General features: G+C 36.8%; 4 protein-coding genes and 1 long non-coding RNA gene across 10 annotated transcripts in view; 3 read left to right on the top strand and 2 right to left on the bottom strand.

Moving 5' to 3' along the window:
- The first annotated feature begins 31,480 nt into the window (after positions 1-31,480).
- galcb (galactosylceramidase b) lies at positions 31,481-36,837 on the top strand. 3 transcript variants are annotated; one of them, XM_043262163.1, is made up of 17 exons: positions 31,481-31,669; positions 31,807-31,875; positions 31,978-32,041; positions 32,123-32,236; positions 32,344-32,483; positions 32,588-32,626; positions 33,036-33,166; positions 33,315-33,470; positions 33,607-33,731; positions 33,828-33,955; positions 34,195-34,284; positions 34,382-34,471; positions 34,999-35,143; positions 35,241-35,424; positions 35,893-36,056; positions 36,165-36,241; positions 36,391-36,837. In XM_043262163.1, exons 1-17 carry the CDS (start codon positions 31,529-31,531, stop codon positions 36,535-36,537), a joined length of 2,004 nt encoding a protein of 667 aa, XP_043118098.1. In that variant the 5' UTR covers positions 31,481-31,528; the 3' UTR covers positions 36,538-36,837. The 3 variants fall into 3 exon arrangements, with proteins under 3 accessions (XP_043118098.1, XP_043118100.1, XP_043118099.1); XM_043262164.1 differs by lacking the exon at positions 31,481-31,669 and having other exon boundaries at positions 31,947-32,041; XM_043262165.1 differs by lacking the exons at positions 36,165-36,241; positions 36,391-36,837 and having other exon boundaries at positions 35,241-35,411; positions 35,893-36,035.
- A 736-nt stretch (positions 36,838-37,573) lies between these two features.
- Positions 37,574-42,827, top strand: ak7b (adenylate kinase 7b). Its single transcript, XM_043262449.1, has 18 exons — positions 37,574-37,669; positions 37,835-38,014; positions 38,098-38,206; positions 38,292-38,386; positions 38,479-38,589; positions 38,745-38,828; positions 38,904-38,992; positions 39,085-39,175; positions 39,263-39,340; positions 39,453-39,602; positions 39,682-39,810; positions 40,345-40,438; positions 40,519-40,647; positions 40,756-40,809; positions 41,277-41,474; positions 41,970-42,190; positions 42,298-42,456; positions 42,542-42,827. Exons 1-18 carry the CDS (start codon positions 37,580-37,582, stop codon positions 42,575-42,577), a joined length of 2,097 nt encoding a protein of 698 aa, XP_043118384.1. The 5' UTR covers positions 37,574-37,579; the 3' UTR covers positions 42,578-42,827.
- A 3,183-nt stretch (positions 42,828-46,010) lies between these two features.
- si:dkey-288a3.2 (protein phosphatase 1 regulatory subunit 37) lies at positions 46,011-81,658 on the bottom strand. The gene is made up of 11 exons (XM_043263223.1): positions 81,529-81,658; positions 80,750-80,847; positions 77,033-77,078; positions 74,854-75,026; positions 73,917-74,036; positions 72,859-73,006; positions 70,277-70,432; positions 70,055-70,167; positions 67,401-67,542; positions 67,117-67,283; positions 46,011-48,034 (listed from the first exon to the last, which is right to left on the bottom strand). Exons 1-11 carry the CDS (start codon positions 81,656-81,658, stop codon positions 47,870-47,872), a joined length of 1,458 nt encoding a protein of 485 aa, XP_043119158.1. The 3' UTR covers positions 46,011-47,869.
- A 1,123-nt stretch (positions 81,659-82,781) lies between these two features.
- vrk1 (VRK serine/threonine kinase 1) lies at positions 82,782-94,012 on the top strand. 2 transcript variants are annotated; one of them, XM_043263828.1, is made up of 13 exons: positions 82,782-82,893; positions 84,513-84,703; positions 84,795-84,850; positions 85,373-85,442; positions 86,024-86,111; positions 86,248-86,356; positions 86,706-86,798; positions 88,853-88,985; positions 89,414-89,534; positions 89,741-89,799; positions 91,366-91,538; positions 93,541-93,634; positions 93,730-94,012. In XM_043263828.1, the coding sequence occupies exons 2-13, from the start codon at positions 84,538-84,540 to the stop codon at positions 93,846-93,848; spliced, it is 1,281 nt and encodes a 426-aa protein (XP_043119763.1). In that variant the 5' UTR covers positions 82,782-82,893; positions 84,513-84,537; the 3' UTR covers positions 93,849-94,012. The 2 variants fall into 2 exon arrangements, with proteins under 2 accessions (XP_043119763.1, XP_043119762.1); XM_043263827.1 differs by having other exon boundaries at positions 82,800-82,893; positions 84,534-84,703.
- Positions 94,013-129,369: 35,357 nt separating this feature from the next.
- Positions 129,370-144,179, bottom strand: part of LOC122361495 — a 15,488-nt gene continuing 678 nt past the window's right edge. Inside the window, exons 2-5 of one of the 3 annotated variants that reach the window (XR_006252968.1) lie at positions 143,983-144,179; positions 143,591-143,637; positions 136,036-136,147; positions 129,370-130,119 (exon numbers count right to left, since the gene is read on the bottom strand). The exon at positions 143,983-144,179 is cut by the window's right edge and continues 85 nt beyond it. This is a non-coding gene — a long non-coding RNA (uncharacterized LOC122361495). Of the gene's footprint in view, positions 130,120-136,035; positions 136,148-141,082; positions 143,638-143,982 lie in introns of those variants that run through there. The other 2 variants (XR_006252967.1, XR_006252966.1) reach the window with 2 other exon arrangements.

Below are 144,179 nucleotides of genomic sequence, written 5' to 3'. Positions count from 1 at the left end.
GCTAAACACACATACACACACACTTTTCCACTGTATTAGGCTCAATCAAGAATCTTTACTTTTGTGGGGAATTCATGGAGATAATGAGCTAGCTAACCAACGCAAGCTGATAACGGAATTATAATTTCAACAACAACTAACACTAAATAAGATCTAGCAGCAAAATGTATATGCATCCAGAAATTTGTATTGCTGTCCATCATCCATTGAAATAGTATTTTGTTTGTGATTCTGAAGAATAAAGCAAGAAGAAGAAGAAAAAAAAATAACTGACCAACTATGAATGATTTATTTGACTTATTATGCCATTTGATTTATTTTTACTAATAGCAAATTACATCTGACGAGGCAGACAGTTCTGAGTGAGCAGGGTAATTGCATTACATGATTTGCCTCATTAGGTTGTGTCCTGGTATTGTGGAGACTTACAGTAGTTATGGATTTCATGAATTTAGAAATAACGTGCTATTTTGATACTGTATCCAAACATCAAAAAATTACAGAGGACCTAATCCTGTCAATTTATTTATGTACTACATGGTTTTGTAAATAAATATTTGTGAAAAATCCTGTTATGAAGGTGTTATTCTTTGCCATTTAAAATCAATTGTTTATGCAGTCAAGATGACCAAAAAGGAAACACGTTCTGTCACATACAGCAACACCTGTCAAAACAGACTGAAAGAAAACACCTATACATAACACCTCACATACGATCGATACTTGTGCTCTCCTGACACAACTCCATTTCACATGCAGCATCTTTTTTTTTTCTAAATGTGCAGTGTATACTGAAACAATTCACCTCGTATAATTTGCACAGTAAAAAAAAAAACAAGTCTTATGTTATCACACAAGTAGTACTTAAAGGAATAGTTCACCAAAAATGAAAAAAAAACAACAAGAAAAAACAGAGTTTATTTCTTCATTGGAACAGATTTAACATAGAAATGACATCACTTGCTCACAAATGGGCGCCATCTGAATGAGAGTTTAACTAAAACATCACAATAACAGAGAAAAAAACCCAATCCATGAGTTAACATCATGTGAAGCAAAAAGCTGTGTGTTTGCAGTAGTCAAATGCATTAGGATTTTTCTTTTTTTTTCTTCAGGCTAAAATGTGATTCCTCCAGTTATAAAACTGCTGATATTCTGATAAAAATCTTGTCTCGTCTGAATCGGGAGACAAATATGCACAGACCAAGCACTGTTTAACAGTCTAGGGAAACATTGTTATGGAATTGACTGTTTAAAGCTTTAATGATGGATTTATTACAAACATACAGCTTTACAATATGTGCGTAAATTGATGGGCTGGGTTGTGTGGATTATGCTTATGCTTTCAATATTTTATACGCTTTTTGAACTCCCTGATGGCAGCCATTCACCGCTGACGATCGGTTGGTAAGCAAGTGAAGCAATGATACGTTTCTCCAAATCTGTTTCAATAAAAAAACAAACTCATCTACATCTTTTGTGGCCTTGAGGGTGAATAAATTTTAAGCAGATTTTAATTTGCGGGTGAACTATTCCTTTAATGTTTCGCGTGAAAGATGCTGTAGAGATTATCTAAAAAAAGAAAAAACCTCTGTAAATAAATAAGAGTCTCGGATCACTTGCAAGTCCAGAATGTGCAGCTTTAATGGAACCTTTAAAATCTATCAGATAACAATAATAATAATAATAATAATAATAAAACATTATTGTAATCTAATTGTACACTATATATGAGAATGTAATTGAATGAATAGATAAATAAATAAATATATAAATTTAAAGCCTTTAAAATAATACTTAGCTGTCTGTGCATGCAGCATAATTTAACAGGTTTATGTAGATCTGCTTTAAGAATAACCGACCTATTAACGGCCAAGCATTATTATTGTTCCTACTATTCTATAAAGTTAAATAAATTTTATAATGTCCATCTGCCAAGAAGCACGTTTACCATTCACACTATTTTCATGTTGGAAAGACACTGATGAGATATTGATGAAAGTTTCAGCCTTAATTCATCACCTTTGGGCCTCAAAGCTCCCTCAACAATGAATTTAAGTTCTACTTAATAATGAACTATCAACACGCTGGATTGGTAAACTTGCGTAGCTCCATTGAACATTGTTTGTGTCCTTTATGTAAAAAAAAAACAAAAAAACCATCATCCATAAACTTGCAGACAGTGTTTTCACAGTGTATTAACCAGACACACTGCAATTTCTCATTCATTACATGGTGAGACACAATCCCACACTGCTTTAACACCAAAGACTGAATTCCTCGTGCCCTTGAAATGTCTTTCACGCTCATTCTTCATGATAACCCCTTGCCAAACAGAGGAAATTAAAAAGCTTACAATGAGTGGGGCCAACTTTATGTAAGTTGAAGGAAAAGTCTGCTTCTGGGGCGAGAGTCAACGAATTATACACTATCATCAATCATCTTTCCTGGAAATGTTACTGCCACACTTTGTCCTTGGGGAGACGGTTTATACCGAGCGGCCCATCTCCCCATCAGAGGCGTCTGTGCCGTGTTTGTTTTATTGTTTCTTGCTTTTATAAGATGCTGACAGTGCTGTGTTCATAAGCATTCTGCTAACGGCGCAGGTGTCGCTCTTATCCCAGTCTAATCTCGACGTTGACGACCATGGGACTTAATTACATTGTGAAAGCAGCATGTGACCGAAAAATATCTGGGATCACTTCAGTTTTTTAGTGCTTAGAAAGTATTCCTCGAACTTTCTGGTAAAAGCTTGTGTTTTTAACATGCAACCATTTAACATATTGAACATATATTCCAACAATGTTAACGACATCAACAAATCTAATATATATATATATATATATATATATATATATATATATATATATATATATATATATATATATATATTAGCTTTTTAGCAGGCAAATGTTTGTTATCAGTTGAAAGATTTTAAATACTAAATTATTGAATTTTTATTATTATAAATTTATCACCAAACTGAGGCATCTGACATGAAATTATGTAAGTCTTTTTTTGTCTGGGAAAAAAACAACCAAACAAAACAAAACAAAAAAGCACTTTTTAATCTCACAAAACTGAGTTTTTTCTGTCATAAATGGAAAAAAATAAAAGGTAAGACTTTCAATCCTCACCTGTCTGTTTTTTTCCTTGCAAACCTGAGTTTATCCTGTCTCCTGCAATTCAGTTTTTTCCCCTGCCACAGAATTAAAAATAAAACAATAAGACTTTTTAATCGCACAGTTCTTTCATTTTTCCCACAATTGTAATTTGTACATATATTTATTTATTAACTTTTTAACACCATGCCAGAATCAAAGCTTGCAAGTTTATATCTCAGTTTTTTCTTCTGAGAATTCAGTTTATGTCTATCTATCTATCTATCTATCTATCTATCTATCTATCTATCTATCTATCTATCTATCTATCTATCTATCTATCTATCTATCTATCAGCTTCCTCATGAAAGGGCTGTAAGATATTGTTCATTAATGTCTAAAAGTTAAATATATGCACTGCTTTCACTTGAGATAACAAAGACTATCTGGTGATGAATATAAGATGATCAATAACTGAATGAGTTCATGCTCTGGAGAAACCCCAGAGACGTGGACATCTTTTCAGATGCAATAAGAAATCTCTCCTCATCTCTCCTCTCTGCCCTAATGAAATGAGCTCTGACAAATATTCAAGTTGTTTTCGTTTTCTTTTTTTTTTTTAAGGAACAAATGACTTCTATGCCTATTCAAGCATGCAAGTTCAATTATATGCCCATGCTCTATTAAAAATGTGATTTGCTCTTGTAATTGCCAAAAAGATCGAAAACCACAAGCAGTGTCTATAAAATACGCTACAAAGCGGCACATCTGATGACATATACAAGAGCTCAATTCAAGGCATGCTCCATGAAATAATTTTGAACCCTCTTAATGTTTTTTTCATATTTTGTAAGGTCTCGGAGGATGAAGAGGCTTTCTTATACAAAGCAAGAAGAAACTACTCTTTCACCTTGCCTACACACTCGTTTGTATGCATAGACAAACGCACTGCAGAAGGGAAGCTGAGTGGGAGGATTAGGCAGATTAAATCCAGGGCCCATGCCTCAGGTCTCGCTTTTTTAGGAATAAGAAATCTGAATGGAAAGATGGCTGCATGTTAAGCCTGGTATGATTCAGTGCCACATGTCGCTGTAATATTGAAAAAAAAAAAAAAAAAAATCATATATCCTATGGGGGAAAACAGAACTCAATTGTAAAGCCAAAAAAATTCAACAAAACAAAAAAGGAATGAGTTAAATGTATTAAAATGAAATTGAGCAGATACGTCATGCTTAAATAGCAATAATAATAATAATAATAAACGTTTTGGAACTTTTTCTTGCAATTAACAATGAGTATGTAAAATGGTCAAGGTAATATCCTCTCTAAATGGACTTAGCTATTAGAATAGCTATTAAGACGTTTAATTAAGTAAAGTCAAGAAAAAAACATTGCTGCCATTTTTCAGAATTATACAACCATTACAGCCAAAACATTCACCCACAAAGTTTCCTTCACAGCTCGTCAAATATCTGAAAAGCAATTTCCAACCTCTCATTTCTCAAGGTGATTTGTGAACAACAGGAACTGGCATCTCTCTTCCACAAGGGTTTGCTGCTAACTATTTTTATCTCTCTCTCTCTCTCTCTCTCTTCATAAGTGACTAATCTATGAAGGGTTCCAGCTTCGTCTTTCCTCTGGCATCATTCACGAGGCCTGCGCTCTCTCTGCTTTCCACCCTGAGCGAAGTGTTTTATGGTTTGAGAAGGTGAGACACGGCTCTCCCTGTGCAGGCAGATCAGAGCCGTTTTATTGCAGCAAGGTTCTGCTGATATCTGCTGCAAATTCGACATCTTAACCTCTGTCACAATGCAGAGCCAAACAGCCCTTTCTCTAGGCGGCACCTCTGATGCTTCTTGCTCAGTAGAAGTTTTTTTTAGACAGTTTTTTTCTTTCCCAAACACGCGCTGTGCGAGATTAATTAGAAAAAATAACAAAAGACAAACATAAAATTACAGCTTACATATGCACAAAATAAGGATGCGTAAATGATTTTGATCTAATTTGCATGCTAAAAAGTAAAAAGATAGAATTCAGATTACATATTTGGAAAAATTTTGCTTTACATCGCTTGCTCAACAACGGATCCTCAGCAGTGAATGGGTGCCGTCATAATGAGAGTCCAAACAGCTGACTAAAACATCACAATAATCCAGATGCTGCATGCCTGTAGTAAATAAATCCATCATTACCACGTTTTAACTTCTAACTGTTGCTTTCGATTAAAAGAGTCCTCTATTTTTGCTTTTTTCAATGAAAAATTTCATAATTTGAATTAGGATGGAAATCAGACCAAGCTAATTTTACAGATGAAAACAGTCAAAAACAGTTATGTCAGTATGGACTCTGATGTGAGATTAGAACAGGAGATGGCTTTTGTGTAATTGTCATTGTGTAATGTTTTTATCAGCATTTTGGACTCTCATTCTGACGGCACCTATTCAATGCAGAGGATCCTTTGTTGAGCCAGCAATGTAATGCAAAATTTCAAATGTGTTTTGATGAACAAGCAAACAATCTAAATCTTGAATGGCTTGAGGATGAGTAAATGTTCAACAAATGTTCAATTATTGGTGAACTATTTGCTTAAATGATCCAAAATTAAATACAATTTCTCATTAAATAAAATGTTATTTTTGTCAATGAAAATTCCATGACATTTAAAATGAATCAATTACAAAAATAATGACTAAACTTTAGTGTGACTGATGAATATTTTCTTTTTTTTTTTTTTTTTTTACTCAAACACTAAATATACAAGCTACTTAAAAGATCCTTTACGTGTTTAGTAGGTTTAAAAAAAAAAAAAAAAAAAGAACCAAGCTAAGACTGAGCTGTAGTTTTGTCAGTAAATTTTGCATACCATATTTTTCCTGTTGAGATGCAGTTATTTCCAGCTTTAGTGTTAATTGAAGTTGTAGACAAATTTAACTCGGGACATCATTGCATATATTAATTGCCAAAAAGTTTTACAAAGAAGTCTTATGTTTATGTATCTTTATAACTGGGACACGGATTCATCTTCATTGTGCAAAATACTTTCTCAATAACAATATCCCCTGGTTTGGGTCACTCGCTGATAGCTTAAAACCATCCCCAAAATAAATACTAGTTTCACAGATCTGAACTTCCCATCACCTTGGCTATGAGAGCAGACATGAAATTAATGTATACTGCTGGCATTTCCTGTAGAGACTGAGACACCAGCTGTGATGTTCCAATATCATAGCATCCTAGTTCAAACAGAAAATAAATCTTCAATGCAGCCTGCATCCTGTTGTTTAAACTAGGAATCCTAATTTAAAAAGACAAAATGGCTAATGCTGTATGTTGCATGGCATTCACAAATAATAAGTCAAACTGAATGAAGTGATACATACAGCTAACCTGTGTGACTGATTCATCAAAAAGAATCAACTGTTAAGTGTGATTCATTTGTGATTCATTCAATCAGGCATTGCCTTCTCGCATTCTAAACAGCTGAGAGAAGATACCTAAAGTTCTGTGCAATGGAGGTTTTTTTGAAGAACCATGGATGCCAATAAAGAACCTTTATTTGCTACCTGGTCTTGTGGCATCAATGTCCCTTGGTGCACTTTTGTAGCGAGACACAAAATACGTACAAAGTACATATGGGATATTTGAAAACTGATGCTTTTGAACATTAGCATAACACATATCCAGGTTCATACCTATGGGTTTTCATAGACGGTAGGTTTGTTCGGTAGCTTGTGGCGTATGGAGATTTACTTGAGAGGCGAGGAGCTCCGGTTCAAACCCATGTAACTACAGTTTCACAAAAAAGTTTGATATTTAGCATATTTCCAATACAATAAAAAACACTATAAAACACTGCACTATAAAAAATGAGTAATATTTACGGTGAAAAACAGGCAGTACGGTAACAATGATTTAGATTTTACAGTTTTAAGTTAAATTTACCGTTAAATACCGTAATTTTATTAACTGATATAATGTTACTACACCAACCTATTCAAGTGCTTAAATCAATTTTGTACCTTTGAAGTACACTGATAACCACCAAATGCAGGTGGTATTGAGAAAAACACATGACGAACCAAAGCCCATCACAAGCAGCTTTTAAACAGTAACATATGTATAACTTGCTCAGTGTCATTTGCACAAACACTAAACACAATCACGGTGAGACTCATTAAACTAAAATATGCTGTAAACATTAATTTAACAACATTAATAAGACGAAACAGTAATTTTCAAGAAAAAACATAACTTTCAAACAAAATTGCAATGCAGGGAATTTTGGGAATGTCAATTTACAGTTCATCCCTGGAATTTATCATTAACCATTTAACAGGTTTTACTGTAGCATCTTCATGGTTTTTTTTCTGTTAAAATCCCTGTCATATTTTTATGAGACCAGGCTGTTTATCTATTAAGCGTGAACGATACAGATGGAACCAAAATGCAGATATACTCAAAAATTCTACTGGCTGACTGGGAAAACAAGCAACATGTAAAACAAAAGCTACAAGCAGCAACTTACAAAGATCTAAATTCCCCAGATCCTCACTTTCTTAAATGCCTATGAGATGAACAATGCATTATTAAGGTTACAAGTTGCATCCGATTCATTCTGCATTATTGTGATTCTAATACATCCGATGACAAACTCAGCACATGGGACATTAACTCAACACTCATTCCGAGTGAATGGAAAACAGCGAGCGAAAAGAAGCACTGCGGTCTGGTATTTGAGCATCAACCCATGCATAACAGCATTGCTAAAGCTCTCTAGAGAGCGACATGTTTTTACAGCAACATCTAAAGTTAATCATCTTTGCAAAGCCTCCAATGCATCATGTTCTCAGCTTGTCAATAAAGCATTAATTCACTTATTTATGTCGATTCCACATGGTGAGGATTCAAAATATCAAACCATGGCTATGGAGGAGATGTTTGTATGCCTGTTGATTAAATCTGATTCTACTGCTTCGCACTACATCGCATTAAACTTTCAACCAGGGATTCGCCTGAAGCCCTGAGCCTCAAAATTTTAAACTCCCACAATCCCAAACATGATATTAAAATTAACATCTATAAATAAGTTTAGTATCATGATGCAAGATAAATTTCTTTGATGTGTATTGAGGGAGATGCACTGGCTGGCAAAATAGTGGCTCGGTAAAGGGCAGCTGAAATGTCAGAAAAAGAATAAATAATTAATGTGCATATGAGGCAATATGAGATCCAACCAGTACAATATTGCATCCCATTAAACATTCATAAAATGGACACTGTTCATTTAGAAACAGCAAACATAGCTCAATAAGAATTAGTGTTGCATCTGTGAGCCTTCTCGTTACGACTGAACTTATCATATATCTTGCTAGTTATCCTAGTTGCTCCGTTTATTGTTTAATTAGACCAATAGCCGTGTCCATATTGTAGCAGAATTAATGTAATACTTCACAAGCTGAACCACAAAACTGTCTAAATGAGAAACACAGATCGTAATTCTACAATTGGCTACTGTTTATATTATTTACTATTATTATGTACGCCAACACGTCAGTAGAAACACTGATCAATAGAGGAAAAAATAGATATAAAAATGACCTTGCAGCTTTCTGCAACCTTGGTTCTGAATGTATATTTCCCCCTCCTTTTCTCCAGGGATTAAAAAAAATAATAATTCAATAAAGAGTCCTAAGCCTTAAACCAAACCATTCAGCTCTGATATATTAGTTTATGCAAATATTCATAATAATAGGTTATTTTAAAATTCTACTCAAATAATTCAAATCAATTAACTGTTGCCCATAATAATAATAATCCTGATTTACACATTAAAGGCCTCGTAGAAAGCTGCCGTCGCTCTCAAAAGGACTGAGAAGCTCAAGTGCAAGTGGGTGGGACCAGTGTGATTGATACACATCAGAAGCACTGAATTTTAAGAAAGCTATAAATCAACAGCGGATCAATACTGTTTACCTTGATCACAAATCATTGTTTGCGAAGGTAATTACAAGGTTTCTTAACATAAATCCTTGCCATAACCTTGTCGTGTCTGATGGACTGTGGCTCTTGGCCAGATATTGAACTGGATGGCATGCAAATAGACATGATGATGATACTCTTGTTTGCTCTTCCTCTCTCAGACGCCATTATGACTTTGCAGAAACGCGACTCTTTAGAGTCGGTGGCCTTGGCATATTGCATTTGTGTATTGAGGCAATTTAGTTAAGATTGATTTAAAAGGTAATATGCGCATTCAGTTGGCTTAAAATGGCACTGAGTTGAACAACAGACGAAAATCATAGGCTAAGCAAATCAACAATGTTGCCTGAGACCTACAGAAAGATCAGAAGGTTAATATTATTGAAAATGTTTCACGTTCTGCAATGATACATTAAATTGACCAAAAATGTCAGACTTAACGTGACACAATATTTATATTTCAAGGAAATGTACTTTTGGACTTTTCATTTATTAGAGAATACTGAAAAAAGGATCTTTTTTTTTCCAAAAAGCACTTTTACACTGACAATAATAGTAAATATTTCTTGAGCATCAAATCAGATCATGTGGCGCGGTGTAAATTCTCATTGAAAACTGGCACAATATTCTCAAGCACTGCAGGCAAAACTTCTCAGTAATACACCATGAAGAAATGACTCCACTCGCGTTTGAAAAAGAAAAGGTCAAAGGTGATAAAAACAGCAGGGAAGGGGGGACTGACGTGAGTCACGGCCCTTAACTTGTAACAGTCATGCAAAAGTCCTCCCCTGTCCAGTTACGCTCATCAGCATGGCCTTCCAGTGGCTACCATGGAAGATAACCCATAGACACAGGGCTGTAAAGTTTATAAGGGCTTCGGGGAGAGATGATATCTTTTAATTAAAGTTTCGGGTGGAAATAAATAAACAGGTTACAGCTCGCCCAAATTCGTAGTATTTTATCTTGAAGAATTTCACGGCAAGGGAAACCAACTGCATATAAACCACCCTGCACTTAAACTTTAGGTGAAACAGTAAATACTAAAGTCGCAAAGAGTGCAGCGCAACAGGGCTACTTAACGATTACTAATGGTGCATATTGCGGATCAGATATACTTCTTGATCGAGCAATTTTGTTCAGCGGGAGGAGATCAATCAGGAGACTCTAGGAGCAAAGCGTGGTTTGAAATCACCCTGCGTTCAGTGAGTTATACTCTAGGGTTTCTTCTTCCACATAATAAAACAACAAAGGCTGACGTGACTGACGTGAGGCTTTCAGGCAAGTCTTTTCAGGAAGGCTGTTATGATTAGCTCCTAGTTGGCAGCTCCCAGCCATTGGAGCAACTTCAGTTTTTTTGAACCACAAAGCAGGCCTTGTCAAAGCCAGGTATGGTCATAGATGATTAGAAGGAAGTGCTGAAACACTTGCATCATCTAGCCAACAATCATACTCTTGACATAACACTGCTGCGAAGAAATGCAGTGCATGCAGCATTGGAATAATGTGCCTCTACATCATTTTATTTTATTTTTTATTTTTTGCAAGATTCTAAAATGACTCTGTTTCTTTCAGTGCAAGGGGTACTACAAAATGTTTTAACCTTTTAACACTGCTACATTTATAATTTTGGAACCACTGCTATACCTACAACTACCAGTGTAAAAAAATGTCGCAGCATTCAAATTCATTTGCGTGGAATCAACTAAATGTACTTTTAGCTCAACTCAGTGGACATACTTTGAAAGTGACACAAAACTTACAAGAAGCAGTGAGTCTGAGAGTCTGAGTTGCAGACATCTGTTCTTGTGCACATCGAGAGTTTTGGTTCCTATCAACCATACACTCACAATCACAGCTTGCTATCACAAAAATTACTTCATCCTAAATCTCACTCCGCTCATATTACATAATAAAACCTGGATGACTGACGAATGATGGACAGGAAGCCACGACTGAGAAACCGCTCACGATTCAATGAGGTTGTCTGATGGAAATGCACTTAGACGGTAATTTCTGACCTAAACCGCCAACATTTTCTCAGGACAGAATTTCTGTCTGCACTGCAGCGATCCAGAGAGCCAATATGACATTATTCATCCTTAGCTTCCTCGTATATTTCACATTTAAATCCGGCGAGAGTCCTGACACAGTCGTCCAAGCACTTTAGGGCTTGACTCTACCGCAGAGACAGAGCAACTCAGCTTCACCTTTCCAATGCTGCCTTCCCCTCGGTGTATTTTAACACTTTTTTCCCCACCAAATTTCACATGGTCTATGTTAAGGCTGAGAAAGAAGATTTTTTTAAACATGTGTTTGAGAAAGATATCAAGAGAGAGAGCTGGAGGTGTATAGGCTGTACTGCATGTACCGCTGGCCCTCCTTGCAAAAGTCAACAGCTCTCAAATATGATAGTTAAGACTTCAATAGAGGACAAGTCAGTATAATAAAAATACTTAATATTTATTAGGACTATATATATATATATATATATATATATATATATATATATATATATATATATATATATATATATATATATATATATATATATATATATATATTTGCCCAGCCCTAATATTTATAATACTATAGAAATATGAATAATTGTTTTAATAATTGTTATTATATAATTGTTGTAATAATTGTAATTATTATTTAATAATAATAATAATAATAATTATTATTATTATTATTATTATTATTATTATTATTATTATTATTACATACATTGATCATTTATGACATTTATTAATACAATAATTTATGATTAATAATATTAGGACATTATATATATAATTGAAAATGTGTATGCCTTTGTACCAATATATATATATATATATATATATATATATATATATATATATATATATATATATATATATATGGTAAATGTGTGTGAATTAATAATAGAACTAATATAAATACTAAAGATGAGTATTATTAGCACAATCCCAAAAAGTACAATATTAACAATATTGTTTATCAGCAACAAATGAGACTTTAAATCTTCAGTAATATTAAGCGATACATAATACTTAAACTATTTTAACATATTAACATGATTATTATTAACAGTCTTACCTGTATTAGTTTTCTAGAAGTTCTGTGACTCAGCAGTAATTCCTGGGTGAAACTAATGACATAAAAATTTGTTTCGGGACGTATCTGCTTGCAATGCAAAAGGGGCTGTGCCCCAAAACTACAGAGAAAGTATAATCAGACTTCAAGTGCATGTCTAATTGTATTTGATTACTGTGCCTCAACCAATACTGAGGTAAAAATACTTTACATTTTGTGCAAAAGCAGAGATTACCCAGCAGAGAAACAACGATGATGCATTTGAATACAGATTAAGAGAAAACAAAGTCTTTTGTCTATTTTTTCTGCTTTGTCTGCCTAAAAGATGGCTGTCTGTTGGAAATTTGTGATGACCTGTGAAAGACTCTAGAGTCTTCTGTGTATTTATGTGGCTTTGTCTGCTGTAAATGGATACTGTTGTCATTACCAAAACAATACAAATTATTCACAAATTTATCCTCCGTTAGAACTGCACTGTTGTTTGAAACAGTATCTCTGAATTGCAGGGTTGCACATTATGGTTCAATGCAAATGCAGACACATCACTCTTACGCAAGTAAAAATAACCTTTCATTGGGGTGGGGAGGGGCTCCTCATTGATGATTCATCATCGAATAACGAGGTGCCCTTTTTCTGCCATCTTAAAAATGGGGCCATATGCCAAATCATGCAAAACATATGGAATTTTCATTAATACAGCCAACCTTTTCAGCCACAGCCTGCAAGATATTCATCAAACAAAAACCCAAAAGCTCTTAAACTAGTTTGGTTTGTGATGTGAAAAGCCAACACAGTAGAAGGGAACATCGTTTCAGCGTACAGGCCAAGGTCAACTTATAGTGCATCATGCCATTCTGCCGAACAAGGCCAGAACACTAGATAGTGATCTTCTCAGGGGAGATCGACAAAAAGCACTTATACTCACTAAATGCTTGCTTCTAACTTGAAAGCACATGTTTCAACCCTTTCGTCCTTCACAAACCTATATACGACCAATTTATTTTCATTATCAGACGAATGAGAACTGGTTCACTTTTGTTATATGATTCAATAAATAAATAATACCTATATCACCATTACTATTACCACTATTACTAATAATAATAATAAAATGAGATAATCAACTAGCCAATCATCATTTAAATAAACAATTAAATACTTTAAGATCATGTTTTTTTTTATTATTGTAAATAATTTTAAATGCAACAATTTAAATGTAACTTACATTAACATTGTAATTATTAATGTTTTAAAAATACCAAAATTTGCAAAAACTAATTCTGAATGTTATAAAGTTAAAACGATAACCACTAAGATAATCTCAAATATCAAATCAACAAGTCAGCCATAATGTAACTGATCAATTAATTCCTTTAATTACCGCAATTAATATTCTTAAAATAAAACATTTTTAATCATTAGTAATAGTAGTAGCATCAGCAGCAGTATTATTACTATTAATATAATAATTATTGTTGTTATTATTATTATTAATATTATAAAAAGTATTAGTACTTTTAAGTATTTTAAGGTAAATTAGACATATGTTAGAGTGTTTTGTACAACTAACAAATTACATCAGGGCATTTATTATACACTAATTTTACACTAATTTTAATACAATGTAATAATTATGATTTTATTATTATTTATTATACTACTAAATGCTTAATAATAATAATAATAATAATAAATTCTCAGTGAGCATTTAAATAAACAATTAATTTCTTACTTTCAAGCCTACTACTGGTCAACGACTGTGTTTGTAGTGTCTAGTTCATTATACATGGCCTTCAAACAGAGGTAAGTCGATGGATAATGCATTACAATTAAAATGCAAGGCGTGAAATGCTCTGGCACAGAAGGACCTTTGAGTAACAGCCTCACTGTAATTTTCGCTTAATTAGTTGAACACGTCCCGGAGTCAAAAACCAGGACGACTAAACATTGAGAGTGCCTCTTGACGAAATTTTTCTGGCATGCGAAAGTCTGCCGCGTTAATTCTTTCCACCCTTGGGCCATAAAGGGGTCATGCCCAGCTTCAGTTATTAGACGTGTTGAGATGCGGTTGCAGCTGCTTAAAGACATCTCAAGAAGACTGGAAGCTCAAAAAAAAAAAAAATATGATAAGAAACACACGCACGCATACACAGAGACACAAGCAAATGTGTGGCTAAAAGTTCTCATTAACGTATTAATTAGGAAAGTTAAGGGCATATGCCTCTTGTCAGGTTGTTATAAAACAGGACAAGACTCTAAGGAACGTCTGCAAGATGAAGAGCCGGTGAAATCTGCCCACAGGAGGTGATATTACAAATCTTGGCAGCGGATCAATACATCCCTGCCTGGTAGACCCTGGCCATCGAGTTTTCAGCATAGCATCGGCCCAGCAAAGGCCACTGTAATGAGCTGAGCCATCTATTGGGCTCCTCCAAATTACCCCGCTGAGGTTCGTCTGGGGAATTAAACGGGAGAGGGAAGATGCCCCAAGGCAGAATTATGCTCGTTGGAGCTCTCAATCACCACACATTACCATCTAATAACGCAGCCTCTGTCTCCTGAGAGCCACAGAAATGTGCCATTGCTCAGCAATTAAGCTCCGAGTTGTATACTGTTGACATACAGCTTTTGTTTTTCCCCCTATTTTGCCACCTCATTCCCAAGTGTCCCTTTCCCCCTCCGCTCCATGTCAAGACCTCTGGGCAGACTCTGAACGGGACATCTCGGACCATTGTGTTCTCTTAAAAAATATATATGTGTATATGTTGCACTTTTGACTTTTCACTTTACTTGAATCATTCTCCAGCATGCTGAGAAAGCATCAAGCTAGTTTGTAATATAAAGAAGCCTCTGAAGCCTCAGTTTTGCAGAGGAGGTTGGTCCCAAATATATATATATATATATATATATATATATATATATATATATATATATATATATATATATATATATTTTTTATTCCTTTATTTTTTTCCTTTAAGCAACCACAGCACCCAAGCAAAACATTCCAACTAATTTTCTCCTAAAATAATGTTCCTATCATTCACTTAAGAACTCATATCGCTGCATAAAGAAACACAGGGGGCTGTGGAGAACGTCTGCAGTGAATCTGCTCATGCTGCATCAGTGCTTTTCAGTTCCCATTAGAGTAGATTAATTTTAGCAAATGCTATTGAGCATATAACACCTAAGATTTGACCTTATGACCTCTGATCAATTGCACAAGACCTTTTAATTGGATAACGCATTGTTCATAAATACAGGGATTTTAGGTCTGGCTGTTATGATCAGTTGTGTGGGCGTTCCTACTGCTGGGTGCATGCTCTGATGTTAACAGTAGGCCTCACGTCTGATGCATTCAGTTATTTTTATTTATTATTGTTGACGTTCTCTTATCTTCAACAACTTATGCTATGTTGTCATCCATGATCGTGATGACCGTGTTATGAGATATCTCCGCATGGTGATCTGAAACCCTCAAGTTATCCACCGTATTTATTTTTACATATTTTATCAACTTCATATTTAATTCACATTTGGTGGCCCTCTGTGCCCAACAGTGTGCAAGAACATTATAGGACAAGGTTTTCACACTTCAGCTGTCATTGTTAAACAGCGAGCAACTCCATTGGGTTGTCCGAGGAAGCAACGGTAACTAAGGTAACTAAAATTTTCCAAATCTGTTTTGAGGAGGAAGCAACCTGAGACCTAAAAGTGAAATTATCAGCAATTTGTCAAAATGGCTTGAGTGGACAGAGATGAGAACAGCGCGTTGAGAAAAAAAAGAAGGTTAAAGAAAATGAAAAAAGGCAGTCTATTTTTAAAACCACAAGCAATTTTCTTGTTAGTCCGTAGTTTGACTTTTTTGTTCTATTATTCACAGACAGCCCAATCAGCACCAAAAGAGTTTAGTAAAAACATAGTTGAGAGAATCTTGACATCCATTTTAGATATCAAATGCCTTTTTATCTTCATAATGACCTTTTACTGCCTGCAATGGGCATAATTGCATGCAAAGCGGAAAAATTGATTAGGGGAAAATCCGTGCCGCTTAACTGACACCAGGGTTTTAACAGTGATTTTAAAATGTAAAAACTGTGCCATTACTGCACAGGTCCAGATTATCAGATCAAAGAGAACATATCCAGCAGGTGTAGAAATGAGTCAGGATGTCGCCTTCCCACCTTCGTTCTGGAATGTCGATCCGTCATCTAGCCAAGTCGCCCACGCTCCCGAGGTTAATGCAGCAGCTACCTTTGTCACTACAGCTTACGTGAGATACACTGTTCTTTTTTAAAATAAAGGTTGGAGTTGTTATATTTCTGGCATTAGTCTGACATTCTGTACAAATAAATAAATAAAATAAAGATTTTTTTATTACTCTGGCTTTGCTGAAAATTTCTAGTCTACAAACTGTAGGAGGAAAAATAAAAAAGTATTTTATTTATCTACAGATAGAGCTGACACTGTTGAACAGAAGCAACCTTTTCTTTTTGCCATTCTTTACGTCCCGATGGAATATTGTGGTTTTTAAACCCTCAGGCAATGCTCCAGTATGTTGACCTCATCTATATCTGTTACTTCTGTAGTGAAGCTGGGTGCAGGACGTAGTCAGCGATAAGAGTTTCATTCTGCCTCACTCGATCACACTTCTGAAGCCCCTATTTTGATTTATGCTTTCTTGCATCCTAGAATTTATTTAAGGATTTTTTTTTAAGTATTCACAAAGCTGTGGTGTTGTTGCACACATATTGATTGTCCAAGATGCCCCGGGGCACCTTGAGAGAATTTTAAAACTAGAAAATAGCTCAGGTGGAGAAAACTATTTATCCAAGTTTCTTCTAGAAGAGGTACAGGACTGGATTTGCATGCATTGAAATTCTGCTGCATATGCCAAAAACAGGAAGTACAAAATTAAAGACAGAGGCAGAACTGTAATGATTTTTGTACAAAAACTCACATCAACAGCGATCAAACAGAAATCGGCTGGATGTCACCATGCAGATCTCATAAAAAAAAAAAAAAACAGCAAGAGATAAGCTGTCCATCTCTTTAGCATCTTGCAATAACATCAAGAAAAGAGAATTTTGTTGGAAGTCTCCTGCTTTCCAAAGAGAAAAAGACCCCCGTAGTCTCACACATTTCCTCAAGAGTTTCAAGAGATTTCAGAAATGTCACAAACTGTTCCTGGATATGCCAAGATGCCAACGTCTGCAATCAATAGCCAGATATTTGCATTTTTTTCATGCGTAAACATAAACACGCAAACCACCCTTTTCATTTAAAGATACATACGATATATGCCTAAAAAAAAGGCCATTTGAAATTTGATACCATTAACATCAGATGACTTTAATGCTACAAATACCTTACATCCCAAAGACATGATCTTCGGAGGAATAAAAACAGCACATCTAATGCACTGTAGGATTCATTAGCTTAATCCAGGATTATTGTGCCTGTTTTGATGGTTAATCAAGCATTGGCTTATGCCATGCTGACATGGGTTTGCATAATACTTCAGACTTAACAAAGGAAGGAGGAATGGAATTATCCAAATTGAAAAAAGGCAGAAACCACATAAGAGCCATTCTCTGGTGTTTCTCTCAGCGATATCAGATGTAAGAGCTATACTGTACAATACAACTGAAGTTCTCTTTCTTAATGACACGTACACCCTTATCAAAATTCGTTCATTACACATGATTAAAACACTGATCCTCTCATCCTTATTAAGATCTTAATTTGTTCAGCATGTTGAACATCTCTATTCTTTCTCGTAAAATCTAGCCTCATTACTCAAAGGAGTGTCTACAGCTATACTAACACATTAACAATCAGCCGTGAACCATGACTGCTTTATAATGGTAATAAAATGTGCACATTTACAAAATAAAAGCGAGGGCCAGAGAAATTTACAAACCATTTATGTCATGTGATCTCACATCATCCTCTGTAATGTGCATTCCTGCTTCACTTACCTGTGAAATATTCATCTAGTTATATATGTATGCATGTATTTATTTATTTTAATCCCACTATGACACTGACAAAGTTGTGCGTCTAATCAAATCTACACTGCTTTTAGTTGAAATTCATGTATCATTTGGTAAAAGCCAGCCAAGTTGGAAAGATGCCAGCATCTGGTTTCGCATTTTGCATTAGCTGCCTAATATAATATTTGGCACAGCGTTTGTTCAAGATTTCCATCACATATGTTTGTTTACTTTTGTACAATGAACACTGATAAACTGTGTTGGATCAGCGTCAGATGTAAAATCCAGATCCTGAAAACAAAAACCATGCAGTTGGACAAGCAAGGAGTATATGTGTATGTTATTTAATAAAATCCTTTGCACTGCATAATCTGAGGTTTTGCATGTTGAAAAAAAAATGGCTTTTCATCCTCAGCATATTTTATTTTTCACTACAAATTACTGTAATATGTTTATGGCAGACAAGTAATTTGCACACATAACAGAGAGGATGCCGGGAAGATTAATACCCCACTTTATTTTAAGTGAAAATGCTTATTACCACAGAGACTGCCTGGGGAGAAACAGATACTCATCTTTCATTAAAACATCCACTGCTAAATGCACTCGGCCTACAGCTTTGCACAACATCCAAAGGATCTAAAAACACACTGGCTGTTGCTTTCTGAATGCGATCGATGTGATTATCCAGTTCGACGCAAATGAACGGTGCAATAACCAATGATAGCTGGCCTGCAAAACACAAGATCTGCTCCGACCGGATCTATTAAAAGCTCAGATACCTTAAAGGTACAGTGCACCTAAAAATTTCAATTTGCTGAAAATATTTAGCTTCATTTCATACAAGTGCAGTGAATGAGCTGACAAAAACATCACAATAATCATGAAAACAATAAACAAATCCATGACGAAGATGTATACTTTAACTTTAAAATGTTGCTTTCTTCAGTGAAAATAATTAGGAAAATGCTCAGATCAAGCACTGTTTAGAATCAAAGTGTGTAGATTACACTTCGATTATTCTGAGGTACATAAATATGTTTGGACCCTCATACTGATGGTACCCATTCAGGATACACAGGTGAGTGATTTAATAATACATTTCTGTTCTATGGAAGAAACAAATACAACTACATCTTGAATGGCCTGAGGTTAAGTGAATTTAAAGCAAGTATTTTTAATTTTGGGTGAACTATTCCTTTAATTAATTATTTGAGATTAGGATAATTAAAATGTAAAAAAAAGATGGATCAGACCAATTGGACAAGTAGATTCTAAAATTTTTCATTTAAAGTTCAGTCATGCATGTATATTAAGCCAAAAATGTTGATTAGTCTGAAAAAGCCTGTTAGCGAATGCCACTGTTATCAGCATTTAATTCAATGCCACACAAAGCAAAAATATTGTAATACAGCAAAATATGAGCTCGGGGTGACAAACAAGCCTGAGCGCTCTGTATGCATAAACCAAATGTGTTAACTTTGAATACCAAAATGTCAGAAACAAACAAACAACCAAAAACGCAATTCCCATGAGCATCTCTCAGTGACCTCTGATAATAAATGCTGACATGCAAGTCTAAAAGTGCTCACTTCTGCCCTTACATAACTCCTCTCAAGTGCAACAAGTCATAGTGAGATGTCTCTTCTGGCAGTCAAAATGCTCGGTTTTAATTAGTAACAGATATCGCCCCCACAAAACCCAGCATTCCAATTTTCCACAAGAGTGTTTCTCTATCAGCCTTTTTCAGACGGAAAGAGCTGCAGGAGATTGCTCAGTGTGTGTATCAAAACATCAGCTCTCAGGACCTCAAATAAAACAGCAAATGTAAAGAAAGAGAAATTATTTCAGTAGCCTACATAAAGCCTAGATTTATAAACAGGTGATGATGCCAGTAAAACGGACTGACAATCTATAGATGTTAAATGTTTGTGTGTATGCTGCTCTGATGCCTAAACTTCTTTTGACCTATTTGACTGTGTTACTGTTGATGAACAGATGTCATTTTGGTAAAACATTTCATTTGTATTTGTACTTGTTAGCTGTTTTGTACTCTTTACTGAAAAGTTGCAGGCATGTCATGTAATGAAATTCAGTTTATCATCCATTACCCTCATTTTTTGTGACTATCAACTCAATGAAGTACAGGAATAAAATTAACAACTGCTGCATGCAAATGAGCTGTAGATGAAAAAAACACTGCTGTACTTTGTCATTTTTCCTCAAGTCATTTGTAGCGCATGACGGCTGCTTATGTTTATTCAATATGAAAATGCTCCAAAATTCCCAGAGTTTATTGTTTTTCTTTATTTAAAACTATTTAAGGCTGATTCTTAGCCTGCAATAGGAAAAAATATGTTGAGGACTATGTTCTGTACGCTTTTTGCTATTCACCGCACGTCAGAGCCCACTCCTCCGTCGTTAAGAGGCAGACAAGCAAGTTTGTGTGATCTTTCTCTGGGGGAATAACTACTTTACAGTCTACATTTTGACTGATGTCTTAAGGACCAATCGCTTTTGGGAAAAGTGGGGAAAAGTACCGCCTCCACCAGGCTACAATGATGTTCCATACAGCATGCATAATTTAATTTGATCAGCGAAAAATGGACATTTATCTGATCAACTGTGAGCTGTTTATTTATTTTAAATGAAGAAAAAATTGTTTCAATTAATAAAGATTAGCTCTTTTTTATTTGGTTAAGTTAATTGCTGCTTTAATAAGCTAAAGGACCACCCGAGTCGCGAGCCATATTAATTATGGCGCGTGAGTTAAGCATGAACCATGTGAATCAATAGTAATTAACATTTCTATATCTTTTCTGAAGACAAGGTCAAACACTGATTTTAAAATAAAAAAAGATTAATCAGTTTAATAATGTCAAACATAAACAATGAAAAACACAATCAGTCGAGTTATAGTTTATGTTTAATGTGTTAAAAATGGCAATTTAATGAAATATACAAATCATGTAATGTTTATGTTCACAAAGGGTCAGTTAGTGTAACATCAGTGCATGCAGTATGATGGGCAAACAGCGTCTGTGCTGACATATTTGCCATATCTCAGGCGAGAGAGGTGCTAGTAAGTGGTCATCGCACCCAATCAACATTTAAAAATACCCATTTCAAAGAACAAAAGGTAATATATTTAACAATTTGCGAGAGCATAATATTAATTTCATAAATACTGTAGTACTGTGAGAAACGTACATTTAATAGAAATGTATATTTTAGCTTGCCCACCGTCCGTTTTCAAGTGCAGTGGGTGCACTTTGCAAACTTAATGGGGTAAACGAACAGCCGGTGGGTCTCTGTTAGTATTTATTCAGCGATCAGTGCTAAAACATCGCCCGTACGGAACATCGTTGTGCACGGAACATGGTTAGTCTATGTTATTCTTAAATGTTTGCTACATGAACTTTTAGTAGATATACAATTATTAAAAAAATATTAAAAATACAACATTTTAGGGCCGATTATCGTTGCCGATATTAAGAATTTTTATAATTATCGGTATCAGCCATTTTCAAAACAAATCACAATCCACTACACTGATGTTGCAAAATGTGATCTTATTTATGGTTTCCTCGATGGGGAAAATAAAGATAGAATCACCGAATTTAGTAGGTCAGTACACGTAAATCGAAACACTATGGACTAATATCTGTATTTATATATTTCAATATGAATCCTGAATGTTCTGGATGTCTCTGTATATGTAAATGCCACAGAAGCATGGTTTTGTTTAATACACAAATACGCGTTTTCAGCATCTGACTCACTAAATGAGGACATAAATACATGAACAACATCCCCAGAACTGCTCTCAGAGACACTTCATGAGTATTTTCATGAGTATATTTAATTTGATTAAAACTCGTCATAAGCTAGACCTAAATGTCCTCATGGCAAGTCTACTATTGCACATTATTACAACTTTTGTTTAAAAGAATAAATCACTCAACACGCTATTTCTGTCACATGTGCCAACATTAAGATATTGTCATATTGGGCAAGATTAGGATGACAAAAATTGACACAATAGGATTTTGAACCAAGTATGCCTATAATAGGCTATTGGTGTCACAGTTTTATAGTATAGTCTTCTTAACAACTTCTACAATGAAGACATTTAAATTATTTATACTTATTATATACTCTGTGCTTTTTAAATTAATTAATGTGCATTAGACGATGAATTGAATAGTCACATCTTGAAGGTTATGGTTTAGTCATCAGAAAAGAATTAATGAAGAATTATGAGAGGTTATGCTACCACACATACATTTCTTATCTAAATTATTGAAGCCAAATACCTACATTTCCCCAAGCTGTTTAACTGCAGTACAGTATTCATAGGCTTAACCTGAAGCATTCAGTGGCCCCACTATTAAATCATTCTTATTACCCTTATTGTAGCTGGATAAATGAAGGAAGACAAGAGTAAGAAGTGCAACCAACACCAGGGAGGGGTTATTCTTAAATCTGACATTAATTAAAATTTTTACATCAGACATATATATCGGTTTAAACTATCGGTTATCAGTCTACAATCTGTATCGGCCCTGAAAAACACATACCGGCCGATCCCTACAACATTTGCATTGTGTTTCTCTTCCTGTACCACACTTCCTCCCGTCGAATGCTCTCTAGAATATCCCATCCACCAACAACTAACTAGCAAATCATGTTTTGTGTCTGATGAAACTATAGGCAATTTAATTTTGTCAAACCATTTCGTACATTTGAACTATAAAGGAACTTTATTCCTTCATCTTCAGTTACTGTAATTTGAAACACTGTTGTTAGTTAGTTTGGATGTTTTTTTTTGTTTTGTTTTTTTTTCAAAATCTTGACAGTCAATACTTTTAGCAAGATAAATGGCAGTAGTTTTAAAATAGCCAACAAGCCAATGTGATGATATTGTTTTGGTAGCAGCATTGATTCATCAGCCGGTCTCACATTGATCTGTAATGCAATTTAAAACAAGCAGCTCTGATGATTTGACCTCATCAACAGCTTTGCTCATTGTAGGGGACGAATTAAACTCACTACTGTGATGATACTCATACTGTATCAGTAATACAGCTCTGCAAGAACCTGCATTTTTTTTTTTTTTTTTTGGAACATTGTCACAGGCATGATAAGGTAAAAATTGTTCTTCATAATTTTATCATAGATAAAGGACCTAACATTATCCATTCTCCATATCCAAAAAATAAATAAATAAATAAATTTACTGGGATATTTTATGTAATTTACAGTCGAAAACTATTAAATGTATAGTTTTTGTAAATAAGAACAAGTCACCTTTTAATATACAATGGAAAATGTAAACTGATATACACAGAATTATTATGTGTAATACTATTTATTCTATATATTAAAAAAAGAAACATTTATTTTAAAAGGAAATTAAATAAAAATATAATCCAGTTGTTAAGAATCTTTGCATGCATTTTGATTTTTAAATATATTTTATGGTATAGTTAGTTTAAATTAGTTTATAGTAATTTTAAATATGTTTGAAGTACTAACAAAAACAAAAACAATAAAATGACATCTCCATAACTGCTAAAATGTATAACGCTATATTGACATTAGACTATACTGGGTGTCCAAGATGTTGAAAAGCAGAAACATTTATAATATTTATTAATTAAAAAATAAATAAAAATAAATAAAATTTTGTTCCAGTTTAGTGACGCTTGTTAAGAATCTTTGCATTCATTTTCATTTTTAAATGCTTATAATATAGTATTTAAATATGTTTTATAGTAGTGTTGCCAGAAAATTAATTGCAATTAATCACATGCAAAATAAAAAATAATTCTTTACATAATGTGTGTGTGCGTGCGTATAATTATAGTAAATACATATCATTTTTTTCATAACATTATCCGTGCATGTATTTATATATACAAAATAAATATACACACACATATTATCGCAATTGTTTGTCAGCAATAGTTTGTAGTCATTTTAAATATATTTAAAGTAAAAAAAAAAGTTATTATCAATATGAACGCATGCATCATGTCACTGATACAATTGTGTGTGTTTTTTATGTGCATTTGCATACACATTAAACGTCTTCTCTCAAATTTGATTCTTGATGCGCAGCATGCGGCGTCGCATTGTTTCCCGTTTATTTGTTTTTGCTATTTTCAATTATTGCGGATGAATGATACATCCGTGTAAACTGCCAATCATACGTCAGTTGTAATCGTCCTTGTCATAAGCACGGTTCAGCGATGTCAATCAAATTCACATTTCCTGGTGTTACCGTGACAAATTGTGTGTATGACTGAGAGGTCTGATTCTCGGCAGACTCCTGCAGTACAATGAAGAAACCACTTCTAACCTGATCTCCACACAAACTCTTCTGTCCCCTTCAACACCTGACAGATAATATTTCATCATTTTTCTAGATACGGAGTGGGGTGAGACTTTATGTCCGGGGGCACAGAGTGTGTTTACACCCCCGGGTTGAGGCTGAATAGCGTCTGCGCCGCTTTGTCACGGGCCATATGTACACTTTTAGGTGCAGGTGCCCCTGAGGCATCATCTGCCTCGTTTCCTGAAGCACTTTACAACAAAAATAAAAGGAAATCGAATGGAAGTTTGGTGTTTTTGGTTGCCTCCTGTGGTGTCGTGACACTATTTATTTCTCGACGTCTTAGCCTACAAAACAGCCTTGTCAAGCAGCAATCACAACAACCCAAGATGTAAAGGTTAAGAAATGCACAGAGTGCTTGTCGATAGATTGAAAAATGTTGTGGTAAAAAACCGGTGGGTGTTTAACAGTGAGCTTCCTTGCTTTATTTTTAGACAATTGCATTAAATAATTACTGTGAATTTACAGTAAAATTCTGTTACATGCACACTTTTTGAAGCCATCTTAGAATTTAAAATGAGAAAATAAAATGCTTCACGTTTATTAGTTTAAGGGCTATTTCACACAAAAATAAAAATTCTGTCATAAATTAAGATATTTTTGATGGAATCTAAAAGCTTTCTGACCCTCCACAGACAGTAAAAATATTACCACAATTAAATCATAAATCACAATTAACGTTTACTCGCTTTAAACTGTAACTGCGATTATTAATTACGCTTAACACAATTTACATTGAGTGATGTTTGTGCCATTGTTTGAAGCAACTTTGTGTCATATTTTTATATTACGTTACTATAGTACTAGTCTTCAAAATGTCAATAATTCATCGGATTGGTTTCTTCTTGAAATTATTAAAATAAATAAATAAATAAATATGCATGATATTATAATGTTAAACTAAAACTACAATTAAAACAATGGGGAAAAAAGCACATAAGCGGACTGTAAAAGATGCTTTTTTTATTGCTGCGATTCTCTTTTTTTTACCTTACTCCATTATTTTAGTTTAAACCCAAACCTCACCGCTCCAAAAAAGCGAAGAAGAGTTTTATCAGCACGAATTTCTCCTTACAGCACAGGTCAATACACCTCCCTTTGGATTCACGACATGTTAAGGTCACGAGGGAGCACAGATAAGCATATAGATTATTGTTAAATAGGAAATGCCAATACAAGGCCATGCCAAGCCTCGCTGTTTTCTTTTAATGATCCTCTTCGAGATCCTAAAGGGCCGATAAATGACTGGTGATGGGTGGTTAATCCTGTCTATAGTAAACACTCCAGTCTGGCCAGGTCTTATGCTCATCTCTCTTTATCCAGGTATCATAATTTATTGATGGAAAAACTTGCATTCGTTTTCCATAAGCCATCTGTAAATTGGAAGTCTGCCTCTCATAAAACGATCTGTTGATACAAATATGTATTGCATTCTGCGCTGTGCATTCAAGCGTTACATAAGGGAGTTTTACTCTCTGAGTTTAATCTGAAATACTGATGTAACGATTAGTCTTTATACCATATGGGATTCTTCTGGTACATTACAAAACTCATATGTGCTATAACACTTAAAAAAAAGTTGATGCAGGTAAATGTGGTACCTGTTTGAAGCCAAAAGCGCTTTAAAAGATCCATCTTTTCGTTCTTTAGTTTCCTACTAAATTCAAATGATCACATTTATTCAGATACTTCGAAGTGTATTCATGGCACGCTTATGTAATCGCACTGGGTTATAAAATGAGTTATGTAATCGTGATCATTGAGGGGTATTTTGATGGAATATCCCTTTTGGCAGAGGGCTGGAGGAGGAACTAAGTTCAAGTCATTTTCAGAGGAAAACGATCCATCACAGTTCATGTCTTCGGAAAAGAAAAACTAGGCAATGCCATCCAAAAGCCTGAAAATCAATTATTTAGCAAAATACGTGCCAAGATGGTCTTTGGCACATCAAGATTAAGGCCATAAATATGTTGATTATGTTAATTAAACAAAGATTAAAGCTTTCCCCACATTTTTAAATATTAATTTCAACACTATTAGAAAAATGTGTCCACGGCTGTTCCAAAAAAACTAAAACTGAGATTGGAAAAAATTAAAAAATAAAATAAAAAAATAAAAATAAATAAATATATATAACTGTTTTGATCAAATAAATTCAGCCTTGCTAAGCACCAATGCTTTAAAAACTACCTTGATGAAACTTACTATAAGAAACTTCTTTAAAATAGTTAAGGCTATGTTTCATAAATGTTAGGGATATTTGTTATTTTATCGGGGCAAGTTGTCACAGGCATTTGATTTGTTGTAATTTTACACTAATTATTCAAATTGAATACAATTCCAAAACCAACTGCTTTTATGTATCCCATTTTTAATTTTCAATGAACTGTTTGTTGTATAACTCTTTCAACCAAGCTACATATTATATAATTGTCTGTTTAATGGTTTCCAATTGTTACAACATACACCATATCATGCAAAAACTTGCCCTACTGGGCCACAGCAGTAAAAATCTACAGAAACTGCCCTCAGAAAATAAATAAATAAGTAAACGATTAAGTGTTGGTGCTAAATAAATCGTACCACCAACAACATACAAGATGTCTGCTAAAATAAACTAACTAGGTTTTTAAAGCACACAGAGTGAAAACTATTGAGAGGCAATGAGTGAAAAGAGGAAGTGAGGTTTGTGGTTTGATGGTGCCTCCAGAGTCATAAAAACTCAAGGTTGTCGACCTCACACAGAGATGAATGCAGTCAGGTCCACTTCACTAATGAAAGAAGTCATGACTATTCTTCAGTGAAATACATAAACACACACACACACAACAGCTCCACACATGTACACACCCCACACAAAAACTCACATAAACACCAGAAGCTATCAAATTAATTTCTGAAGCAGTGCAGTTTAAATCCGAATCCCTTCTGCAGCCCTGACCCGCTGCCAATGTATATTTAATCAAGATGAATGACCTTTTTTGCAGTCTTTGTGTTTTCAGCAGCCGGACCAATGAAATACATGGCCTACGCTTTAAGTGATTGCTTCTGGAAGGCAAAGGGAGCGGATTCATTCATTTCAGGACATTGAAATGTTTTCACAAATATGGATACGCTGTCGTGATAAGAAGATTATCGCATTGACCATTTGAACCATGATGTAAAGGAGGTTGGGACACGTCTGAAAAATCTTCTGTCTGCCATATTTCAAACCTCCCTCAGGTTTAAAGCCATTAAACGACACAGAACAATATCAGAATATAGCTCGGTGTCTTCTGAACATCCTTTAAGGGCAGAATTTTTAAGTTTGGAAAATGTCATTGAGAAAATATAGATGCAAACTGAAGCATCTGCACTGATGGTGAAATTATTTAACTAAAATGTTTTTGTTTTCTTTTACGATAAAACTGCTGTACTGTAAAATACAAAACTGGTTCAGTTTAGCACCAACTGTAATCAAATACACCTGCTTTTTATTTATTTTTTCTTTCAAGCCTATTTTAGTCGCTAATTAGTCGCTTCAGGTGTGTTTGATTAAATCTGAAGTTAAACTTTGCAGGACAGTCGAATTATAAAAATAAAAATAAAATATGAACTTCACACGAGGACACAAATAAACCATGATATATTGTCATAGTACAGTAAATATTAGGAAATGCCACTGAACGCTGCCATTGACCAATCAGAATCAAGAATGCCAGTGCTTAAACATTCCAATACAGCAAACCTATAGCAATTCTCTATGCACCTAACCATCCATTGTAAAGATATTCCAGTCACATCCTATCCTCTGTAGGGAAAACAGGAGGTACATGACCAGATCCCTGAACCAAGTCATAGGCTCTCCTATGCAATTCCTATAGTTTTCCAATATAATATAATTTCACAGAAAAGTCAAACTGATTACTCCTATGCATATTCTGCAATAAAATATAGGAAGGAGTCTGTGTGACATCTCTATACATAGCCTTTTGCTATTGTCCGCATTGAATTGTGCTCCACAGAGTCAAAGAAGGAGATAAGAGTCTGTCTTTCAGAGCCGTATCCATGTAGGAGTACAGAAAGGTGACAACCCAAGGAAAAAAAAAAACTAATGTGCCAGGAATACATAACTACATAAACAGATTATAAAACAGACAAATAAGCACCAATGTGAGCACAGAGAAGATGTCAAGATGACATTAAAACATGTATTCATATTTTAGGTGCTCTCTTTCTCTCTCTCTCTCTCTCTCTCTCTCTCTCAAACACACACACGCACACACACATACACACCTTACATTACTTGCATACAGGGTCATGCAATAAATTGTTGACCAACTGTATAATGCATCAATGTCTGACTTGAAATGGTCAAAGAGATCAAGTCGGCTCTCTCTGGAATAAAGAATAACCTGCTTTCTTCTGCAACTGTGTTGCCATTAACATTTGAAAAGGGCACACAGAAAGAATAAAAAACTAAAAAAAAAGAAAAAGAAGAAGAACGGATGCAAGCGAGGTCATGCTGGTGATTTAAGAGCCACATACACTTTCATACTGCTAAAATTACATGGCAGAGGCTTTTTATTTTTGCCCTATGATGTCAAATAGATGAGACATAAACAGACGCCCTCTAAAACCTCCTCACCTCACCAAGGTAACACTCTGAAATAATATAGTTATTTATACCCAACAAATCTGTGATGTTCTGAGAAATGTTTAATGCACGTGAATAAACAAAATGTTCCCTATTAATTTCACTGCATTAGATAAAATATCTACAACATGTGATGCTAGAGTCTTTCTTATGGCATTTCACAATATGAATATTATTGTTCTGCTCATAAATTATTATGCTTATTTATTGCTTGCTTGAAAAGTGTGCTGATATGAATGCAGCATGTATGACATGATATGATTTGACCTAATGGAAAGGCATTTACGCAATTGAAAATGTTGTTGTTTGAAAAGCATATAAGTATTAATACAATAAATAATAAAATAACAATTAATTAATAGAATTTACACTGTCTTGAAAATAGCTCTTGCTATTATTTCTGATCTGCAAGTGTTTTATTTTGGCTTTGTGTCATATAATTAAAAGCATTTATTCTCTGACCGGTGAGGTTCACTTTAAGTACTTTCCAAATCGTCTCTGTATAATTATACTTTCCCTTTGCTTATGCAACACAAGTTTTTGTTCTTTTCTTTCTTCCACATATTCCCAGAAGGATAATGCTGTCTGAGCAATTAAAGGAACCCCTGATGCAATTAAAGAGCTTGATACCAATCTTTGATCATAAAAATGAAGACGCAGGTTGAAGAAAGCCGATGGCACTGTCTGTATGCTCTCAGTTACATTGCTTGTAAAAGGCCTGCTTTGAGAAAAAAAAAAGGGAAAACTTTTAATTGTGAGTCGCTTCTGCCCTCCAGTGGTCAGATCTTGTATTGAATTTATTAACTTGATCTGAAATAATTCATTTATTGTGGATAAAAAGTCATAATGATATGTTTAGGAGATTATATATATATATATATATATAATAATTAAATATGTAATAAAATATAGTACTGCATTCGATATCAATGAAAATTTTAAACAGTAAAATATAATGTTTTAAGTGTGTATGTATATATATATATATATATATATATATATATATATATATATATATATATATATATATATATATATATATATATATATATATATACACACACATAATGTTGTAATAACAACAAAATATTTAAATTGCTAATCATTTTCCTACCAAATAAATAAAATAGCTATTCTCTAAAAATAAAACTCTGATATTGTGCAGCTCTTTTCCTTCCTACATTTGTTATCAGATAGGAGCTCATATTTCTAAGATATCAAACCATCAATCAATAAACCAAAATCCTATCTCTGATGACCTTGCTGTTCCTTCCCCCAGAGCAGACTGATAAATGAGGTACAGATTGTAGAAGTTAAAAAATCAAATATAAGTAATCAATGTATGCATCCAATTGTATTATAAGCCTCTGCAGGAGAGCGCTGTAAATAAAGTAGTCTGTAAAGCTGACTTGGCAGCTCCACAAATCTGAGAAAATTCATACCATCTATGAGAAATCCCTTCGCATCTGACTCGCAATGAAAACGTAGACTGAAAAATGAAATGGGTTATGAAAGATGACATGTTCTGTGTGGATACTATCAACGAAAGAAACTGAATATCAAATTTAGGCAATGCTTTTCTCTTCTCTGAAATTGTTTCCAAAAAATTGAGAAAATAGCCGATGGCTCCATCACAATGTCAGAGATAATGATGCCTTTAACAATGGCCTACAGTAATACAGAAAAACATTTTACCACAGACACTCCTCAAGTCGCATAAAGGACGTTCATGGGTTGGATAGGGCCTTAAAAACTGCTGTTACGTTTCAACAAGCGGTCTATATTTTTCTTTCATCTTCATATAATGATATTATGATTATGTAAATATCATAACAAATGTCACAATCACATGACTCTTCCAAAACACTTACAGATGACGAAATTGTTGATTGTCGCTTTCCCACCAAAACGATGGCTCTTCCCGCTAACTGCTAAGACTAAACTACATTGTTTATTGGAAACGCATTACAAAAATCTGAATACTTCCTAATGGTCTGGGTTTTTTATTTTAATCAGGAACATGGCTAAAATAAACAAACATTACCAAAAAAGTCATGTTCACATTCAATTTTACAATTTTATACTTATTCTTATTGTATAGTTATCTAATAGACCTATGACATGTATGATACAGGGATAGCAGGGATTACTGCTTTCTAACATTCACAAAATGTATTGCTTTCCAGTTTTTTCTTTGTCCAAAATAAACCACGCCCCCTCAGATGACGCGGGCCCGCTCTGACTGGATACGCTTGCGAGGGGCGTGGTTAGTTCATTATAGCACCGCCTATTGCGGAACCTGCAAGTCAGCTGATAATGTTCGAGGAACGCACAAGTTAGAATGAATATAAGTATTCAGCGGTGTGCGTTTTTCAGTATTTTTCTCTGTATCAGTATTTGTTTAGGCGAGGACTACGATTTGGATGATAAAACTGGATTAGGACGATCGTTTGATGGCATTGGTGGTTTAAGCGGTGGTGGGGTGAGCATTTCAGTGCTTCTCCTTTTCTAGTGTTTCTGAAGTGCTTAGTTTACAGAAAACGCTAACGCCTGAATAACAGTAACAGCCAATGTGTTATGAAAGTTTTTTTTTGTTTGTTTGTTTTTTTTCTTTTGCAGGCGACCTCACGTTTGCTCGTCAATTATGCTGAACCATTTCGGAGTCAGATACTAGACTATCTATTCAAGGTGTGTTTACTTAGAAAGAAATCCGCTCGGACTGTATTTGTGTAATAATATTATGTATTTACATTTTATAGACCGTATACATGTACATATATATTTTAACAGCCTAAATTTGGAGCCTCATTACAAATCCTGAAGGTTGAAATTGGAGGCGATGCTCAGACTACAGGTATAGAGCACTTTCACTTTTAAAACTTAGGTACAGTGAATGTGTTTATGCATATGACCCATTTAATGTAATCATTTACAGATGGAACTGAACCCTCACACATGCACTACGAAGATGATGAGAATTATTTTAGAGGATATGAATGGTGGCTTATGAAGGAAGCCAAGAAGAGAAATCCAAACATCACCCTCATAGGTAAAGAAATGAATTATGTGAGCGCATGTGCAGTGAGCTTGTGCTTATGAATTCAGTCCAACATTTTAATTAGCAGTTTTCAACATTTAATAGTGTATTTTTAACAGGTCTACCATGGGCTTTTCCGGGATGGGTTGGAAATGGTGAAAACTGGCCGTATAGTTTCCCTGATATTACTGCTTCTTATGTGGTGTCTTGGATTCTTGGGGCCAATAAGTACCATGACCTGGACATTGATTATGTCGGGGTGAATGCATTTCATCTATTGCAATAAACATTCTGTTTTTCAGTGGTCCTATTCCTCATTAATCTGAACATCTGATTATTATTTATTTTTATTTTTTTGCATAGATATGGAACGAAAGGAGTTTTAATAGTAAGTACATAAAGGTAAGCACTGTCAGAGTCTCTTCTTTCATAATAATGTTTAAGATTCTTATCAAATAAATACTGTGCTTTGCTGTTATTTTAAATTAATTGAAAATATCTAATTAAATAGAGAATTAAAGAGAAAAATTTTCAACAAAAATATGTTGCAGTAAATCAAATTTTGACCCAAATAATGGTAAGAAATGTTTTTTTTGAGACCAAAATCAAAATTTTTAAAGGATCACTGTGCATATGTAAATGCACACACATACATGAGATCTTTTGAATAAATATAATTAGATACAATTTTACATCTTAAATCTTTTTACATTCGCCAGTTACATCAGGTTTTTTTAATGCATATACAGCACATGGAAAGTTAGGTTCAAAAATGACCTTTTATGTTTAATTTCTCTGCAATGTTTTCCAGCTATTGCGATATACACTGGATAAAAGTGGTCTGGAGAGAGTTAAAATCATTGCGAGCGATAACCTCTGGGAGCCGATTAGCTCTTTTGTAATTGCTGACAAAGAGCTACAGGAGGCCGTTGAAATCTTGGGGTAAACCTTTTTTTTAATGCATGAATTCTTATTTAAAAACATGTACATTTTTATATGTGTTATTGGGGAAAAAATACTTGCATGACATGTAAATATGTTTCAAGTATGTTGACGTGAGATGCTGATGTTGAAATGGTTTGACTGACAGGGTTCATTATCCTGGCACCACCACTGTGCCTCAGGCCCTGAAGTCCGGCAAGAAACTGTGGTCCTCCGAAGACTACAGTACCTTTAATGACAATGTTGGCGGAGGCTGCTGGGCCCGAATTCTCAACCAGAACTATGTCAATGGCCAAATGACAGCGTATGCCATCTCTCATATGATCTGAGTCATGTAGCATTTCCCAGTTTAGAAAAAGAACTATCACACATATACAAATTTTGATATAAATGAACATGTGAATTCAATGATGAGAAAATAGTTTTTTGTTTGTTTCTAGGACCATATCTTGGAACCTTGTTTCTAGTTATTATGAGAATCTTCCCTTTGGAAGGGATGGACTAATGACTGCAAAAGAGCCATGGAGTGGAAATTATGCTGTCGAGTCCCCTATTTGGATAACGGGTAATTTGATTTATTTATTTATTTTTATACAGTGTTGTATATATGCGTTATGTATGCTAATACTATTAAAGTATTTGATTTATAAAATTCTTTAAGCCCATACTACCCAGTTTACGGAACCTGGCTGGAAGTACCTGCAGACAGTGGGCCACTTTACACACGGTGGAAGTTATGTTGCATTAACTGATGAAAGAGGAAATCTAACAATAATCACTGAAACTATGGTGAGACTTATTAATCTTCAAACAATGTTCAAAAGTTAAGGGCCGCAAAGTAGTGTGTGTCTTATGCTTGCCAAGGCTGGTGAGAACAGCATTTTAAAGTAGAAATCCTTCATCTCTTTTGATCAGTATAATGTTTTCTTGATTAATAAAAGTATATAAAAAAATTGCTTGTATGAGTAGTATACATATATCCTCTTAATGGTCTTTGTGTTACTCTCTATTTTATTTTATTTTGTCAGACTCATGATCACTCGATGTGTATAAGACCCCCTCTGCCTTCATATGATGTCACTGCACAGAATGTAACCTTCCATCTGAAAGGGACTTTTGTAAGGTTTTTTTATTTATTTTTTTTTATTTCCACTTTTTATTTTTATTTTTTTTTTAAATGGATAACATTACATTGAAATGTATTTTTTCATACAGGCTTCAATCAGTGAGCTGCAGGTGTGGCATTCAAAGTTTGATTTCAAGACGAACAAGACAGTTCTCTTCCGAAATATCAAGCCTATTAAAGTATGTACATAAAAATCAATATGTTCATTATATAACCCTATTTAAAAAAAATATGATTACACTTTATTTTGAAGTGTCCTGTTCCAGTGTAATTTTATATATATATATATATATATATATATATATATATATATATATATATATATATATATATATATATATATATATATATATATATATATATATATATATATATATATATATATATATATATATATATATATATATATATATATATATATATGTATATGTATAAAAAAAACATATGAATTAACTGCATGTACTTGCTATAGAGTTAAGTTTAGGATTAGGTAATTATGCACAATTAATTAAAATTAGTAAGTATAACAATACCTTAAACCAAAAAGACTTACTTTAAAAAAAAATTATTTTGATTATTGTCTGGGTTCTTAAAAATATATTTGTGTTCATTTTGATTTTTTTTTTTTTTTTTTTTTTTTTTATTTTTTTTAATTTGTTATTTGAAATCTAATGGCGTGTTTTTGTGTAAACTGTGAATGCTGTAGGTAATTAAAGGGTCTTTCAGCGTAGAGCTTGACGTTGATGAGGTATATACATTTACTACTGTACGAAACGGTCAGAGAGGAAGTTACCCAGATCCTCCACCCTCTTCTCCCTTTCCCAAATCATACAAAGATCATTTTGATGTCTGTAAGTAGTTTTGTTATCATTTTCTCCCCTCGTTTTAATTCTAATAGTTTTCACACAGCGTGTGCGAATCTAACACGTTGGGCTTCCTGTCTCCCAGCTGGAAATCCATATTTCTCAGAGGCTCCAAACTTTGCAGATCAGACAGGGGTCTTTGAATACTTCACTAACCAGACGGATCCCGGCCCTCATGTTTCCACTCTGCGACAGGTGGTCACTCAGCATCCGGTGACCTGGGTTGCAGATGCTGATCAGACAATAAGTATTATTGGTGATTATCAGTGGTGAGGATTTTATAACTATTATGTAGGGATTTAGTTTTAAGGATTTAGTAAAAAAAAATTCTAATGTTGCACAAGCATTTATAATGCTGTTCTTTTGAACTTTCTACTAATCCAAAAATGTTAAGAAGCAGTTTTTTTGATAAGAAGAAATGTTTCTCGAGCACCAAATCAGCATATTAGAATGATGGATACTGACTGTAGTAAAAGCAGCTGAAAATTCAGCTTTGCCATCAGAGGAATAAGTTATATTTTAAGATGCATTAAAATTGAAACGGCTGTTTAATAATATTTCATACCACACATTGCTCTGTATTTTTGATCAAGTGAAAGCAGCCCTAATAAGCATGAGAGATTTACTTTAAAAACATAAAAAAGCAACACACAACTTTCAAGTGGTCTTGTAAATAAAGAATGCTGTACATAAATGGATCATATGTAGTTAACGGGTTTATGTACTTACGATGTCAGGCAAGACCTGATGGTGTCATGTGACGTATACATGGAGTCTGTGCACACCGGTGGAGTCTTCATTGCTCTCAGAGTGAACAAAGGTGGAGGTGTTGTCCGAAGCACGAGGGGAATCTTTTTCTGGATCTATGCAGATGGCACCTACAAAGTCACGAATGACCTCAGTAAGCATCTGAATAATAAAAGCCATGTTTTTGTTTTTTTGTTTTTCTCCCTACTGCTGTAAGTTTGACTAAGCCGGGTCATAATTGCGAAACCCTTTAATCAAACAGATGGAATGACGGTTCTTGCTGAGGGCCTGTCTGAAACCAGAGCACATGTGTGGTACACGCTGACCCTTACAATCAAGGTCTGTTGAATTATATATGGAAATGTTTCTAAAAATATTTCCTGCTGAGTTTTCCCTTTATTTTCGTTCCATCTGTTGCGTCTGAATCTCATTTTGCCACACTGTCAGATTTGTACTTGAGTTGATCTGTCATTTATTCTGTGTTTTAGGGAAACTATGCGTCAGCAGATCTGAATGGCTATCCCCTGTGGAAGAACGCAGTGCTTTCGGAGCCACGACATGGATGGGCAGCAATAGGCACTAGCTCGTTTGAACTTGCACAGTTTGATAATTTTGCTATAGAGGCCTTAGCCTGATGGTTTTTGGTGTGCCATAGCTGTGATACTGGGAAGAAAAGAAAAGAAAACCAGGCTGGAATCAAACACACGTGAACAGTGTGAATGCTATGATTATGAGGAGGTTTGAGTTGTTAATTTAAAAGTTTTTTTGCATCCATATCCTACTGCCTTAATGATAATAATTTTAATAATGATAATAATATCCCACCGGTGTAATTTAAAACTGACAATGGGAGTTGTGGACTTTTTTTTTTGTTGTTGTTAATTTAATTTGAATATATATTTTTCTAATAAATGATTATTAAGCATCAAAAAAGATCTTGAATTATTTCATTTAAAATAATGTGAGCTGTACAAAATTACAACGGTATATTTATGAAAAAGCACTGATATAATTTTTACATGTTTAGCTTTTATTATACCACAATCCTCTGTAAATGTATAGTGAAACAATGTTTGTAATTTTTATGTAATGATGATTTAAATAATGGACATATTTAACTTAAGGCGTTGTGACAGTAGTTTACGTTTAAACAGGCCTATTACAAAACATCAAACCTAGATCAAATTTCTCCAGTGAAAAATTCAAGTTATCATTTTGTTAAATAGTGTTATTTTATCTGCTACAACCATCTTAAGCTAAGTCTCTGCCCCATCAGTGGTTAGTGACCCATCATCTAGCTCAGCTTAGACCAATTAATGAGTTCAACTGACCAGCATGATCAATCACACACAACCGCCATCAGAAACATATGTAATGTCATGTCTGTGGAGCAGCTATTCCATCCGTTGTTTTACATGATTTATCTTAGCTCGTGATAGTATGATAAATTTAACTTCAAAGCTAGACTCTACCTGAAACAGGCTGTCATAAATAACGCGATCACTGTAAGAGAATACTCATTCATTCCTTGTTTTGTCTTTTTATTTATTTATTTACAAAAACGATTTGTAGAGACTTCGCTCCCAAAATCAGCTTCGTGTTTAGCGTCACACACGCATAACGCACGTTGAACCACGTGATCGCATTTGTTTCCTAGCAACAAAACAACAACACAGAATGGCAGGCAAGACCGAGGACACACCGCAGAACCCCAGACGTGTTTTTATCAACGATGTTGATAAATATACATCGAAAAATATTGCGAGGGTAAATTATTTAATTATTTTATTCTTTTTTTTTTTTTTTTTTGCAGTCACATGTTTTGGCTTCATAGCTATAGACACGGCTTAAAATGAAACGTCAACTACACGCAGGGCAGTTATGTCCATACCTTACTGTTTATTTAGTATACCCTTATTTTGCTGTGTTAAGTTTTTAGACTTATGTTTGGTTGGTGCATCTCTTGTGGACCCTGGAGAGGCTGATGTGGAGGATGATGACGACAGGCTGCATGATGAGCAACCAAATCTCAAAGGTGCAGCCTTCCAGATTGTGGGAACAGTTTCCAACCGAACTGAGGAGCAGTGCAGTTTCGTTGCTGAAGAATACTGCGTAAATAAATCACTAATCTACATGTAGGAGGTATGAAGTTGCTGCCAATTGTATTTCATCAAATCCCTTTTGCTCCCCACCAGAACTTGAAGCGAGAAGAACTTCTGCATCACCTAATGAAATGCGATGTGATCGTTTATGATATTACTCAGCATACTGATCAGATAGATGAAGCACGGTGGGCTGTCTCAGGTATCGCATTTTTATTAAATCCATGTGCCGTTTGTTGATGGAAATATTTTTTTGTGATGCTAGTTAAATTATCATCCAATCACAGCTCTTCATGAAGAAATGGACCAGTTTTCCAGGCCCAAGATGTTTATCCTGGTGTCAACAGTCATGACTTGGGCTACGACTAAACCAGCTGATAAAGTAGGAATAATTAAAGTTAAATAAGTATTACATTGATCAACGGGCAAAACAAGTTTAAAAGATCGAATTAATGAATATAAACTTCACTTTAGGATCATCCAGAGATTCCTTTTACGGAAGAGCACTACAGAAGAAGAAAAGCACACCCCAACTTCCATGATCATATCGGTTTGGAGAAACTTGTGGTTAAATTAGGCAAAACTGTGAGCAGGAGAATATTAATTTTCCATTTTAGAAAAGCAATGCAATATTAAACAGCTGTACACACTATTTATAGTTGCTAATAATGTTTGCGACACTTCAAGTGAGCAATAGTTTAAAAGTGTGAAGTTCATATTTATTTTTAAATGATTTTCAGAAAAGCTCCCAGTTCTCTACGTATGTTGTTGCATCAGGACTACAGTACGGAATGGGAGAACACATCTTCCATTTATTTTTTAAGGTAAATCATATGCACATACTTTAAAAAGGACCAAATTATTTTGTGCTTATGAAGCTAAATACCTGCTCTATGTAGATGTCATGGTTGGGTGAAGTCGCCCAGGTGCCCATCTTTGGAGATGGTTCCAATTTTATTCCCACTATTCACATCAGTGATCTGGCAGGGTAAGTGATATCGTGCAGCTTTTTATAACATATCATCCATGCAAAAACTAAATTACTGGGCATTTACACCCTTTTGATTTGCATTCATAAAGGATCGTACAAAATGTCATCGACCACAAGCCAAAGTCACAATACTTTGTTGCAGTTGATGATTCCAAAAACACAATGGAGGATATCATAAAGGTTAGATTGTACACATTTAGTATATTTTTGTAAAAAAAAAAAAAAAAAAAAAAAGAATGGTTCTTGTGCAAAGTGTTCTTTTTCAAGGCAGTAACAAGCGTGCTTGGATCAGGAAAAACTCAGAATGTTTCAAAAGAGGAGATTTATCTCATACGGGATCTGACGGTAAGAATCAATGCCAGGTGTTCTGACATACTACAGTGAAGATTATCAATATTGTACAGTTTTGGTTTGGTATTGACTACAGTTTTTTTTTTTTTTCTTCCACTTTCTTCAGCAAACAGATATTGATTCTTTGCTTGTCAACCTTCGTATTGAAGCAACATATCTGAAAGAGAACTTTAACATTCAGTGGGTGTCAGAAACTGGCGTGGTTGAAAACATTGAGCAGATTACTGAAGAATACAAGCAGACTAGGGGATTGTTGGTAAGATAAAGTACTCTAGTGTTTTTGTTGGGATCATCAACATGTTTACAGTATTAACACCTGTTCATATGTGTCCCAGCCCCTTCGTATCTGCATCCTGGGCCCACCTGCTGTTGGGAAGAGCACTATAGCGGAGAGGACATGCAAGCATTATAAACTTCACCATGTTAAGCTTAAGGAGACAATCACTGAAACATTAGAAAACCTGGTCAGTGTTGTATAACTATGTGCAATTCACAATTATCAAAGCATGGTAATATAACACAGATATTATTTAAAGGGATTTTTCATCCAGAAATACTAATTATTATTCATATTATCCACTTATCCACTGATCTATATATAATGTTCATATGGATCAGTGATATTATTATTATTTTTTCTCTTGAATATATATATATATATATATATATATATATATATATATATATATATATATATATATATATATATAAAAGAGATATTTTAAAGAATGTTAGTAACCAACCTTAAAAAGTAAAGTCAACAACACAGACTGTTTGGTCATCACCAACATTATTCATGATATCTTTATATATGTTTGGAACAACATGAGGGTGAGGTAAATGGTGACCAAATTTTCACTTTTGGGTGAACTATCTCTTTAAGAATACAAAATAAGTTAATACAGAAGTAGTAGTATAGTGAATTCCCTTCCGTTTTTATGCATTAAAAATCTATAAATTGTAAATATTTTATACTGATGCTTAATTGAATCAATCAGGAGTCAAGTGTCCGTGTAGAGGATGAGGACAACGATCAGAATGAAGCTCAGGAGTTTCTGGACACTTTAAAGGAAAACATGAATCAGAATGGAGGTTGCGTATTTGTAATTTTTTTTGGTGATATATACTGAAATTATGTATACAGTATTCAGATTTGTGTTGTTGTTGTATAGGAAGGCTAGATGACCAATATGTGATTCGTATAATGAGAGACAAACTCAGGACTAAACCCTGTATGAACCAGGGCTTTGTTTTGGATGGTTTTCCAAAAACATACCAGCAGGCGAAGGAGTTATTTACTGGTGAGAAATATGCCCCTTTTTAGGTGATATATTAACAAATTAAATCTTGATTCTGATTAATAATACATGAGTTTTGATTTGCTGCATGATAATTTAAATATTCAACAGGTGATGAAGAGCCTGAGGACTTGCAATCTAAACATGAGAAAAAGATCATCCCAGGTCTGTAATTAATTAATGTAAAGTATAATGCAGATTAGAAATGCCTTTTTTCTCTCCATCATAATTATTAGCCTTAAGATTTGAGTCTTGCTTGACTGATTTGAATCTTAGAAAATTCATTTAGTCTCACAAAGTGTTCAAAAGTTTAATAGCTGTAAAAGGAATCGCTCACGCTCCCCAAAAGTTGAAAATACAGCACAAAACAGAAATGTTATTACAATTTCTAATACCTTTTGGTTAATTTTATTCATAAATAAAAATATTAAACTCTTTCAAGAAAAAAAAGTGCAATTTAACACTATTTTTGCATGAGTGAGGTTTACATAAGGTGAACATTTTCAGTAAGACGTTATATTTGTAGAAAGATAAACTGAGAATATGACACCCACAGCTCATTTAAAAGATATATTGTAACAGGTGGCTATAAACATTGCTCTGATATACAGTGAAATCTGTCTCTTCCTCAGAGTTTGTATTCTTTGTCGATGCCACCGATGTTTTTCTGAAAAACCGTGTTCTGAATCTACCTGAGACTGCTGTAGAAGGAACTTCTTACACTCCTGAACAGTTCCTTCGCCGCTTGGCCAATTTCAGAGAAAGAAACGTAGAGGATGAGACGTTGCTGAACTATTTTGAGGATCTGGAGATTCATCCTGAGCTCTTAGGTAATGTAAAAAAAAGAAGTGGAGATTCATCCTGAGCTCTTAGGTAATGTAAAAAAAGAAGTGAACCGAGTCGCATTTTAATGAAATGCAGTAATACATCTGCGGATCTAACTCAGGGGTCACCAAGTTTGGTCATGGAGGACCGGTGTCCTGCAGAGTTTAGCACCAACCTCAATCAAGCACACCTGAAGTAGTTCATCAAGGTCTTACTAGGTATGCTTGAACCTTTCAGGCAGGTGTATTGGAGATAAACTCTGCAGGACACCGGCCCTCCAGGATCAAGGTTTAATGACCCCTGATCTAACTAATTCAGGCAAAGCTTTGAGGTGCAGTCACATTTACCACAAGAAGTTAATTGATGGACTGAAGTCATGAGGATTACTGTGATGTTTTTATCAGTTGTTTGGACTCTAATTCTGACGGCACCTATTCACAAGTATTGTCTAAGTTTTCAAATACCTGTATGTCTATTTTCCTTATTTCCTTTTATTTCAGAGATTACAAGCAATGATGACAGTGAATACCAGCTGGTCATAGAGAAGGTTTGCAAAAAGGTGGGCAAACCAAAGAACTATGGGATAATCTTAGAAGAGGTAGAGGAAGAAGAGAGGAGGCAAGCGGAACAGGAGCTAAGAGAAAAGGCAGCACAAAGAGCCGAGGCAGAGCGGCGGGAGGAAGAAGAGTCCCGGCAGAGAGAGCAGCGTTGGGCGGAATGGGTAACAACCTGCTAAATACAGTGGATTCAGGGAATTTTTGGTTCTTAAATAAAGACGCTAATCTCTTATTGTCTATGAGGTGTTAGTGTGTGTTTGTGTGCTTTAAGAATCAGCAACTTGAGGAGGTGAGGAGACAAGAACATGACCTGTTGGAGTCACAGTCAGAACTTTTAAGGAACTATCTTATGAAGGACGTAATGCCCACTCTCACCCAAGGGCTCATCGAATGCTGTAGAATACGTCCGGATGACCCTATAGACTTCCTGGTAGGTCGGTCATCTTAATAATACATATTAGATTCATTTGTTTTTCTAAGAGAATTGTGAAATTCTCACTCTTTGTATCTTTCAGGCTGAGTACCTTCTCAAAAATAATCCTGAAGGGTAACAAAACATCATTTGACCCGGGCTTTCAGCAGCAAGTATAACTTGTGTTGTATAAGAGGTTTATTTCAGTCTTAATGTTCATGTAAAATCTAAATCTTTAATACAGTCTGTGATTATGAATAATAATTATACTGTAATGCTACAGTGAACAAATACAATGCAAATCAAATAGAAAACAAATTTCTTTCACTGCGTTTTTGTCTATCCATGGATTTAAAACATTAAAAGGTTGATAGAATGAAGCTGTTAATTGGAAGTTCATTTGTGGAAAGTGTGTCCAACATGTCGTGATTAGTCTGATTTGTCCTCTGCTTTCAAAGGATAAATGTTACAAATGGCAGATAATTAACAGACCCTTTTAGCTAGCACATAATTAATTTCATTAGTAAAATAAACAAAATACTGCACTTTAGGAAGTGCCGTGGCTCCTTTAGTTCACCTTTTAATATGATGATACATTAACATAGTACTTAGAGCTAGTTTCTCTGTTTAAAAAGAAGAGTATAATACTAAATAAAACAATGATACAATGCAGAAGGCCCACAAAGTGTGCAAGAGTCCGGTTTACAGCAGGCAATAACGCCTGAGACATGAGGAATCATAGGGCAAATGGCAGCAGAAGGTGGCAATAAACAATAAACTGGGTAGGAATTTACAAGTCAAGTGCAACCATAATAGATGTACAGCTGCTAAAGACAAGATTGTATATGACAAAGCACAGGTGCATGAGAAATATTGGCTGTCTGTAATATGGATGGGCCCTGAGTGGAAACTGTTTATGAATCTGTTGATCAGCACTTTTGATGTGGAGCAAACTTTTTAAAATATCAGCTCTTTGGGTCTGTAAAAGTGACAATCTAAGATTCAGCTACTCAAACAGACAAACATCAGTGATCGGAGATATGATAATTCAACAAGCTCCTGTGACTTTTAAATGTATTCAGAATATACCATCTGGAAAAAATCAAATATATGCTGTATATGACAAAAAACATTTTTTATGGTCAAAATGAAATTGAACTGTAATTTTATACGACTATTTTATTGTACATTGACTTAGTTACTTAAAATGTCTAAATATTTTTTCTGTGTAATATATATATATTACAAGATTTAATTAACAGATCAACAGATAGATCAAGACTTTTTTTTTTTTTATCTTTACTTAACTGTTTACTTTTAAATTAATGCATCCTTGCTACAAGTATTAATTATTAAGAATAACCAATTAATAATAATTAATAAGGACAGTATTATTTTATGAGTGAAAATTATATATATATTTATAATATATTTTATATGCAACGTATAAAAAAATGGTTTATTTCAAGGCTAAAGCTGGTTACTATACAGGTATGTACCACTAGATGGCACTCCTACCCATGCAATACGACATATTTCTTTTCCTTTTGATTTCCCACCAAGACCACTAAGATTAAGACAACCCGTTCGACCACATGCTGTGGAAACATTTATGTATGTTAAACAGTTAGGCCTGAAATTATACTACGACTGAAAACTTTTAGAAATATCAATAAGATTTTTTTTTTTCTCCACTGCATTGAACTATTGCACATTTTGGATCAGTAAAGCACACCTATTGATATAACTACAAACAAATGAAACACACACACACACACACACACACAATTATATATAGAAATAAAAATAAAAACTTGCTTAAATTCAGCATCAAGTATGTTCTGTTTTCAAGAGATGTATATTTCAGTCTTTAATTATTTTTGACGATAATTATACAGCAATGCTACAAGGAATAAATACAATGCAAATTAAATAGAAGAATGCATTTACCTACCTATGCATGTATATAATTTATTCAATCATTTTTTTTTTCACATTTTTGTTTTCAAGTATATATGCACCTTTAGCTCAATAATGCATATTACTACCAGGAGCTAAATATGTCAACTGTAGGTATAGAAGTGTGTACAGTTGTGTTCACTTATGTCACTTCATTGGAGTATCTCTGGCTGTAAAACAGTCAATCCAAAAGCCTTTCTGTGTGTGGAGGGGGGGAAAGTGTTTTGTTGCTTAGGAACAGTTGTGTCTGTGTCTCAGTGGGGGTCTCCTTGTGAATATCATTATGTTCCCTTCAATCGACAAAAATGACACATTTTTCTTGTCTGCCAATATTTATCATTGGCTGCACTCACTTGCAGTGCCTGAAAATGTCTTTTTATTGATTACAGGGCGGAATCTGGGATTATAACTAACTTTGTATCAACATAATATTCTAGATATCTACAAAGAAAGATCTTTTCATGCTGACAAACTACGAGAACATAAGCAAAAGTAAAATGCACGTGGTTTGTTTTGTTCAATATATCTCGTTTTTTCCCCATAAAAAGCCTGGCGGGTCAACAAAGTATTTTTTTTTTTACTGCTTTAACTAACTCTCGCCGACTGAAAGAGCGAAAGAGAGCGTGATTGATCCATTTTCTCCTGCAACAATAGGGCAGAGAAAAGAATTAAAGATCGTTTTGAAGTCGTGAGATGTAATTGTATATGTTCTGTTGCTCACGAATAAAACAGACGGAGCGGGTGAGGCCAGAGGACATGGCGAGGAGCGGAAAGGTACCCGGCGAGTCTGCACCCTGCGACTGATTGTGCGCAGGATCATGTTGACAGGAGGAAGGAGGAGATGCAGCCACACATACAGCAGGGATGCTGGGTGCCTAGGCCGGAAATTCATCAAAATGGGGGAACACCTCCAAGAAACGTGCGTCAGACGGTGTGTGCTCCTCTCGCATCGTCGTCCCTTTGGAAAGTCAGTGAAATTTTCCAGTGATTGATGACGACTAGGAAGGGGGTCAGTAAGAACAGTGCATTAGTAATAGAGTGGACTGTCCTCTATAATTGCTTATCTTGAAATCAAAATGATACATTTACACATATGTCTTTTCAGCTTCTGATTGTGTTATCACAGTCTATGACTTATGATCTTTAAGTGTGTGTGTGTGTGTGTGTGTGTGTGTGTTTATTACCTTTGACATTTTTGTCATTTTATGAATGTTACAATTATACAACTGTACATAATACAATTATTTATAAGACATTTCATTAATATCGTAATGTAGTATTTTAGTTTTTCATTTGTTATTAATTGGTTTGTTTCATACAGCTAAAATAAATTATATTTATTCATTAAAATGCATTTATTTCTGTGTTTAGGTTCGATTGTATTTTTGTTTCTCTATTTATTTATTTCACGTTTGTGTTTTTTATTAATTTTGTATTTCATAAAGCTGTAATTATATTTAACAATATATTTGTTATTGAATTTGTCGTAGGTATTTATACACACACACACACACACACACACACACACACTCACTTAAAGGTAACAAATCACACCTTGCGATAACACAATCTGAAAAGACTTTCAAATGTGTAAATGTATAATTTTCATATTTTGACTTTGTTAAGCAATTATTTACTTGGCTTTGATTGTGACAACTTTCCCCACATAATATGACAACTCGCCATTCTTTTGGTTAAATTACTTTTTTTAAGCGATTATATCAGTGTTTGTGTCTCCACGGAAATTTACTTTTGGGGGGAAAAAAAACTACACTGAAATATTCACAAAAAAAAAAAAAAAAAAAAAAAGTGTGACAACTAGCCCCAGTCTCTTCCTAAACAAAACTCTATTTATATAACATAGAAAACAAGCCCCCAATAGCCTTCTGTCAATTGCAAGCAGGTGCTTACTAACAACTGTCCAATTTCTTGGGCTCCGACTGAAAAATGTTTGACATTTTATCTTTGAGTACAGCCGTACACGCCGCATCATTCCCAGCGTCTGTGCATCTGTTCCCAACATCCTTACGATCAGGTTTCAAAGTCTGTTTGTTCCAGAGCCGGGGTGGGTTGAAGCTGGCTGGGCGATGTTCGGCAGCGGAGTTGGTGAGATGGAAGCCTTTGTTAAAAACATCAGGTAGAGCGTGGGGGGGCTGTTGGCACAGCGGCGCTTGCCCCCATGCTGTTCTGTCAATCTGCCCCTGCCCCGTGCCGAGAGGAGGAGGGGGCCAGACACCAGGGGGGCCAATCCTCCATGAGACCCAAATCACGCCAGACGAGGAAAGATGGTCCCTGGCTAAATACAGTTATCCCCCCTCATCTGTCAATCAAGAAATCTTTGAGTAATTTGGGATTTGCCAAGAAAAGCATTCAAATCTCCGAGAGCGAATACTGTAAGTTTTTGATATGCAACGTGTGTGGAACAATTCATCTTTCTGACGTTTCTTATTTTGGAAAGGCCTTTACTTATTCATTTTTAAATAATAAAAAAAAAGAAATATATTTTCAGCTTTTATTTATTTATTTTTTACAGTTTAAAGTTAGATTTTTTGAACAATTTATAGGTAAACGCCATTAATTGGTATAGAATTAATGGCATGTGTTGGAGAAATTAAATCTAATTGATTAAAAAATGCACAAGCTTATTTTTAGAGACCATAATTACATACAGACTGTGGAAATGTTAAAGGAATTTCAAATCAAATTTGCAAACTCAATCTCGCCGCTCAAACTCTCATTTATTGCAATTCAGAAAGGTTGTTTTTCATTTACCAAACATACTCTTAATTACCTTGAATTTAAAGACACGCGGCAGATGGTATTTAGTGCGAGTTCCACAAAAGACGCCTATATTTTCAGATATAACACCTTTTCATGTGCATCGGCGACTTAAACCGAAAGAAAAAGCCATTCGTCCTTTGTTGTTGGCTAGCGTTGAGTAGCGCATGTAAACTAAGACCCGCGCAGAGGTAAATCCCAGCTTCTTAAATTTAACATATGTTCTCCTTCCCACACATTGTGATTCTCTGCACCAGCAGTAAACGATACATGTGAGGGAGTTTGAGGCGCTCGCCGATGTCGTCTTGTCATCCAGACGACGATACGCTACATTAGCAGACGCAGGCAGGGAAGGGGCCTCATACACGAGTGTGAATATTAGGGGAGATGGAACCCGAGCAAACAGGATTTAGAGCACACCTCTGTATCAACACAGATTTAGTCAGCGTCACCCTCCGGGGACACAAGGAGAGATGGAGGGAGAGGCTTCTCTTCGTTTCGAGATGATTCACGTTGGGAGTGGGCTTGCAAAATTGCTTTATGGAAAGTGGAGGAAGCCTCGGTGGGAACATTAGGCAGGAAACAGCAGGAGGGCCACTGTTTCATTAGGGAGAGAGGCTTCGGCTTTATTACCAGGATTTGGAGTTTTATGGTTATCGTTATTTGCCATAGAATTATTATGCTTATATGTCTTCTAGTCAGCTGTTTGGGTGGGGAGCGGATAGGTGGTCTCGGTGCAGTCGGCTGGGTCTGGAGAAGCAGGCCGCAAAGCCGTACCCTTGGCGGTCGACGCGTTTGTCGCACACAGATCGGAGATCCTGTTCAGCAGCATCTTCTGCGTTTGGACCAGAAAGTCTTCCTATGAACAGAGAGTAATAGAGTTGTGGCTTATTCATATTTAATGTGATAAGGCTCTGTTTCTTCATCAGTGCTCCGTCTGACATGACTTTGGCATTAGCTCGGACGGAATTGACATGTGATGAGTGAGAAAAGAAAAACAGTTGTTACTCTGGATGGCATGCTCAGTTTGGTAGTAAAAGAAATGGGAAGCAAATCACGGTTGTGTTCTGAGGTGACGCTTCAGTTGCAGACACCGAATTTCAAAATCGAATCAAAATCTAGTCGATTCAATAGGCGTTTGAATCCGGATTTTAAGCGACGACGAAAAAAAAAGTTTGGCACGAATTGTTTGGCACAAATTTTTAAGGCTAAAATTCATACCAGTTCATACCAATGGGAATTTGCGAGATCAAAAAAGTTTGCCACGCTGATTTTGCTTGGGTTAAATAATTTCTGTGAACATTTTCTACAGGAATTTGTGCAATCGAGAGTTCTTTGCGAGAAAATTTTGTTGGTCACGTGTATAGTAAAATTCCATCAATCCAGTAAAAATTCAGTCTGGATTCAGTCAGTCTGGATTTACGCCTGAGGGCAAAAAAGGGTTGCTACGGAAATTTCATGGGATTTTAATTTCCATTAACATTTTCAATAGAGTTTTGAACAGTTGGGAATTTCATGTGAGGGTGAAAAAGTTCGTTTGACAAAATTCCATCATCCAGTAGGAAATTGCTAATCCGGATTTTCATGCGAGGGCAAAAAGTTTTCAAAACGCAAATTTTGAAGTTGGACATGCAAATTCTTCACGCTGACCAATGGAAAGCTGCTTGGGTTCTGTGTGAACTACGCTATCGAAAATGGACCTTTCTTGCTCCCAAAATTTCGCTAATGTGACCGCACCTTTCCTCTTGATAAATTATCACCGGGATGATCTGGCTTCTCCGGTGTGATTCCTAACAGCGGCAAGGATGGGTCCTGCCTGGAAGAGGCGTCGTCTTGCGATGCCAACCTTTCCGACCCCAGCGGAGTGCGGTGCTGCGGTGTACCGTGCAGGCTGCCCACCCTCCCTACCGGGCGGGCCGTCTGCAGCAGAGCAGTTAATAAAGAGATTGATTATCAGCCTGTCAGGAAGTGACAGTTGGACAGAGCCACTCCCCATGAATGACAGAGGGCACGCACCGCTCGCAGCAGCCAAGAGCGCCAGAACCAGCACCGCACCACCAGCACCTCCGCACCGTGCCAACCTTGCTGCGGGGAGGAAGAGCCCCGCCGTGAGCACAGCCATCGCCTTCTGGAGCAGCAGCTACACGGCTGCTGACTTCACTTCCTGTGCCAGAGTCAGAGTTCAACGCCGCTGCCTGCAGCAGACTGACTGCCGGGTTCCCAAAAACATACGTGAACATTTTTTTTCATGAGGTGCAACATTCACACCAGAGCAAAAATTCAAGCCGTTATCTCATATTTGCCACTTTGGATACTTCTACGTCAAGGATGAATTTTGAATAAAAGTATACATTTTTATTTTGAGGAAGGTCACATTAAAACTATCTTGAAATGTTTTTTTCCTTGAAAAAGTTTTCACTTTTCAAGTGATTTTATAGTTTTTTCCTTGTCCCAGTTTCAGATTGAAATGCACGATAAAAATATAAATCATATGACTATCTAAAGAAATGAGCATGAACCATTTCAATATTTAAACATTTAAATATTTGTTCTGGTCATCTGGAAGGATTAAATAAGTTTAGTGAGGTGTCACGGTTAATTGTAGGTTTACATTTCACTGTAATATTGCATGTTATGCATTGTTGAGATTTGTAGCGTAAAAGTTTAGTGCTTTCTTGCCAGTTATGTGTTATTAACTGCATATCTGATTTGGTTTATGTAGTGTAACAACAAAGTATGGTTTACAGAAAAATATCGAACAGCACGACTGTTTTGAATATTGATAACAATAAGAAGAAATTTCTTAAGCACCAAATCAGCATAATAGCACGACTTATGAAGGATCAGCTGACACTGGCTGACAAATGTGAAAATATATTAAAATAAGATGTCAAACTATAATAACACATTTCACAATGCTGCCGCTTTTACCGCATTTCGCTCAAATAGATCTTAAGCATTGAGATTCTTAAAAGGTTTTTTTCTTGCATAAGAAATTATTTATGGATAAATAAATGCGTCAATGCCAATAGGTGTCAGTATAAAGTATAAAAAAACTTTGTGATTGTGACACCTTTAATAAGAATAAACCAATGTTCTTGCATGGGTGATTTTTGTTAACATATTCTCATTTAATTACCTTAATAGTTTTGTCTGTTCTTTTTTTGCCTGATTATCCGTACGCTTCGATGTATGGCGACCTCCACGAGTAAACATGACTGTTGACCCACTCTGCCTGTTGGACTAGCTTGATTGTGAGACCATATGTTTCAATGCTCATGGATTAGCAACAGTGCATTAGAGAGGCAGAAGTGGCTTCCTTCTAATTAATGATTTAGCACCTCACAGGTACACACACACACACACACACACACACACACACACACAGTTCTACGCCTCATCCGGCCCTGCTTTGTCAGTCCCCCCGAATGAAGGGCTGTCTGCGCGCTGTGGCAATCTCGCGACTGACTTTGTTTGAAGTCACTCTTGTCTGTCTCTTCGCCGGTGCGCCTGTCTGTTGGCCGCGTCCCCCTTTTTTAATGAAACAGAAGCGTTAATAGAATCACTGGGAAAAGCAGGTGATAAAAGTCGATCCGTCGAGCGCGCCTGTATCCTGAGTTGCGAGCGCACTGTTCAAACAGAGCATTGTTCAAAGACAATGCATGCAAAAGACACACGGGCTGCCGAAGGAATAAAAAAAAAGAGAGGGAGAGAAAGGGAAATGGAAAAAAAGCTGCTCCCTGTCTTCAGCGAGATCAAAACAACTCCAAGGTAAAATATACAATGAAGGGCCCCCTGATCTGACCAGCATCTCAGATGAGAGGAGGATGCAGTCTTTCTGACATGTTACAGAGGGAAAGAGAGAGAGAGAGAGAGACGAAAAGCAAAATAAAGAGGCCTCACAAAAGTTTGAGATATTCAGGCCTTATGAATGCATTCATGGAACATAGTACATGCATTACAAATGTCAAATTAACGCCCGCTTGAGCCGAAATGATATTCCGAGCATATGAAATGACCCTCAAAGAGATGAAAAACATCCGAAATGGGAGGTAAACGCGCTCGACTCGGTTCATTTCAGCCCTAATAAAGATATCGCATCCCGGCCTGACAATGCGAATGAATTTCGGTCACATTCCGAGGCACGTTTTTTGAAACGTCACCCCGGGATATTTGCGATCGAGTGCTTTTTTTCATACGTCGACAGAGCGAGCTGTCATTTTATCATTGCGGGAAAAACAGAAGTCTCTTTCACACTTCATTGGCCATCGCGGAGATCAATACGGGCGCCGGTAAGAGGAATATCAGCCGGGGATGGTGCAGAAGTATATGTAGAAACGGCACCGGGGAGAACGAAACGAAAAAGAGGAGGAGTGAAGCTGCGTTAGAAGGCGACACAGATGGACAAGAGCCTTTATGGTGGCGGCTCCTGCTGGCATGGTGCCACCAGCCCCAGACTCCCTTTGTTTGCCAGGCTACTAAACTAATAGAGATAAAAGCAGGTTCCCGCTGGCCAGGAATTATAAAGTCATTAACGAATACAAATAAGGCTGAGAATGAAGGGGCAAGAAGAGGAGGCTTTCTCAGACCAGCTGAGTCTGAGAGGAGGGACGCAGTTTGGGGAATCTGTCCGAGGTTGGACGTCTCGGAGTATGTAAACAACCCTGCTTTCCTCTTCTACTATTTAATGGTCTCCAAAAACATGGTTTTCCTGCAGTGTGACATGATACAACAGCATTTGTACTAATTGTTGTACATGCATATAACGGATTGCAGGATCATAGGAAATGTTTACATTTTCTAACTTTAAATAGCTTTTTTAAAACTATCTTAAAATATAAAAATGTGGGCTGATGGTTTTTTTTTGTTGTTGTTGTTTTTTAATTGCAATTATGATGAACCGAATGATGAAATTATCTAACAATTACCTGTCATTTTCACAAATTTTTGTACATGCTCATGTGACCTTGGACAACAAAACCAGTCATAAAGGTATCTTCTTAAAATACATACATAATAAACAAGCTTTCCATTGATGCGTGGTTTGTTAGGATAGGACAATATATGCCTGAGATACAACTATTTTAAAATCTGATATCTTAAAATCTAAATATTGAGAAAATCACCTTTAAAGTTGTCCAAATGAAGTTGCAATGCATATTACATATCGAACATTAAGTTCTGATATATTTGTGGTAACTTTACCTAATATCCTAATGATTTTGGGCATTAAAGAAAAAAAATAATCATTTTGACCCAAACAATGTATTGTTGGCTATTGCTACAAATATAGCCATCCGATAATGGAATTATAATGTATCATATGTGTTAAGATATTATATGGAAAATGTCTATGTTTTAGTTTGTATTGATTTATTTAAAAAATGCTATCTATCCATCTATCTATCTATCTATCTATCTATCTATCTATCTATCTATTCTTACATAACTTTATGTATCTATTAAAAAGTAAAATGAGTAAAAATGAAGTTTTAGAAAATTGGTTTAAAAATCAAATAAAACATTACAATGGATGTGTCAGATTCTCAAATACTATTAAGGCAAAACATAAACAAAACAATTATCTAGCAATCATAGCAATTCTTCTCTCATATCAGACAGATTATAATATATCAGTCCATACACAGCATTTTGTTTCATTGTCTGTTCAAACAAGCATTCATTTCTATTTTTTCCCCTCAAATCTTTTAATTTCCTCCGTCCTTTTATCTGCACAATAGATCCTCAGCATGTCTTCTCTTCCCTCGTGTAATCTCAATATTATTTAAGGTAGCCATTGCACAATGGCTGTGAAAATGGGAGTCATTTAAGCCCTTCTCCCCAAGCAGTGGTCTTGGCAACTAAACTAGCTCATTTGTTCACTCTGCATTCCCTTGGACAGCCTTATAAATGGAGGCACTATCCAATTATTACAGGGGATAAAACTAGAGCTCCAGCAAACCATAGCAGAATCTATTACCAGCGAGAGTTTGTGTGTGTGTGTGTGCGTGTGTGTGTGTGTGTGTAAGAAAGAGAAAGGCTGTGCCCATATGCCTCACAAACTACTCCACACAGGGCAGGTGACACATCACAGAGACCTAAACACATGAATATTCTTCAACCTTGACGGCAACATGTTCGCTTATGATGTATTGCAATAAATCATTATGACGCTTAATCTTTAGTTTACCTCAAATGTTGTGCTTTTTTTTTTTTTTTTTTTTTTTTTTAAATCCCAAAATTATTCCAAAGCACAAAAGTTGACGCGCAGCTGGCTTGACATGATATCTGACATCTTCCGAGATATGTACGGTACGCTGTCTATGCGAGTTGCCTTAATGCGTTTGTTCGCACGGATATGAAGGGACTTTTGGGATTGGATAAGGAATCATTGCGTTTCTGTATGAAGCCGGCTTTAAGTTGATATTCAATGATGAAAAAGGGTTACTTTAGAACTTCTCTGATAATTGGCTTCTTAAAAGCATCTCATTTTTAACAATGTCACTGTGGCTGGTAGATGACAATTAATCTGTTTTCCAGTGTTTTCTTGGCATCTGTGCCAATTACTTTATATGCTAATATATGTAAATTACTCAGCATTTGAGGTGCCAGTAAAAACTATGCCTGTATTGTATATTATTTTTAATTCGCGCAATACAATTGAAGTCTATTTTCAAAAGCACTATTTTAAATCTTAAATAAACAAATTGCTGTTTAAATATATTTTAGGACGGGGAAAGTAACAATTAAATGCATTAGTAAAACTAATATAGCAACTAAGCTCTTAAATATAGTTTAATACTTTTCAAATAATCATTTCAGACAACACAATCAGCTAATGCTCCGCAGCAGAAAGAACCTTTGAAACAATCGGACTTGCTTGCATCATTTCTTTGTTTACCACTATGACAATGAGAATTAGTCACTCCACGTATGAACGCAGTGCCAAACACATTTATTTCTCACTCGAACAGTCAAACTGCATTTTTACACTACCCATACATCCTATTTAAGTGCGTCCTGGATTTTGTATTTGTCATTGTGTCAGCACATTAATATTTTTTCTATTTCTTTTCTCTTTTTTCCCCTTCTCTGTTAGTGGGAAAGAGGATAATGACTTCACCGCTAAGTAAATGTTAATGAATGCACTTCGCCATCTGACTAGGTCTTTTCTCTTAACATAAATAGCTATAATTACCAACATATTCTCTCTCGCTCGCTCTATCTCTCTTTCTCCCTCGCACACACGCTAACACACACACACACACACACACACACTATGACCTGCATCAAAAGTGTGCTCTCTCTATTGTCCTGTGTTAAGTTCATCTGCTTCTCATCTCTGAAGGTAGATGTCACTGTTGCACACTAAATGGATCTGTAAACCTCAGCCTGAGAGATGATGGATGTTTAATGTCGGGTAAATTAGTATAGAGATACTAAAAACAATTGTGATCGTAAAAAAATATTAGAAAGTTGGACTCGAACAATGTACCGATGTCAGCAATATTTTAAACTGCGCGAAAAACAACAGTTTTTTTCGAAGTCATTTTATACATTTTAAATTCATAGAAATAGACACCAGAGTTCGAAAGAAATATTTTAGCTGCATTAATGAGCTGTTTTATCTGATCTTGTCCTTGCAAATTAAGGTTCAAAATTCATTATTACTTTATTTAAATCTGTGGTCTATTTGCTAGTTAATTATCAGCAAATCATCATTAATTAAATCAATGTTTTTAAAAAAAAAAAAACAATGCTATTATTTTGTTTATTAATTCCTTCTACCAGTTTATCAGTAATTGATAATTAAATAAATGTGACATTTATTTAAATCTGTATTTGCTAGTTAATTATCAGCAAATAATCATTTTAAATGAATTAAATCAATGTTTTGTTTTTTTTTATTTATTTATAAAGCTACAAAAAAAGCCCAAGCTATTATTTCTTCTACCAAATTTTTCTACTAAACCAACACATGCATTCATAAATCCTGATGTGCCTCCCCAAACTTAGTTATGCAACAGTAAAAAACAAAAATCACAAATATTTTAAGCCTTAAGTTCATTCTGCGCAAGACTGATAGACTGAAATGATCAAGTTCCTGTTTCACATTTGTGTGAAACTGCAAAAATAATTATTCGATTTAGCTTAACAACACATTTTCATAATTACCACGTATTACTCATGAGGAGTACAATGAATGCACAATCTGATAATTATAATAAGCACACTCATATTGGAAGTGCATCAGGCAAATGTGACATTGTGTCAAAATAAAGTTACAGCGCTAAAGATGAGTGGCTGAGTTCTGAACATCATCATAAACATATTCAAACACACACGCGCGCGCACGGTGAATCATATGAATATATATCTCCTGTGTCGGTGCCGTGGAGGACGGCAGCCAGCTCCGCAATCCGCAGCTCTCCCGGCTGATTCAAAAATGTATCTTTCAGGCGTTTATTATCAATTTGACTTTATCTTCTCTTTACCAGAGGTGTGAAATCTCAACCTCATACGTGTAATTAAGGTGGGCCGCGGTGCTTAAGAGAGGCTTGATTTGAAGCGATTACCAGAGGCGAGAGCTGAAAAGTACACCGCTGTGACCTCAGGGGCAGTCTGGAGAGCTGCTGGCTGAAGCCACGGCTAATTTAATTGATCTCCTCAGCTTTACATTTAAATATCATCACAGTGGCGATGAGCCCCAGATAGGCTTTGTTCTTGCGTGTGGCTGAGGAGAGATTATTCGCCGTGCAGATCTGACCTGATGGCTTCCCTCCCCACTAAACTCTTCTGTTTGTTCAGCCTAAGAGCGTGCGAGACATCGATCCGCCCGTTTGAAAAGATGCAGTTGGGTGATAGTGGTTTTGAACTGATGTTGCAACACATGCCAGTACGAATGTCACAGAGATGGTCTCCAAAACATGGGTTGTCCTGCGTCTTTACACAATACAACTAGTTCAAACTTTCGTACGTGGATTTATGTTTTTTATCATGATTGATACGAGGTGAGATTATATAGAATATTTATATTATATATGATTTTATTTCATTTTATATATGGGTTGTTGACATCAATGTGTCCTATGGTGTGACAGGGGAAAAAAGGATGTTAAAGGTAAACCTCTCTCAAGCTATTTGTAAGTTATTGTTTTTTTTTTCAAAATTTTTGCTGTCACACCATAGGACACAGTCCGGTTTTTATTTGTCAAACCTGTTTAATCAAATGTTATATTAATAAAATAATCGATAAACATGTTATAAATGTTTATTATATACATTATTTAACAATAGAAGAATATAACATTCTAAAAAATGTATAATGAATGTTATGAAGTGAATGATTCTATGGAATATTTCTCTTTAAAACAGATATACATATATATATATAGAGAGAGAGAGAGAGAGAGAGAGAGAGAGAGAGAGAGAGAGAGACAAACACACTTAAACCAAAATAAGTAAATACAGTATATACAAATATATAAGCAAGTTTGTGTGTGTGTGTGTGTGTGTGTGTGTGTGTGTGTGTGTGTGGGCGTGCTCAACTATGACAATAACATCCAATCATTCAAAGATTCAAAGGGAGAACCACTGAAATTCCACATTAGAAGAAAGAGAGAGAAATTTAATAAAAGGACCAAGACACAGAAAAGAGGAAAGGAGAGAGGAAAACAGACACTGCTGCCCGTGTAAGGCTGGGCGTCCTCTCCGCCAGTCTTGCCTGTGCTGATTTTAATGAGTCATTTCGATGCACGCTATGAAGATTAGGTGCCGGTGACGGCACTGTGCCATCTGTAAGGTAGCCGAGCGGTCACAGTAATCCATCTCACGCTCTCTGTCGAGGATGGAGAGACGGCGGGACAAGGTCACCACAGGTGGAACCGTTAACACGGTGTCAGAACACAGACCAGAAACCTTTTCCGAGAAGCCCTTCTCAAAACCTCCAGGAGATTTGTTTTTATTTACCGCTTGCTGACTGCGCTTGAGATCAAAGACGAAAAACGAAGTGTTTTTCTTTCTTTCACAATCGCCGTGCATCAGTTTAGGTCTGGGTGACCGGTTAAGATGAAATGTTATGAAAAGTTACAGCTTGAGTTCCTTTCAAAGCGCTAAACTAAGCCTCAATGTATATATGGAGTGTTTTTCAGTCGCTAAGTGGTGTCAAGGATCTTTGAGCAAGCTGTAAATCAAGGGTGCACCTTGGCTATTTACAGCAAATTATACAGCATGAATGATTCAGTGATTAGAAACATTCTGGCATTCATTACTTTCGCAAGGTCTGAAGGACTTAAACACTGCTAGTTCTTCACACTGTACAAATGCCCAAAACCTTGAGAAAGACGGAGTGAATCACAGGAACAAATTTATTTAAAATATGTGCTTGGAGGGGATATTAATAACCCTTCATCCTTATTAGAAAGCGCTCAAGTTTTTGTTAGCAAGCTTGCTTTTAGTCTGGCTGTTTCTTAATGTGAATGTGTCAAAGAAAAAGTGACTTTTACCCGCCTGTGTACGTGCACTCCAAGTGGTAGGTTATTATTTTTCTTTTTTTTTTCCTTTTTTGTACAGCCGTGATTAAAAACATGAGGAAGCAGGTAACACAACAGTGGAGGAGACGAAACCCTGACTGTCTGCGTAAATGCATACCAATTGCTGCTGATTAGGTCTTTACTGGGACGCTGTTTATCTCGTAATACCTCTAGTTTTAAAACAGCACACTGTCCCCGCTCTTCAGGTGTTCATTTGAATAGACCGAGCTGAATGAGTCTTTCTGTAATTGATCCCTGGGGGACGGAGATGTCTAGGCCCACCGAATCCGCATTTCCCCCAATTACGGATGCCATCGCGCTCCAAAAACAGAATCAGAGCGCACATCACAGTCTGAACTCTTCTGCTACTGACACGACCTTACAAACACAAACTGCCTTCACATGTATATATTTCTTTAATAAAAAGTATATTTGTACATACTCATACGATGCGTTCATATAAAACTTTGGTTAAATAACAAATAGAATTATTATAGTTTATATACAACATGTAAAAATTTGTGGATAAGATTTCTTTAAATATTTATTATTGTAATAAAACACTGCTTTGCTACTTAATTATTTGTGAAAACCATTTTTCACCAATGTTTTAGGCCAGCAGACATAGGCCAGCAGTTATATATATATAGTAGTCAACATTTGAAGTGAATCAAAACCTTTCATCAAAGTTGTCCTAAAAACTAAAAAATGTGTTCTTGTCTTACAACAACCTTAATGACATTTTTTGATCAACTTCAAAATATTGACTATATATTTATTTTTACTACTTAAAATGGTTAAGTAGAAATCTTTGTGCTGTAATACAGCATATTAATAGACTGTGTATGGACTATGTAAAGACATATACACTCATTATTAAGTGACATGGCCAAATACACAGTGAAGACTTTTAAGGGCACTACAATGCGATTGACATGTAGTCAAGGAGTGCAAACAGCTACACTAAAGTACCACAGAACTCACCTCAAGTATGTCTCTCTGTATCTTTTTCCCCCATCTGCCAATGTTTAAATGACAGCTAACTCTAACGCTTAGTGAATGGGAATGTAGGCTAGCACTGGACGACAGGAAAATGGAAAACAACATGTGTGGATTTCTGACTGGAGGTCAGTCAGTCAGAAGCAGGACTTCCAGGTATAAATATAATTCACCTTCCCGTTCCACTGCAGCCACTGAACTGCTCTTCACTGAAGTCAGAACAGAGACGATCTTTCAAAAGCCTCTTCAAAAGTTCTTACACAGGAGGAAAAGAGATTTTTTTTTACCCTCCAAGACCGAACCTTTAAAAATAAAACCAGAAGCCCTTGCTGACACTCCTTGCTTTCTGGACGGAGACTTGCAAATAGACTCCCAATGAAATAAAAAAGTAAAACACATTCAAACAACTGATAACATATAAACGGAAAAATAAATAACCTGATGTTGTGAGGCATGTGCAAGGAGTGTTTGGAGGGCATCATTGTCTGTAGGACATGGCAGCGGTACTCGGTTCAGGCCCAAAGCTTTGGTGATGGAGTGGATGTGAGTTAATTACTGATTACCTCTGGGGCCGTTCACCTGTGAGCCCATCATTACCTCACACTCACGCCAAGCAGGTGCCATCCCTGGTTGTCCGCCACGCTTGTCTACTGTGGCATGATTCCCTGGCCTGGGCCTAAACCCCTTTCACAGGAACCGCAGGGGCACATGGCACAGCTCAAACCTCAACATATAGCGCTATCCGGCCAGAGGTCAACTTCTCCTTTCTCCCCCGTTCTCCGTTGGATCTGGAGCTCTCTCTTCGGCCTGGCTGGAGGACATGGGCGAATAAACAGCTGGCCTATGCCTGGCCGCTTGGACATGGCAGTTCTAGAGCATTGATAGTGGTGCCCACCACACCAGCTGATCCTCTCCCAGGGTCCCTGTCACGATGATGTCTTCATCGCTAACCGGAGCAGACGCCCGCTCCTGGCAGCAACTGGAGGTGACAACAAATCCAATTATCTCCCCTCCATGGAGCCCAGGCAGCCCATGCCGGTGTGACAGAGACGAGGACGGGGACAGGCAATGCCCTGCCCACTCCATCCCACCCCTCCCCCTGATTTTAGTGGGCAAACATACCGACTACTGCCCCATCACTCCAGTCACAGGGACAAGAGGACAAACAGAGGGCTCCTGTGGTGTGCACAAGAAGAACACAAAGAAACAGAGACTCAGAGATCAAGACCGACAAACAGAAATGGTATTCAGATACGCAGATACATGAGACAGACAGACAGACAGACAGACAGACAGACAGACAGACAGATAGATAGATAGATAGATAGATAGATAGATAGATAGATAGATAGATAGATAGATATTATCTGTTGTAATCCTGCCATCAGTTCTCTGTCATTGACACAAATGTCCCACCATATGGATATATAAGACAGAACTGACTTAATGCATGCTTTGCACAAACCTGATTTGCGATGAGCGTTTTTAGGTGACATGCCCTGAGTTAACCTGTATAAACCGATTAAATATCCATAATCAAAATGAGCTTACACTGGAAGCATTAGAGGTGTGTTAAATGCATAATAAAGAAATATGTATTGATTGTTTATCAGTGTTTATAGGTCATCTTCACCTCTGATGACTAGCCAGAGAAAGAGAGTAAGATGAAGTAGGTAGATTTCACATTCAAATATTTATGTCAGGCTGTGTATTGGTGAGCAGTGTTCATGACTCTGTATAGTTATATAGTTATAGTTGGCATGGGCGAAATTTAATTCATGCAGGCAGAAAAGAAATTGTGAAAAAAATGCAAAAAGTGTATTTCTCAAAAAAGTCTTAGTATTAGTATGAAAACAATGTCCAATGTCCAAAATGGCGACACTGCCTTTTTTAAGTGTCCGTTCATTACGTTTCATTTTCAACCACAATGCTTTGCAATGGAATGTCTTTTTTTCCAGTTGCCAAATCCAGTCACTTGAAATGTGTCCATTTTGGACTCTGCCACCAAATGCAAGACACATGAAGAACAATCAGTTGGGGGACTATATTCAAGCTAGCCATAAACTGCTGGAAATTAAATTACTGGTTCATATGACAATATCTCAATAAAGTTTACACATTTCTGGTTCACAAACGGGCTCTCACTCTGAACGAGTCTGTGAAGGTTTTACATATCTGTCAATCATTATGAAAGTCAACCTAGCATAAATATGCAAATGTAATTTCTGAAACTTTGCAGTGAGTATGCGTACAAAAAAGTTATAAAAAGTTTTATACAAATTCTGAAAACATTAGAAAGCGCACCCTCTTATTACTAAATAGCCGTCACTCTTCATAGTCCATCACAATTTCACAAAGTTTCATTATTAACAGTGAAGCTCTCCGAACTGCACAATGAATCTCTTACTTGCGTTGCATCTGCACTTTGTTATGAGATAATTCATGAGCAAGAAGAACTGCACTGAACAAAAGCTTTTCTGATCGACTAAAATGTTTCTGATTGTGTTCAAGAAATCAATAGTCTGTGACTGGCTATATTTAACAAGTGACCAAATCATGAGTCATCAGCAAATTAGTTTAAAACACTGGTTTATTCATTAACAAAAAAAAAACACTACTAAGATGCAAAATATTTGACCGTCCTCATACAAGTCATTGAATCAATTACTCAACTGATTTGTTCAGCACCTATTCATTCTGGAACAAAGAACGTTACTTGCAGATGTGATGCTATTCTGGGTTTAGTGAGTTCATTCAAGTGATTCATTCAAAAACACTGACTCATTCAGGAACTAAAGAGCACTAAAATGTCTTGCCTGTACAGATGCAACAGCTGGTCATGCTTCTGTGAGTCACAGAACTGTTCATTCAAATGATTTGTTTAAAAACACTGATTCATTAAATGACACTGCTGTGTGTTTCTCTGAGACATTCAAGGGTTTCACTGTTGTTTTGTTTGAATACTCATTTGTGGAGCAAAATTGGACAGAGCTAATAACAATATTGCATCTAAAGTAAGGTACTCAATGTTAATGTACTTTTCATTATTGAACTGTTGTTTAAATAGCAATATTAACCAGAAAACGTGACTTTATGAAGTACATCACTTTATAACTTACATACGATTCATATTGGTTCTAACAGTAGCACAAAAAAAAACAAAATGGTTAGCCTTGTAAACAATTAATATTACTCATTAGGATTGGATGTCACAAGTCTAATTTCAATTCTTCATTCATGTGCACATGATTGGTTGCAAAGCTCACATGTTCAAGCAAAAAAATAAAACTTACATCTAAAGATGATCTAATAGATCATCCATATTCATTTGCAGACCATGCCACTGCAGTCCTGTTAATTTGAAAGGAAAAGGAAGATTCTTTTGGCTGAAGCCCTCTGATAAAGGCAGTGACTCACGGGTTTCATGATATTCAGATGAGCCTTCACTGTGGGTGACTGGTGACTAAGGGCGTTTGAGCATGGAGTTGGAGGACATGCCCAGAGGGAGATTCTGAAATTCTGATGGACCAACTCATCCAATGGGCCATTTCTAGTGGAGTAGAGGGAAAAGATAGCATCCAGTCCCATCAAAATATGAGCCAACGTGTTTCAGGCAAAGGCTTCTGAGACAGCTCAACAAAGAACCACTGAAGCAAAGGCTTCTCACACTTTACTGGACATTTACTGCACCTGTCTATATAGACACATACGTTGGCGACTGTATGCAATAGTATAGAAATATAAAGAACAGTTCACTCTAAAATTATATATCTGTTGTTATTTACTCACCCTTGTGTCAATTTTCCCTCTGACAGTGCTTTCCAATCTTACTCTGTTAAGAAATCTCACAAAGCGAAATTTCATATGGTTTGCAACGACAATTTTATGAATGACAGATTCGATTTTTTTGTGATATGTCCCTTTAAGTGGTTAAGTCAGGGCTCAACAATAAGGATTTTGACAGTCAGGTTAGAACTTTGTGCTTGGACAACATTTTCACTGGCCCCACTAGAAATATCTATTCACCAAATACCTTTATTTATCTGTACAGCACCTTGCACAACTGAAAGACGTCAAAATTGTATTTACCATAGAAAGCCTTAAATTGATAGTAAAGACTAAAAATAAATATCAAACAATTATTTATCAAAAAATTCTAAAAAAAATTGTCTGTAAAAATCGGCTATTAAAAATATCAAAAACAAAATGTTCAACATTTAAATATTAAGAAATGTTTTTGAGCACTAAATCAGAATATTAGAATGGATGGACGGACAGACGAACGGACGGACAGCTGGATAGACGAACAGAAAGATAGATAATCATATTACTAATAAAATGAACTTTCATGTTCCACGCAGCATAATATGCATTCGAGATTTCCGAGGAGTTGTGTTCATTTTGCACTGCTGCCACAAACGCTGGTGCCACAGCTTCTAAAAAGCCTTTACATCAGTTTGTTTTTCATATGCTCTTCCACAATCCCACACTCATCCCCCTTTTCACCCTCAAATGGAAAAGAGGATGGAAAAAAACAACAACAACCTCTACTTCCTGTGAAACTGTTGGTCGCACCTCTGACTACACTGACGGGAGAGAGTAAAGCCATTAAAATGACACGGAGACAGATCGTGTGTGACACTTCAAAGGGTCTGGAAAAAGCTGGAAAACTGAGCAGCGCAACCTCCTCATCCACCCTCCGGCGGGAAAGAGAAGAGAAAAAAAAAAACACAAAGCCGACAAGCACGCGCCGCATGGTCAACACAAGCACCCAGAGACTCCCGCGCTCTCCTCTCGGCCTCCCCCCAGACCCAAACACAGACTCGTCCCCCGCGACTACACGTCCAATGATTACACTATTCCCGCTCTCGCGCTCAGAGGGGCTAATTAATGCTTTAATATGCAAATGAGTGCCACAGTAAATTACACAGCTGGCAAATATGCCTGTTTTGCCCCCAAAACTACATCAGGAAATGAGCAAGACTGCGTGTGGATTGTGAATGCAAAGAGACAGAAGGTTTATTTCGAAACTGCAAAGGCAATTTCACCTCAAAGTTTTAATGGCACGAGGGTAAAAGTTTACGAAGAGTCTATCTGCAAGATCTGAACAGGTTTAAACAGCTGACAGGGTTTTGAATGTAGGACAGCACAAAGTTGCTTTGAATGGCACATCAATTAGACGCCATATTTAATTTAACACAAATGAAAAAAAGGTTTTAGGGGCAAGCAGATATAGTCCGTTCAGCATGCTGTACAGCTGACAAAACATGGAAAAATATATATTTTGTTAATATTAGATGTTACCTACAGTAAGACTTAATATTTTTTTACACAATAGTGCAACATATTGCACTTCACAGCCTCATGTTTGTTCACATGATGTTAAATGCAGTGTCTAAGCAGACTGGCTTCTACAACAAGATATTGGTGACAAGTGCTATTTTTTCCATGACAGTGAGAGCAGATGCAAAGAAACAGAGAGATGTGAGAGTGTGATTTGGTTTAGCTTTGATAAACATATGACACTTGACTGCTTTGCTATATACGGCTGTCGTTTTCATGCCCTACAACCATGTGAAGTTGATGGGAGAAGATTCTGTGAAAGTATCACTAAAATATGGAACTTGTTACTCGCAAATTCCACTTCTCTAATTAAAGTACAAGGCCATATGGAACTTTAAAGGTATTTTTTTGCAATCACTGAAGAGATAAAAAAATAAAAAAAATAAATAAAAATGAAGCTGTGGTGCACAGGTATCACTTGCAAGTTTTTGTATTTATTTTTTAGAATAATAGCATAAAAAGCACATAAAACAAATTAAAATCAAAGAAGACATATATAGTGGAAGATTGGAAGAAAACAGTAAAGAGACGTATTTGGATATATTTAAAATAAAATTAGGAAAATAGTTAGTTTTATATACATCTGATTTGCACCCCCAATTGTATTCAACAATTAAACCTCATAATTGTTAATAATCAAACTGTGGAACGGATATTCAATTAATTGCAGTAACTATTTTAAATATTAAAATATTTTAAATATTAAAATAAAAACATTTCACAGATCTTTCATATGTACAACCCTATTACTACATGACTACACGATCACCCCCATTCAAAGCATTGATAGAATACATGCTTTTATATGAGAAATATAAATTAGGAAATAACTAAAAAGCAATCCAACCAGCATTTTTTAAATAAATTTAGATTTTGAACTGAAAAATCTTAACAACCCAAAACTTTCGACTGGTATTACAGGCCATTTTTTTATTCCCTTTTGCATTTTTTTTTATTAATACACCATTAGTAAAAAACACTGGCATATAAACTAGTATTTATAAAAAGTTTTTCTTTTTAAATTTGAAATGAAAATACAGATGTAGCGCATTAGAACGAAGGCATGTAAAAATATTCACAAAAGTATAACTTCAAAAACTAAGCTCTCCACAAGAGCGCTTGTGTGTGTGTGTGTGTGTGTGTGTGTGTGTGTGTGTGTAAAGCTCATCATAAGCAGCTCATCAGAGGTCCCATGAGCAGGACCTGCTCTCTGTCTGCTCACTCACTCAACTCCAGCCATCATAGAGTCAGACACCATGACCGACCACAAACACTAACCAACTCTTAGTTCCACTTGGAGTCTGTCCCACAAGACCACCTGCCCCTCTGCAGCCCTACCTGCATCTCTAATGATCCTTAATGAGAGACAGTACAGCAACCTGACTGTGCCATGCACAACAACAGTGACACTGAGCCAACAGCAAAGGAAATAATACGATGCCATTGCTGCGCATTATTTTCTTAAAGGGATATAGCTCACCCAACATGTTTTTTTAGGTGAAATAAAAATACATAAAATGAAGCAACTGTTGACATACACAAAAAGTAAACGGCTCAGCTCAGGAAGAATTTGCTGCAAATTGTTGAATGCGTAAAGTTTGACCTTAACTAAGGTAAGGTAAGATATGGATAACATGGTCACAAATTTCTGAACTTCCCTAAAACTCCCACAATGAATATTTTAGATGAGTAAATAATTAATAATTAACAGCAAACAGGCCACTGATCAAATAGATTTGGGCTTCAACAGACACGCCAAATAGATGCTGTAAACAAAGACCCAAGGACCTACATTCCCTCCCTACCACCTTCCTCTCGTTTAAATATGCGCATGTAAAATTGCGCCACGCACACACGCACACGTCCGCATACGCTTTCCTTTTGAAGAATGAAATTTTCGCTTTTCTCAGTCCCAGGGAATTTTACGAAACTGAATCAGAACACTTGATCTGACCACCCGCTGATTTCTGATGGAAAGATTTGCTTTTTAATACAATCGTCAGTCGTTCTGCCACGTTGTGCCTGGCCCAGACAAATCCCAGCAGTGTGTCTTCTTGTACTGCCACAGCGAAATGTCTCATTCTCCATCGGTTAAATACCACCCTCCTGTAATCTATCACGGTGGAAATGTTAATAACATCGTCCTCTCTTTCAGCTGAGCTTAAATATGACACATTTATACACATTTAAGACAGATGGCGTGTTTTCAGGCCGTTTATCGATGGAAATATATTTCGAGGTGCAGCTGATTGACGGGGGAAAAACATCAGAATCCAAACAAATGACTGATATAAAAAATAAAACAATCCGTTTCTAGCATTAGAATCTGTTTTAAAGAGAGCATTCTGTCCTTTCACGATTTTAATTAATGCTTTAATATGCAAATAAGACAGAGGAGATAAAATCCTGACAAACAGATGGCAAGTGAACTTTCTCTGTTCTGGCATGTTCTTAAGTTGCGGTATCATTTTTTTGGTTTTTTTTCAAGGCTTTTGCAATGAAGTGTGAAGCAGCAGCTCTGAGAGATCAGCAACATCTCATATCTTTGACGAGAACTTCTGTCTTTGAGTCAAACTTGGTTAATATTGGAGACATGCTACTGCAATAATGAGCAACTTTGCAATATTAATTGTAATAGCGAAATCCATCACCAGACCTGGGCTGACAGGATGAAGCACCCTAAGCATGTGTGTAAAGAAAGCAAATTCAATTTGACATTTTTTTTTGTAACATCAATAAACACAATAAAACTGAACACAAATTTTTTTTGATAATACTATTCCTTTTATCTATAAAATAACACTCAAAATGCTTCCATACTTTTTGACCACTGAACCAAATGACTTTAATTTTTCAGAGACTAATGTATAGTGTATGTATAGTTATTAGTGCAAAAATGTCTCCCAAAAAGTTTTTTTCAATGATTTTTAAGATGATATTCCATGTATTTCCAGGCCTGAAAAATAATTTAAATTGATATTTCCAGGCAGACCCAAGGACCATCTGGGTGCAGAATTACTGTTCTAAACACTTGGATAATCAGGATGAGGTAAAACCGACAACTGACCTTTTCCTCTTTCAGATGTTGGTCCAGGTCCAGTCTGATGAGTGAATGGTTGATCTTTAGGGCCAACGACAGAGCCATGAGGCCCCCAGCAAGCACCTGGTTCTGCCGTACGTCCAAACGCTGAATCTGTGGACTCTCGGCAAGGATCTCAGCCAAAGTCACAGCACCTGGCAAAAATGAGTAGAAAGCACAGGCTTAGTTATGAGGTAAAACAGAAAAAGTGGGGAAAAAAGGAAATTTAGAAGGAGTAGATGTGCCAAAGAAGCAGAAATGGCGAACCCTACCCTCGCATGTTATTCCTGTGGAGGCTAGGCCAAGTTGCAATAAAGAGCGATTGATCATGAGGGACTCCTTTAACGTGTGAACTCCTCTGTTCTCAAGGTTGTTTTTGCCAAGGTTCAACGTTTCGAGCGTTTTTAAGCGAGGCTGGAAAGAAAAAAACAAAAACAGGATGTTTAAGAAAACGTGCACTGATGAGCTTGTTTTTTAAATCACTTCTTATGATTCAAAAGTGTCCTTTTTCTGTACATTTGAATCCAATTACGGATGGTGAATTTATGTCACTTTGAGAGCTTTAAGTCTCACACGCCGTACCGTGGCAATAGATTGGCTCTCAAGAGCATATTAGCCGCGTCATTTATGAAGCACGATTAGCAGCCATATAAAGCAGGAGATAGCAGAGCACATGAGGGAAAAGCCATGTTGCATAACAGAACGTACACCATGCCAACTCGCTACACTCATTATTCTCACTTAGTCTCCTGCTTTAAATGAAAAACCACAGACAGCTTAAAAACAAGCTCAGAGATCAGCTCACAGTTCATTTGCGTCACCGTTACAACACTCAAGCATGTAAACTCCCACACATATACATACGCATAGACATTATAAGTGTATGTATACAAAACCATTAAGCTCAGTCAAAGATTCTGAGAAAGAAAGAAACTAGAGAAAATGTCATTTCAAACGTAAAACACTTCACCAGAATTTGTATTTGTCATATATTGATTTTAAGCTATCAGGTGTGTTTTTACTGTAAATATACTAATTTGCTAATATAAACTTTTACCCAAAAAATAAAACGCATCATTTACCCAACTTCATATTCAAATCTCTATAATTGTATTTTATTTTATGACACAGAAGATATTATGCGAGATGACTGACGTGAGGGTGAGTAAATTATAAAATCATCTATTTAAATAAATAAATAAATTAAATGTACTTTTATTAAAATTAAAAGAATGAAAGCAATTGTAATAATAATTATTATTGCTGATATTATTAGCTTTTTAACAATCCTATTTTGTTAAGTAATGCATAAATAAATAAAGTCCACTAATTTTAAACAAACATTGCAAAGCATTGTTAACAAAAATGGAGCAATTTAACCGACATAGCATCATCTAACAGCCTATGGTTGTCAACTTCAGTCATCCGATTTCCAATTGGTCAGACAAGGATCCGCTGAAAAATGTGGATAACATTGTGATTTAATTATGTTCTGCTGACATCAGAGAGTTGCGTGTCTACCCAAATAACCCATTTATTCACTCTCTCTCTTCTTCTGCCTTTAAAGAAACCCCAGGAAAAAAAGAAAGAAAGGTTAATAACAACCCTTCCTGTGTCATATTCGACACGACCAGCCATTGGACTAATTATATTCATTATGGCCGCATGGATGTCTACTTATCCTTCTTAATGACAGACCACATGAAAAAGCCCTCTAAACACATATCTATTATTTAATCAAACTGTTCCCATTTGGTACAGGCAAAATGGAATGAGCAGGCTTTATTTTTGGCCTGAATGAATTCTCTGTGAACACGCCAAAGGCCGAGAGAAGAGAAAGCAGGCCTTTAATTTGTAGCTTTTGATTTGAATCGCCATTCAGATGACAGAAAGGTACAGTTTATTCTGACAATCAGAGCTGCTGAAGAGGAATAGATATTATTAAGGATTAGAGATGAGCTTTCCAGTGAGGATGAGACAAGCCATTTCCTTTTGTTCTCTTCTCTTTTCTCTTTGTGTGTCAAACTCTGTCGTAGACCACAAAAAAAAAAAGAGATATATCCAGTAGCTGTCGTGTTGACGGTTTGGGTACTTCCTCTCCAAAGCCAAGCAGGGGCCACATGCAGTGTCACTGTTCGACTTTAATCAAAGCCGCACTCAGATAAAATGGGAATGAATAAATAACTGAAAAAGTAACATACCGAGTGAAAATCATTGTATTTACTACTACCTGCACCCTGTAGTTTATTCTACATGAACAGACCCATTCAAAAATTAAACTTCCTAGGAACACAAAAGGTGAACTTTCAAGTAAAGTCAATCACAACCCGGTCTGCAAAGCTTTCTGAAGCTATGCGATATTTATTGTAAGAAACAAAGTGAATCCCGTGAATCGTTCTTTGAAATCAGATCTTTTCAATGAATCGGTTGATGCTGTTAACAAGCCCAGTGTAAGTCAATCAAATTGATTCGGTTTACTGCTTAGTGAGCCGCTTACAATAGTAAACAAATTTATGAGTGAATAAAAGCATACATTTCCAGACTATAAGTCACAAATAGTCAAATGCATTTCATGATGCTGAAATAGTGCTTTTGCTTCTTTTTGTAAAGCTCCAGTCTCCATTAATTTCTTTCTATTTTCTCCTTTTCTGTTTAAAAGTCAAAAAAGTCATACAGGTTTGGAACAACATGAGAGTGTGCACATGATCACAGAACTTTCATATTTGGGGGAACCTTTTGCTTAAAATAAAATAAAACACAGTGTTAGAAGCAGTTGCGAAAATGTTTCAGCAAATTACTGATGCACAATCTTCCAGATGTGTTACTTTTTTAACTTCCTCTGCTTTTTTAATCACACTCTAGAAGTGCTGCTGTAATGATTAAAATTGCACATATCTCTATTATCTCGCCCGAGAGAAAATCTCACCAGAACATTCTGTAGATGGTTCATGCCAAGATGAGTGATGTGATTGTTACTCAGTATCAGCGTTCTCAAGCCAGTCTTCTGAGAGCTTAAAGCATCGCAAATCTCTTCCAAACCTGTGGAACAAAGAAAGATGACTACACAAGAGCTGAAATAAATTGTGCATTTTAACCACAAAAACCTTTTCAACCATGCACAATACGTCCTCAAATAAAAAGGGCATACCTGAGTCAGACACAGTATTGTTGCTCAGGTCCAAGGTTTTAAGAGTGCTGTTATATTTGAGGAGGTCGCCAAGTTGCATGGAGTCCTGGTAGGCGTTGAGCTTGTTTTCACAGAGGTAAAGCTCCTGTAAAGCGACGTTCCTTTTCAGAGCACCGACTAGGGCAAGAATTGAGAAAATCTTCAATAAGCATGGCGCTTTGTCCTTGTCCGAGATACGTGTGACGAAGAACTCTGGCACAGTGCTACAACAAAAGATGTCATGTAAGACAATCTGCACACAAAAAAAAAACAACCGTATTTCTGTGAATGCCCACAGCGGTTCTTCCAAATGACAACAAAGGCTCATTGAAAGCTTTAAGGTTGTGTAGGACTAACTCCATTATCATTTTTATTTACATCACTGTGATTATCATGGTCATCATTTTAATCGTCAACATCATTACATGTCCCTTTTAGGTGCCAGAGAAGCTTTCATGGGCTTTTTGTCTGTGGCCTCACAGAGCTGTCTGTCCAAATCAATGTGGCAGATTTGATCAGACCCTTTCGGTTGCATGCGGAATGCCAACATCGTCATCATACACAGTAGGAACCAAATAGGGGGATCGTTGAATTGATCGGAGGGACTCCACTGTGCGAGTCAGCGAGTCCCGCAATCAGGGCCCCACCGATCAATAGCAATGATCAGAAGCTGGGCGTCCTGCTGGGAAGAATGAGGGGGGCGGCCGAGTGGCCCCAAAATATCAAATGGATCCACATGCCGCTTAAAGAGACAGAGCCATGAAGACATAGGATGTGCCACTCCACTCCTCCATCTCATTTAAGGTCATTTTACTTGAGTTCTGTTAATGGCCTATGTCTACAACATTCATTACCCATTTCTGGGGCTCCCACTTTCATTCTGATGATTCAGCAGTGCCAATAATCTCTTTATATGCATAGAATACCCTAATGAACAAAAAGAGCAGTATGATACACTGCAATGCATTCGACCAATGTGATGAATGAATTGAAAGTTACATCAGTCGAAATTTTGAAATTTCAATTTGATACGTTTTTACACAAAATTATATTCCAATACGAAAATAAATAAATTATGAAATGATCGTACTTAATAATAAAATAACATGCATTTTAAATTATTAGTACATCCCAAAGTGAAAATTCTGTCATTAATTACTCACCCTCATGTTGTTACAAATCTGTAAAGACCCTGATGACCTGATGAAATTGGAGAGCTATCTGACCCTCCATAGATAGAAATACAAATGTTCCCAGGTTCAAAAACATAGTAAATACATTGATAAAACAGTCCGAGTGACATCAGTGGCTCAACTTCAGTTTTGTGATGCCACGAAAATACTTTTTTTGACTCAAAGAAAACTAAAATAATTTACTCAACCATTCTTCTCCCCTGAGTTATGTCTTCTGTCAAAGATTGTATTTGATGTAATTAGCACTGTTTAAGTTCAGAGGAAATTCCATAGTTTTTACATTATAATAATACATGTCCCAATGACTGTGTTTTGCACAAGTTTAAAGGGCCGACACATCTCTCATCTCAAAGCTGTAGCTGTTGTCCTGTGTCCTTTTCAAGAGGCTAGCTCTACAGTGCCGTGGGAAAGACTCCATCTCACAGTGAGCTGGCCGAAGTGTCCTGAATGGATCGGTGCAGCAATGTGTAAAGTGACAGGAAGAAGATTACGACATCTAATCCAAGCCCAGTCTAGCTGTTAGGGTCACTGGGCCAAAATCTGCCACTCCTCCCCTTGTCCTGCTTCATCTGTTCCTGCTGGCCAGGGCTGCTCATGGAGAACGCTCATTTCAAACACATGCTATCTGTACTTATACTGACATATTGCAGTATTCACACGAGAGCAAGCGAAGCAACTCGTAGACTGATATTAGCACTTTTTTTCATCATTAAAAACATTGGGTGTGATTTTTAAAGATAACGCACCCTTTGAGACAATATGTTGTGCTATCGTGATATCATTTAAGAACTCAAAACTGTATTAAACGCACTTAAGTACCAGGAAAATTTACACAGATCTTGCTAGAATGACACTAAGCCAAATGTCACAATAAAAGAAAAAAAGTATTTTGCCATCCTTATGATGAGTCTATGTTAGCACATTTGCACTTTGCTATGCATTTAGCACACATTAATGCAAATGTACTAATCATCAGACCATGTAAGCTTTGTTTCTTCATCAACAGATATGGATAAATATAGCATTACATCACCTGCTCACCAATGAAATCTCAGCAGTGAATGGGTGCCGTCAAAATGAGAGACCAAACAGCTCATAAAAACAGAACAATAATCCACAAGGAATCCATCAATTAACTTTTATCAGTCATTTGTCTGATTGTCCCAATTCTCATTCCGAAGGCACCCATTCACAGAATTTTCCACTGCATATTTCTTTAAGTTATACAGTTGACCCCATTTCCCACAATGCACCTGTTAGCATTATTTGCATTTCACAGCACAGGGTCATATTCTCAGGCCGCTAGCACCCAAACTTTCTTCCATTCTTAGATCGCATGCACTTCAAGCGGATGGTGTGTGCTGGGCATACCAAGTGTGAAGAGAGGCTTGCCGCTCAGGCAGGTGTTTTCAAGGTGTAGCACTGTCAGCCTGCTGGTGAGAAGGGCTTTTGACAAGGCCTGCGCGGCGTAGTCCACCATAGGCAAGTTGCAAGCATCCAGCCTCCACAGGCATCCACTCTGAAGAGACCAGACAGCAAACCATCAGAGAGAGAGAGACTCAGAGGCCTGGTTTTGCCCTCGCTGCGGACTGGCCTCTCTGTCTCACCCCCTCTCATCAAAAACCCACCCTGTCTACAGAAGCAGAAACGTCAAAACCGGAAAACAATTCTGACGGGAGGTTCCCAAAGATCTGCAGGCCATTCCGGAGTTTCATCCTTTAGTCCACCACTTCAAAAGTGTCCAGATTTTTTCTCCTCTCCCTTTCTTGGGAGATTTTGATTGATCTTGTATAATACCGCCTGAGAGCGTGCCTTTGGTTTTTACCATTGAAGTCCTCATCACCATGAGGTGATGCCGTCTTTCATCTAGAGCTGTTGCTAAATGAACACATATTGTCAGGAGTTTTATGAGGACTATAATGATGTCCATTAAAATCAAAGTGTGAATGTGGCTTTATTCAGCAGTGCGGACATTTTCATCTTTGATGCATGGTAATTCATTGCTTCCAATTCAATCTGAATACCACTGTGAGGTATCGGTTCAAACTTGATGACACATTTAAAACATGAGGCGTGTCATAGGACTTTAAAAAAAAAAAAATTAAAGCAGCTGTTTGCATAGATTTTTTAAAAATTTTAATTAATTTACTTTTAAGATCAAATGTCAAGTTGCCGTAACATAAAATGTGCAATAGATTAAAGAATGAGTATTTTTTGAGTAACTGAATCAGCCTGAAAAAAAAATTAGATACAACTTTTTTTTTCTTCATGAATGCATCTGTGAATCACAAAGTAGCGTTTGCATGCATTCATTAAAAACATTATTTCTGCAATATGGTTAAAAAACAGCATATTATAACTGAAATATTTATGTTTAACTCATTGGGCAGTAGGATTTCATGTGCAGTGTGGAAATGTTCAAATCTTACCTGTCGGAGGAGGTGTGACAGCGACAGCCAACCTGAGAATCCCATGCCTGAGTTTGAGGACACATCGAGGTGTGTAGCTGACTCGTAGTATAAAAACATATCTAGCAAAGATGATGCTCCCTTATGAGAAAAAATAAATCGATATCAACAAGTAAACAGAACCCTAACAAAAAATATATTTTTGTACAGTGTTTTATGAGCGGACACAAACATGACAGCATTTATTTGTTTATTTATTTATTTGGCGCGAATGCAGTTGCTAGTTCGGTTTTGGGCAAATCATTGCTGCAGAAAAACCCGACAAAAGCGATTAATCAAAAGCGCCACGGCAAAAAATTTTAATTTACCCCATTTTTAGTGAATTGAGGATTGTCTACCTCAAAACGATGGTAAGAAAACATGGATTCCTGTTTCATGCAATAAAATGCGACTATTAGTCAGTAATTAGTCACAAACAAATGACTACAAGAACTAAGAACCATTTTCACAGTTATTGACATTATAAACCCAGCAAAGTATTGTTATTTTAAACAAATAAATAAATAGCAATATGTGCTTCTCATAGAAAGACTAAGGATGTTAGGGGACATTTTACATCTTTTTGTTTATCATTTATAAATATGGTCAATCGACCAATGGACTGTCTTTTGTAAAGGTGACCAGCCCAATCACACGTCGGTGGGCGGAGTTAGTGTAAATAGCCTCTGCCAATCACACGGGCTATTTACACTCTGTTAAGGAAAATATAATGCAATAATATATTTATTATTACTAGCTGATTTAATGCATATATTTATTTTTTGTTCAAGGTGGTATATGCAGTCTTACTGCAGTTCGTAAAGCTTTACCAAAAATAAATAGGCTGCAATTTGAAATGTGACCCAGCAATTGAACCAAGCTTGAAAACAGCCTTAAATTCAAATGTTCATATACTTACATTTTCCTCAAGCTCGGCCCCCTGCAGACTGATAAAATCAAATTGCACTGATTTCAGGATCTCTTCAAGAGATTCGCAGGAGCAATAATCTAACCGCTCACCTGGAAAAGCAATCAAAATGGAGATACCACTATTTACACTTTGGGTGACCCTCTCTCTACCAAACGCATTTGCTGTGACAAATTTCTGGATAAACTAACACCAAACCAAGACCTGCACTGCACAAACTCTGCCCCTCTATAGTGAGGCGTATTAGACACTAACACACATAACACGATCACGTCTGATCCCCTCCCTTCAGCGGAGGAGACAATCAAAGAGCTTCTGATTATGCAGGAACAGATGACTTTTAAACAAAGCCCTGAGAAATACTTTGATGGCCACAGCAGTCCGTCTATATTAGACACGCGTTCCAAGGCCCCCTTCCCCTCATAAACTCTTATCTTCCTGGTCGGGGAGAAGCCAGATCGCTCAGAGCTGCATGTTGGGGAGATAATAATTTATTCATCATTAGCATAATCATTTGTAATTTTTTTTAACAATAATCACTTAACTGTACCATAGGAAGGGGGATCAGAAATCCCATTTTTCTAATCCCCTCTGCCATGTGCAGATAATGACACTGAGACTTGGAGTTAGATGGCATCAGTGTGTGACAGGGCGCAGGAAGCCAGAACATGCTGACCCGCACTTCAAGCTCACTTCTGCTGGTATCAATAACCGCTGTTTCAGTCATCAAAGGGACAGCAGTTTAATCCCAAACTAATGCCCTTCAGCATCCGCATGTACATTTCAATTAACAGGCTCGTCAAAGTTCTGATCTTATCAAAGTGTGGTAGCTCTAAAAAGTACATGCGGTACCACACTTCAGGGATAATGGGACTGCTACTGCTAGGCAGCGTCAAATCCACATACAAAACTGTCTAAAATGCATGCAATGAAAATCAAAATGGACAAAAAACAAAACAAAAACAAAAAAATGGACTTCAGTAGAACAATAGGCAAAATTTACAATAGGACTGTGAATCACTATTGTGATTCTGATTGGTCAGTCACAGTATTCAGCAGAGCAGTGTTTTCTAATATTCTCTGTCATCCATGACAAAGCTATATTTTAGTAACTGAAACTGGTCAACACACTTTTGTGGTCGTCCGTAACTATTATACGTTTTGGCAAATTGTGACTAATTTCTCATTTATTTTCTTACTCTGATTTCAATGTTTGTGATGGACCTTCGTGTTTATATTTCCCTGCTTATCCACTGCAAACTAGAGGCCTCGATTATGATTATTAGTATGAGATATTTTTGCAGTGTTCATCTTGCTAAGCCAGTTGCTTTGAATATTTTAATTAGGGCTGTGAAAACAATGAATTGCGATTAATCGCACACACATACATGTACACATATATACAGGACACACACGCTATATTTTTCTTAGAGGAAGCAAATTTCACAATTTAATTTCAATTTATTTATAGTTAAACATTCTCTGAAACATTTAATAACATTCTCTGAACCAATGATGCAATTTTGGGGCAGCAAAGTTAATCTGGGACGTTACCTTTTACTTAAACCACTGGTTGATACAAGGTCACTGTGTGCGAATGCTCATTTCTTCCGTATCTTTTCCATATAAAAAGGAAACGTTTTAGGGGCAGTGTTTTAAAATTTCTCGTGTTTTGTTTACAACAATGAGTGAATGAAACCAGTTGGCTACATGTTCTTATGGCCCCATAATTTCCATAGATTCTTAAAACAAATACACTTATACGTGATTCCACATTTTAGCGCAGCACAAAAGGGCAAATTACCCGAGTTTTACAACCGAAGGAAAGATAAACAAAACATCTGATTGCTAAAATGCATGTTTGAACCTTCCATTATGTTGTCACGGTTGGTGTGCATCTCCTCCCAGAGTTGTGTCTATGAATTTGAAAGATTTTCTGTTTGTTTTAGGATCGCGCAGTAGAGCGTTTACAGCAGGTCAGACTAGTGATGCCAAATACGTGCTGATGGAAAGATGAATAAAGCAGGAATACCTGGACGGATGAAGGGATGAGCGTCTCAGGTGAAATGATAGCGCGGGGGATTTTTCTGATGGTGTTTAGCTTTGAAAAACCAATAACGCTGTTCAAGGGGGATAGCAAAAATAATAAATAGTGAATTACTGAACTTACCTGACAGGTCAAAACACCTGGCTCTGTCAGTAACACAAGTAATTTGCTGTGTGAAAAAGAGAAAGAAAAGAGATTTCTGTACTCGTGGTTTCAATATTGAATAGTTCAAAATACATGAGCAAATTAAGTCAGTTTTGAAATTGTATAAAAGAACATGAAAGTTAAAAAAAAGCTCATTTAGGCCCTAATTTCATACTTGTTTGCGTATAACATGAAAGCACTGAGCGATAGGTATCACAAAGTATTTGGTGAATCTTGTAATTGCACGCAACGTAATCATCAACGTTTGAAAGTGACACCAAACAGTTTATGTTGATTTCAAGTACGTCACAGCGCAGATCATTTGAGCTCAATCTGGCAATCTAGCCGCTAGACTGTAGCTAGCAGATGGCAGTTAGCATCTATCAGGCAACGGACTGATGAAGTCCCTCAGTCAACCTGCTGTAAACACGAACAGGACGTCATATGGGATTTTGCGTTTAGAGCAAAACAAATTAAGCATCGCAATGTGCGAACGAACACTCTCACGGTTTAATATTATTCCGAAAGAAAAGACTCGACAAGGCTGACTTCAGGCCATGGTTTTGTACCTCTCTTTCTTTGTTTGATGTTTTCCATCTTAATAAATGTGGAAACTTCTGAAGCCCTTCGCTGCTAAGCAATGTTCTGTGCTGTGTATTGAGGAAAATGAAATGACAAAGTACAAAATGCATTGATGTGTCAGGAGGGAGAGGACAAAATGAAGTGATAAAAAGAGCTTTGCTTCCTCCAGGCAGAACGGGACACAGCTTATAAACTTGACTTCCACAGACGGCATCTCAAGTGCATTTCCAATTCTTCACTCAAAGACTCCTGGAGACCCACTCCAGCGCTCTGCAGTCTGGGTGGCTTTGTATTAGCAACTGTTTGAGAGCATATATTTCTCCTTTTTTCCTCATTTAATTAGTTGAAAAAATTATTTCGAAACATTTTATACAGTAAAAGCTCTCAGGGATTAAAATCAGCCGCACATTTTCCTTTCAGCATCTTTTCTGCAATAAAGGATAAATTATTTAAAATAACACGACCTTTTATCTCACACCCTTTGAAGGCAGCAAATTAAAAATGTAAATTGGGATCTAATTAATATGCAAATATATTCATTCCCAGTTAACAATTAGCAATTAAACCTGCAGTGTCTAGAAAGAGCATAGACAAAATTAATAACTTAATTTATCATTAACAAAATGAAAATGTACACAATTTTTTTTCGCTTTAAAATTGTTACGCTGTCTCCCTGCCTCTTCATCAGCACCAGAGCCGGGGAAAGAAGAAGAAGAAGGAAAAAAAGACATTTAATAGAACAATTTGGTGCTTGTCATAGAAAATGATAAATAACTAGCCTCAAAAACAACATGATCGGCTACATGGATGGTGACTGCAGCGTTGCATCTCTAGACGGCTGGCAAGGAAATAAACATGCCTATTTCATACAGTAAAGAAAGAAATCACTGCGAATCCTCACAGTCTAGAGGGTGCGGTGGACATTAAAGATTAAAAGTGGGAAAGTTATTTATACTCTACGGTGTTTAGATGTGAGAGATTGTGAAATTCCACTCCGTATTGAGGGGGGAGGACAGTTATTTCACTTCAGACACTCTGTGGCTTTCTGATGAATGTTCAGCGCTCACAGCTAAGCAGCTCGACAGAGTCAGGCTGGGAGCAAGGATGTTTTCGGGGAGCTCTGCAGCACTGCATTCGCTCTAATGGGAGGACGATTCAGTCTGAAATACAAACTTCTCACAAAATCTACGCCTTATCCTGCAGGGAGATGTGAAATGCTGAATCGTTTGATGATGCTTCCTCGGCTTCTGAGGCAAGCACTCATACTGTATGGGGCGCTTCTGTAAGTCTTTTCTCTTTGTTATTTTCTGATTCTACAATTGCCACCACCTCCGACAGGATTTGCACTTCAGTGGCGGTGACACTTCAACAAACGTTACTCATTTACAAGCCCCTGGGATAGTAACTCATATCAAGAAGTTTCTGTGTGTTCTGAGGCAGAGTGGACATGGAAAACTTTGAACGAGAAACTTCTAGACTGAGCTTATGACGCTAAACAAAGAATCATGAGAATGAGAAGAAAAATAATAATAATACTTTAAAGGAAGTTCACCTAAAAATAAACCTTTAGGCCATGCGAGATGTGTTTCCCTCAGTTTTACAGATAAGGCTTAAGGCTAGTCCTTGACTAAATGTAAATCTGAGCTTGCACTGATTGATCTTAAAACATGTCAGTGCCTTTGTTTTGTTTTAAGATGCACGTCAAATTTTGCAAGACATCGCTTGCTCTCCAGCGGATGCTGTGCAGTGAATGGGTGCCGTCAGAATGAGTCTAACAGCTGAAAAAATCAGCTAAAAAAAAAATAAAGTAATCTATAAGACTCCAAGCAACGGTCTTAGAAAGTTAAAATGCTGCATGTTTGGAAGAAACAATCCATTACTAATGCATTTTAATTTTTATAAGCCATTATTTATGGCTAAAATACCTAATCCTAAAATAATCTCTCAGGCAATATATATTTTCACTGGAGAAAACAATACTGGATGTATTTTAGCCAGAAGCAGTGGTTAGAATTTAAAAACACCTTAATGATGGACTTAATGCTGCTTTTTTACAAGATGTCAATTGATGGACTGGAGAGGTAAATTATTATGATGCTTTTTAACGGCTTTCTGAACAAGTGATGCAATGCTAAATCTGTCCAATTCTGTCGTGATGAAGAAACTCATTTACTGAAACTCATCTTGGCAGTGAATTTTCAGCTTTTTAAATTTTTTTATTTTCGGGTGAGCTATTCCTTTAAGCGTTTAGCTAGTGTTGAACTAAGGGGGCCCGGGGTCCTTTATACAGGCCTTTTGTTTGTTTACCACTTGTGTGAAGATGTAACCAAAAGCAATACTGTTTTACCCACTTTTAAAAAAATCAAAGAAAAGAGAAAGCCCACGGGTGCAATAAAAGCTTTAAATAGTTTTCAGCAGTCATCCTCTAGGGACGATCCTGCCTGGAAAAAAAAAAAACACCTAATTTGATAAATATGCTCTTTAAGCAGCAAATTTCATTTAGCATTCTCTTATTAGAAATTCACACGCAGTGCTCAACTAAATATCCTTCCTTTTAGCTTCTGCTTAACCATACATATTTCACCCTTTTAGGGGGACCACCTACATTCCTTTCAAATGCAGTGGGGTTCATTAGCAGCGTGGAGATAATGCCGAGAGTGTGTTTAATGTAAGCACTGCTAAGTCCTAATTTTCCACAAATAATTCTCCTTGATCTAATCGTAAATTTATGCAGAAGAGAAACCAATGCTCTTAACGTTGCTGGTCAAAGTAAAATAAGTGCGGGGCTTGAATTATGCATGCATGCTCACGTGTGAGTGTGTGTATTTGTGTGTGTGCTTCTCATTTCCTTTCATTTACCTGTTTGTTATTGTCTTGCTTTTTTAGTTCAATAAAACGTGGTTGGCTAATTAACCTGCTCCCTAAGAGGGATTAAAATGTGTTTATTTTTCTTTTCATCCTCTTTCTTTCTTTAATTTCAAAGTTATTTTCACCAAATAATGTTCATTACACATAGCTATTTCAAACCAAATCTTCTGCACAAATAACCTAATATTAGCAGGAAATCAAAGCGTGAGAAGTGTTGTGTGTATTAATGCGCACACTCCACTGTACCTTTAATTGATCAAGAGCCTTTGGGTTTGGTTTCACATGGTGCTTTTCACAGCTCTGCTTGTAGGCCAGAATTATATCTGTCAAAGTGAGACTGTCAGCTACAACAGAACAAATGTTAAACCCACATATTAGAGCCACATCAAGAATATTCCATTTACATTCCATTATATAAAAAAGAAAGAAAGATAGAAATAAATTAGCTACCTGACATACAGTATATGAGTTTTTTTTTTATTCACATTAAACTATTTTGTTGTATATTTTCCTTAATTTATATTAAGTATGATTCATTAAAAATTTAAATAATACTTTTCTTCATCAAGGATGCATTTAATTGTTCAAAATTGACAATTAAAGTCAATAAATTGTCACACAATATAATAAACTAATAATAATAAACACTATATTAGTAATGACTGTCACGACCAATAGATGCTAAAGCATTCAGCTTTGACATCACCTGAATAACATTACAAATAAATTACATTTTAAATTATATTAATGCTGAAAACGGATTAAAGGTTAAGATTAGATATTAAATAATTTCATAACATCACTGATCGTTTCATAATATAATTGAAATGTATTTTAACCAAATAAATGCAGGATTGGTGATCAAAAGGGATTTCTTACAGACAAGAAAAAAATCCTTTTGACCCCAAACTGACCGTGTCTCACACAGCAATCAATGTAGCTTTTGTGACAAATGATGTTACATGAATAAACACAGGCGCAGCTGATCTGAAGAGGCCGTCTGCATAACATCAACACCGTCTCACCCTCTTGAAGTTCTGCCTTTCTCTCCACAAAGTCAGACACCATCTGCTCATCTGGGGGAAATGATACACGTTTTTCTCTGCCCTCCTTCGTGGACTGAGATGTTGCCTCTTCCTCTGAGTGCCCTATCATTCTTCTGCTAAGAGTGATGTCCCACAAAGTTGATTAATCAAAATTTCCGTCAATACGTAGCTCTGATGTCGTACTCTTCTATGTCAGACATCCCATTAGCTCAGACGTCAGCCCTCTGAACTATAAAATCCTTCACATATAATAACATCTCTGGACACATTATCTGTCCCTCATTACTGCAGGAAACAAACCATGAAATGTCCTCCAAAATCTGCTTCTGTGAATTGTGTTGTGTTGTTATTCTGTAGCCTAATAGTCACTAGGCAAAAGGAAACTTAAACTCGCAGCATAGCACTTCTACAAAACAGTTACAGGATACCACATAGTCAATTATTCATAAACTATGTGCCTCTCAACGCTAGTACAGCTCTATATAAGTCAACATCAAATATGCACATGGGGAAACAGAGCCTAAAATATTTTTTGAGGGCTACTTACTGTTGTAAATATACCTCACATTAAATGTATAGCAGTACTCTGAAAAATCTGTAAAAATAGGACACAATATATTGTGCAGGCTACTTAATATGAGAGATTTGCCCATAAGTTATTGATTGTTTACATGTATTTTATCTTTATTTACCATTTTGCACTGCTATGCATTGTGGTTAATGATTAAAATGAATCTACAATGTATCCTGTTTTAACAAAATTAATGAATCTATAAAAAATAATAGGCTACTGTTGATGAGAGACAAGGACCAGATCTAAATTTACATTATATATCTACCATTAATATATGCACCTATAATGTATAAAATCTGTATAGTAGTAGACTGTTTTTTTTTTTTTATTTTCTCTACCAACTAGTAATATTATAAAAATCTAATGAGAAATACTGTCAAATTGATACTTATTTTTAGTTCACCTCTGAAACCATAGTTTAACCTAAGACAATGTAATACAGTCACCAATTCAGAAGGGGGAAAAGACACACATTTACTAAATGTATAATAAATTACTCCTATGCATTTACTAGTTATCAAGTGTTTATAAATGCTCTTTTCTAGCTTTTTTTCCAATTAGTCTTTTTTATTATATAACAAAACCGTTGTAAATGTTTATCTAATTTAAAAAACAGTATAAAACTACATATCCCATCAGGCATTGCAAAACCAGGAACCACGCCGCCATCATTCTAACCAATAGCGTTCGCTGAGCCTCACTCTGATGAGCAGTTTTGCGGGAACTTTGGAGAGGAAGAGCTGTTACAACTCGCCACTCACCCACGAAAGGTTAGTAGAACGTTCTCCGTCTGCTTTGATAAAGCATAATGCATTTAGTAACAGATTATGAGGAAATGTCATTGGCTCTGTTGTGATAAAAAGCCATGATATGGTAGCTAACCGTGCTAGCATAACAAGTTGAAATAGTTAAGCGGAATTTTACAGTTTCCCCCTCAAATACAATATCAGCAACCCAGTGCTACTCTCAAAGATAACACTTGTGACATTTACCGCGTGTTTTATCACTCATAAAAGCTTGTATCACATGACCGAGCTGAAACCGCAGCTCTTAGGAGTCTGTTGTAAAAGTGAAACAAAAAGCATAATTGGAAGGATGCACATTTCAGAAATGTCATCACGGAGTTTGTCATCAGTTGTAACGTTAATATTTAAATGCTAATACATCTGTGATGCTGAAAGTTTTCAATGTATCTAATTTTTTGTCAACAGTAAGGAAATAAAGGCCAAACGCTTACCTTGCAAGACAGTTTTAAAGACTTTTATGACACACCCTAGTATTAACGTTTCCTAGTATTAATGACCTAAGAAAACATGAAGTGTAAAGCCACATTAAACTTGAATTATGTTCTTTCCACCTGATTTTTTTTGTCCCATACCAGATAAGGAGGAACTTATGTTTTGCACTGTTTAATTGATCACTAAAATAATGTAATCAAATGTGTGGACCTGACAGATTTTCTGAGAAAATCTATACATAGCAGAGATTTTCAAAAATGTGATTTCCAGGGCTGCTTAAGACATAAAATATTGAAATAAATAAAAACTAGGGCTGCCCCCTAATTGTGAAGAGCATCACGCTCACTGCAGGACAGATGAATGTACCAGTGCGCTCAACTGTTTTTAAAATACCGGTCATTTTGGGTCATACAGATAAGAATAACACACATTCGTGTACACATATTAATATGTAGGGACTCTACGTTTACTTGTGTGCATTTACAAAATAAAAAGCTAATTGTGCTTTTGTTAAATAATGAAAGCAAGAATGCGTTTGAGCGTGACACACAGTGTATATCTTTGCCCTAAAGACATATAAAAATATATCTGTAGAGAGCGAAGTGTGCACTTTCAAATGAACCAATTCAAATTGAAAACAAATAATCTGAGATTATGTAATGCGTATGAAACATGCATACAGGCGCGTAGCTACCGCAGAGATAAGTGTAGCTGACTTTATCTCTTAAACCGAGAACAAAGAAAGCACTTGTTGATTAAAATGTTAATGCAGACACTTTACATTTTTTCACTGACACCTTCATAATCATTACTTTGTGTGCTTGAGCACTTATGAGGGTAAAGGCAATTAAAAGTTAATAATAACGGTTAATTAATAAACGTGCGATTAATCTACTAATGCTTAAAATGAGCAGCTACTAGTTGACCTGAAAAATCCCTAGTCAAGGCATAAAAAATGTAAAAGGTCATGTAAAAATACATGCTAACATTAAGACAGTTTAAATAATTTTTTCACTCATCTTTATGTACTAATGTTGCTAATATATTTGTCGTAGATAATGTCATAAAAATAAAGTCATAAAATCTGTATTATTCCTAAAGGTCCCCAATTTAGTTCAGTTGTAATGGAACTTGTTTCTTTTGTTTGATAGAGAACATTTTTAATTATTCAGTAAAATGCCACCAAAGTCCAAGGCAGATGGTGCGAAGAAAGCAAGAGCTCCAGCCAAGAGGAAACTGGCTGAAGAATTCCCACCTGGAGAAGTTCTGACGGATAATGCAAAGAAAAAATGGAAGCTTGGGTCAGCCGCGGGGCAGGGAGGTTTTGGCCTGCTGTATCTCGGTAAGATTGTAAAAAAACTGGGAAACCGATGCTCCAATGCTTTGTTTTATTTATCAGTTGCTCAAATGTGAATTTGTCATACATCTTTTAGCAAATGAAGACTCTTCGGGATCTGTTGGCGCTGATGCATCTTACGTCATTAAAGTGGTGAGGGACTTTTATTGCTTTCGGCAGATATGTCTAGATCTCTTTGAACGCCTGATGTTTGGGTGATCAGCAATGTAATGTCAGTCAATGAAAGGCATTTCTGTGACCTTAACTAGAACTATAATCAAATGTAAAAAAAAAAATTGTATAAACTTCAAGGAATTATTTTCTTTACCTTAATGAATTTTATTATTATCTTAAGTAAACAAAGCAATAAAACTTATTATTATCTGATATATAATAACTTGGGTGAAAGAGTATGACTTGCATTGAAGACTGTAAAAGAGATCTGGGCTAGTAAGCAACCGTCTAGCGATACCCTAGCAACGAATTTTTACATTTTACAAGCAAATTAAATAAACACACATAGTGCTTTGGTAAAATGACATTGCTTGGAAGTGTGATAATGAATATATATTTACCTCTGCTGGGGTTTTTTTAAAATGCGCATAGGTTCATGTTTTTATATTTTATTCTAAATGTCAGTTATTTTTGGTGATTATTTTTTACTGTGTCTTGCAGGAGCCCAGTGACAACGGCCCTCTCTTCTCTGAACTGAAGTTCTACATGCGAGCTGCCAAACCCGATCTAAGTATGCCCTTGTGACAGCAAACACACCCTAATATGCATGCCGAGCCAGACTGAAAAAAGTCGAAGAGCAACACTTTTAATTAAAGAAAGTTCTGAGCTCACCATTGAGGGCCTTATGGAGACAGACAAACCACAACTCTCTGCCTTTGGTGGCTCTTATGGCTGCCCCAAGGCCACAGCATTGCGCTTTATTTAATAACAATCCAAATGTCAGTCTCCCTTGACAATTAACTGCTATATTACTAAGGGATGCTCATGTTTTATTCATTGGAATATTGTAATGTTGGTAAATATTTGTCCCACCAGCAGATTACCTTGCGGCACGCTTGCAGTTTGGTCCTTGAGGAATACTCTTATATTACTTTGAGCATCAACAAGTTTAAAGAATAAAAGTTTTGAATGATTTACCCACTTCAATTATGAATTGATCATTTGATTGCATTTAACAGTTATTGTGATAAGCTCGCTTAGTCATTTTATAACTGATTTAGCACGCTGTAGTATTTCTTGATTTCAGTTTGAAGTGAAATAGTTAATATGCTGTCAATCCTGTTTGTGATAGAATGTTTTATGTTTATTCAGTTGGGGCTTGGATGAGGTCAAGAAAAATGGACTATCTGGGAGTTCCAAAATATTGGGGCTCTGGTTTTCATGAGAAAGGTGGTAAGAGGTAGGATGATAATGCAAAAGTATAATAAAGTATAACAATGCACCTTTTCAAAAGTTTTTTTTGTCTATTTATGATCTTTTGAACATGCAACAAGCCCATTTAAAGTACGATGATTTAACCTAAATCTTCGTGACAGGTACAGATTTATGGTCATGGATCGGTTTGGAACAGACCTACAAAAGAAGTTTGAGGGAAATGAAAAGAAATTTCCAAGGAAGGTGGTTCTTCAGCTGGGACTCAGACTTGTAGGTTTCTCCAAATTTTGAAAGTACCAATCTGGGCTGAAAATTGAATGGGGGATCAAGTTAATATTATTATTTAAAAAAAATTATTTATTTATTTCTCGATCAAAATGTGTTCTAATAGATGGGCTTTCTAAAATAAATTGAGCAATATGGGAAGCCACTCTTACTGAGAAAAAAATACTAATAATTATTCAATGTGTAAATACAAATATTTTTTTTTTTTAGCTCTTTTACACATGTATAGAATCTTTCCAATGACTGTTGTGGCAGTTGCAGGCAGTGGAAGAAAATCTTATATTCCTGTATTATTATAAAATCTCATATTCTAACATATCTTTCATCTCTCTAGCTTGACATTCTGGAGTACATCCATGACCATGAATATGTGCATGCAGACATCAAAGCCTCCAACCTCCTTCTGTCCTACACCAACCCCAATCAGGTTTGTTTCAAGCCTTCCACATGTTTAACAGATCTCTGTTGCCATGGCTGTACGGCTCTAACTGTAGAGCTGCAGAAGGCTGTGTGTGTAGACTGCAGGACTATACAGAGCTCCTGCTTCTTTTAATTGGAGTACCAGTGATTTGCAATGTAAGAAACTACTTGTCTTATTTTTTTTTCCATCTGTTAATGAGATTTGGGTGGAGAAAAAAGCAAAACAATTTAAGCCTTTAATGCGGCTCATAAACTGGAGAGATTAGAGACAGTATTGAAGCTGTCTCTAGCAAATAAGGTTTGGGGGCTGGGCAGGGGCAAATATTTAATTTGAAGATTAATAATGTATCAGTGGTGTATTATTAAGCTGCTATTTTTAAAGTCACAATTTAAAACTCGGCCTCTTGGGATTAGTCGCTGCTTACTTGGTGACTCTGAGCATCCTTTTTTGAAATTGCAAGGGTGTTTTTTTTTTTTTTTCTCTAAATCTGTGTATAAAATGCATGGGGTGTTGACTAAATTACAGAAATGCTTAAAGGAGTAATTAGGGATGGAATATTTTTGGCAATTTCTTATTTCGATCATCGCTAGATTTCAAAAACGATTAGTAGAGGGGACGGGGCATGGCCGTGATCGAGATGATGGAAATATCTTCAAACTATTATGAAAATGAATGTTAAAAATAAAAATGTTACATGTCTATGAAAACATGAACACATGATTAGTTGTCACATTATGATTATGATGCAGCAATGTTATTAAAAAAAGCATCTAAAGTGAAGCCTGAGGTGAAGCTGACTTTATGCCAATAAACTAAAACCCGTTCTATGACACTTCCTATTATATTAATCAGATAACTTAGATGCGCAACATAAATGTAACATTACAAGTTGTATCTGCACAAGTGGATCATATGCTAGTTACGTGCTATAGTGAGAGAGAGAGTAAGAGCTCCCGTCGTGATGGGCTTTTAACAACGCACCGAAACACAAGTAAGAACGGATTTTACTATAGATCTCACATTCTATAAAGTTCTCATCATAATGCTAGGTTTATGAAATTGTGGTGAACTTTTTACGTGCTATAATGACAGTGAGAGAGCAAGAGACAGAGAAAGAACTCCCACCATTGCTTACAACAGCATGCCGAAACACGGACATGGAGGGTTTACTGTAGATTTCGCATTTTATAAATTTCTTTTTTAAAAAACAATGGGCTAGACTAAATGCTGAATTCTGAACAGAATGTGAATATATTATTCCAAAAGATTTAATTTTAAACTCAAACTAAAGTTAGCAGTTTAAATCAGGCAAATCTTACAGAGAGCAAACTCAAGTTCATCCAAGTGGTTTCTAGATGATAACTCAAAGTAATTGTTTCATGCTGTTTAGCAAGTCAGATGTTTATTCTGTAATCACTTGAATTTGGATGAATTTGTTTCTGTTCGAATATTAAGCATGTTTTATATTTTAAGACAGTAGGGAGGACAGTTTTGTGTTCTATATATTATTTTGGGTTGTTGATGCTGGTGGTTTCTAATGAACAGCCCCAGTTTTGAAGACCTCGTGACAAAAGTTAGTTAAAATAGTTTTTTGAAAACTTTGTGATGTTTGTCACTGTAGGTGAGCTGTTAATCTTTACTGTTGCAAATTGGCGTATGCAGTTATTTCTGAGACACTCTACCTGGACACATCAAATAATTTTGCACTTTTTGGGAAGGTAATAGGTGCACCTGCAATTTGTGCACTGTCTGTTTTGGTATCTTTGGAACTCTTGTTAACTGCTTCCTGTTGCTTTGAAAACAAAGTGCTAATTGTCAGATCTCTTTTATAAGCGACACATACTGCTAATTGGCAATCAGACTGTTTGCAGCTTCAGATGGGATTTATTTGTAGTAATCTTCAGTTTATAGTAGACTTTATTATACTTGGTGTTATATCCATAATAATTTTTCAGTTTTTTTCCTGTAATTGTTTTAGCAGTGCTTTACATTTTTTTTGTTGAATAATAAGCATTTGATTGTAACACTTTTTTTTTTTTTTTTTTTTTTTTTTAACACAGGTGTATTTGGTGGATTATGGATTGGCCTACAGATATTCTCCAGAAGGAGTTCCAAAAGAGTACAAAGAAGACCCAAAGAGGTGTCATGACGGGACCATTGAGTTTACTAGTATTGATGCGCACAAAGGAGTCTGTAAGAAATCAGTTCTATTGGTCACTCTCAGTGTTTATACTTTAAGTCTACGATTTTGTAACTTTGCACCTACATGTCAACTAACTTTCATTAGAGTGTTAGAGTATTAGTAGAACGGTAGGGTTTGGGTTGGAATAAGCTGACATGTTCTTGAAAAGTTACCTATAGTCACTAGAATATCTGTTGGTAGATCATCACAATAAAGATTTAGCAGATAATCAGACAGTCTACTTAGACTCTAATGAAAGTTAGTTGACATTACTTTTGTCAGCAGAATGTTCATAAGGGCCCATCAAAATAAAGTGTTACCAAATTTTGGAAGAAAAATCCTATTTTTAAACATTGATGTAATATGATCTTACATTTGAATACTACAAAGGTGGGCTACCCTTTACAATAGCCTCTGATATATGTATATTACATTTCAGCTCCTTCGAGAAGAGGAGACCTGGAAATTATGGGCTACTGCATGATCCAGTGGCTCTGTGGCCGTCTGCCCTGGGAGGACAAACTTCAGGATCCTCTGTATGTCAGAGACTCCAAACTCAGGTGACCTTTAATTTTTTTTGCTTTTGGATAATGAATAACTAATATAACTCTTTGCAGTATCACTAATAATTTTTTTTCCACAAATTTCCTTACAGCAATTTTCTTTATACAGATAATGATGGATTAGATTTAATGAATTCTAATTATAATTATGTGTTTAAGATTTTGATTTAGTTTGATCCATTTTTAAATATCCTTTTCCTCAGGTGTAGAGACAATATTGATGAGTTCTTGAAAAGCTGTTTCTCTTCAGAAAACATACCAGGTGAGGCAAAACTGAGCAATGTTAAGTTCAGGCTTTCATATATTAAAAAGGTGAATGCACTTTGCTTGTAAAATATCACTTGTTATGTGTAATGCGTTAGGTTAATAGTCTTAAATCTTAAGGAAATTTCTTACAGCTAAATGCGGTTGAAGCATACTTGTTTAACCGTGTCGCGACCGCAGAAGCACCTGTGAATTCTGCAGTATTAATTTTTGTTTGTCTGCCAAGCAGTAATTGGAGTGACGCACTTTTGAGCTGTGATGCGCAAACAAGAGCACGAGGGCCTCTTCTCTTGATAATGAGTGCGGACCTGGTGATTTAGTCTTAATTAGAGCTAATGTATCAGCTCTATGCTAATTCCCAGCAACTTCTCGCACTTTCTTTATACATGACTGCTTTATGCTATATATATATATATATATATATATATATATATATATATATATTTATTTGTTTTCTAAAATGTATAGCAAATACAAAAAAAGTGTAAATAACGTGTCTATTATGGTGCGACGAAAAGTGGCTCTGACCACAGATACTGCTTCCTCATTAATTAGAGGAAATAATATAAATGCACTTATCAATAAATATTATCAGTGTCACAAATTTACCTAGAAATAGTCAGATAATATTATCTAAAATTATTAAAAGTTGTTATATTACTATAAAAATGTTTCGGAATAATTTGTTTTACCTTTTTATTTTCAAAGTAATGTCTTTTTGGACCCGTGTGTGTGTATGTATGCATGTATGTATATACACACACACGATAAACAACACAGGTAGCCAGCTCGACCACAAAACAATAAAATGAATAAAAGATGAAGTTTTTAAACAAACTTGTTTTTCACCCTTCTCTGTTGTCGACCTCTGCGTTGTCGAGTTTTGCAGTCAGTAGTGTGGCAGTCTGCACTTTTGCAGAACTTTAGGGTGTTCTTTCTTTGTGTCGTTTAAAAATCAAAGATGTCATTGGCTCCCTTTGCTCAGTCGCTGATGTGATGGCAGTTCTTAAGCCCTGTGACAGCCGCGCGGCAGACGGCGAGATCCCTCCTCAGGCTGTTGTCTTGTGCGTACACGCCGCATCACAACACCGAGGTGATGGGAGGCGGCACTGTTAGCACGGCCATCACGACTAATTCTGTTTGGTGTGACTATTTTAGCAGTCGACAGTAAACAACAGTTTGTGAGTGGAGAAGTATAAGGAACAAAGTGACAAATGTCAACCCCTCTCCTCTAAACTTAGCCTGAAGGTTAAAGTGTGAGCGCTTGCTGTAAAGAGACTGCCCTACAGGGACTGTTCTGTCTTACTTGCGCAACGCTAAACGCACAAACATACGTGCACATGCACCTTATTAACATTGGACTTCTGCATGTTCGTTTGAGATGAACTTGGAGACAGAGGGCCAAGTAACTTTCTTTCGCTTAATTGCACACACAAATGCTCTTTGTTTGTTTATTGACCCAGAAGTGTCCTTAACAGTGTGCAGCATTATTGCTAAGTCTGAAAAATAAATCCATCCGCATTAAGATTAAATTGTTGTGCTTAATGTCGTTTTTAATTTCTAGAGGAAATGAAGAAGTTCATGCAAGAGGTCAAGGCTCTCGGATACACAGACAAGCCAGATTACTCAAAATTGCGAGGAATTTTGCAGCAAGGCCTGAAGACCATAGGGGCGACTGATGACAAAAAGCTGGACTTCGGCGTGTCAACCAATGGCGCAGGCCTGCCCTCCGTCAAGGTGAGAACCACCTTCAGTAGAACATCAAAACCCGACCTCTGTCACACTCCCTCATTCATGGCACATTGAAAATGCTGCGACAGTCCCTTTTTGAAGCCCGCCATTTAAAAACGAGCCCATTTCAACATCCTATAATTTGTTTACCTGTTGAAAGCAGATTCAAATTTGAAAATGCCCACACACGATCCAAGACTAATTGCTCGGGTTAGTAGGAAATGCTGTCGAGTGCATTGATTTTCAAATACGATTAACTTGTGATGCTTTTAACAAACGTTTCTGGAGCTTATTTGGATTCTTTCTTACAGTGGACACACAGACGTGCCCTCATTTTACCTCAAAGTGTGCTGATGCTAATACAGTTATGAATTGGGTATTTATTTTCAGTATTTCTCTCTGCTTTTCTAATGGTGGAATGTCATTTGTCTTTTAGTTTCTTATCCTATATTGCAGCCGACATCCTCAAGGTGTCAGCTGGTATGAGATCTCACTCCTCTGGAAAAAAGAGGTTATTAATCACTGATTTGTTTTGTCTGGGTTTCAAGTTAAATGATCTTTTAAAGTGAATTCTGCAGCCGTGGTGTTTCTTTTTTGTGTATTTCATGTAAAACAAACCGCCTGAGCCCGCAAAGATGCCCTTGATGGCATATACTTTGGGAAAAACGATAAGACTGTGGCTTCATTCATGGGGTCCGGCACAAAGAGCTCTTGGCAACAAAGCCGTCTGCATCTCAGGTTCTCTCCAGCGCCCGGGTGTTTATCCCAATGGCCCCTCCTCTTCCTCCCACAGACAGGTCCTGAGTGCCTGTGTTTATTCCCTGCTAATGTATCACAAATTTGCTGACACGGTAACCTTGGAGTCGGTGCGGGCCGGCAATCAGCGAGCCGCACTTACGACAGGGGAGGGGACGGACTCTCCTCGCTTCCCACAATGCAGTTTGCATATGGAAGGTGCCACCAGGGAGCTGGCCCATGCCAGCTGAGGGTTACCTGCCCACTGCCGTTATTGTATGTAATTATCGAGCCAATCTGTTCAGCTCAGCAGGGTCTGGATGGTAATCATGAGGCAGCAATTGGCAAAATGGAAGGGAAATGTGAGGGGGTGTGGGGGGGGCTAGTAAGGATGATAGTTCAAGTCCGAGAGAGGGGCGAGCATTCATTATGCAGTCTGAGTGAAGAAAAGGGAGAATTTGATTGCTGTCGTTAAGTGCATCTTCTTCATAACCCCTGGTTCGGTTAGTACGATTTCCTTGAATTGAGGACTTGAGCTTCTATGCTAGAATTTTCATTTGAGGAGGAAAAAAACAAGGATTTTTGATTTGAAATTGTTCAAATAAATGTTCAAACTTTATTTTAAACTTTATTGTTTGGAATTCTGAGAAAAATTCCCAACATTAAAATCCCAGAACTGGTCATTTCCTGTGTAAAAATTGGTTGGGGTTGGTAAGATTTTTTCATGAAGAATATATACATTACATATAAGGTACAGTGCATTGTTTATATGCGCATATATATATATATCATATAAACAATGCACAATATTACTGCACTGTATATAGAATATAACCAATATGCCGCTTTATTTACAACTGATGATGAACACATGATCCTGATGCTGATTTGGTTCTCAAGAAACATTTAATTTTTGATCAGTTAACATGCATCCTTGCTAAATAAAACTACTATTTCTTTTTTTCCAAAAAAAGAAAAAAATTGCATCCTGACCCCAAACTCTTAAACGGTAGTGTACATGTATTGCGTTTGACATTCAAATTATTTTATTTGTTCTTGCCTGATTTACTGGATAGCTAAATTGTAATTATGTTTTCTCAAACGTTCACAATTCTCAAGGCACACGTAATAGTTTCCATGTGTATACTGAGGAAAAGGTCCCTGCTTAATATTTAATTTCAACTTCCTCCAAGGTTGCTCTAGGCAAGTGAATTGACCACTGCTCTTCCATCTTTTCCATCCACTTGTTTGTGTCTTTATGTTTGATTGGAAGACTCCCAAGCGAAAGAAGGTAGAGGAAAAAGGCCAGTCTGCTGATGAAACCGAAGGCACCCCTGCAAAGAAAAGACGAGCTCCTCCGAAAAAGAGTAAGTCAGATTATAGTCTGACCTGTTCACATATTACCAATATCAGTAACTTTGGGTTTGGTTAACATTTTAAACAAAATATGTAACCTGTTTAGATGTGAGCAGGCCTAAAAAGACGGCAAGTCCTGCAAAGCGTCCAGCGAAGAAAGAAGCTCAGGCCTCATCTGAGCCAGCGGTGAAGAAAAGCAGAGGAAGGACTAAGAAGAACTCTTAATCCTCTTCGCACTCGAGTTCAAGTTGTTTCCTTTTTGTATCTTTTAAATTGTCTGGTCTGTATTTGTTCTCTGTGGTTGCATTTTCTTAAACTTTAGCAGGGTGTTGGGCACACTCTCTCGCAGTGAAATGATAATAAATAAGGGTAAAAAAAAAAAAAAAAAACGACAGTGGCTTTGAGTTGTGAGTTATTTTCATTCCTTTGTAATGCCTTGAATAATCAAGCCTATGCGGATGAGGTCCAGGGGGGATTGCTTTGCCCCCGATAAGGAAATCCCTGAAGGAGCTCAGAGTCCCGACTCTTCCCCCGCCACATTTTCCCCTTGTTGTTGTGCTATGAAAGCCTCCGTGCGGCTGGCACTCCGACGTCTGTGGGAGAGGCGAGCTGGTCTTTGATACCTGCATCGAGGCAGGCGAACGTGTGGCAGACGCCACTGAGCCGGGTACGTGCGTTTGGTGAAGGGGGCTCTGCGCCTTTCCGCTCGGCTGCCATTTGATCAGGTGGAGACAAAAGACTAGCACTTGGGTCCTACTTTCTGTGTCACTCTCACTTGAGTCTTTCTTAACTTCCTGTTCTCCGCTAGGAAATGGCTTCAAAGAGCTATCATTAAAAGTTAGTTGTGGCTGCACCACTTGTTATGCATTGTAACTTTATCGCTGGTTTTGATAACGCACCGACAGCGTTCGCAGGCGTATTTTTAGGTCCAAATGTCATCTTGAATTGTTTGCTTTGTAATCGCGGTAAAATTGATATGACATTGAGGGGACAGGAATAATTTGATGAGGACAGGTTAGAATACATGAATAATAGATATGGCATGTATACAGGGTCGTGACTGGAAAAGCAGAGTTAGGTTTTCCAAGAGTTTGGGGGGAAAAGCACTTGTAATAGAAACAAACTCAGTCATGTGTATTTTTTGTATCAACACATGATTCAGTTCTCTTTCACAGGCTCTGGTTTTGATTTGATTCGTATTCATATTCTTTGGTTATATTGCAATTAGAATGGTTATTTCTTCATTTGTAAGCAAAACAGACAATCTTGTTCAATCTTTGTCATAACTTATAAAGCATCAGAAGAACACTGTAAAAATGTAGCCTTTCAGATTGATTCAAACTGGCAAATTTTAAACTTGTATGCTTATAAGAGTCATTTGTTTTGAATTGGGCTACACCAGTTATGTATGTCGTTGTTTAGTTTAGTTCAGTTTGTTTTGTTTGGTTTTTTTTGCTGCAACTGAGTAATAGGCATAGGGTAAAATATATACTTTATGGTTTTTGGGAACCAATTTCAGGATTTTTCCAATGAAATTCAGTCCTAATTGGAGAATCTTTTTTTACCCAACCCTAGATGATTCAGAATTTTTACATTTGATTTATCAATGCTTCAGGTTGATCTGTCAAATTTGAAAGTTTAACCCTGTAAAATCCCAAGTTAGATGTTTCTTTTGGCACAAAACTGATTGTAGTTGTCCGTCATCATCTCTTCTAGGTCAGATGCAGCAAAAAAAAAAAAGTACACACAAACCATCGTTGGTGCTTTTATACCCAATTTGCCCATTTCAGAGCTCCTCTGAGACCAATCTCCACCTTTCACCCTCTCTGGTTTCCTTGCTGAGGGAGACCAGAGCCTGGGTTGCCTTGTTAACTCTAGTTAGACTCTTTTGGCCCAGCAAGAAGAGTGAAAGAGGAAGATGTTTCTCCTAATGTTTGTTTTCAGAGCGGAGCCGCGTGAGCCCTGAGCTGATGCCGGCATCGATTGTTCCAACAGTGAGGACTAAAGTGCACCCCTGTGTGCTTTCTTCCCCTTCCTCACCACTGACCTTCAGGGCGCACAGCCATTGCTCCGCAGTAGGGGGCAGTAGTACATAATGATTGCACAGCTGGGGGGTGGAGGGTGGGTGGGAGAGGCAAACCTTAAACACAACATTACCACCTGTACCTCACCGGAGGACATGCTGCTTTGATGGGCCTGACTGTGGCCATTGATTGACCTGTGTTTATATCCACTCTCTTAGTTTCTCAGAGTTTGTCTTGGGCTATTGGGGTTTGCTGGAGGGATGCACGCTGGAAAATAATTTCTCCATGCAGAGGTTTCACTGGCTCTCTGCTTTCCTCAACGTTTTGGAAGGGGGTTGGTTGTTATTAATGGTTACTTGTGCTCTTAGGTTGAAACTTTTGGCTTTTATTGGCTAGGCATACACTTGAAACTTTGAAACAGGATAGGGAATGGCAAGAAAGTTTATACCGTTTATTTATGAAAACTGTTTTAAATAATGATGCTTAAAGATTAGGAAAATTGCATAGACTGGCAGAATTGAAAATGTCAAATGTTTAGGGTCAGTTAGATTATTTTGCTATATTATTTAGAAAAACAATGCATTAAATTGAGTAAAAGTTAAGACTTTTGTATTGTTAGAAAAGTTCTTTCAAGTAGATGCTGTTCTTTTCATTAAAAGATCCCTAAAAAAATAGATAACAGATTCTACAAAAATGTTAAGCAGCAAGTGATTTCAATATGCTTATTTTATTTTTCAACATACAGTGGTATTTATTTGTCTTTATTCAGAGCTAAATGTTAGTATGTTTAAAAAGGGAAGAGGATGGTTGGTGGGCAGCAGTGATAGAATGGAAAATTGAAAAGTTGTCAATGATGTTTCCCAGCTAATTATAATCGCAGACTTCATACTTTTTACTTTGTAGTGGTCATTACTTTTCTGTTAGGGCATCCGATAAATTTGTCCGGCTCGTATCTTTATTTGTGTGTTTTGGGGGTGTAAAAGAATAGATTCTTTTTTTTTTCTCTGATTTATCAACACCAGCTCTATTTTTCTTCTCTCTCGTTCTCTCTTCCTTTAGATGAAATAAATTTCACTGTTATTGTGTTTGTATTTATTCTCGTCCCCATGTGCCCTCATTCCGAAATACCCACACATGGAAAAAGAAATATACTGATTTTACATGGCAGAGAGAGAAAGAGCTCTTTCAATGCAGTTATGGTACATTTGCGATTCTAGTTGTGTGTAAATATTAGAAAACAGCAGGTTCTCACATTCACCGAGGAAAGGCATAGCAATGGGGCTAAGACGCGCGTTCTTATCGGTATTGTATTCACACTACACCGTCCTCCTGCTGTTTCTAATCTGCCGCCGCCGCTGTGAGCAAAACTGGACAGGCATTTATTGTCCCAGCAGGGGTATGCTTGACAAGAGAATGTTAAACACTCCACTACCTGCAATTTTCAAAGGTGATACTACACATGATAAAATGTAGATACACACTTAATTTCTGTTTTGGGGGAAACAGGGGAGAAACTCTAAAAAATAAATAAATGAACAGATTTTTCTGTTTCTTTTCCGCATTATGGGCCGGATTCTGCAAACGTGGTGTGTTCTTTTACTGTTTGTACGCTGAAAAAGCTGTGTCTCGTAAGCCGTCGATCCTCCAGGCAAAAGACTTGTCCAAAACGAAAGTGCCAAGTCCAAGTCTGCGGGCCAAATTGCAATCTTTAATTCGATTTACCCTTGGCAGCGGCGTTGAGTGGGTTTAGTGGTCATCAAAAAGACATGTTCATCAGCGTGAGGCGAGCTCTCTTACTCCGAACTGTCCGTGCCATTCGTCAGGACTCTCTTAGATGACTCCCTCAACCTCTCCATGTCTCAGACAAGTGATAAGTGCCAAGCACGGACCCAATAACTGCTGGTGACATGGGTGAGAAAATAGAAGAGGCAGGAGTCTTAATTAATGTGACACGAACACGTATCTCATGCCCACTGAAAGATATCTAATGAAGTGCCGGTTGATGTTCTAATGAACTCTGAAGGGGTCCTAAAGAGGATGTTCAAACTTGCGTTCCGCCCTGTTAGCCCATGAACGTTGTCTCTGTGGTATCAAAATCGCACTGCTTATAAAAAACGCCTGGATGCTTGCTCGTGAGCTACGGGTCTTCGATTAGGTCCCACTGTCTAATGGTCTTCACGCTGGGTGTGTCGTTTAAGGAAACAAAACGTATTTATTTAAGCAATTTATGGGACACTGAACATAATTTTATTAACAGGGAGTCAATTATCTTTCTTGATAAATGGCTGTGCTGATGGAAATGTTACTATGATACTGTCAGTGCTTCGGTGAAGATCAGTGATGTAGGTTTTACTATTTATACGTTCGGCGCATTTTAGTAGTTTTGTCTTGGACCGTCAGTTTTGCTATAGTAACTGTAGGCAATGGTTCAGCAGAGAGCTGAGATCTTTTCTTTAGCACAGGGCCTATGGGATGCCCGGGGCAATGTCTTGCATGTGGCCTTTGGAACATGGCGTGCCTATTCTGAGGCAATCGAACACCACTGTTGTGGTCAGTTTGTGGCTTGATTTGTCACGGTATATTATGAACTACCTTTAACAAGCTTTGATGGCTTTTCCAGCCTATTATTAGAAATGTCTTTTTCAGATAAGAGAATAGCCTTCTAGGAATCATGGCATTAAGAAACAGCTCTATATATATATATATATATTATTTTTTTTTTTTTTTTCAAAAGAATAGAATGTAAACAGCATTTAGCTTGTTTTTCAAATACAATATTAAAATAAAATATATATTTATCTATTTGTGTGTATGTGAATTATACATGTATTGTATTTTATATATATATATATATATATATATATATATATATATATATATATATATATATATATATATATATATATATATATATACTTAAGAATTAAATACGATTTAAAATATTTTGGTTTAATTGTCATATTGAGTGCAAAGTAAATGTTACAACATTTCGTATATTTGTCTATTGAACTTATATGCTCTCTAATGATAAAAATGTGTACGTTTTGTGATTCTCGCCTAATTCTTTTCAGAATTATGATGATGATGATGAACCGTCAGGTTGCGAGAGACCCCTGAGAGAGTGGTTCCCATAATATAACATCATCAGCTTCTCCAGATCCCAGCTTCAGCTAATGCTTGAGGGCTTCAAACAGCCCTGCGGCTTCTATTGTGGTGTCCGGCTTGCGGGGAAGAGAAGCGACCAGCTCAGGTTTCATGAAGCACCACTCCTCCTTGACACAAAAAAGGGCCAACCTTGCTGACCCTCTGCCCTCTCCCACCATTGTGTTCTTGCTCTGTTGCTGTGGCTCCAGCCACCAGATTGGTTTGCTTAGGAATGGGAGAGGATGTGTCTGCCGCTCCATCTGTCAGACCGAGGATCAAATAATAGGATTTTCTGTCCTGGAATTGAAGATAATTGCAGTCTCTATTCCGCTCCCTAACCGTATGATATTAACCTTGCGCTCCTGAGCCCACACTGGGTGCAGAACTTGGGCCAGATGGCACTGTGTTTTGATATCCGATCCAGGCAAGGAGGTCAAGTTGAAGTTCAAGTCCAAAGGACCGCTGTCCCTGCCTCCGCTGACACAATAGAGGTGTCATTCAAATAGGACGTCCTTAATATTACTGGTTCTTTGCTGGGAGGACAAAAAGTAAAAGCGAAAGAGCAGTTATACATACGGTGAGCTGCTAAGGGTGAAGGCGTAAACCATTTATACATACCGAGGGCACGGTGGGAGAGGCCGGAGGTCAGAAGAGGCTAGCTTTGGGGACGTGAGCGGTGTCAGCGAGTAGATTCAGTATCAGGTTTTTCCTGTCGCATATGGGTTGAGAGCAAGCAAGATAAACTACTAAGCCATTCAAATGTCTCGTGTCTCATTGCTGTCCATTTGCTACCTGGAGTTTGTGAGGACTTTGTGTAAAAAAAAAAACATAAAGGACTACTGTCCGAATGAGAAGCAAAAATTGCTTCGTGTGATCGACTAACCCCATCACCAAATGTAATGAATGAGCCATTTGGAACACTTTTGATGATAAGTCTGCCTGCATGTGGTACGGTGGCCTCCTGTGGTGGCTTTGAGCTGAATACACAGTAATAATGTTCCCCTTCTCCTATGGTGCTCCTGAGCGAGCCCTGGTTACTGTCCCCTTGGTAACATGCACACATTTAGAAAGCCTTACATATGCACCTGCTATGATCATGCCGTTAAGAAGCAAAGAGTTAAATAATATTAGAATTAGATTTTAATATTACATATAATTAATGCTGCTACTGAGAAAAAAAAACTAAAACATCTCAATGCATTATGATAAAGAGAATTTGGTCACACTTTATATTAGGTGGCCAAAGCTACTATGTACTTACATCAAGTACAATGTATTTATTGTGGTTTTGCTGCTGTTGAGGTGGGATACAGGTAAGGTTAAGGACAGGTTTAGTAGTTTGGTTATGTTTAAGGGTGGGTTAAGGTGTAAAGGATAGGTCAACAGTGTAATTATAAATGTACAGAAATTAATCACAGATGTAATTACAGGTATATAATTTTTTTTTTTTTCCCACCCAACCCTCATGATTATTAGTTCCAAATATTGACCTCCCCAATTTTTGTTCAAAACTAGTGGTCTGACCTACTTCCTTTTTTCTTTTTCCTCTTTAAATGTTGTGTTTTCCATTTTTTTTTTTAAACGTTTCCTCTACATAAGCACCTTATATGCTCCTTTTGTGGATGAATGTCTAGATTTATATAGTCATGCTCTCTCTTTCCTCCACTCCCTCCCTTTCTCTGTGTGCACCTTGCACGGGGTGGCGTGAAGTTATTGTAATTTAGCGATGATTTGTCACTGTCATCCTCCAGGTTCCCTCTGTACCCTGAGACCGCGGTTGGGCCCCTCTCCGGCAGGGGTGTTCCAGGGACTGCCACGTCATCTATACGGGAGCCCCATTAATAAGGGTTAAATCTGGCTAATTGTAATCCAATTAATAACAGACACAATGATCTAGCGTCCGTTTGTTATTTGAGGACCCAGCTGAAACGCTTTGGAGGGTTCACGCCCCCCAGGGTTCGCCCGCCATTGTCGGCGTACTCAGTATGCGAGGCTAGTTTTTATTAAATCCATTGACTGGCGGCCAACGGTAGGCTGCGATGCCAGTGGTCCTCTCCAGTGCGTCTCTCTTCTTCAAAACGGACAACTTAATGGCAACCCTGGTGTCATTATCCTTACCATATTTCTTCCAATTACCCCTGTAATCTCTCTCTTTCTTTACATTCCAATTTAGTACAGTAAATCACAAAAAGCAGACTTTTATTGTCAATGATATATGCTGTACTACTGAGTGAGAGAAAAATAGGAGAGTGAACCTATTTGTGTTTATGGCTTTAGAGGGAAGGAGATAAATGACCTGGCTTTTTTTATTTAGTTTTAATGAAGAAGGGATTGAGGGACTCCCTGTCCCGGTGGCATTAATGTGATTTTTCCCTCTCCAAAGAAGCGCCTGCCTGTCCTCGCATTTGTTTGTGACCTAGTTGCGCTGGTCTCCGGAAAGGACATCCGGCTTTGTTTGCGTGAACATCCAGTGTCCTCCGCGCTCATAAACACACTAATGGGTTTTTCACAGCGGCAGCTGGACAGGGGTGGAGAAGGAGCGAGCACTTACAGTAAACGATCAGTGTCCCTCGATATTAAACGTCCCTCCGGCCACTAGGCTAAACGATGGTTCCATTTAGACCCTCCCCAAAGCACCCTCCTACCCACTTAAAGCCCCCGCCTCCACTGTCTCCTGCTCCCGTACAAGGCGGCACCAAACAATATTAGCCGAGCCACCTTATGCTCTCCACATGAGTCCCCTCAATCGTTCAGCGTTAATTGGATACTCAGTCCCCAATTAAGTTCTTGGCCCAAAAGGAGAGCATGAAAAAACAAGACAGGTTTAGCTCCCTTCTGTGGGACTTCATTAGACGGCTACTGCTGCAACATCCTTGGGGAGAGAAAGGACAGTGTCGTGTGCACACACACACACACACACACACACGTATGGTAAACACAATAGGCCGGTGACACGGCTTGGGCGAAGGGGCTGCAGCTTTGGGAGAGTGAGGCTGGAGAGAAGTTAATTACACTCTGTGTGTTTCTCACTCATGTGAAATATTTGGAATTCATTAGCAAAATCAATATACCTTCAATATCCATGTAGAAACATAGCGTGTGTAGTAGTGTTAAAGGAATTATGTCATCGTTTACTCACCTTCGTACTGATTCTCATACTTTGAACCTGTGATTTTTCTCTCTTCTATGGAACACGATGTATATTTGTAAAGTTAAATTCATCGCATGCTTTTTTCTTTGCATGCATCTGTTAAAATAGAAATGATTATTATATATTAGGCATTTTGAGCACCTAATCCCACCCCTCCGGTAAACCTAACCACTTCTCAAAAATATAAACTGCATAACAAGCAGATAATAGAGATGCACAAGGCACTTCACCAGGATTCAGTTTTTGACACATTGGGAACAAGAACGTGTTGCAAATTCCAAGTCTTCTGGGGCCAGTTGCATAAACATAGCCACTATGTTAAAAAGGGGGTAGTTCACCCAAAAATGAAAATTACCCCATTTTTTGCTTTGCTGTGAACAAAACTCGGTTCTTGCAAGGCTATCATATTCTCACTGGAGCTTATGCTATGCCTACATCATTCTCTGGAATGTCACTTTTTCATGAACATGCGAACGACACTAAGCGGAAGATAACAGAATTAAATCTGGATATTTTTATATAGCAATATTTTCACAAACAAAGTCTGGTCTGAATGATTCGTTCACAGATTCAGACTCAGTGATTCAGTTCCAACAGCTAAGAGCCAATCAGTTACCAAAGGGATAGTTCTGTGTTAGAAATATAACACTGAAAATGTACTATCGTATGACTTTGTAAAATGTCAGCTATAGTTCTCCCTTGGACTACTTTTGTTATACTGATTAAACTTTGTTTTGATGGCCCCCTTTAGAAATTCTATAAATGTAGAAAATCTATAAATAACTTTACAACTATGGTAACTGATATTGAACCGTTAGGGTTAGTAGAATAAGTTTACACATACTTGCAAAGTTGCTTCTAGTCAACAGAATAATGTCTAAAGGGCACTATCAAAGTAAAGTGTTACCATTATACCTTAATGGTACTTTTAGATTCTTCTTAAAGCTTGAAAACATCTTTGCTTATTTATCTTAACTGCATTGAAAAGTATGACAATACATTAATCGAAATGTATTTTTGGTGTTCCACTGAAGAAAGCCAGCAAATGACAGCATGTTGATCTTTAGTGAACTGTTATTTTAAATGCATGTTGAATTTGCCCTCTGTGGATGGAAATGTGGCCTCAAACCAGTCCGCTTTTTCTTTTTTTTCTTTTTTTTTTACCGCCCCTCCCTTTTGCTCTCTCACCCCCTCCTTCCATCTCCCTTCGCAAGAACGAGGTTGTAGTTTACTCATAAATTCATCAGGCGCGAGGTTTGCACGTAACAATTTGTGACTCGCGTGTCTTTTCATTTTAAGGATAGTAGGACACGGACACCGCCGCAAAACAGCATGCTGTATACTGTAATGAAGTTGATTTTTTAATGTTTCTGCCACACAGGATAAAAGGCAGGCTAATCACAAAGACCAGCCCACCCCCCAATCAGTTGCTATTTATTTTGACTAGAAGCTCCGGCTAAAAGTGATGGCAGTGAGCATGAAGCGTTTCATTCGAATCAGAGCTCGCTAGATGTTGATTTTGTGTTTGCGTGTGTATGGCAATGTTAAATTCCTCGCTGAATGATGAAATGCCATGTGTTCTTTGTTCAGATAGGTACTTCATCGTAACCTCCTTTTTCTTTGTCTCTTTTTACGGGTACTGAAATGTCTATTAACACAATGGCTGTTGTTTCCTGTGGTTGGCATGGAAATAGTTATCAGGGTAACGTTAACTTTTAATGCATCTATAAATTTACAATTAGATGGGTTCTTTGCAGTGGATAGTGCCGTCTACTCCAGACTGTTTTTCCACAGGGTGGTGATAGCATGTTGGTGTTGTCCTGAAGCTTGCCTGAAGACTGCCTTGAGGGGAACTCCTCAGAGGAGTCCATGAGCCTACTGAACTTCCCTCCCTTCACCCCGCTTCAGCCAATCGGCTTCCTGCAACCGCGCGAGCCCGGGTAACCGCTTTGGAAGATGTTTCTCAGAAATGTAGGTAGAAATACGTGTGGGTGTATTTGCTCGGTTTTAATTTTAATGAAGCGAAAATGCAGGAAAGCACATTTGCACAGGGGAATGGGAATAGTTAACTGTATTATCCTTTTAGATCTTAAAGGATTTTTTCAAGTTCAAAACAAGTTAAGCTCTGTCGACAACATCTGTGGCATGATATCGATTACCGCAGACAATCATTTTGACTTGTGCCTGAATCTGTAAAAACAAACAACTGGATTTATAGTAATGCACTAACAATTGGATTGGGATGGTTAAAATAATGTTTCTTAAAGCAATTTATTTTTGTTATTATTTTTATTTGAAATGTTGCAATACTACATTTACTAAAAATAGAACCTACGTATAAATATATCAGCGTATAGAATATGTTTGCATGCTTGACATCCTCGGGTACAGTAGTTTTTCTCATGTATTTTTGTAAAAGTTCAATAAACAAATTAAAAGCAAAACTAAATATATAAAATAATATCAGTATCAAAAATATCAGTAATAATAATAGAAATATAGGGACAAATATATAAATAAAAAAACAATTTTAACGTAAAATAATCTATAATTACAAATGTCACATCTTAGTCTGTTTTTACAAGTTATGAGAAAAGTCAGTTATTTTTAGTGGTAACTGACATGATGACATTTAGAGGATAGGCATGAAAGAGCTAGCTTAATTTATTGATTAAATGGGACACAAATCATAATATATCATTGGTAACTTCAAATGATAACTAAAAGACTGGCTAATCATTTTGCACTCTTGTTCTGTGCTTAGCCTGCTGAGAACAATCAAACACACCCTCCGTCTCTCTCTCACACACACACACACACACACACACACACATATAGTACATTGAGTTAAGAAACTACTGCCTTTGGTCCCCAGGCTAGAATCAACAGCTTCTCTTGATGACACGTATACGTGCGATCTCCCACCTATGTTAATCACCTCTTCACACAAACCACTCGCTTCACAGCGCAATCACATCCGTTAACAGCCACCCTCACACTCTCTGTGCAAATGGAGCACGACTCCAACCCAGCAGAACCCACCCTGCCTCTGCATAAGGGCGAAAACATGCCCCTGTGCCCTGCAATAACTGGCACTGCATCAGACAGTGTCCACTGCACCGTGGGTATAAATCTTTGCTTTTTAAGTACCTAGAGGGGCACATTTCTGGCAAAACGAGGGCTGTAAATTTATGCATTTATAACTCCCAACCATGTGTTAAAAATCCTGGTGCTTTGGTTTGGACTGGGCTTCAATTAAAACAAGATCATTCTGGCTTGCGGGACTCAGATCTTCGGTCAAACACATTAACTGCCATTTCTCTGCCAGGATATCCAGAGGCATGTCTTTAGGGTTCCCAAGAAATCAGAAAACAGTTCTTTCTATAAGACAATGGGGGAGAAATGGACATTATTGGAGAGTACTACGTTCTGCCATTGTTTGTGTATACAGCCTGTGATAATTTTAGAAAGGCTCTTAACTTGTTATGCAATGGGTATTACACATAATATTCCGAATAAAAACTGCAAAAATGTTGCTGCAATGCATTGTTTTGATATGACTGAATTTTCCATATTTATTTTTACAGGTCTTACCTGTATTTATAGCAGATTTTATTTTTTGTTTCTACGTTTAAGGTTAAATTTTAAATGTGAGCTTGGATCTGCTTCATTCTCGTTTGTTAATCTGAACTGTTTTTTTTTTTCTTTAGCCATACAGATTCTGAACAACTCTTTAAGTGCACATATTAGTCCATTGCATCCCCTTTAAACATTGCGCCTTTTCGATTATAGACCAGCATAAAACATGTTGTTCAGTAATCTATTCCCTACTAGCCGGTCTTGTAGCCTGTCATATAGCACGACAGTTAACACCTCATTTTCAGCTCTAATGCAGTTGTTGTTTTTGGGTGCTGGTGTAATCACCAGCTTGCCATGTCCTTGCTTGACCAGATCATGGCATGTTCAACACTTCACCATCTGTTGTCTCTTCTTTTTCCACTGCGCCTAATTGCATGCATGCTCAACTCATCATGGACACAAACCCTGCTTGTTGTTGTTGTTTTTTTTTTGGGATGTTGTGCTAATGGTGTGTTTGTGTGCGTGTGTTTAGAGGAAGATGAGCCCTGTTGGTTTGTCCAAAATGTCCTTGGAGATCGGATCGGTGCATCTTTCCTGTAATGAAGCTCCACAGAGGGCGGTTGAAGGGAAAGGGCCATGGTCCTTTGGGTCACCATTTTTTTAATTGGGTCTTAGTGGTCTCTTAATGTTGGAGGTTCCATGACCTCCTGTGGCCACTTTGTAGTCAATATACTAGCATTGTTCATGAGGCTCTACAAAACAAGTAGGATCTCACAGCTAACATCTACACCTCAGTTGCAATATATGTTTTATTTATGTAGGAAGACTTGATTATGTAGTCATGATTGTCCATTGTGCTTATTTCAGATTGATTTAACAACATCTGTGGCATGCATGTTGGTAGAACAGCCTTTGAAAATTATAACCACCTCTACTCTTTTATTTCTCTCTTTTCCGTCACCTGTGAGGAACTGTTGGCTGTTAATTTCCATATCCCCCTTTTCCTGAAATGATACTTTTGACAAGTGTCAAAAGACTTGTTTTCAGATTTTTCAGAGGTAATTTATGGGGCATGGCAGGGCTTCCTTAAAGATATATTTTGATTTTCATGTCTATCAGGCCGGCTCTAGACAGGGCTGGCTTTGTGGTGAGAGGTGAGTGTTGGGTGGAAGTGTTCCATTGGAGAGCAGCATCGCAGCATCAAAGCCCCCTGTCAGCTTAAAGCTAGACATCACTGGGATAGATGGTTTTGTTTTGAAACAACAGACAGGAGCTGCCAGCATGACAGCAGTGCTGGCTAATTGATACAAAAGTATCTGATGTTGACCTACAAAATTTTTACAACCGGAAAGCATTTATTTATTTATTTATTTTTGTTACATATAATCTGTAATTGTAGATAGATGGCATGCTGAGTGTGCGTTCACGTATATATAAACTTGTGTTCTGAAGATCAATAAGTGTCTCACAGATTTGGAACGACAGAATTCTCGTTTTTGGGAGAACTATCTCTTTAATGAGTGAGTGAATCATTCAGTCATACATTTAACAGATTCCTTCAACAAACTATTAATTGCCAGCCTAACACCAGATGAACAAATGTTTTAAATCTTCACAGTTATGGAGCCCTGTGTTGTCCAACCGAATAAGCATTGAACTATCCATTTCATAATATAGCTTTATTTCTTGGTGGAAGAATGATTTTCGCAGTCTTCCTGTGTCATCCTAAGTCCTCTATTAACTCTTCAGTCCATTCTGGGTTTGTTTTGATGTCTTGGAGATGAACGACCACCTCACCGAATGCCAATAACGCTGTAATTTTTTTTTTTTTTTTTTTGTCTCTGAAGTGTTTTATATATGCCTTAAAGAAAGTATATATTTCAGCAAGTTGAATAAATAAATAAATAAATAAATGAAATATTGTTGCCAGACTTGGGCCCTGGATTCATCTTCATTCTGGGTTCAGATTTCACTTTTGGGACCAGCGCGGCGGATCAGATGACACCAAGTGAGCCAAGAAGGAGTGTGCCCTTGACTTGTGTTTGTGCCTTTCTGTGTGTGCGTTTCTCTCCATCTCTCTCATCCTCTGTTTATCATGTGCAGGTTCCGCTTTGTGTATACGTCCTGTCTGTCTCAGACTGGTTGGAAAGGTTGGAAGATTGCTGATTTCCCCGAAGAACAAACGGTACCTGCAGGCCCCATTAAAGCCATCTGTAGCGTGCGTCCATGTTTATCTGCTCCCACGTCCTCCGGGAAGACTTTTTTTCTCCCCCCACCGCCGTACCACCGGACTCCAACTCCTTACCAAAGACCTATGGCACGTGTCCCCAAAGTGCCTGGCCCCGATGGCCCCCCGTAGGTTGGCACCATAGTGTGCCAACTCCCTTCGTCTGCCAGCAACCTTCAGGTCCATTACCGTTCGCTATCAGCGGGGACCAAGCTGGGGGAGCCGACAAAAGTGGCATTTCCAGAGCGCATCAACATACTATCCCTCAAGCGCTGCAGGCCTCGTAAAATTGGACTTATGGCTCGGTTGCCAGCATAAATAAGTCCCTTTGATAGTTAGGGGAAGAAGTTATGACACTCTTGGGTACGCGTGAGGGACAGTGGCACTGTCATCTCATTCCTGCTACCCTGGCACCCTGGTGCCTCTGATCTTTCTGCCGATTCAGGGCACGCTCTCTTCATTACCGCCGGCCACCGGGGACTTGTTTTTTCTGCAAGATTAATGAGTGCCGCGGAAATTCTCCAGCGCATCTCGATAATTAAGTCTTTGTTTATCAAAAAACAAGTTATATTAGGAGCAGGAAATTCGCAGTAATTATTCATAATCCTAACAATTCAAGTGTAGCTACCTCATTTGCCTGTGTAATTCTGCTTTTTAATTTCTTGCATACATTTGCATATTAATTTTGCCCGTTGGCTGCTGCAGGCCTCTGACAGTAATTTTTTTTTTTTTTTTTTTTCCCCCTTTCCGCGTGATGTTTTTCACAGGGTGAGGCTCAGTCGGGTGGCATTTCGGCTGGGTGTAATGATAAATTATGAATTTTTCTAATTTGCTGCATAATGAAGTAACCCCTTCCGATCCATTTCCTCTTCCTGCGCTGCGGCTTCAGGCCCATCAGATGGTTGTCGGAGCGTGTTTCTTTATCTCTTTGAAATGGCCATGTGGTCATTAGAGACGGCGGTGCCACGCGGGTGTCAAAGGCTGTTTCTCCAGTCGGGGTGAGAGATCGTCAGTTCCCTGGCATCCGCTCCAGCTATGCGCAATGCCTATCCTCATTTCCACTTCGCAAATGGTGTCAACTCCCATTTTCATCGAGCCACTCCAGAAGAGTCGGAGGACCTGTGTCCAGTGCGAGTTGTGTACGAGTGTTCGTTGATGAACGCATCTCAAAGACAGACTGACGTCCTCCAATTTTTTCAGTGCGGTCTTTTAAGCGTTTACTGTTACACAGAGTCGACTGGGGCTGTCAGAACAGAATGAATATTGATGATCTTAAGCATCATGAAAGCAGGATGTTATGCTTGAAATTCATCAGCCCACTTAAAGCACATCAAAGCCACATCGCACACTGAGGCACTTTGGAACTTTTATGCTAAAGTTTTGGGGTTATGTTATGTGTTTGACAGATAATCATTTGGATACAGTCAGGGATGAGTGGACATGTTAAAATGCTTAAGCCAACATTTAAAGAAATAGGTTGTCCAAAAATGAAAAACTGTGCAGTTGTTGTTCTAAGCCTTTTTTTTTTCAAAAGAACGTTACTCACTACAAAATCTGTGGATATGACTCATTATTTAGAGTCATTTTATTTCAATGATTAGTTGATTTAGGTCACAAAATGGTACGAATGCTTCGCACATGAAATGATGTGCCGTTTTGGGTTGTTCTTTAGACAATACTGTTGGACGGCATCTGAACACCTGAGTTATGAAAACTTTACAGTGCCTTTAAAGTAAAACAGCCTCAAAGCAATGAACTGTGAATGTTTAAATCTTTTCTTTAAAAAAATTCCTTGACCAAGAAGAAATCTCAGAGCACTTTCCACTTTGTCAGGCTACCTTTTAGACAGCAATATTTGTATTCTATAGTGCGTTTAGGTTTTCTGTAGGCAGTGCAACAGATGTGAGAGTCACCAAACTGCTATGATACGATGATACTGGTGTAACTAGAAAACGAGTCCTCTGAGTGTGCGGTTTGTTTGGACTCTACTCTGTTTTTCCTCCATATTCCCATTCTGCCGCCTGTGAATCTCGCTTTACAGTGTGTTTACTGCAGTCAAACAGATATGGGGTCTATTTGCTCTAATCTAGTCTCCTTGTGACTTTGATAGTGGGTCCGCAGGGGTATTTTCTGCTGTGTTCATGTCCATATTGCTGCGCCATGTGCAGATTACAAAATATGCATTCTCCTCATGTTCAATAGGTTTTGATGCTTAAAGGGATGCTTCAACAAAAAATGAAAGTCGTTATTTATTACTCACCTTTGTGCTGTTCTAAACCTTTTTGACTTTTTTTCATTTCGTGGATTGTTAAAGAATTATACAGACAATAGACTTAAAGAAAAAAAATGATACAGAAGCATATTGCAAATATAGCAAAAGTGGTTAATATGGTTCTAGCACTATGATTTAGTCCTTCTCAATGCGTGCAATAACTTTGTGATGTTCACAACAAATATTGAAACTAAAATAACAATAAATGCACAAGTTCTGCATCTTCATGAAGTAGCAAAATTTGATATTGCAAAAAAGAATGAATTATTTTGAGTTCGACAAATTTCAACGAATCATGGATCAAGATTCATTCACAAATACTGATACAATTACAGCAGATAACAGCTTAACATAGAAAAAGATCTATTAGTGAATAACTTTATGTATCTTGGATAATTTGATGTTTTTGTGTCATTTTTGAAACGTGAAAATCCTACTAATTTAAGGTGCGTTTAAAATATTACTATTGCAACTTTTACACATGTCCTCTTTTTGTGTTCCACCGAATTAAGTTTTTAAGGATGAATACGTTGAATACATTTTGATTACAAAAACTGAGCAGTAGTGTTTGTAGTGAACTACAAACTAAATATGCACAAATTATACTCTTATAAACAAAACAACCCTCATGTTTCAACCTTTTTGTTGCCAGAACTATGTTAATGACCCACGAGGCGGCACTGTGTCCCATTTAGGCATTATCACGTAGTTTGTGCTTTTATTCATCGGGACCTCTCACCTATGATAATGCTAGCTTTGTACACAGGTTGCGCACGATTGACCTGCGCTTGATTTCCATCCTATTTTCCAATGTCCGTACGTCTAGCTCCTGTTAATGGGGCCATGCCGGTCATTATCGAAATCTAATCCGTTTGGTTGAGGGGACATATGCATAAATAGTGATAAAGAAAGAGGGCAGCTGTCTGTAAAGGTTAGATGGAGATGACTGTAGAGAAAGGCCAATATTGTCTGATAATATGGCGGTGGCACGGCTCTGTAATTATGAGGTGTCGCCCCATGCAGCTGCTTCCGCCCTGGCTGGCACTGGGTGATGACACCAGAGCGAAATATAGCACGGAGGTCTCTCCAAACAGCCCTAGTGTCAAAGGGGTTGACATTTGAATTCTGATGTGCCCAGAGACATTTACATACTGCTCTCATTACCAGACATTTATTCGTGGCTGTATTTCAGAAAGCATACAAAGAGTTCACGTTGACTTTTACTGTTGAAATGCAAAGTAAATGCTATCGATGACTGTGTTTCTTTGTTCTTTTTAACAAAAGGGGAAGGGGACCAGGACATGTCGCCAGTCGTAATCAAACCTGCGTTTCCCACATGAGCACCAGGGCAATGCCGAACGGGATCGAATGCTAAGGTAAACATTTAATGCGGGATTTTCCATAAAGTGGTTTATGAACAGATGAAAAAATTATTATTTTTACCATAAAATCTTTTCAAATCATGATTAGCAAATCAAAGAATGCAATTTGAACTATATAAGTAAAAAGTGGCACTGTTCATTAATTAATAGTTCACGACCAATTCAACGTATTTTATGAGGCTGCTAATTCGTCCGATTTGTTTAAACCCCAGTGACGGGTAGGTTTATGGGCGGGATTAGATGTAGGTCATTTGTACAAATTCATATGAATTGTGAAATTTGTAAAATATGTACCATATATATATATATATATATATATTGTATTATCTGTTTTCTTGCATGTTGTGTGACTCATGAGAGAACTGTGAATAAGCAAATATTATCAATTAAATATTTTACATCAAAAAAAGTTTTGGGAACCATTTTATAAGTCAATTAGCCTTTGTCTATTTTACAATGCCAATTTTTCTGCCAGCATTTTCAGAACAGACTTGAACTAGAGCTTCGGTTTACATAACCGGCTATGCGGGGGCAAGATCACTGGGGTGAAAAGGTCCCTGTGAGAGAAAAGAGAGCGAGAGAGAGAGTTGGAGGGGGGTTTGACGTTGAAGTTGAAGCCTGTTCTTTTGTGCAGCCGCTCTTGATCATTTACATCAAGTTGACATTCGGAGAGTTTACTCTGGGGTCTGTAATTGTATTCTTTCTCCAGTTCTGCATTGCCAACCGTGAAAATGGAATCTTATCAACCCTGACCAATTTTTAATGTACAAAATGAATTGGCAGAGGTTCAAAAAAGGGAGCTACAATTCAAATCAGGTGAATGATACATGTATTTTTTCCTCTCCGAAATCCTCCTAGCTGTTAGTCTCCCCCCCCACAATCAGCCCCGACTCAGTGCTATCATATTACAATGGATTTATTTTTCTTTCAGGGGAAGGGCAGGAGCCACGAGGGCTGAAGGAGGGTAATAGGAGGTGTTCTAACGGGAGGAAGAGGTTGAATTGCTCAGATTTATTGTAGTCTTAGCGGTGGATGAACTAATTGAATTGATGACCTAAAACAAGGACGAACAATTTCTATTTTGCTGAGATCACTCTATCAGAAAGATTGAGAGCCATATTTCATTCATTGTAGGATAGGTTAGCACTAGGGTTGAGGTAACACATTGAGTTACTGATCCAAAGATCCCTTCCCTTTTTGACGCCTTAATACTTGGTGCACCTAATTGCAATAAAGGCTAGATCGGTCAGAAATGAATGTGACCTTAATGTGGTTTGCACCACGATGATTCGCGTTTCCAGGAGAAAAGGTCACTGCGGTGTTAACGGTCACACCTCAGCTGGTTGTACCTCCTTTTTAGGTCCCTAACTAGACAAAGTTTTGATGGTACGAGCAGGACCTTGATAGAATCTTGGGATGGCTACTCTATATTAGTGACCTGAACTTACAGTGATGCATCAAATTAGCATTTTCTCTGAAAATAGAATTCTTTTTCTTCACCCTGTTCGATGGAAAAAACAAAGGGAGCGAAACGAAAGTTATACATATGTTAAAATCACATCGGTGACAAAGATCATGTAGAAGTGAACAGCATCCTCAGTCACGCTTGTGGTGCTAATCTCTCTTTTTTTTAAATCAAAATTAGATTTGGAGCAACGGAACAAACAGGGGGCGAGACTTTGGCGTAATATTTTAATCAAATTGTCATGAATGACTGAATACAATTAGAGAAGCTGTCAATCAGAAACGCAGGGACCCTTTTGTTGCTCATCTGTCAGAGGCTCGGATGCAGACAGGGCATGATGGGCCGGCATCGGAGATGACCTTTTCTGGCATCTACGTGTATATGAACCACTTTCTCCTTTCCTGGTCAGTTCTATTCTTTTTCTTTACTTCTTTTTATGTGGAATGGGAGTGCTCTGCACCCTGTCAGGCTTATCTTTTCAGGGCTGTGATTGGCTGTTGCATCATCAGACGGCAGTGAGGGACAAATCTGCTAATCTTTTTAAATGACATTAGAGCTCATGCAGAGCTGCATAGGCACGTTTGAGAAGGAACACCATCAGAAAAATGACTGCCATGGATGACATGTTCACCCTTATTAAAAGGAACAGCAGCATGCTCTCCATAACCAACCCCCATTCCTTTTTTTCTTTTTATTGTATTTTGCATGAGCACTTTAAAAACTAAACAAGTGTGAAAACGATCACTTATTAGAGCAATTTGGGCTCGAGAGTCCTTGACAGTGTGAATAAACGGCCTGATTTGGCTTAACAGCAGTAATCTTTGAACATTGGGGTGTCTGCGCATGGTGAGATAATCAATTTCTGACACACCTAAAGAAAACAAGCATTTTCTTTCCTTAATTGGGCTATTATAAGTGCATGAGGCATAGACAAACGAGAAAAGCATTTTTTCATCGCTGACTTTTGGGAGGAATGTGTTTGTTTCCCTTCAGTTCCTTTGCTTTTTCTACTTCAATAGAAGAAAACATTTTTTGTTCTTTTTTTTTTTTTTTTTTTTTTTTTTTGGTGGGGGGTGGATTTGTTTGGAGAAAAACAACAGACCACAACACAATGGCTCTAAAACAAAAGACTCTGCCCAGTCGCACATGTATATATTTTTATCCCAGTGCGCTAAACTACGGTTCATTCCCCTGAGTCTAGCAGTAATAATATGTGTCATTATCCAGTCAGTATATGTTCATGACTGATATGTTAACAGCCTTGACTGTAATCTCCAATAATTATGTAATGGTGAAGTGGATTAATTTGTGCAAAAATTAATGATTGATTTGATATACTTACTGCCTTGGAGACCAAAAGTGCATGCAGTCATGCATATGTATTTAACAAACGGGTACATGCTCTACACCTGGTGCAATTATAATGTGATTCCATACATGATGTTCTGCTGCTGGAACCATCCACTGGTGTAACCGACTGATCATGTGACATCACACAGAATATTTGACTCTTGAGAAATATGTCATTTAAGGTGTCTATCTATCTATCTATATATGAATTGTGAAATTTGTGAAATATGTACCATTTAGCAAAAAAGTTGAGGTTGTACAATTTCATATGAATTGGCAACCTTATAATATATATATCAGTTGAGATCGAGCTGTTCATTTACATGGAATCAGCTTATAATATATATATATTTTTAATCATTTTTTTGCATGTTGTGTGACTCATGAGTGAACTGTGAATAACGAATATTATCAAGTAAATATTTTATATCTTAGGGGTTCGGCTGACAAAAAGTTTTGAGAACCCTTGATTTAAACAAGTCAATTAGCCTTTGCCTATTTTAAAATGCCAATTTTTCTGCCAACGTTTTCAGAACAGACTTGAACTAGAGCTTCGGTTTACATAATGTCAATTAAGGTGTCAGTTTATGGTAATCAAATTATCTATCTATCTATCTATCTATCTATCTATCTATCTATCTATCTATCTATCTATCTATCTATCTATCTATCTATCAGTATTTTTGTCTGATGTATCTGTTGGGCTTTGTCTGTATTTAGTTACATTTGGCTTTGCATTTGGTTTGTTTGATTTTTTCTTCTCTTTGGTCTCATTTATCTACATCATGGCCTTCTTTCAGTTTGGAGATTGAACTGCAGCCAACCTTTACCACTTAATCAGGGGGTTAATACCACACTCAGTGATGGTGGTGTGTTGGACATATTGAGATGTCAACCCATTTACAAAGTGTGCATAGGAAATTACAGAGGTCCTGTGTCATTTACACTCCATCTGCCCCCTGATGCTATAAAACCGAGAAGGGTAGTATCTAGGAGGGAGAAAGCGGTGTTCATCAATCCAGCAGCCTTCCATTCTTGGAATGGCCAGCACCCTGTCTTTTTCCCCTACTTTCTTTCCCTCTTCTCCTCCGCTCCCCCTCTTCCGGAACACGGAGGCAGCCGATCCTGTGAAATATAACTTGTGGTGTCGGCGGCCCGCGCACGCGCTCCAGCAATATGCTCTCACTCAATCAGATTTGCATAAGTAAGCTCTCAGCAGGCCTGCTCCACTGCCCAGGTGCAGGCCTATTTGCATATAGAACTGTGAGAGGGCTCCCTAGAGTCACTTTAGACTCCAGTGGCTGCTGAGTGAGCTTACGGGCCGCGGCACTGGAGATGAAATTTGAATTAAAAACCTTGGCCGTGCTGTTTTTTTTTTCCTTGTGCAAAGGGGGGAAATGGGGCCGGCGAAGAGGCACGTAGGCATTGAGCTCAGAGACAGATAGATGGGCCGGGATGGGTGGGGGGAGATGGATGAGTGGACAGAGGAAGCAGGATGGGCCGCTCAGAAAGGCACGGTGAATCTTAACGTGGTGTGATTTTGACTTATGTGTTTGTCATGAGCTTGCTTGTCGGTCATACATCCCCCATCAACGACTTTATGAAGTCACAGTGAGTGGGTGTTTTGTAATGTAATTTAGGTTATGTTGGAAGGCATTACAATATGATAAGTACTGTTTCAGTTTTCTTTAATGTATTTGTTCATGTAACCTCAAACCTCAAACACACACAAGTCTTTCTTAAGATTTAAATGACATCTTTTTAAGATGTAAATGACTGATCTTTAAGCATTAAACCATTTTTTGCAATACTATATATATATATATATATATATATATATATATATATATATATATATATATATATATATATATATATATATATATATTTTTTTTTTTTTTTTGCTTTATATATATTTAATTTTTTAAGCTTTAGTCTTATTACATAAGCTTAATAAATTATTTGTCTATTTTATTAATATTTTTATTAATATTTATATTTAATTATTTAATTATTTATTGTTTAATTATGACTTTTTATACAATTTTCTATAACATGCCTTTTTGTGGTTTTTTTTGTTTTTTTTGGATGTTGGTCTGCTAAATGGGATATTGGAAGAACTATATGTATAATGTATAATGAGCACATAAAAAGAATCTGCTTAACTATTCTAGTTTGAAGGAATTTATATGTCAAACAGTTATTGTAATGTATGGCAACACTCGGATTGTTTCAAAGACATTGGAACTGCATAATCTGGAGGTCAATACATATGACCTTCATACAACTCCACCTCTAAACTGATTGCTAGAAATAGTGTGTATCTGTTTAATGCTAAATCATTCAGAATTTATTCAAAAAGCAGAATAAATGGTAGATATGAAACATTGATCAACTTCAAACCGCAGAACGTATTTAATCTGTAAATAAAGAAAAGAAAAAAAAACAGTCTGACCTTTGAATGGATGCTTCAATTTGATTGTGGCCTGGGGTCAGTTGCCATTAATCAAATTTTTTCATTTTTTGTCTAGTTCAGGGGTTTTTGGAAGCCTAGGTGCTAAAAAAGATTGCTGAGGGTCTGTGAAAAATCTTCAGAGAAAGATTTTGTGCAATTGGATTGACACAACCTATATGCAGTCTATGAATTTCATGTACAAATATTGACTATATTCAAGCTGAACATGAAAGGACGGATAGGAAAAGGTGCATCCACACCTCAAGCTCTTTATTTCGCATGATTGCCATGTACAGTATAGGCCGTATATTTAAACTGAACAAGAAAGACTGGATGAAAAAGGATGCATCCACAAGCTCTTTATTTCGCATGTATCAAAACTGCAAACGTCTGACCAGTCGGCTCTTATCTATGCGGCCAGATACCATCACAAAACAGGCCTGTAATGGGCACATGCTCCATTTGATAATCCAAAAGCCTTGTCCGGAGATAGGATTTATTTATTTTATATTTTCCATGGCCCTGGCTGGGGGCTTATGGTCTGGAGAGAGCAAGTGAATTACCTATACAAAGGAAATGCATTTTGGTCCCTGTGCTCCTCAGACTGGGTTAACATTATGGCTTCCATTTTGCCCCTTGCCTTGTTTTTGATTGATACTTTTCAATTACAGTCTCTTCAACCTTCCCCCCTTCCAGCCAACATTCAAAATGCTTTTTCTCCCTCACGTCTGTGATAACTTCAAACATTTAGGGGGTTACAGGAGCACCAGTAACCCTGTTTAGCTGGTGCAGTAAATTGGTTCCATGTTCAACATAATAGCAGTGACAGGGTTTTGCTAGGGAAATCAGTCCAGCAAAGGGACATGCCAACGATAAGACATCCAGCTTTGAAATTCTATTTCTTGGTATCAGAATTAAATCTGGACGTTATATTTCTTTGCCAGCAAGGCACTCTGTAGTTGCCTCCCGTCGATGCTATTTGATCATTGGTTGACAACTAATACTAACCCAGCTCGTCCTGTCCCTTTCTTTGACTTTTTTTTTGGGAGGAAGGTTTGCTTTTTTGCAATGTTTAATCAAGAAAATCTTTATTTTAAAGTCATGAATTGTGTTTGTCTCTTTTAGTGGATGTGAAACAACTTTTGAAGAAGTCATCCTGTTGGAACCTCTTCACTATTGTTTTAACAGGTATTTATTAAAACATATTTTCCAGGAAAATATAATATAATATAATGTATTATATTATATTATATTATATTATTCTATATTATTCTATAGTATAATATAATATAATATAGGCTTAAAACATATTAATTTGAAAAAGGAACCCACAGTGCTTTTTAGTACACAGAGAATGTTTTTGTATTTATTTATTTTTAAATTATTTTTACAGTGTTCTTGTTGAACTTTGCATTGCATTGTATTATAAAGCTGCAAAACACAAATTTGTAAATATTTACATTATTATTGTTTTGTTTTGTTTTTACCGTGCATGGTCTATTTTTACTGCAGTGTTGATTCTAAGCTGTATTATAAATGTATCATGAAGTCCCTAAGAGTTTCTTGTAAAATGCACTGCCTTAAACATATATTTTTATTATTATTATTATTATTATCATTATTCAGCTTATTTTTACCTGTTAACAAAAACATGATGGTGACAGATGTGAAATCTCGAAACCCGAGTTGCCTCAGAGCAGCTTGCTAATTCTTTTAAGAAATAGCCTCCAAAAAGTTATGCTACATCTCGAAACTTACAGCCTAAAGTGTTCTAATCCTTAGCGGCACCAAAGCGTTCTGTGCCCTAATGCCATTAATTATCATTTCCAATTGGATAGTTTCAACTGTGTCATTCCCAGCTGTTTCATTAGGCCAACATTTTCTGGGAAAGATTCCCTCTCGCTCGCTCTCTGACTAGCGGTGCGTCCCTCACCAATTCACTCCTCCTAACAAATGCGCCCCATTCGCGTCAACTGCTCAACTTAGGGAAGTTGCGATCTGGGATTAATACGTGTTAAGTATGTGAAATGTATCTTTTGGAAGGTTGCATATGTCTCACCGTAATATGTGCTGATTTACAGTGCGAGTTGCTTAATACTTAACAGTAGAAATGGCGAGGAACTACTTCATATAGCATCTCAACATTGGTTACCCGCTGGGTTGGTGCTTACGCTCTGCTGTATATTCGAGGTTGCCCGTGTTCGTACTGTACGCAGGGACAAACTGACGGATGTATTTTGAGGGGATTAGGGATTCCAGGCATGTTCGGGGAGGTGGAGAGAGAGCTCCTCCTCAGTTCACCCTGACATTGTGAGTGTCAGCATCAGATCACTTTAATCAGGCAAGGGATATGCATGATAAAACGGATAAGGGACTTTAATCAAAAAAATTCGCTGGTCTGGAAACGTGACACACTCCGACAAGCACGCCTCATCCCTGCCGCACCCCCGTGTCACTGCCAGGCGTGGGCTCGTCATGAATATGCATGGCAGGAAGGCAAGGTACCACATTAAAATGTGCTATTGTTTGTTCAGCTGCACGGCCACCAGAAGAAATAACCAACAGCCGCATACAAGATAAGTTTGCTAAAATCCTATAAGTACGCACTCACAAACTTAAATAGACAAACACAAGGAGGTTCACGTGCTCTGCTATGCTTTGACCCGATGCGCTGGTATCATGGTGCTTCGATACATTCAGTAGTTTTGAATAATTAGCATATTCAAATAGTGTATGCAGATCGTAGAAGGGACTTTGGCGGATGTCCGAACTTGTTTCAAGCGTCCTAAATTCTGCCATGTACGATTATATTACAACAATGGAAATATTCTGTGTGTATGTACAAATGAATTTGTTGTATTGTTTATTTGTGCAGAAATCAATTTCTACAGAAAAACAACATCAACAAAAAGTTAGTGCTCGGCAACGATTAATCGCATCCAAAATGAAAATTAAAACATGTGTGTGTTCTGTGTATATTTATTATGTAAATATAAATACACTAACGTGCAAGCATAGATTTAAGAAAACTATATTTTATGTATTAAATATATTTTTAGATACATGTAAGTGTTTTCTATATATATATACACTGTGTTTTTTTATATATACATAATAAATATACACCGTACATAATTATGTTCACAAAAAAACTTTATTTTGGATGCAATTTATATTAAATATACATTTATTTATTTATTAAAAAGGCATATTTATATATTAGATATTATGATATATATATATATAATGTATATGTGTGTGTGTGTGTGTGTATGTATATGTGTATGTGTGTGTATTTTTTTCTAATTGTAAATATTATAAATGTTTTTAGTGCATTTGTTTTTAAATACAAATATTTTATAGTTGTATTATCGTATGAATTTGTTATTTTATTGTATGTTGCATATATAGCATGTAAATAGCTCGATATTAAGTTTGAAAGTTTTATGTTTTATTTACATTGTAGATGACAGTTTCTTGGTGACCTACATGTATAGAGAAGCTAGAAAGATAAACACAGTTGTCTTTGATGAAAATCAGTCTAAACAGCCGTAAGAGCAGATGTAAACTGACAGCTCAGTGGAATCCATGCACAAACTCACACATCAACGTCAAGCTAATGAAGTATGTTTAAGTGCCATTGATGTGCTAAAACAGTGACATGTGACTGCCTCTTGAGCAGTTGTAATTAATTAGCTTACACGAGTTGTACGATGCCAACCATATACGTATCGCAGATGGTCTTTAAAAAACCACGTCTATCTCTTTATAGCACCGAGGTAAAAAAAAAAGAGAGAGTAGTAGTAAACCTTCATTACAACTGATTTGTATTGTGCTCACATATCTTACTTCTTTAATGTGGAGCGGTAAAGAAACAATTGTCTCTTTGATTCTGGACTTTATGTTCGTATTTTGTTTTGATGTGTCTGTCAGGGTTGACTGCGATTCGCAACAGTGTCGGAGTGTTCGACTGTTTGATTGTTTACTTGAGGAAATGTTAGTTCATTTAAAGGCTTTTTTTTTCGCGGCCGAGGTTTGTGCGTTTGTTTACTTTGGCAGTCTTCTAAGTGATTGAATATGCAAAGCAATTTTTGGTGATTATTTTGTGCTAATTCGAAGGCCTCTGTCTTTTGTGCCTAGCCAGTTATTGGTTCACCCTCCTGAACAAATCCCTAGAATTCAGAGGATCATCATTTGGAGGGAAGGGAGCTTGTTAACCTAATGATTAAGTTTAACCAGGCCTTGAAGAATATATGGATGTGGTTCAGCTGAGCAGAACTGAGTAATGGGTTGTAAATGAGGGGTGTTGGCAAGGGAGGGTTCTTTGAATATGGAGGTGCTGCTCTGTGCAGGTCAAGGAGCTTCCAAAAATGACTCCCAAAATAACCTGAGCGAGAGGGAAAGGGATGAGAAAACCAGAGCGACGAGAAACTGATTGCGATCTCGGCAAGAGACGTGCGCTAGTTTCTCTCTATTTTCTGCATTTATCTCACTAAACGAAAAGTACTGTTCAGAAGAGTCATTTCATTAATTGAAGTTTGTTACAGTGAAATAATGTGTAATCTTAGCATTGGGATTTATGCCATCCCACTGTTATGTCACTATATTAGCTTACGCAAACAGCACTAACATGCATCGATTATTTAACACATTATTGTGTGATATCTTAATGTCCCTATCATATATGCACACTTATGATTTTATCATAATCAAATGAAGGGATGTATTTTTACACAAACTTGTATTGCATGCAGCAAGTATTTATAGTATTCAAAATGCTGTATGTACTGTATATAGCATCTAAGTCCTTGTAGGGACTAATACATGTATATTATATTTTATGAATTTATTTTTTTACAATTTGTTAGTTTGTCTTACCTTGAAGAAGACTATTGGATGACCGTATATACATATCCGAAAATTTGGAGTAAAAGTCAAAGATCTTTGTTTTGTTTGTTTGTTTCTTAAATTCAATTTCTCTGTAAATAATTCTGTAATTAATCTGCATATGTTTTTTCGTGTGTATTTAAGTGTTATAAATCTTTATAAATCACAACAGAAACATTACTTTTTGTATTTTTATTTTTTTGTTTTAATTTAATTTTTTTGTTTTGTTACAACGGAGATAGAATGGTACTGGAACGCCCACCTAATAGACTATGGACTAATGGACTATGAATAACTTAGCCATGTATTTCTCTCACAATATCAATAAAGCGCATACATTTCTTCCGTATATTGATCCTTTTAAGCCCATGTCAGTAGAATATGTTAACAGTGTATATGTTAATTAATCGCTGAATCAGGGTTCCTTTGGGAAACTTCTATTTCGGTTATACCTAATAAAATCGGGGCAGACATGACCTGATAAAATCTACTAAAATCAAAAAGCCCATCAAACATGTTTTCGATCTTAGGTTAAACAATCTATAATCACCACTTACTGCATCCGAAAGGATTTGCGGTTTATGTTTTGAGTCGCTGCAGGTATAAAGCCGGCTGCATGTGGGATGATCTCAGGTGATACCCCTCACCGCAACCTGTCAGCGAGACGCTTTACCCGCAATTAACCAAAATAAAAAGAGAAAACCGTGAACAAAGCAGAGACACGCTCTTAAACACTGGCGCCTGTGTTGAGCTCGGGTGAGCGTGTGGATACAGTCGAGTGCTGCTGTACATCGGGTTCGGAGGGCAAGCGCTCTGAGTGAAATTACAGCCGCTGGTCAGACCTGTTGCAGGGAGTTTGTTACAGAAATGGGTCCTACAGTGGAGGGGGAATATTGAACGTCGAAGAAAGGGATACAGCGGCAGAGGATGTTTGCTGTAATACCCAGGCCGGGTTCCTCCACTCTGAAGTGGACAGATCAGATGCAGACGAGATTAGATTTCCTTTAAAAGCCTTTCCCTCGCGCTAATGGCTTGAGGCCTCTCGCTCAGAGGCCAGAGTAAGGTCAGTGGCATGGAATTGAATGCCCCCAGGATAATCTCGCTTCTCACATCCCAAAGCTAGGAAAGTGACACGGGATTTAAATTGGCAGAAGTGTGCATACATATTGAGATCTCAGCGATGGCAGGTTAAACACGCGTGTTCGGGGGGGGAAGCTTTGGGTTTGTTTAGCATCTGCCTTTTGTCTTTAATATTTGGGGAAGTTTGTCAAAGAGTTGCTGTAGTTGAGCTGTTTGAATTGGCCTTTTAAAGTGCCGGCACTGATCAGCTTTCAAATACTCGAGCTTGAGTCTGTGTTTGAGGTTTTGCTTGAATCCAGGTTGGATGATGTGGAATAGTGTATGCTGAGTTTAATCTCAACTCGTGAATGATCCCCCAGTGGTTCTTAAGATATTTAAGCCACTTATATTATAATAAGTTCTAAATTACGCAGTTAATTTATGTAGTATATACTACAGGAAAGGTTTTGAAAAGGCTGTAAACAACACAATATATACTCTAAATAGTATGCATCAGTGTAGCTATTTAACTTATATGTTTTGCTAAATGCTGCTGTTTATCACTCTTCTGCATAGCTCTCAAAAAATAAGGGTATATGTATTTTAAGCATTATACTATTAAGCTATAAAATGTTTATGTATATTATAATACATCTACACTGTACACCCATTCAGATAAAATACATATAATATCATAAGATATTATAGGAACGCCACATTTTATTGTCCGTAATGATAACTGTTGTAACGGGGGAACAGTAATTTATTTAGTTACGCATGCCTGAAAAAAATTATGCAGTTAGTCCCATCACTGCTCTTGAGCTGCTGTCATACTATTGAAACAGTTTTTTTATTATCTTTGTAGTTTGTAATGTTTCAAAGTTTTAAAGCGATTTGCTCCTTAACTGTTGCCTCCTAATTGCTTCGTCTAAAAGTATCGTGTTTTTGACCTCAAGTAAATGAAGACTTCACATCAGATACCTTTCCCTCCCATTATGCCTATTATGAGAAGCTACGGTGTGCCCCCGGAGTTCAGTATATGCCAAGGTGTCATGCATACAAGCTGTTTGTGTTTGTACGTGCCAGTACCTTTCTGATCGCATTATGCATAATCAACCGTTTATAACAAATTGTCAATGTTTTTTTTTTTTTTTTTTTGCCGTCCACGACCTAGAGCAAACATTATGATATTTGCCCTCAAATGTGCTGACGAAAATCAAACGGGCAACAGTTGGTGGAAAGCAACCTCAAAGTGCCCTTGTGCATATGCTCGCTGAGGCCTCGGAGAACTGTAAGTTAATTTCTGATACGGAGCTTCTTCGGTGATTGAGTAGAACGGCTGGTCTGATTGACTATTGTTGAAGTTAAGAGACAAGGGGCATTGAGTATTTTATCATCTTTTTACAGACAACAGCACTCGCAAACCGAATGTTTGGGAAATTACAATTACTTTTAATCCTTCAAGTACAGCCAGGCAATTTTCTTTTTGAGGAATTATTCCTATTTCTTGCAGAATTCTCAGGTGTCCCCTCAACTTTTTAAAAGACAGATACCCACGGTTTATTGGCAGGAGTTATTCATTTAATAAGGGTTAGTTTCAGAAGCACTTGTATAAATCATTTAGTTGGAATTAAGTCCTTTTATCCACTCTCGAGATTAAAAAGCCATTAATGAATTATTTGAAAGAAAATATGAAAAACTTCAATGCAAACACGAATAACATAACCAAAGAGAAAAGTTAAAAGCCTTGTTAGAATTTTGACCAAATTTGACATTATCTTGACATGCAGACTTCAAATTTCTCTCATTTGTTTCCGTTTTCCTTTGGAGATACAGTTTTTTATTATTATTATTATTCTGTTATTGTCTTGTACTGTCAATGAATAGATTGGGTGACTGTCTGAGATGGTTAGAATCACATTCACACTTACAGCTCACAAAAACACATCATTTAAAAACACATGCCGGAACATCTAGAAAACATTTAAGCCCCATTTTAGATGTCATGGCTAATGATAAATCATTTGAAAATAGAAGAGTATGGAAAATACAATATGGCAGACCAGAGCTAGACGTACGCTTTTTTTAGCCAGTGAATATTTCTTAAGATAACTCTATTTTGTTTTTAGCTGTTGAACATTTTCACAGTTATTGCCCAAAAAAAAAAGATACAGCTCATTGAATTTCTGTGTATGGGTAGTTGGCGTAAATGTGTCCTATAGTGAGATGTAAAAACATAAAAACAAAACACAACAACAAATAAAAACTCTATCATTGAAAATAAACCTTTTTTTTTACATTTTTGCTATATCACACTATAGGTTGTCATAATGTCTAAATGAATAAATAAATGAATGAATAAATATAAATTCGCCAAAGAAAACTACAAAAAAATGACAAAACCACAGAGCAAAACTACCACAATTAAACTAAAATATAAAAGTAAAAAAAAAAAGGCAACAATGGATTCAAAATATTCATATAAACTATAATAGTATTTCTAATGATATTGATAAGTATCTAATGATAAGTTTTATAGACTTTTCAGAACATTTTAAATAGTAATCTATATTCAAACCCATAACATTTTTGTGTATGTGTGTAAAGTATAACCCACAAAAAAAATATTGTTTAGAATAATTTAAACGATACATTATATTTTTTATGCCGAGTTGCATACAATTATCAACATATGGAAAATGTGTCAACACGTCGTTGATGCAAAATACGCTGAGAATAAAACTTCAGCTCCTTAAATGTATTTGTTTCCTTTGAGTAATACTAATGAACGCAAGTCATAAAGAAAAACCTCTGGTATCTGAAGTACTTGCATGAGATGAGAATCTGCAGTGACTGATGTCCTGAACTGCACATGCCATTGCACATTCATTCTGCTGCCCACCAGGATCTCTTTCAGAGCCCCCGATTCCCCTGCAGTGGAGCTCATACCACTGGCGTGATATCTGTGGAACCAGAAGGCACCTGAAGTCTCTCCAGCCAGGCCCTGGATCAAAGTCAGCTGACCCGTTCCAAATGCACCCCTGAACCATGCATCAAAATAGCGCCGCAGCCAGTAGCTCAGTGGGCATGGGGCTCGGGCCGCGGGTTGGCCTGTGCCAATGCAGGCCTGGGTGAACACGTCAGATTGATTTATGTGACGTGTGGCCCACCCTGACCTCTGTTTGTGGGCAAGCCGGCTGAACCGTCTCCCATGGCTGGTGTCCACCTGTTCTCTGGTCTGAAATATCCCACTTCGCGCTGGGCAGGGGCGATGCCGGCAGCTCCAGGGTCACTGAGCACTATTCAGATTAGGAGTGTAAGTTCAGGTTAGAAAATGTGCATGAAGTATGTTTTTTCCTGATTCCATCAGGAGCATATTAGTAAAGAAGAAGGACCACGTGAAAGTGCTTTTCTAACCCACCGCTAGCAAATATTCTGAGGTGCGTCAAAGGGTCTCCCCAAAATAAAGTTAGCGATAAAAAAAATAGTGATATGTGTTGCATGTCAGGATGTTGATTCTTTTCTCTCACAGAGAGAATTTTCCCGGTCTCATGGCATAGACGAAAATACCAGCAAGTACATATCACTGCAGTTTTTAAAATGAACACTAGAGGCAGTAAAACTCTGACACCTTTTATTCCTTTTCACAACAATGTAGTTTCTAAAGTTTAATAAAGCATACTTTTCGCACAATTACTAAAAGAATATCACGTTATGACTTCAAAACACAGGTAATATGCTGGGAGATTTGAAAACTGATGCGTTTGAACATTAGAATCACACATATATAGCTTCAAATCTTGGTTTTCGTAGACACTAGGTTTCTTCGGTAATATTATAAAATAGTATATTTCAACACTTTTCTGAGTGAAAATATTGTAATTTATGAGCATCTTTTTAGTCTTCATTGTTTTTCAATTATTTTTAATAATCGTTTTTATCATTATTATGCATTTTATAAATATTTGTTTATATACTACTATTGCATTTATTAATGATTTGAATTAGTTTTTATTTTTGTTTTCAGTTCTATTTTATGTGTGTCTGTTATAGTAATTTTCTAAAAAGCTAAAATCTCGTTTTTATTTCATTCACTCATTTATATCTCCGTTTTATTACAGTTTTTAGTACTTCAGCGTATGCTTTTTTTTTCAGTTAGTTGCTAAACCGACATTTCTAAAGGTTTTTCATTCTGTGCATTTATACTTTATTTCATTTAAACTGTATTTCGGGTCATTATTATTTTATAATTATTTTAGCTTCAGCTAACAATAACCACACAAAAATCTGATCGGTTGATAGGAAAATTGATTCCGTCAATTTTAAAATAATAGATTTTCTAATAGAAAGATATTTTTTTTACAACACATTTCACAGCGTTATATGTGAATACAGGCAAGCAAGGAAAGACAAGTGTTGTTATGTAGCATTGGAAATTTGATTTCTCTTATTCAAAAGAATATCTTACAGAATGAAAAGCTACTATGCTGTCTATCTGTGCACAGAAAGCCTGAAAGCCTCTATTCATTCCGCTGCACAAGTCACCAAGTTCCATCCGGAGGAAAAAAAATAGCATTAAATAATTTGTAGTAATGTTCATACCGTGATTAACTCTTCACTTCAGCATTGTCTGACTGGCTTGGCGTGATTAGTATCGGTGTCATGTCCTTGTGAAAGTTTGCAGAGGATGAGAAAGTTGAGACAGTTATGAAACCTTGCTCAGGGCCGGCCTCCTCAGCGGGGGTTATAATTAGGTTGTCTTAGAGTTCCACCAGATTGTCCAAGTGGAAAAACGATGAAATTGAGAGAATCATTGGCCATCGATACCCAATTATAAGACTGGGACACCAGTACTTTTAAATTCTTTCACAGCACGACAATCCCAGCGATCTGATGTTTTGATCCTCAGGACACCGCTCGCACGTGTACAATCAACCGAGAGGAACACATTAACAGTCTACTAGATACGTCAAAGCAATAAAAGAAATGTAATGAACTTAATGCTTCCCGTAAAGCCACATTAAATCCACTGCAAAATTTCAAATGAAGGTCTCATGACTATGGGATGCTGTTTTTTTGTTTTGTCTTGTTTTTTCCCGATCATGTAAAGATTCGAATAGACTTTTGAATTGAGGCAAAGTCCGTCTTTGTATTTTTATATATATATATATATATATATATATATATATATATATATATATATATATATATATATATATATATATATATATATATATATTTGTATGTTTTTACACTAGTTTGGGCTACTTTTCAGACCAGCTGTGGACATCTGAAAATAGCAAATCAGCAATTTCTACATGATTTGATCTCATATTTCATGATTTAGTTTTTTGTTTAGCTTTTATTTTTGTACTATTGATTATTTTCTCATTTATTTTTTACTGTTTCCTTTTCCTCTTAAGAGTAACAACCACTGTTTACATATCGCATGTCCTCTATATAACTTCGCGATGCATATTGATGCATACTTAAAAATGCTTATGACAAATGATTTTTGTTGACTGACTGTACTTCTTCCTGGTTAAAATGACATGTTCATACTTGCCATCATTTTAATTCTTATCATAATTTGTGAGAACGTCCTATTTTAGGGTGCCATTACTCGTGTCGAAACTGGTTGTTAAATGCGTTAAGATATGATCGTGTCCTGTCGAGGACCGCTTCAAATTAGACGTTTCTTTTGAATCGGATATTTCTTGATGGCCTAAATTTTAATGAACGGCACCCCTCTCATGTTTAGGGTTTGATATGAAATGGTGCATTGGCGTCCTTGATCTCCTGCAGTCATCCTCGAGGTGTTCTCTAATATGGCTGAGAGTGACATGCCTCGACAGTTAGCATTTGCACATCAATAAGGCAATGCAGAGCTTTGACCCAATTACAGGGCTGGAGATGAGTGAGGCTGGAGCTCCGGTGGGCTCGGCTGGGGAGCCTCATGCTCAGCTTGGCAGGGTCACGGGGAGCCGGGTCACTCCGTCGGCTCTCGGCTCTCAGTCTCGGGGTCAGTCAGTGGTCAGGAGATGAGAGAAAGCGTTGCCTTTAGCCTTTGAGTGCTGTCATCTTTTTCTCTTATCTTCCTCCCTTCATCTGCCTTTTTCTCACAGACACATGCACACGTCTCATCTGCTGCTGAATATCGGGCCTCTTGCTTTTTTTACGCACACATACACACACCGTGGGCGCTTTCTGTGAAAAGGTAAACGAGGCAGTGCCTTTTCAAAAAATGGGGATGCTCATTTTATTTTATATTTTACAATGTATCTAATAATTATAATAATATATTGTTGTATAATATAACAAAAATAATAATATGATGACATGGTATAATGATATATTGTTTTAATAAATATTGAACATTGCAAAAGTATTTTTATTACTTTTTACATTTTTATAGTCACAAATATTTTTGTTTTAGAATTGTAAACATATTAAATACTTTATATCTAATTAATGTGAACCGTTTACTGTTTATTTTTATTATGTATATATAAATATACAATCATGGACGTATATATGTGCAAGAAAAAAATATTTTTGTATATTTAATATACATTATATTAATATACCTATGGTTTTACAAGATATATAATGTATGTGTGTATATAATAAATACAAGGTACACACACATTAACAGTGATTAATAATTTGATAGCACTATATATATATATATATATATATATATATATATATATATATATATATATATATATATACACACACACACATACAAACACATACTGTATATACAACTGGAAAAAGCTCAGGCTTTCATGATTTTGTCTCCTCATCCACCACATGGCACTGATACGCACACAACCACACACACATTACACTCGTCATGCCGAGAAGTGACCTGTCAGTCAGCCCATTCCCACAATCCTTCACCTCAGAGAGGAGTGGAGGAAGACTTCTCTCGGTTCCATGCCTTGTTAGATCTATCATCCCTTTAATTAATAGTGTTTTTACGGCAGCGTCTGAACTGTGTCATTTCCATTATTGGAAAACCCAACGCGATTAATGAATAATTTTCATTTTTGATCCATTATATCATGCCAGTTGATCTCTTTTCCGCGCGGCTGAATGATAGCGTCGTTTTCTGCCCCTCGATCAAATTTAATTTGGCCCTCTATTATATTACAGTGTTGCGACTGAAGTGTCAATTTTTGTCAGGCAATTAGAAGCTATAACCTGTGAAGCTAAGTTTGATAGGCATTGTAATTGGATTGTTTCAGCAATAGCTTGAAACGCTTATAGCTCTTTTTTCCTTTCGTTTCCACCCTTTTCACTCCTTCCTGGATTCTGATAGCAACTCGTCCTATATGTGTAACTTCAGAACAAACAAAAGATGGTGGTCTAAAGAAGGAAGCTAAGAGTGCTTGCCTGGCAGAAACTCCCTTCTCTGCCGCTTTCCCGATTTGCATGGATTTGCAGTACGTCTTTTTCTGCTTCTGTGGTAGATGTTTGTCTATTCATCTTGACCCTGCAAAAAAAGCATAGAGCTAAATTTAAAACTCTTGCTGGCAGAATTGTGGCCTTTGTAGGCCGTGACATGGATGCGGATATTTCTATATGAAAGAAAAAGTAAAAAGTTTCAAAAGTTTAAGCTGCTAACTGCAGTGAAGTTACTTAATATTCTTTATTTTTTAAATAAATGAATCTAATAATCCAATTATATGGGCTAATGTATCTTATATTCATAGGCATTATTATGCTTGGTTAAAGAAGTTAAAGAAAAATAAATACAACAATATTAGACAATTTCTTTTACGTAACTGAGTCGAAAAAACTACAATTAATTTTTGAGAATCATCAATTGTTGAAGCCAAATGATAGAAGAGGGTCATTTGTGACCCTGGACTACAAAACAGGTGAGGGTAAATTTGTTATAGAATAAATATGCTTTCCATTGGTGTATGGTTTTGTTGGCATAGGACAATAGGCCTATTTGGTTGAGGTGCAACTGTTAGAATACCTGGAATTTGCCAAAAAAACTAAATATGGACGCTTTTTTTATGTTTCCGGATTTCTCAGCAGCGGAAACCGTCGTAGTTGGGTTAACCTGAAGAGCAGTGAATGGGATAGTAGCGCAAATATATTTTTTGCATTCTCATTTGCTCAAATAGCAGAAGAAAAACTCTATGATAGTGTTTTCATCACTTTCGATAAAAGGAAAAAGACCGAGAAGCGGCAGTTAGAAGAGAGAACAATATTAAATATAGACGCTGCATTAGAAGCACCCTCACATTAGCACGGACTAGTTTTTTTGTAGTTGGATGCAAAGGTAATATAATATAAAGAATGGTGTTGTATAAGAAAAAATGTTTTTAAGGATTTATGATGCTGATGACTGTTAAACGTGTCATCACAGTCTGATGAAAAGGGTCTGCTGAGAAAATTGCCTTTAAATTTATCCAAATGAAGTCCTTCGCTACCAATCAAAAAAGAAAAATCGATAATTTTGAGCCATGCAGCGCATTGTTATCTATTGCAACAAATATACCTGTGCTACTTACGACTGTTTTGTGGTCCAGGGTCACATTTAGAACAAACAAACCGATTTGTCTACAATTAATCAGACTTACCCCCGTGTCGTTCCAAACCTTCATTCTTCCTCTGAACACAATTTAAGATATTTAGGATAAGAACTGGGAGGCTTGTGACTATTCCATTGACTGCCAAATAAATTAAACTGTCAGGATCTAGAAAAGTATGAAAGACGTCATCAGAATACTCCATCTGCCATCATTGGTTCAACCGCAACATTACGGAGCGATGAGAATACTTTTTTGTACGTAAATAAAACAAAATGAATAATGGCGTAGCACCATTTTGGAAAGCATCCGTTGGACCCACATAGCGCACGCTCTTCTGTGTTAGCATTCAAATCAAAGAATGAATAGACGCAAACAGTGCATCTGTGTGTCACGCAAAATGGTAGATTACTTAGGGTAGATGGTTCATGCTTTTCTAGACCTTGACAGTGTAATTTACTTGGGGTGGAGTATACCTTTAATTATTGTGTTAGCTCGGATATTAAAAACACAGCTGTATCCTTTGGTTGCGCTATATCACGACTCGTTTAAACGAGTTGGTTCGACACTGTTTAGAAAAGATATCCGAACTACCCCTACGGTTTTAAGCACGGTCAAAAAACAAGGGACTAGCTGTCTCGCCACTGAAAAATGTCCTCACTGCCTCTGATTATTAAAAATATACCGGACAGCTTGAACAGCATAAATTAAATAAGTATCAGCATTTTCTCTGTGGCTCTCTACAAACCATTTATTTTCACCGTGTTTAGTAGCCCTTGTTTATAAGGTGCACAATATTGTCACATATCAGAAGTCCATTATTAGTGAGTTGGAGCGCTAAACTGAGGTGTAGAGTCATGTTAGATGAGCTCAAGATATGCACAGTTTCTGTGATGAGAGCTGTTAAAAACCTTCGCGGGTGTCGAGTGTTCTGCCCTTTATGGCAAAAAGGAGGGCCTTTTTCAGTCAGAAAGTAAATTAGGCCTCTCATAAAGGCCTTTTTTTGTCTCCCTTTCTTTCTCAGCATGACAAGAACTGTGACACGGAGTGTATTGGCCAAATTAATGAGCACTTCCTAGTAGGGCTTCAGAAACACATTAAAACCCCCTTGAAATGAGCCGTGTTCAGATTTTAGCAATTTCGTTACATACTGTATGTGAGACTTGAGACTCCGTCAAGTGTGTTTTTGCAGACTTGGCTGTAACGGAGATACCCCCCTCGGTAGGAGCCTCCAAATCGTAATGACAAATGCTTTATGATTTGCCCTTTCAGCTGGAAATGCAGGTGTCTTTGTTAGAAATGCACGACGGTCAGAAAAGCTGCTCCTACATGTAATTACCAAAAGATTTTTGGCGTACACACCAAATGATTTTTTTTTTTTCCTCCCTGCTTTCCCCAGGAGTCCCAGTAAACACTTTCCCCCTTACTTCACAGTAGGAGAAGCAAAATTATACATTTGGTAGAATGAATCCGAGATGTGTTTTGTTTTCCTAAAAACTCCTAAGTTTAATTTAAGTGATGTCACTTTGCATAGTTTTGTTCTGTCAAGTTTGTTAGTCTGTTAGTTAATCTATAGCTTTTTTTCTTCTCCCCAGCAGCACTGCAGGTTTTACTGTAGTTGATATGTCTCTATAGACAGTCATTATTATTCATGCTTTGGCTCATAGAGACATTTGCCTATCAGACAGGCCTGGATTAACATGTGGCTTTTTAGCACCTGGAGCAGAGATGCTCTTCAAGGAGGAGCAGGCATTTGAAGGTGCTCAAAGAGCATCAGGAGAGGGGGTGGAAGTCGGTATGATTGTTTATGCTAGATCCCCCCCCTCTTCCCTGCTCTCGGAGCACCGGTCCCGTCGCTCCTGGCAACACCCCGGGTGACATGGGCACTGCCGATGCCTCCTGGGACACACTGTGTCACCTCTCAGCGAGGCATCAGGCTTTTGTTTCATGTTGAAGCAGGGTTCGGATAATAACGCATGCACGTTGAAAATGCAAAGAAGAGAATTAAAACTAAATGCGGAGAGATAGTTGCTCGCTTAAATGTAATAATAATAATACTTAAGAGGTTAAAGGTCATTATCAAATGTGTTCAAGAGCAAACTAAGAAATCATGTGAATTTTTGCCCGAAGATAAAGCCAGTTTTATTTTATTACGATCACGTTTCTTCACTTTCACCGGTAATATGCAAAAAAACAGAACAGAACATGCTTTCTTTTATCTCATGTGATTTTATGTAAGTGATGCTTTAATTGGAAGTGTTTATGTGCCTCACGCACACACACACACACACACACACACACTACATCAACCTAATATCAGTCGAACAGGAAATGCCTTGCTTTTCGTGTGCACCTTTTTTGTGCCAGTGGAGGGCAGAATTACATTTCTGAAATTCAATCCGGCAAAGTTGATTAAAATGCAATGAGAACAGCTCTCCTGCTAATGTTGTTGATATCGAGTATAGTTCCTCCACTTTTCCTAAAGGATACACAGCCGTAACAGGCAATAATTCCAGTCTCTCAGATTAAAATACACACCAAGGGCATGCTGATGAGACTGAAGACTCTAAACGTTCGCCGTGTCGTACGTACAGCTTTAAAACAGTGTATTTGTCTCTTTAAGTATGCATTTAACTGTATAAGTCGGTGATAACTCACTAAACGCAACTTTGTGGGTTAATTATACACGATAACGTGAGAGGGGAGACCTCGGCGCCGACATCTCTGACCCCAGAGCGTCTCTTTCTCGTGCCGCTCGATGATTTGTTTTTATTTCAGCATTTATCATATACTGACAGATAAACTCCAGACCCAGATCAGTTTGAATCAAAGCGAATTGGAGACTTCTACAGTGCCGTAAATGTCTTTAATGATCCCCAGACAGCGCAGCAGAGAGGCAGAGTCTGTTTGAGTGGCGTTAAAGGGAGAGATCTGGGCCTCCCCTTAGCGCCTAACCTACTGGCACTTAAGAAGCGTGTTGCATTATGCCGCACTGCATTTGCCACTTGGATCAACCAAATTATCTGACAGGAAAGAGGGAAGGTTCAAAATTGAAATTCCTGCTTGAAGCTTCATTCATTTAAACAAGGCAAATATTCAACTTGTGCCGGTGACATCACTGTAACGCTGGCCAGGTTGGGTGTTTATTGGGCGCCTTGAAAACAAATCGCGGCAGAGATCTGGTTGCATGATAATAAATAGAATATGCCAATCAAATTAGGGGTGTGTGTCAGTTTGGACTGTGTGGAGAGCCAGGTTCCAGTGGTGCAAACTGAGCGTATCAATAGCTCATTTTAAAGGTCGCTGGCCTCATTTGTGTATATTTGGTACTGTATGAGTTTTGAATTTTAATGAGAACAGCATTTTTTTTTCCTGGTAAACGTTATGAACGCTGGGAAAACATACTGTATGGTTTTGCTAAATTCATGAAGGTTAAGGTGACAGCTCTGGTAGTCTGGTAGAATGAAAATGTAATCAGTCCCAAAAACAAAACAAAAACATAATTAGTAATCTTATGTATGGGAGCTTATTCATTTACTTGATTTCATTTCATTTTCTTTTCTTTTTTTAATTTGTTTGTTTGTATGTTCAAATGTAAATGTAATGCAAATTGCATGATTTTAAAAAGATCACACAAATCATGACTGTAATGGTTGCAAAATTAAACAAGAGCTCATGTAATATTTAGTTTTAGCTCCCCAATTATCAACATTTTATGAATGTTAAACACCTTTTTAACTGATAATTTGTTGTCAAAACATTCAGTTATAAGGTATACTTTATATAACTAAAGCGAAATATGCAATTGCTAAATTAAAAAAGCAACTCCTAACTCCTTGATATTTTAAGAATGTTAAGCCCCTTTTGTTCCACTGACCATTTTGTGTAAAAGATAATAAATAATTTTTAAGGTTCTGGCCCTATTCTGTGCCATATTTGTTCGAAGTGCTATCACTGTATGCGTTTTGTAATTGGTCTTCATGTTTCAACTTCAAAAAAAAAAGAAAAAACCCTGAACCCTGAACGTCATTATCAAAGAGTGAGCCATTATAGCCTTTATTTAATATGTTAAATCTCTGCTATTATAAATCTTAAATTAATAAAAAGTGAAATAGTAGCATATTGACGCTTGAGAAAATATTCAATTAGCCCCTCTGTATTATATATTCTCGCATACGATTGCGCTGAGGCTTGTTAAATTGAGATTAATTTAAAATTCACACTTACAGTGTGATCACAGATCAGAGTCTTGTTTTAATTTTCTTACTCTTGGTTACTTCACTAGAGACTTAACAGAGGAGCTCGTATTTTTTCAGCATTCTAAATAGACTCATGCCGACCGACTGAACAGCATTTCCAAGCCCTTAAAACAAGAAGAAAAAAATCTGTTCAGTCGGCACAGACCTCCATCATATCATCATTTCAGACTGCACAAAAGTTTACAGTTCACGCTAGGGTGATGCATTTGATAGACTCGATTTTTCTGCGGCCATATGAGTTTTAGTATTCCGGTATTATTATTTGGTATGGACATTTTGTCTCTCCTATCTTTTTTCTTTCCCCTGTTTATCCTTGTTCATACATGATCGCTGCTCTTTTGCTTACACAAAAATATTTCAGAGACAGTGCAATCAGTCTTACTTTGCCACACATTTCTGAATGGAGCTGCATTGATGCCGTTGGTAAATTTGATCTTTGTATTGCTCCTTCGCAGAAGCAACCAAACATGGCACACTTTTATGACATCAGCAGAAGTATGTTAATCTTTCTTTGTGAATTATAACAAGTCGTTTCTTCATTCTGCAAAAGAAGGTGTCTGGCGCGTCAGAGTGATGCATGGTTTACTCATGTAAATGTGATCTTACTCGCAGTGGCACGATGACTGATCTCCGGCGCATTCCAGAAAAACAACGGAAGCTCGTTAGAAATGCGTTAAGCACACAGATGTAGCCTTTTGCCAAAGGAGACAGGGAGGGCCTGAGCAGAGCGAGAAAACAGAATTAAAAAAAAGATGAGTGCAAGGGTTCTGACCAAGAGTAGGAATTTCCATGAGTGCAGCGCCATTTTATCCCTGAAATATAAAAATGTTGTCACCGTATTCCCAATACCATTTACCGATGATGCATGTTGACTTTTTTGTGTGTTGAAAGCTGTAGAAGTTTAGAAAAGTGCACGATGGAAAAAGAAAACGACAAAAAGCAGCATAAAAGTAGTGTGCATGCCTTGTCTAGTTCTGTGAAGTCATAACTAAAACCTAAATGTAAGACATTATTCACAGTTTTAGAGCCACCGTATTACAGCAGAAATATATATATATGTTTAAATATATTTAATATGTTTTAAATTGGTATTTCTTTCTAGCTACTATGTATAGGTTTCTATGTATGTACTGGTAATTCTGAACAAATTGAGATTGGGATTTAATGCATGTGAAATAAAAGTACTTCATTAACATATACAACGTAGATTGCATTAACTCAGCATCATGTCATTTTTGACCATTTTGACCAATATATATATATATATATATTTATATATACAACATCCAATAAAATTACCACTTTATCATAGTTAATTAGCATATCTCTAAGGCCATATCAACATGATCAAAACTGCTGAAAAACAAGTACACAATCTTGACTTTGACACGAGTCTCAGTCATGATTATATTACATTGCTTTATATATATTGCCCCCACAATCAAAGCTACAGAGTTTTAATCATAATATAATATAATATAATCTTAAAATGTATTATAAGGAGATACAGAGTGACAACTGATATTCATATGCAATTTATGTAAGCAGTCTGTTATAAAGACTGGTTTATATTACAAGCTATCAAAATGTAATTTTACTTCTATAAATATCAGCAACCACAATAAACTGCTTATTTTTTACTCAGCTTGGGCCTTTGAATTAAACTGAGGTGTATTTTTCCCTCTTGAGCTGCAGATTCTCCTTTATCGTACTATACAGAAACCTTTATATCTCAGCTCATTTTTATTCATTTATTGTTAATATTTTGTCTAAAGGTTCAATAAACTGTTCGCTTTCAAAAAAAGAAATCTTAGTTTTATATGTTAGGCTATATAGGGTTAAGCAAAGAACTAATATACAAGTAGTGTCTCTAGGAGTCGCCATTCAAATCTGCACTGTTTCCATACTCAAAGTTTCAGCGATGACTTTTACCTTTTCTCCAGGCTTTAAAGTTCACACAGAAGCCAGTGATAATTGGCGGGGTTATAGCTGGAGCAGGAAACTCTCAGATGCACAAAGCAAAGTTTTCCACTCCACTCCAAGCAGCCGCATATTCTTGGGGGAAGTGCACTTTCCTAAGCGACACCTTGCGCTATCATAAATGGCTTTGGCACTTTAGAGCGCTTGATATACAGTGGCAATCTGCAGTCTATGGCGTGTTTTAGTGGAGATGGGAAAGGGATGGAAGTGGGGGTGAGGCTGGTCCCGAGAGAGGCACCACTTCCCCTTGTTTATGGGGCATCCTAATTGGGACACTGTTGTCAGACAGTCTGATGTGACTTCTAAGGCTCCGTTTCCCTGAGAAGTGTGCGTTTGTGTGTTTGCTTATGTGCACACATGGTGTTCAAACTCTGCTGCCTGCCCTGTGGCTTCCTCTGCTGTTTCCTGCCTGAGCGGCCCAGACTGCCTGGGCTGGCTCGCCCTCCTCCTCCCTCATGAACGCATCTCCGACGCTGCACGAACGTGGAGGTGCGCCCACCTGTGCTCAGCCCGGCACAAACCCGCAGGTTCGGAGCGCTGGATGGCAGGAACTTCCCGCTGCCACCCCCCTCTTCTCACTCCGCTGCTTCCAGCTGAGGAAGAGTGGGTGAGAACACCGCCAAACTTTACCTGCTACACCACATTCGTATTTATAGCTTGTTTTTTTGGTTTTTTTTGCACTACCGACTGACAGCGATTTTTATCTTGTTCTCGTGCCTGGCTGTGACACAGATACTGTACACACAACATCCCTGCAACATGCAGAGGAAAAAGTATATAAACATTCATAAATAGGTCATCCGTGTGTGTGTGTGTGTGTGTGTGTTTTTTTTTAATAAGGTTTGGAGCAAAGTGGGATATTTGAAATTTCTTGAATTTTAAAAGATTGATTTGTATTTAAAACCCTAATGCAAAAGGTATTGTTATTTTCTATTGGAATCATGTGCTATAATTTTTATATATTTTTGTAATATATATATTGTTTTTAGTTGGAAGTAGGGCTGTTAATTGAATGTTAATTTCATTTAATAATAAAACATTTCTGTAACACCTGCCATATACAAAATGCAGCTCAAAGGCGAAAACAAAAAGAAAGGCATATTTAATATTTAAATAAGTGTGATTAATTATTTCAAAAAAGTGATAAAACAATTAACACGTTTATTCATGCCCCCTGACCTGTACATAAATTCCTTATTTAAATGTATTTTTCGATCACTGAAACAATTTGAGCTTAATGTGCCACCTTCATGTTTTTTTTGTTTTTTTTTGCAAGTTCTGGCAACTACAGCGAACACATCAAAACACACTTACCGAGAACAGACACAGACTTGAGCAAAGTCGTTCAAACAGGATGTGTTTTTACATTCAGTAACAGCTAGATGGCACTCAACAGAATGGAACAGAATGCAGAGGTCTTTACATTTTTTAACGTGAAAAACCAAGATGTGTTAAAAACGTGGCGCTAACGGTGAAAAAAAAGCCAAGCCAAAAAAGCAATACAACAACAAAAGTTATAAACCCCTTAAAAAAAAAAAAAAAAAATAGATGTCAGTCTATGAAAACAAAATCAATAATAATTTCTAAAGACTTTTTTTTTTTCTTAAGTCAATGATTTATTTGTCTCCCACATAAATTGATCTTTAAATGATCTTTTTTGAGGGAGGTTTGCCTCCAAATATTGATACGTGCAATTAATTGTGATTAATTAGATGAACTAATTGTCTTATCATGTAATTAATTCCATTAAAAGTTTTAATCAACTGACAGCCCTAGTTATGAGAGAACATGTTTAGTTTTGAAGATAACTTTGAGAACTAGGCGCAAATCGGAAAGACAAAACAAAAACAAAAACAAAGGCAGAAATAAACCACGTTTGGCAGTTGGAAATCAAACAGCTGTGAGAATAGACTGCGTGTGAGAGAAAAATAGGGGTCCACTCTGGGGGTGAAAATGCACCAGTTAACATCCTGTAAACAGGGCCAACAAAGGCGAGATTTGAATAATAGTGCAGAACAGTACATGGAGGTTACCAATTATTTTTGCATAAGCAGTTTGAGATATCTCTCTCTCCCTCCCTCACTCCCTCTGTGTTTAGCATTAAACATCTCTTTCTCCACTCTCTGCTCCTCAAACAGAAATCTTTGAGCACAGGGTAAAGCTTTGTTTTCTGCGATTTGATGGCATTGCAATCCCAGTTGCTTTAAATAATTCATCACGTGTGGATTTGCTTTAAAATAAATTAGATTGTTTTCTTTGAGAACTGACTCTAAAATACTTCTCATCTAAATAAAGCGCTATGATAATTCTGACTTTGAAAGTTTTCTTTTTGGCAAAAAAAAAAATGGTTTGAACGTAGTAAATATCGGTATTAAGTCACCATTGTATTTTTTAAATAACATAATCGCTTTGTTGATGTATAAATGATAGAAAAGAAATTACACGTTTACCATTTCATTTACCATCTCGGTTTATTTCACACGTTTTGAGAAAGTGAAAAACAGTTTTAGCAATTTCATAATAAAGAAAAAATCACTTTATTGACTTAAAACTAACATTTTATTCGCTCAGTTTCTGTATATTTAGGTTAAAGACATTTCTTCGGTTTATAAAAATAGCACATTTAAGGCACTTCATCTATTGTAATATCTAGAGCGCATATATATATATATATATATATATATATATATATATATATATATACATAGGTGTGTATGTATGCATTTTACACTTATTCAACTCATTACAGTATTTAACAAAGAGTTTAAAAAGAAAGAAAGTGCATTGTGTTCAACAACTGGTTTAGAGAAATCATTAAATTGGTTTTCACAATTGTTTCTCGGCTATTGCCATGAAAATCTGGTGACTGGCTGAAATCTTGCTAGGTCAGGTCAGTTTAAGTAAAACTTGTATTTTGTAGAATACTTAAGAGGAAGTGCTGTCTGATTCTGAGAACCGTGTTCGTGTGTCTATCCGCCGTATCGCTGTACTGTACACATCATGTCGAAACTCGTCTCAAGTTGTACACCTCCAGTCTCTGGAGTCACAGTTCACTACAGAAACTCTCCACTTCATTTTGGTGACTCTATTAAGCTGAATTTTGCAAGGCGTTTATCCTTTATTCATAGTGGTCTCAGAAATCACAAGGGTTTCACACTCATGCATAGTTAACTGTTAATGCAAAATGCTTGTATCAAGCAGCAGCGATCATTGTCTCACGAAAACCCCAAAGAATCATGCGATCAAACCCCAGGCTACTGCGTGTCAGAAAGCCTCTATTTAAGCACCTTAACCCAAATAAATCAGCAGTTTACTTCGCGCTCACAGGTCTGACGAGGTAAAATGAAGTCTCACTTCTAAAGAAAAAAAAAACACACCAGGAATGCTATTTTCCCTCTCCTCGGTTCATATAATGACCAACAGCTGTTACACCTGCCATAGTGAAAAAATGTAATTAATATACATCATAAACATTGATTTGGTTTATTCAAGCATAATTTTAATGAACATCTCAAAGGGAAAGAAAGAAAGAAAGAAAGAAAGAAAGAAAGAAAGAAAGAAAGAAAGAAATATTGTAAACTGAAATTATTACTGAAAGTGTTTCATCATTGTATTTTAATTGTTGCTTTTTGGCTGGTGTTTTATTATAAAACAAAGATTTACAAAATAAAAGTTCAGGAAATGTACAATTTATTTATAGGCAAGCTCGATTCCTAATACAAGTTTGAAAAGGAAAACTATTTCTTGAATTTTGACACTGATCCTAGATCATTCGCCGAACACCCATGGCAAATAAAAAATAAATTAGGCCTACTTATTTTCTAAACAATATGCTCACTGCAACATGTTTCCAAGTTAAGGCTACAGAGAAGTGAACTAAAGTGTGAAGAGCATTATTTTGAAAGAGTAATAAGAGAGAAGTGTTTTGTGCTCGCTTTATTTTTATCTTGCTCGGGAGCCGCGAGAGGAAATGACAGATTGAAGGATTCGGTGGGCGTCTGGTTTTCGCTCGAGTGTCCTGTGTGTAGTTAACACATGCCCACCGTCGCTCCTCACAGAACACCAAATGCCAAACGATTCACTGCTCAAAATGTCCAATAACAACCTGCGAGAAATGTGTCCAAATACGCTCATTTTTTATTTCCTAATTACGCACTAATTTTGTTCTCATTTCGCTTGCTTCAACTTTCTGCAAGAGCGTTACAAAATACGCTCTGCTTTCAATGAAATGCACTTATATGCACTTACGTGTGTAATGTGCGCATTGTACTTGTTAGTTTCACTTTTCGTAAATGTCTGGGTCACGTCAACGAGTACCAGTAAACAAACAAACACCAGCCTGTCCCAAAAAAAAAAAAAAAAAAATAATAATAATATATATATATATATATATCCATGGAGGCATGATGGGGAAAATCCTCCAGTAACAATGGACAATTAAAATCTTATTCCTGGGTTGAGAAATTAAATTTAATGAATGTAGAGCTCTGCAACAACAGATGGTCTTCTTATACAAAATACAAAGATAGATTCCTTGTTTGAAGACCGCCTGATCAAATGCCAGTGGTTATCAATTAGGAGCAGAGTGATGGTTAGTGAGCGGGAACATAAAACACTGTGTCTCCCCCTTCACGCACACACACACACACACACACACACACCCTCTCTACCTTTACAAACAAACACACACGTTCACAAACACAGCCGTCAAATGGTATAGTTTACACTGCTATCTTGCATGTGAGAGTAATCGTAAAATTATCCCGCTTGCGATTTGCAAGGTTTTATTATACATCTTTCCTTATGTGTGAGACACCGATCTCACACAGAAATTAAACACATTGTTGTTCCTGCATGTCTTACACATGAAAATTAAAACAGACACCCTCAATTTATATACATATATGTTTTTGTATATAGGTAAATATGATTTCCTAAATTCTCATTTAGTTTCCCAAACCCATCAGATGCGGTGAACAAAAAAATTAGATAGCTTATTAATTTTATCCATTATATCAGAGGTAAATTGTTTACGGAGTAAGTAAATAACTAAATAAATTAAAGGGAAAAAAATCGAGTGATTGAGTATGTAAATGAATAAATGAGAGAATGAATACAGAAGGAAATGACCACAGTCATATTCATATTTGCAATATGAATCTCAGGCTCCATAAATAGTAATGGAGTGTGGTAATATATACTGCAGCCCAACTGGAGAGAGCAATTAAGAGGCTGCTCAGATTTAGTAGAAATGAAGCTACTCGCAGAAGCCAAGGAGGTAATTGTGAGACAGCCTTGATTGTTTTGTAAGAAGATGCTTTCCCTTTAACTTTTTAAACACTCCGGCATCTACAGAGACTCTGTTTTAATGGAAATAAGTGAGTGTGGAAAAAAAAAAAAAGGTCTAAGTTTTTCTCATTTATTTACTTCCCTAAATGCATTCTTAATCATATAAAAATTAAGGAAATAAGAATAATTAAAAAATGGAAAATTTTAGCACTTTCGGGAACGGCGAGGTCCTCGCGTCATTCTGCTTCAAAGAAAAAAAGATAAATGATGATGCCATTAAAAAGTGAACTAATTAAGGAAGGCTTCTTTTAAGAACTCATTAACTGCAACCTCATTTACATAATGATGCATATTAATTAAGTTTTAATGAATCTGAATTTCCACCAAGCCGCTTTTCTTTGGCTGTGGAACAAATTGAACAAATTATTTAAAAGTGTTCTTGAGTCTACTTTTCACACCAAAGGGGAGAGAATGCAATCATTTGTAGAAAATCATATTTTTTTAGGCAGGCCCATCTGTTATTTTTCTCTCTCTCTCTCTCTTTTTTTATGTAATCATTTACCCTTTTTTCTAAACCTGGGAGATTCGTTGCATTTCCACACAAATCACGAGGTTTGTGATCAAGGGTAAAAACACCGTAAAATAAATCTAATGAATTTTAGATTTGTTTAAAAAAAAAAAAAAAAAAAAAAAAAAAAAAAGATAAGATAGAAAGAAAGAGATATGCGTATGTCCACACAGTCAACAAGTAATGCAAGAGAGTGGCTTTTATTTTTCTCTTACGCAGAAGGCTATTTAAACTTTACAAGACCTTTATAAAATAAACTTGTGCATGAAATACATTTAAAAATATAGAACGCAAAATCTATAATGAAACATCATAATAGGTTACCTTAAAGACTTCAACGGGACTTGCTATCTGTTGCTGCCGAGGTGAAACTGGAACAAGAGAATGCATGTTTAACAGCACCAGCTGCCGCAATTTCAGGTGTTATTGTGGCGTGTGAGTGACTTAACACATGTGCTGCACAAACATCAGTATCATCTCCTTCCTTTCTGCATGCAAAGCTCTCTCTCTCTCTCTTTAACACTTAACGCTGCAATGCTACTAGCATAAATCTGGGAATAAGCACAGCCCGTGGGACTGACAGTGCACAAAGTTTGGCGTTTTAGCCTTTTTTTTTTATTTCAGGGGAGGGAGTGGAGGTGAGAAAGGAAGAAAGAGAGAGAGAGAAAGAAAGAAGCTGATGAAAGCCATTGCAGGATGCTTAATGCAAAACTCACTTGCGCCAAATGGAGCGGCGGTGCCTTTCTCTCTCCCCTCCGTCTCCCAGATGCTGAGCTCCGGATGTGTCTCTGAGGTTAACCTGACACAAGCGACAGCTCCCCTCCCCGTCTGCCCGCCTCGCGCAGCCCCCTCTCGCTCCTTCATCCGTTTCTGGCGCTTTAAAGGAATCACCTTTCTGTGGCGGTAGGATGCC

This window comes from Puntigrus tetrazona, chromosome 17, assembly GCF_018831695.1.
Source record: "Puntigrus tetrazona isolate hp1 chromosome 17, ASM1883169v1, whole genome shotgun sequence".
Classification (NCBI taxonomy): domain Eukaryota; kingdom Metazoa; phylum Chordata; class Actinopteri; order Cypriniformes; family Cyprinidae; genus Puntigrus; species Puntigrus tetrazona.
This window is presented reverse-complemented; position numbering and strand designations above follow the sequence as displayed.

Coding starts and splice junctions, on each gene's coding strand:
- galcb (XM_043262163.1), top strand. CDS start 31,529: ATGAATATAAGTATTCAGCGGTGTGCGTTTTTCAGTATTTTTCTCTGT. Junction 33,732..33,827: donor GTCCCCTATTTGGATAACGG/GTAATTTGATTT, acceptor AAATTCTTTAAG/CCCATACTACCCAGTTTACG. Junction 33,956..34,194: donor CAATAATCACTGAAACTATG/GTGAGACTTATT, acceptor TTATTTTGTCAG/ACTCATGATCACTCGATGTG.
- ak7b (XM_043262449.1), top strand. CDS start 37,580: ATGGCAGGCAAGACCGAGGACACACCGCAGAACCCCAGACGTGTTTTT. Junction 40,648..40,755: donor GGCGAAGGAGTTATTTACTG/GTGAGAAATATG, acceptor AATATTCAACAG/GTGATGAAGAGCCTGAGGAC. Junction 40,810..41,276: donor TGAGAAAAAGATCATCCCAG/GTCTGTAATTAA, acceptor TCTCTTCCTCAG/AGTTTGTATTCTTTGTCGAT.
- si:dkey-288a3.2 (XM_043263223.1), bottom strand. CDS start 81,658: ATGATAGGGCACTCAGAGGAAGAGGCAACATCTCAGTCCACGAAGGAG. Junction 77,079..80,749: donor AGGCTCTTGATCAATTAAAG/GTACAGTGGAGT, acceptor TTTTTCACACAG/CAAATTACTTGTGTTACTGA. Junction 70,433..72,858: donor CAAGCCTCTCTTCACACTTG/GTATGCCCAGCA, acceptor TTCTTGCCCTAG/TCGGTGCTCTGAAAAGGAAC.
- vrk1 (XM_043263827.1), top strand. CDS start 82,829: ATGAGCAGTTTTGCGGGAACTTTGGAGAGGAAGAGCTGTTACAACTCG. Junction 84,851..85,372: donor CATCTTACGTCATTAAAGTG/GTGAGGGACTTT, acceptor TGTGTCTTGCAG/GAGCCCAGTGACAACGGCCC. Junction 86,112..86,247: donor CATGAGAAAGGTGGTAAGAG/GTAGGATGATAA, acceptor TCTTCGTGACAG/GTACAGATTTATGGTCATGG.